At 38.4% G+C, this 144179-nt stretch overlaps 2 protein-coding genes across 2 annotated transcripts; one reads left to right on the forward strand and one right to left on the reverse strand.

Moving 5' to 3' along the window:
• Positions 1 to 23697: 23697 nt before the first annotated feature.
• On the reverse strand, positions 23698 to 25260 carry LOC128658481 (tigger transposable element-derived protein 4-like). Its single transcript, XM_053712838.1, has 2 exons — positions 24242 to 25260; positions 23698 to 24130 (listed from the first exon to the last, which is right to left on the reverse strand). The coding sequence occupies exons 1-2, from the start codon at positions 25258 to 25260 to the stop codon at positions 23698 to 23700; spliced, it is 1452 nt and encodes a 483-aa protein (XP_053568813.1).
• Positions 25261 to 43210: 17950 nt separating this feature from the next.
• On the forward strand, positions 43211 to 109386 carry LOC128658497 (rap guanine nucleotide exchange factor 4-like). The gene is made up of 4 exons (XM_053712839.1): positions 43211 to 43416; positions 91477 to 91619; positions 100141 to 100229; positions 109162 to 109386. The coding sequence occupies exons 1-4, from the start codon at positions 43352 to 43354 to the stop codon at positions 109384 to 109386; spliced, it is 522 nt and encodes a 173-aa protein (XP_053568814.1). The 5' UTR covers positions 43211 to 43351.
• The last annotated feature ends 34793 nt before the right edge of the window (positions 109387 to 144179 follow it).

Consider the following 144179-nt stretch of genomic DNA (forward strand, 5'->3'; position numbering starts at 1 on the left):
AATGCGTGACTCTGCAGAGGAGTTGGTGACACCGCCACGACTTGCAGGCAGGCCTGCTGCCACCTCCTCTACTCCTCCTACTCCATCCTCTTCCATAACCTCCTTGGCTGAGTCCTCTTCTGCTGCTGTGTCTTGCTCCACATCAACGGCACCCCCCAGCTCCCCAGGTACTATTCCACATCCCGGATACGGCAGTGTCACGCCGTCTTGGGGTTGACTTGCCTGAAAGCAGAGAGTCACACCAGACCAGCACTCCTGTCCGCCCTGAACGCACAGGTGGATCAGTGGCTGACTCCGCACCAACTGGAGATCGGCAAAGTGGTTTGTGACAACGGAAGACATTTGGTGGCGGCATTGAATTTCGGCAAGTTGACACATGTGCCATGCATGGCACATGTGTGTAATCTGATCGTACAACGCTTTGTGCATAAGTACCCAGGCTTACAGGACATCCTGAAGCAGGCCAGGAAGGTGTGTGGCCATTTCAGGCGTTCCTACACGGCCATGGCGCACTTTTCAGATATCCAGCGGCGAAACAACATGACAGTGAGGAGCTTGATTTGCGACAGCCCGACACATTGGAATTCAACACTCCTAATGTTCGACCGCCTGATCCAAAAAGAAAAAGCCGTTAATGACTATTTGTATCACCGGGGTGCTAGGACAGCCTCTGCGGAGCTGGGAATTTTTTCGCCATGTTACTGGACGCTCATGCACAATGCCTGTAGGCTCAGGCGTCCTTTTGAGGAGGTGACAAACCTAGTCAGTCGCACCGAAGGCACCATCAGTGACATCATACCATTTGTTTTCTTCCTGGAGCGTGCCCTGCAAAGAGTGCTGGATCAGGCCGTAGATGAGCGTGAAGAGGAAGAGTTGTGGTCACCATCACCACCAGAAACAGCCTTATCAGCATCGCTTGCTGGACCTGCGGCAACGCTGGAAGAGGATTGTGAGGAAGAGGAGTCAGAGGAGGAATGTGGCTTTGAGGAGGAGGAGGAGGAAGACCAACCACAACAGGCATCCCAGGGTGCTCGTTGTCACCCGTGGTGTTGTACGTGGCTGGGAGGAAGAAGATACCTTCAGTGAGATCACTGAGGACGAGGAACGGGACATGAGTAGCTCGGCATCCAACCTTGTGCAAATGGGGTCTTTCATGCTGTTGTGCCTGTTGAGGGACCCTTGTATCAAAAGGCTGAAGGAGAACTACCTGTACTGGGTGTCCACGCTACTAGACCCCCGGTATAAGCATAAAGTGCCTGAAATGTTACCGAATTCCAGCAAGTCGGAAAGGATGCAGCAGTTCCAAAATAAATTAAAAAGTATGCTTTACACAGCGTATAAGGGTGATGTCACAGCACAACGGGAATCTAACAGGGGAAGAGGTGAAAGTAATCCTCCTCCTCCCATGACCACGCCGGCAAGGACAGGATGCTTTACAGACGTGTTGTTGATGGAGGACATGCGGAGCTTTTTAAGTCCTATGCATCGCCACAGCCCTTCGGGGTCCACCCTCAGAGAATGACTCGACCGACAGGTAGCAGACTACCTCGCCTTAAATGCAGATATCGACACTCTGAGGAGCGATGAACCCCTTGACTACTGGGTGTGCAGGCTTGACCTGTGGCCTGAGCTATCCCAATTTGCAATAGAACTTCTGGCCTGCCCTGCTTCAAGTGTCCTGTCAGAAAGGACCTTCAGTCCAGCAGGATGTATTGTCACTGAGAAGAGAAGTCACCTAGGTCAAAAAAGTCTAGATTACCTCACCTTTATTAAGATGAATGAGGGATGGATCCCAAAGGGACTGACAGTGGGCGATATATTCAACTAAAAAAGGCCTGATGAGATGAGCTGCCTTGGGCTAAAAATGGTCCACACGCTGCTGTATTTTATCTCTGAATGCCGGATGACTTGCGTGACTTATCCGCCACCAACTAGGGTTCAAGCCGCAATGTTTTAGGGCACTTTCTGCCTGGGAAACAAACATCAATTTTTCTGGCCGCTGCTACAGCAGCGGCTGCAACAATACCTAATTTTTCAGGCATGTGTACATGCCTAATTTTTCTGGCCTCTGGTGCTGCACTGTGGCTTCAAAAACCAAACCAAAAAAACGGCACATAACAGGGATTAAACTGATAGGAATAGTACTACTTAACACACCACTCCTAACTGGTGGCACATTAGATTGCACGCGCAGTGCCCCAAATTTGAAGTAGGAGGTCCGACCAAGCATCTTTTTCCATCTCCCGGTTCCTAAAATCGATGCCATATACACGTCCCCTGATAGGGGACGTAACAGGGATTAAACTTATAGGAATAGTACTACTTAACACACCTTATAATAACGCAGAGATAGGCAACGCAGAGAGAGGAGTCTGAAGAAGAGGAGTCAGAGGAGGAAGGTGGCTTTGAGGAGGTGGAAGACCAAACACAGCAGGCGTCCCAGGGGGCTTGTTGTCACCTTTCGGGGACCCTTGGTGTTGTAAGTGGCTGGGTGGAGGAAGAGACCTTCAATGACATCAGTGAGGACAAGGAACGGGACATGGCTAGCTTGGTATCCAACCTTGTGCAAATGGGGAGTTTGCGGTTGTGCAAATGGACTGTTTGCGGTTGTTTGCGGTGCGTTAAACGGGGAGTTTGGTCTGTCACTGTGAAGCCTAGGTCAAAAAAGTCTAGATTACCTCACCTTTATTAAGATGAATGAGGGATGGATCCCGAAGGGACTGACAGTGGGCGATACATTCGACTAAAAAAGGCCTGATGAGATGAGCTGCCTTGGGCTAAAAACGGTCCACACGCTGCTGTATTTTATCTCTGAATGCCGGATGACTTGCGTGACTTATCCGCCACCAACTAGGGTTCAAGCCGCAATGTTTTAGGGCACTTTCTGCCTGGGAAACAAACATCAATTTTTCTGGCAGCGGCTGCAACAATACCTAATTTTTTTTAAGGCATGTGTACATGCCTAATTTTTCTGGCCTCTGGTGCTGCACTGTGGCTTCAAAAACCAAACCAAAAAAAAGGCACATAACAGGGATTAAACTGATAAGAATAGTACTACTTAACACACCACTCCTATCTGGTGGCACATTAGATTGCACGCGCAGTGCCCCATATTTGAAGTAGGAGGTCCTACCAAGCATTTTTTTCCATCTCCCGGTTCCTAAAATCGATGCCATATACACGTCCCCTTATAGGGGACGTAACAGGGATTAAACTGATAAGAATAGTACTACTTAACACACCACTCCTATCTGGTGGCACATTAGATTGCACGCGCAGTGCCCCAAATTTGAAGTAGGAGGACCGACCAAGCATCTTTTTCCATCTCCCGGTTCCTAAAATCGATGCCATATACACGTCCCCTGATAGGGGACGTAACAGGGATTAAACTGATAGGAATAGTACTACTTAACACACCTTATAATAACGCAGAGAAAGGCAAAGCAGAGAGAGGAGTCTGAAGAAGAGGAGTCAGAGGAGGAAGGTGGCTTTGAGGAGGTGGAAGGCCAAACACAGCAGGCGTCCCAGGGGGCTTGTTGTCACCTTTCGGGGACCCTTGGTGTTGTACGTGGCTGGGTGGAGGAAGAGACCTTCAATTACATCAGTGAGGACAAAGAACGGGACATGGCTAGCTTGGTATACAACCTTGTGCAAATGGGGAGTTTGCGGTTGTGCAAATGAACTGTTTGCGGTTGTTTGCGGTGCGTTAAACGGGGAGTTTGGTCTGTCACTGTGAAGCGGGCGTAACCTTTACACTACCTGATCGATACAACATCATACCTGATGTTTTAAAGCATGTTATTCCAAACAATTTAGGAATGTTAGGTGATTTATGCCCTTTATGGATTAAAACCAGACTCTGCATCAACTATGTAATTTTCCATGGGAGTTTTGCCATGGATCCCCCTCCGGCATGCCACAGTCCAGGTGTTAGTCCCCTTGAAACAACTTTTCCATCACTATTGTGGCCAGAAAGAGTCCCTGTGGGTTTTAAAGTTCGCCTGCCTATTGAAGTCTATGGCGGTTCGCCCGGTTTGCCCGTTCACGAACAGTTGTGGAAGTTTGTGTTCGCCGTTCGCGAACCCAAATTTTTATGTTCGCGACATCACTAAAGATAAAACTTGCATTACAGGCAATTTGCCTGTAATACAAGTTTTATCTTCCAACTTGTTTAAATGATAAGTACGATATGTAGGGTGCACTACAAGGATTAGAGAGAACTCCTGTCTTCAAAGCCTAATTTACTTCCATTGCAGCAGAACAGCTCTAAGTTGTTAACCCATTGCTTGCTCCATGAAAAAAGGCTTTTGTTTTTTTAAGGAATAGTCTAGTCAAAATTAAAGTTTCATGATTTAGATAGACCATTCAATTTTAAGCAACTTTCTAATTTACTCTTATAATCATTTTTTTCTTCGATCTCTTGGTATCTTTATTTGAATGTAAGTTTAGGAACCGGATCATTTTTGGTTCAGCACCTGGCTAGCACTTGTTGATTGGTGGCTACATTGAGACACCAATCAGAAAGTGCTACCCAGGTGCTGAACCAAAAATGGGATGGCTCCTATGTTTACATTCTTGCTTTTTCAAATAAAGATACCACAAAAATAAAGAAAAATTGATCATAGGAGTAAATTAGAAAGTTTCTTAAAATTGCATGCTCTATCTTAATCATTAAAGTTTCATTTCGACTAGACTATTCCTTTAACTCTAAAATGTACATTATTTTTCTGTTTTGGTAACCTAAACTTGTTTCTTTAACTCCTGGCAGTTACTGCTTACTTTGTAACATTCTAGGTTCTCCACTTGACTTAAAGGGACAGTCTACTTGAAATGATTTATTGTTTAAAAAGATAGATAATCCCTTTATTACCCACTCCCCAGTTTTGCATAACCAACACAGTTATATTAATATACTTTTTACCTCTGTGATTGCCTTGTGTCTAAGCCTCTACAGACTGCCCCCTTATCTCAGTGCTTTTGACAGACATGCAGTTTAGCCAATCAGGGTAGACTACTAAATAACTCCACGGGAGTGAGCACAATGTTATCTATATAACACACATGAACTATCATTGTCTAACTGTGAAAAACTTTCAAAATGCTCTGAGATAAGAGGCAGTTTTTCAACTGTTTAGAAATCAGTTTTAGCCTGACTAGGTTTAGTTTATAGAAAAGAAAACCAATGAAACAAAGCAAATTTGATGATAAAAGTAAGTTGGAAAGTTTTTTTTAAATTGCATGCCCTATCTGAATCCTGAAAATTTTATTTTGGCAGTCCCTTTAAATTGCTTAAATAACAATAAAAACTGTAAAAATGTAGATGACAATAAAAACTGGAAAAATGGCTTCCAGTAACACACATGGATCATTTTGTGCTAGCATCATACACCTATCAGTGATTTTACTTCCTTTCCTACTAGCAACATACACCCAGATCATTGACTTAACACCTTGTGTCAGTGACAAACATAAATCAGTGATTTTTTTTTGCTAGGCATACCATCATATTAGTGTGTTACCCCCTTGTCTACCAGTATCCCCCATAGAGCAATGATTAAGAATTTATTTTTAACATTAATAGACAACAAGCCATGTTTTCCTCTCAGTTGTCAGTAACACAAACAGAGACTTTGTACTTGTTGGAATATAGTGGCATGGAAAGGGAGATTGAATCTGTTTTTTACCAGTAACACACATACAGCTTTGTTTACCCCTTTTAGATGCCACTTACACACATTGAAGAATGTAACCCCTTTGTGTTAGATCTTATTTTTGATTGGAAATCCATCCTGAACACTGCTGAAAATAACTATCAACTTTCTAAGTATTGGAATTGTGGTTTTCCATGTATTCTGTGCATGTTTACCTGAACATGAGAAATAGTTTTCACAAGGGAGTAGCAGTAGCACTAGAATCTACCAGTTAGAATTTATCAAATAACAATCCGCTAGATTTAGAGTTTTGCGGCCAAAGGGGTGTGTTAGCTACGCATGTTTTTTTTCCCTTGCACCTTTTAAACAACGCTGGTATTTAGAGTTCTCTGAAGGGCTGCGTTAGGCTCCAAAAAGGGAGCGTAGAGCATAATTTCCCGCCACATCAACTCTAAATACCAGCGTTGCTTACGGACGCGGCCAGCTTCAAAAACGTGCTCGTGCACGATATCCCCATAGGAAACAATGGGGCAGTTTGAGCTGAAAAAAAACCTAACAACTGCAAAAAAGCAGCGTTCAGCTCCTAACGCAGCCCCATTGTTTCCTATGGGGAAACACTTCCTAAGTCTGCACCTAACACCCTAACATGTACCCCGAGTCTAAACACCCCTAACCTTACACTTATTAACCCCTAATCTGCCGCCCCCGCTATCGCTGACCCCTGCATTTTATTATTAACCCCTAATCTGCCGCTCCGTACACCGCCGCAACCTACATTATAGCTATGTACCCCTAATCTGCTGCCCCTAACATCGCCGACCCCTATATTATATTTATTAACCCCTAATCTGCCCCCCCAACGTCGCCGCTACCTACCTACACTTATTAACCCCTAATCTGCCAACCGGACCTCGCTGCCACTATAATAAATGTATTAACCCCTAAACCGCCGCACTCCCGCCTCAAAAACCCTATAATAAATAGTATTAACCCCTAATCTGCCCTCCCTAACATCGCCGACACCTAATTTCAAGTATTAACCCCTAATCTGCCGACCGGACCTCGCCGCTACTCTAATAAAGTTATTAACCCCTAAAGCTAAGTCTAACCCTAACCCTAACACCCCCCTAAGTTAAATATAATTTAAATCTAATGAAATAAAATAAATCTTATTAAATAAATTAATCCTATTTAAAGATAAATACTTACCTGTAAAATAAACCCTAATATAGCTATAATATAACGAATAATTATATTGTAGCTATTTTAGGATTTATATTTATTTTACAGGCAACTTTGTATTTATTTTAACTAGGTAGAATAGTTATTAAATAGTTATTTACTATTTAATAGCTACCTAGTTAAAATAATTACAAAATTACCTATAAAATAAATCCTAACCTAAGTTACAATTAAACCTAACACTACACTATCAATAAATTAATTAACTAAACTATCTACAATTATCTACAATTAAATCAACTAAACTAAATTACAAAAACAAACAAACACTAAATTACAAAAAATAAAAAAGATTACAAGAATTTTAAACTAATTACACCTACTCTAAGCCCCCTAAAAAAATAACAAAGCCCCCCAAAATAAAAAAATGCCCTACCCTATTCTAAAATAAAAAGTTAACAGCTCTTTTACCTTAACAGCCCTTAAAAGGGCCTTTTGCGGGGCATGCCCCAAAGTAAAATACGTAAGGATATGTTTAGACTGTAAGTTAGGAAAAAACTTTATCCCAATGTTTTTTTAGAAATTTGGTTTGTGAGAATAGGTGGCGCAAATGAATGCTAATTCCCTGTGTATAATGAAAGATATTTGTTCAATTTTACTGATATTTCAGCGCTGAGAATATGGCGCAAATGCTATTATTCTGTGTGTGATGTGTATTGTTAATTCTAATATATTCAGTTTATCGTGTCTCTATGTCTTAATTTATGAAATCTTGTTATTGTAAACTCTCCGCTTGTACCGCTGCATGTAATATAATACTCCTTATTTATTAATACGACCAAATACTGAATATAGTTAATACACTTTTATTAAATCTTAAAAATATATAGGCAGAATATTGTTAAATTGACACCGGTGTCTATCTGTAGTTAATAAAAATACTTAAAAATAGTTAAAATATGTACAATCTTAGGCCTAGATTTAGAGTTTGGTGGTAGCCGTGAAAACCAGCGTTAGAGGCTCCTAATGCTGGTTTTAGGTTACCGCCGGTATTTGGAGTCAGTCAGGAAAGGGTCTAACGCTCACTTTTCAGCCGCGACTTTTCCATACCGCAGATCCCCTTACGTCAATTGCGTATCCTATCTTTTCAATGGGATCTTTCTAACTCCGGTATTTAGAGTCGTGGCTGAAGTGAGCGTTAGAAATCTAACGACAAAACTCCAGCCGCAGAAAAAAGTCAGTAGTTAAGAGCTTTCTGGGCTAACGCAGGTTCATAAAGCTCTTAATTACTGTGCTCTAAAGTACGCTAACACCCATAAACTACCTATGTACCCCTAAACCGAGGTCCCCCCACACCGCCGCCACTCGATTAATTTTTTTTAACCCCTAATCTGCCGACCGCCACCTACGTTATACTTATGTACTCCTAATCTGCTGCCCCTAACACCGCCGACCCCTATATTATATTTATTAACCCCTAACCTGCCCCCCACAACGTCGCCACCAGCTACCTACAATAATTAACCCCTAATCTGCTGACCGCAAAGAGCCGCCACCTACATTATAGCTATGTACCCCTAATCTGCTGCCCCTAACACCGCCGACCCCTATATTATATTTATTAACCCCTAATCTGCCCCCCTCAACGTCGCCGACACCTGCCTACACTTATTAACCCCTAATCTGCCGAGCGGATCTCACCGCTACTATAATAAAGTTATTAACCCCTAATCCGCCTCACTCCCGCCTCAATAACCCTATAATAAATAGTATTAACCCCTAATCTGCCCTCCCTAACATCGCCGACACCTAACTTCAAGTATTAACCCCTAATCTGCCGACTGGAGCTCACCGCTATTCTAATAAATGTATTAACCCCTAAAGCTAAGTCTAACCCTAACACTAACACCCCCCTAAGTTAAATATAATTTTTATCTAACGAAATAAATTGTCTTATTAAATAAATTATTCCTATTTAAATCTAAATACTTACCTGTAAAATAAATCCTAATATAGCTACAATATAAATTATAATTATATCTTATAGTCCAGAAGAGGGTCCAAAGTCTTCATCCTATCCGGGAAGAAGAGTAGATCCGGACCAGCAACCATCTTCTTCCAAGCGGCATCTTCTATCTTCATCCGATGAGGACCGGCTCCATCGTGAAGACCTCCAGCGCGGACCCATCTTCTTCCGGCGACGTCCAACTGAAGAATGACGGTTCCTTTAAGGGACGTCATCCAAGATGGCGTCCCTCGAATTCCGATTGGCTGATAGGATTCTATCAGCCAATCGGAATTAAGGTAGGTAAATTCTGATTAGCTGATGGAATCAGCCAATCAGAATCAAGTTCAATCCGATTGGCTGATCCGATCAGCCAATCAGATTGAGCTCGCATTCTATTGGCTGTTCTGATCAGCCAATAGAATGCAAGCTCAATCTGATTGGCTGATTGGATCAGCCAATCGGATTGAACTTGATTCTGATTGGCTGATTCCATCAGCCAATCAGAATTTTCCTACCTTAATTCCGATTGGCTGATAGAATCCTATCAGCCAATCGGAATTCGAGGGACGCCATCTGTTCTGATCAGCCAATAGAATGCAAGCTCAATCTGATTGGCTGATTGGATCAGCCAATTGGATTGATTTTGATTCTGATTGGCTGATCATCTTCAGGGGCTTAGTGTTAGGTTTATTTAAGGGGGGTTTGGGTTAGATTAGGGGTATGTGGGTGGTGGGTTGTAATGTTGGGGGGGGGTATTGTATGTGTTTTTTTACAGGCAAAAGAGCTGAATTTCTTGGGGCATGCCCCGCAAAGGGCCCTGTTCAGGGCTGGTAAGGTAAAAGAGCTTTGAACTTTTGTAATTTAGAATAGGGTAGGGCATTTTTTTATTTTGGGGGGCTTTGTTATTTTATTAGGGGGCTTAGAGTAGGTGTAATTAGTTTAAAATTGTTGTAATATTTTTCTAATGTTTGTAAATATTTTTTTATTTTTTGTAACTTAGTTCTTTTTTATTTTTTGTACTTTAGTTAGTTTATTTAATTGTATTTATTTGTAGATATTGTATTTAATTCATTTATTGATAGTGTAGTGTTAGGTTTAATTGTAGGTAATTGTAGGTATTTTATTTAATTTATTTATTGATAGTGTAGTGTTAGGTTTAATTGTAACTTAGGTTAGGATTTATTTTACAGGTAAATTTGTAATTATTTTAACTATTTTAGCTATTAAATAGTTCTTAACTATTTAATAGCTATTGTACCTGGTTAAAATAAATACAAAGTTACCTGTAAAATAAATATTAATCCTAAAATAGGTACAATATAATTATAATTTATATTGTAGCTATATTAGGATTTATTTTACAGGTAAGTATTTAGCTTTAAATAGGAATAATTTATTTAATAAGAGTTAATTTTTTTTGTTAGATTTAAATTATATTTAACTTAGGGGGGTGTTAGTGTTAGGGTTAGACTTAGCTTTAGGGGTTAATACATTTATTAGAATAGCGGTGAGCTCCAGTCGGCAGATTAGGGGTTAATGTTTGAAGTTAGGTGTCGGCGATGTTAGGGAGGGCAGATTAGGGGTTAATACTATTTATTATAGGGTTAGTGAGGCGGATTAGGGGTTAATAACTTTATTATAATAGCGGTGCGGTCCGCTCGGCAGATTAGGGGTTAATAAGTGTAGTTAGGTGGAGGCGACGTTGTGGGGGGCAGATTAGGGGTTAATAAATATAATATAGGGGTCGGCGATGTTAGGGCAGCAGATTAGGGGTACATAGGGATAATGTAAGTAGCGGCGGTTTACGGAGCGGCAGATTAGGGGTTAATAATAATATGCAGGGGTCAGCGATAGCGGGGGCGGCAGATTAGGGGTTAATAAGTGTAAGGTTAGGGGTGTTTAGACTAGGGGTACATGTTAGGGTGTTAGGTGCAGACGTAGGAAGTGTTTCCCCATAGGAAACAATGGGGCTGCGTTAGGAGCTGAACGCGGCTTTTTTGCAGGTGTTAGGTTTTTTTTCAGCTCAAACAGCCCCATTGTTTTCTATGGGGGAATCGTGCACGAGCACGTTTTTGAAGCTGGCTGCTTCCGTAAGCAACTCTGGTATCGAGAGTTGCAGTGGCGTTAAATATGCCTGTACGCTCCCTTTTTGGAGCCTAACGCAGCCATTCTGTGAACTCTCAATACCAGAGGTCTTTAAAAGGTGCGGCCAGAAAAAAGCCAGCGTTAGCTACGCGGGTCGTTACCGACAAAACTCTAAATCTAGCCGTTAGTTTTCACAGGTTACGTTTCCAACATTATCTTTGTTGTACTGTTATAAACGATACTTTATATATAGTTCAGATTTGTAATTTCTGATTTGTTTAGGCTTCAGTTTACCATACAATAGGGCACGGTTTGTGTGATATCTGTCACACTATATTGAATGTGTGCGAAATAGTACCTTAAAGTGTATCTGCCTGATAACACTTTCTTTGTTGAAGGATAATGCGGTTAAATAAATGCTGCTTTTTGGATACCTTCAATAACTTCTCTTGTGTTATTTACTTTGGGATTTTTGAAATCTTTAGTGCGGTTATATTTTAACCGTCTGATGAGGGAACTTATGCCGCTCCAGTCAGCTGCTCTGTGTCTTGGTTGTCGGTCAGTGACCGATCTGGCTGCTGTGATGTAGAAAGTGTGCAGCTTTGAAGGTGTTAAGGAAGTTACTAAAGTTACCACTGTAACTTTTTGATGTGAATGCGGTTAAATATACGCCGCTAAATGGATACTTATACTTTCAAATGGGTTTAGCTGAAAGTCCCGTTTCTTTGATAAGTAGTTGGAAGCGCTCCTCTCGTGTCTCTCAAATACGTGTAATGGTGCTCTGGTATCTACGCGTTTCGGCTTCAAAGCCTTTGTCAAAATCTTGACTTTCAGCTAAACCCATTTGAAAGTATAAGTATCCATCTAGGGGCGTATATTTAACTGCATTCACATCAAAAAGTTACAGTGGTAACTTTAGTAACTTCCTTAACACCTTCAAAGCTGCACACTTTCTACATCACAGCAGCCAGATCGGTCACTGACCGACAACCAAGACACAGAACAGCCGACTGGAGCGGCATAAGATCCCTCATCAGACGGTTAAAATATAACCGCGCTAAAGATTTCATCAGAAACCTTCAACCTCTAAGGAGCTCGATCGGTCACTGACCGACAAAGAAAAAGTCACAGAGCGGTCACGGGAACCGCACAAGCATTTATATATAAGTGAATCCCTACACAACCACGAAGAAAATACCAACCCACATATCTTTTCAGAAGGCAGATCACCAACCATAGGAAGGACCACTTAGCGGCTTATATTTAACCGCCAGCGGCTTATATACAACCGCCTGTACGATCTAACACCGAAGGAAGAAAATCCCAAAGTAAATAACAAAAGAGAAGTTATTGAAGGTATCCAAACAGCGGCATTTATTTAACCGCATTATCCTTCAACAAAGAAAGTGTTATCAGGCAGATACACTTTAAGGTACTATTTCGCACACATTCAATATAGTGTGACAGATATCACACAAACCGTGCCCTATTGTATGGTAAACTGAAGCCTAAACAAATCAGAAATTACAAATATGAACTATATATAAAGTATCGTTTATAACAGTACAACAAAGATAATGTTGGAAACGTAACCTGTGAAAACTAAGATTGTACATATTTTAACTATTTTTAAGTATTTTTATTGACACAACGGTGTCAATTTAACAATATTATGCCTATATATTTTTAAGATTTAATAAAATTGTATTAACTATATTCAGTATTTGGTCGTATTTATAAATAAGGAGTATTATATTACATGCAGCGGTACAAGCGGAGAGTTTACAATAACACGATTTCATAAATTAAGACATAGAGACACGATAAACTGAATATATTAGAATTAACAATACACATCACACACAGAATAATAGCATTTGCGCCATATTCTCAGCGCTGAAATATCAGTAAAATTGAACAAATATCTTTCGTTATACACAGGGAATTAGCATTCATTTGCGCCACCTATTCTCACAAACCAAATGCCCCAAAGTAAACAGCTCTTTTGCATTTAAAAAAAACATACAATACCCCCCCCCAACATTACAACCCACCACCCACATTCCCCTAATCTAACCCAAACTCCCCTTAAAAAACCTAACACTAAGCCCCTGAAGATCTCCCTACCTTATCTTCACCACGCTGGGTATCACCAATCCGTCCAGAAGAGGGTCCGAAGTCTTCATCCTATCCATCAAGAAGAGGACATCCGGTCCGGTAGACATGTTCATCCAGGCGGCGTCTTCTATCTTCATCCATCCGGCGCGGAGTGGGACCATCTTGAAGCAGCCAACGCGGATCCATCCTCTTCTTACGGCGACTCCCAACGAATGAAGGTTCCTTTAAGTGACGTCATCCAAGATGGTGTCCCTCGAATTCCGATTGGCTGATAGGATTCTATCAGCCAATCGGAATTAAGGTAGGAAAAATCTGATTGGCTGATTGAATCAGCCAATCAGATTCAAGTTCAATCCGATTGGCTGATCTAATCAGCCAATCAGATTGAGCTTGCATTCTATTGGCTGATCGGAACAGACTCCTAACCAAGTCCCAAAGTTTTAGCAGTATACTGATGTATACCTACTCCAGCTTGCTCCTGTTTGTGTAAAGGGTCTTTTCATATGCAGAGAAAGGGGGGGAGGGGGGAGTATCTGCTTTCACTGGGTGTTCCAGTCAATCTAATCAAAAGTGCTAAACTGGGAGCTTCTAAGTAAGTTTTTAAACAGTTGTATAGTGTATTTTTATATCCGTATCTGTGCATATTATTCTTTATAGTAGTGTCTATTACATGCAGTTATATAAAAATTGGTGTATACTGTCCCTTTAAGCACATTCAGTTGTAGGTGCACTTTTATACAAAGTGAGCTACAGTTAGAGAGGCTCTCAAGCTTACAATTTATAGATATGATTCAGATAGAGCATGTACTTCTACTTTGTTCTCTTGAGTACCTGTGTTAAAAAGGATATGTGCATATCCTTAGAAGCAACAATGCTTTACTTGGAGCTAGCTGTTCACTGGTGGCTACACACATTTGTCTTTTGTCATTGGCTCACAAGATGGGTTCAGCTAGCTCCCAGCAGTGCATTACGGCTCTGGAACTGACTTTAATTATGAGTGTAATCACTTTGCAGGGGTTATGTAAGTAATAGTGCAATAATAAAATTACTCTAACATATTAGAGCATTTTCTTTATGCACTGTTATAGCCTTATAGTGCCAGTTAAAGAATTAAGCTCCTCATCACCTCCCTCACTCTCAAGCACATAAACTGACATAGGAAGAATAACTTTACAGCAAGTACTAAAAAAACAAGCAAGGGTTCATTTATTAACTATTCCATAGTTTATATAGACTGAAATTAAACCTCAATATGTTAACCTGATAACTGCTGTCTTAGGACTGCTAAGAACAATATATGCAGATACGTTTTTATGTTTTACTTTTGATAAGACAGTATTGGAAGTTTCACAAGCAGGTAGCATTTTATGAGGTAATGATTTATACTTTTATTTTTGCTACTGCAGTGATTGCTGGCAATAGGGTAGAAGACCCAGAAATACTCCAGTAAATCTGGATTTTTTTGTATGTTCTGTGAATTCCAGTCCCAGAACATGAAAATCCTGCTGTGTTATACCCCTGCTAAATAAAGCCTTAGTATATACATGGGGGAAATTAAAAGTTTTAAATTGTGCAACACAATTGAGCTGCCTTGCTTCATCGTCCCTTGCCTCCTACCCTCCCTGGTATTAAATATCTCATATCATGGTTTTTGCATACCTGACACCTGACCTCACACTGCTAAATTCAGTGTAACAGAAGGCAACAGATAAAGAAAACTACAGAAAAAAACATACTGTAAGCAATGAGACTAATGCCACAGTAACCACTGTGGTAGAAGTACTGCGCTGCACACAATATTTATACACTATATACAAATTGAATTGAACAAAGGACAACCATTTGTACACCTGTTATGTGTGATAATGGGTAAATTTAGCATCCCTGCAGGTGGACAGGTTCACTGCAGTCACCACTTACAATGTTTCATTGCACAGAAAAATTTATGATTGCACAAGAGAATTCTTATGCAATGCCCCTGCCTGCTCCTGTGCAACAGTGCAACCAATTGCGCTAGAGCAGGAAATGTCAATCACCCTGAATGAGTGAGTGTCGGGGTGATAGATCTCACCACTTCTGTAGCAGCAGCCTCTCTTATGCAAACCTGCTCCAGACAGAAAAGCTGTGAACACAGCTTAATAAATTTAACCCAAGTGAACATATGTTAAATATTAATGAGGGACACATTTAATACATATTGTCTAACAATCGGATCAGATTTATGTCAGTGATGCATGTTTATCTAGTTTGTGCTTTTTATCATTTTCAGACCTGTTACCTAGTTACACAATTTCCCTCCTACAATGTATTCAGATATAGAAAAAAAAAAAAAAAAAAAATGACATATGGTGAAAGCAGGAGAAGCATACAAAACAGATTTCTTTTCAGACCATAGTCAAACCCCTGAAGATATTCTGTTTCCAAAGCAAAATGTGCTATTGTAGACTCAGAAACAATGAATTATTAAAGAAGAAACCACGTGACCTATGTGAAGTGCTGACCAAGATAAAATCAAATGGACATTGAAGTCAAAATTTAAATTTCATGATTCAGATTGACCATGTACTTTTAGGACACTTTCAAATGTACTCCTTTTTTCACATTTACTTTGTACTCTTGCTATCCTTTGTTGAAAATCTTATTTACACATCTTAAGGAGCAGCATTGCAATGCTGGGAGCTAGCTGGTCATTGGTGGTTACACACATTTGTTTCATGTCATTGGCTTTCCAGATGTGTTCAACTAGCTCCCAGTACTGAATTGCAGCTCTCTAGCTGAATTTAACTGTGTGTTTAATCAAATTGCTTGAGTTAAACACAGACTTGTGTGAATGCAACAGCGCAGTGATAAAATGTTCTAACATGATAGAGCATTGTGTTTTTGAATGTTTATGTCCCTTTAAACTTTTTAGTTAGATAAATTAAATATTTGCTTTTCTGCATTAAAGGGACATAAAACCCAAAATATTTCTTTCATGATTCAAATAGAGCATACAGTTTTTATAAAGTTTCCAATGTACTTCTATTATCAAATTTTCTATATACTCATGTTATTCTTTGTTGAAGAGATACCTAGGTAGGCAGAGTGCACATGCCTAAAGTACTACATGACAGGAAATAGTGCTTCCATCTAGTGCTTTTGCTAATGTATAACATGGTTGCAAAACTGCTGCCATATACTGCAGCAAACACATGCACATTTCTGAGCTTAAATCCCTGATTTTCAACAAATAATAACCAGAAAACAAGGACAATTTGATGATAAAAGTATATTAGAGCAAGATTACAAGTTTTGCGATATGGTGCGGTACAGCTATACCTCTAAAAAATTGGCCATTGCGCGTGGAATGGTAGGTCTCCCGTATTACAAGTCGCGGCGGTATAGCTACACCGCAAGCATTTTAGCCTGTAACGTAACGATCCATTCCGCACTCAAAAAATGCTTGCGTTATAGTCTATACCTCCCTGATCCATTCCGTGATCTGAGACCAGAAATTATGGATTTTGCAAAACAAAAATGTTTCACAAAACTCATAACTAAAATGTTACAAAGTACACTAACACCCATAAACGACCTATTAACTCCTAAACCGGCACCCTCCCGCATCGCAAATACTATATTAAACATAGTAACCCCTAATCCGCCACCCACCCACATAGCCAACACTATATAAACCTATTACCCCTAAACCGCCGGCCCCCCACATCGCTACCACTATAATAAACCTATTAACTCCTAAACCGCCGACCCCCACATCACAACTACTAAACTAAACCTATTAATCCCTAAACCACCGCCCCCCCACATCGCAACACACTCCCCTAATTTTAAATTATATTTACAATATAACTATCTTTAAATAAATATAAAATTACCTGTGAAATAAAAAAAAACTAAGTTTAAACTATAAAGTAACCTAACATTACTATTTTAAAACAATAAAATTAACGGAATTTTTTTTTACAAAAATTACAAATTAAAAAAATCCTAACACTATGAAAAAATTAAAAAAAATTACATTACAAAAAAATAAAACCTCTAAAATTGCGGAAAAAAAACCCCTCTAAGATTACAAAAATAATAAACAAAATTGTTATTTAAAAATGGGGTACCTTGCATACCTATTGGCTGACATTTTCAAATCAGCCAATAAGATTACAGCTACTGAAATGGGGGGGGAGGGGGTAAAATAAAATGCAGTTGTGCACAGTTAAGAATAAGTTCCTATTATTTGGATGCTTTTTTAAAAACAAAAAATTAAAAAAAAAAAATCTTAAATTTACAAAGTTCTCTCAGACAGGGTGTTTTTTGTAATCTGCCCTGTCTGAGAGAACTTTGCACTTAGCTCCTCCTGTGCCTTTAAGTGATTTCTGACATCACCCAATCAGTTAACATAGGGGATGTCTAGGTCTTCTAACCTCCCATTGGCTGAAAAGGACATGTGGGGGGAGGTCTACACGGCTGCAGATGCAATACGTGCCCTGGAGTTTGTGTAACTCACTGTGCAGCTCAGGGCCGAGGCAGAAGCATCATCAGCCAGAAAAATGTATATGTATACAATACGGATTGTTACTCCCCTTTGGTGTCAGAACCGCTGCCTTCCCACAGTCTCTCCCAAAGCCTGTTGAATCGATATGTATGTACAGAAGGAGGCGCTGGTTCACCAAGGATTCCCGGCAATTCCCTGAGATATGGTCCACAGCCTTTTCAGAAATTCATCTGGGGATTTGAGCTCCTAATTTTGGTCAAGAAAATTATGCTGAAATGTTGCATCCATACACTGTGATATAAAGTGTAGATACTCACAGCATATATTGGAATAAACGTCTCCTTGTGTGTTCAAAGAAAACTTCACCAGCTTTTACATATAAAAGCAGCTTTATTTTTCCCAACTCGTTTCAATGTTCCAAGACGTCTTTTTCAAGAGCATTCACAGATAAATTGTGCTTTACAAACCAAGCATACCTTACCGCAATGCAGACGGTTTTAAATACACAGTAAAAGACGCTACCTGTTACCCCATTTGCTGAAGTCGGGTTTACACTTGTTAAAACAATAAAATAAACCTAAAATAAACCAAACATTTGTACAATATAATAAACATAATAAAAAATTGCTAGCAGCTTATTCAACATTATAAAATATAAACATGATATTTCGCCATGTGGGGCGAGGACCGACTACAAGTTGAAATAATACAATAGTTATTAAATAGTTATTAAATAGTTATTAACTATTTAATAACTACCTAGCTAAAATAAGTACAAAAGTAAATTACGAAAAAAAAAAAAACACTAAATTACAGAAAATAAAAAAAGAATTACAAGAATTTTAAACTAATTACACCTAATCTAATCCCCCTAATAAAATAAAAAAGCCCCCCAAAATAATAAAATTCCCTACCCTATACTAAATTACAAATAGCCCTTAAAAGGGCCTTTTGCGGGGCATTGCCCCAAAGTAATCAGCTCTTTCACCTGTATAAAAAAATACAATACACCCACACACCCAACATTACTCTAAAACCCACCCAATCCCCCCTTAAAAAACCTAACACTACCCCCTTGAAGATCACCCTACCTTGAGATGTTTTCACCCAGCCGGGCACAAGTGGTCCTCCAGAGGGTCCGAAGTCTTCATCCTATCCGGCCAGAAGAGGACCTCCAGACCGGCAGAAGTCTTCATCCAGGCGGCATCTTCTATCTTCATCCTTCTGGAGCGGAGCGGGTCCATCTTCAAGACATCCGACGCGGAGCATCCTCTTCATCCGTCGGTCGACGACTGAATGACTGGTCCTTTAAGTGACGTCATCCAAGATGGTGTCCCTTGAATTCCGATTGGCTGATAGAATCCTATCAGCCAATCGGAATTAAGGTAGGAAAAATCCTATTGGCTGATGCAATCAGCCAATAGGATTTAAGTTCAATCCGATTGGCTGATCCAATCAACCAATAGGATTGAGCTCACATTCTATTGGCTGTTCCAATCAGCCAATAGAATGCAAGGTCAATCCTATTGGCTGATTGCAGTGGTCTTATGATCCATGTCAGATGGACCTGAAACGATGGGGCTCCGAAGTAGCATCCGCTGCTTAATAAATGGACCCCATTGTATAAAATGTGCTTTATTCTCTTGGTATGCTTTGTTGAAGGAGCAGCAATGTACTACTGGTTTCTAACTGAACATATGGGTGAGGCAATGACAATCGGTATATATAGGAAGCCACCAATCAGCAGCTAGAACCTAGGTTCTTTGCTGCTCATGAGCTTTCCTAGATAAACCTTTCAGCAAAGGATAACAAGAGAAGGAAGCAAATTAAATAATAGAAGTAAAATGGAATGTTGTTTAAAATTGTATGCTCTGTCTACTACTGTCCCTTTAAAAACTTGTTGCAGCTGTCATAGTTAAAATTAGGGAAAATTTACTTTCTTTTAAGAATTTGTTTTTATGTAGCAGACCTTTATGTACTGCAGGATTATTATATTTCCTATTTATTTATATGCAGTATTCTGTCGAAATGTAATTCGTCTTTACAATTTTTTTTTTGTATTATAAAATATATACACATCAATTGAAGAAATTCATAAAACAAGGGTTACCTAAATTAATATTTCAGTCTTTCGTTTTTTTCTCATGTCAATTCTCTGTACTAGGTGATATATAATTATCAAGCCTAAGAATTTATCTGACCTTTAGACTAATTTATGTGTTTTAAATTGACAAGCGCTGAGAAGAGCTTAGGAGGTAAACAAATATCTCCATGGAAACAGGCTCAGCATCAGCTACTTATCTCATCACTGTTCAGCTTGAGAGAAAAAAAAAACAAAAAACAAATAGGGAGTTAATGATTCACTTAAAGTTTACTCTAAAATAATTGTTACAACAGCCAACACCCCAATTAATTAATTACATCACCCTGTGCATTATACACACATACATTACACCCATGCACAACGATTTTTTAAGTTAAGAAGATGCTGTATAATTATGGACTGTTGTGCACTGCATCATGCATTTAAATATAAGGAGCAACACAATCTATGACAAATTACTCATTTCTTGCATGACGCATTTCTTAGTCATGTGTTAGCATATGGTCAGAGAAATCCACAGGAGATTCCAAGTAACACTTACATGCTATCTGTATTCTAACAATACTTGTTGATGTACAATTTTCCTAAACCAAGCTAATCAAGGCATAAAACAATACATTTGACAAATATAAATTACAATAAAAAGTTACACTCCCTCAATCAGACAAAGGCGTTAAACTATACATACTAGGCTAGATTACAAGTTGCACGCTAACGTTAGCTAACTAAATTTAAGCTTGTCAGGTTAGCGCAACTGAAGACCTTGTGTTGGGGCTAAAAAAAAAAGTTGCATTAAATACAATACAATAAAATTAACATTTACACTCATGTTTACTATCTAATAAAAATTATTCATATAATTATTAAAAAGGGTTCAAATGTATATGGTATATGACAAGGTATTTTTATATATATATATATATATATATACTGTATATATATATACTCACATATGTATATTTATGCTTATATGTGTGGATATGTATATACATAATTATGTATACACATATATACATACTGTATATATATCTTTATATATGGCTCAGCTCAGCTTTTCATTTTCAAATTCGTTATTGTGACATAGTCCGGACCATCTCACAATAAAGAATTTGAAAATGAAAAGCTGAGCTGAGTCATATGTAAAGATATCAATACTTGATGAAAGCCCAAAAAAAGCATATCTAAGAGTACAATACTTTGGAGCCCTTTCCTCTCAAATACCTGAAAACAAGAAAATGTATTTTAAATTAATATTAATATTTAATAATGTGTTTTACTGTGTATGTACTGTAAATATTTTACATTCCAATGTTCTTTACACAAGGGAAAATGTTCTACGTATTTTTAAATAGATATTCTTATATGTATCTGTATGTATGTATATATATATATACAGTGAAACCTGTTTAAGACGGAATGGCATTGGACAACGGAAATTTTCCGTCTTGGACAGGTTTCCGTCTTATACAGTTAGTAACTGATGGAGCATCTTTTGACATGTGCAAATTCAAAAATTGCAGAATAATGTTACTGTATTGGTAATGAAGCCAGTCTGACCTGCCTTGCCGCAAGGGAGCATAGGATTGAATTCCTGACCAATTAGGAAGTCGGGCGGCAGGTAATGACCTGCTGTCCAGCTTCCTGATTGGCTGGGAAGCCATTTCCATGTTCCCTCGCGGTATTGCAGGTCTCCCTCTGACCGTCAGTTCTGGTATCAGAGCATTTTGGCGCAAATGCTCAGGATCAGCGCCATATCATAAAGTACCAATATCAGTGCATCCCTAATCAGAATCAATTTCTTGTTTTTCTTGCATTCAAGTAACAAAGACAGTACAATTTTTCTGCTTAATCATTACAGTCTTTTATTTAGTTTTTATCTGGATTGCCTTTTTTTCTCTAACACAGAAAATGGGTGAGAAAACATAAATTGTATACAAACACAGTACAGTACTGTATTAAAAGATTATGTGTTGCATCAATTACTGTTCAGTAATACAGTACACAAACTTTAAGTCTTCTAAACTCTACCTGTACAGTATTCAGTACAAAGACATCTACAGGTGCAGTATCTATTGTGCACAATTACCACAGATACAGGTACAGTAATCACACCTTATGCAAACATTTTAAATACTGTAAAATGTACAGTAAAATACTGTAAAAATAAAAATACAGGTACAGTACTGTACATGCTTTTTATTTTTTAGTGTACACCTGTACTGTACAATACTGTATCTGGATTTATTTTTACAGTTCTGTACTACAGTACTTTTTTATTCTAACATTAAATGGAACAGTACTGAACATTATTACCGGTAAAAGATTAACTGTAATTGTTGCATCAACTTGGTTCACAATTACAGTAATACAGTACACAAACTTAAACTCTTCTAAATACAGTACAATCACAGCTACAGTATCTATTATGCGCAATGCCCACTAATACAGTAATCACATTCACATACAGTAATATGCAAACATTTTAAACTACAGTACTGTAAATACTGTCCTGTAAAATATTGAAAATAAAAATACCTGTGCAAGTACTGTTAATAAAATACAGTACAGTACTGTAAATAAAAATACAGGTACTGTACTCTACCTGTATGTACTTTTAATATTTTTAGTGTACACCTGTTCTATACAGTACAGTATCTGGATTTATTTCTACAGTACTGTACTTCAGTACTTTTTTTATTCTAACAGAAAATGGAACAGTACTGAACATTATTAAAAGATTCATTGTTGCATCAACTTTGTTCATAATTACTGTACTGTAATACACAAACTTCAACTCTTCTAAATACAGTACTGTACTGTGCAGTACAATTACAGGTACAGTATCTATTGAGAGCAATGCCCACTAATAATCACATCTTATGCAAACATTTTAAAGTACAGTACTGTAAATAAAATATGTACAGTACTGTAAATAAAAAAAACAGTACAATTACTGTAAATAACATAATGTACCTAAAATAGTGTACAACTACTGAAAATAAAATTCTGTAAATAAAAACACAGGTACTGTACTCTACCTGTACATACCTTAACATTTTTAGTGTACACCTGTACAGTACAGTACTGTATATGGATTTATTTTACAGTACTTCAGTACTTTTTCATTCTAAAAGAAAATGGCTCTGAAGACATGAACTACCTGTATATTCTATACAAATACAGTACTGAACATTATTAAGTGTAAAAGATTAATTGTTGCATCAACTTGGTTCACAATTACAGTAATACAGTACACAAACTTAAACTCTTCTAAGTACAGTAAAATCACAGCTACAGTATCTATTGTGCACAATGCCCACTAATACAGTAATCACATTCACATACAGTAATATGCAAACATTTTAAACTACAGTACTGTAAATACTGTCCAGTAAAATAAAGAAAATAAAAATACCTGTGCAAGTACTGTTAATAAAATACAGTACAGTACTGTAAATAAAAATACAGGTACTGTACTCTACCTGTATGTACTTTTAATTTTTTTAGTGTACACCTGTTCTATACAGTACAGTATCTGGATTTATTTCTACAGTACTGTACTTCAGTACTTTTTTATTCTAACAGAAAATGGTACAGTACTGAACATTATTAAAAGATTAATTGTTGCATCAACTTTGTTCACAATTACTGTAATACAGTAAACATTTTAAAGTACAGTACTGTATAGTTTTTTGTATCCAATCCAGTACTGTACTTTAAATTTTTTTTAGCTGCAGATGGAGACAATGTTTACATACTGTACTTTAAAATGTTTGTACTGTACTGTTGCTGGAGAGGTCTTGCTTGAAGGTCCGGATACAGAATGATCTGGAGCAGGCCAGTGTGTTCTAAAACAGGGAAATACAGTAGTTAGTCATCAGAAATAATGATCATAAACAAAACATTCAACAGTACTTTTAAATAATGTACAGTACTGTACTAAAAAACAGTACAGTACTGTATTTAAGCTTTACATACTCTTATACAGTACTGTACTGTATTTAGATAGTGTACTACAGTTACTGTCTACTGTATGTTTTTACTGTACATACCTGTACCTTTATTGGTTTTCTTGTCCCCACAGTGCCAATAATGTTGCTTGTTTTCTTGGGGCATTGGTTATCCTTTTTTCAATTAAATGTCTAGTGGATGTTATTGGTTCTAGAAGCTCCGGGCAGTTATTAAATAATGCAAACTCTTCCAACTGGTGAACTATCTCTAGAGCATCTTGGTAGCTTTTGATTGCTGGCTCACTGGGAATTTCAGTGGTTTCAGCACTTTGATCGTCATCCATGTTCTCATCACTATCTTGTGGTTGATCTATAAGTTCCACAGCATTTGTAAATGTACTTTCCGTCGCAAGTTCTTTGTCTATGTCAATGTAACGGTCTATTTCACTGTCAACAAGACCTCCTTGCTGGAATAATGAACGAATATCATTGTTTTCTTCTACAGTCACCTGTATTATTTCTGGCAATTCTTCATTATCGTTCCTGTTTGAATTAGAGAAACCAGCTTTTACAAAGCACTTGCAAATGGTATCAGCAGAAATAGACTTGCATGCCATAGAAATCCAGTTGACAGCATCAAGGACTGTTATGGACTTGGCAAGCTGGTGTACATTTTGTGTGGTAGAAATGTTTGCAACCAAGGACTGTAGCAATAATTTTCTATAGTGTGTCTTCATCGTGTAGATAACACCTTGGTCCATTGGCTGTGTTACGCTTGTTGTGTTTGCAGGGAACCAGGCTAATTTTACATTGCTAAGTTTCAGATGTGGATGGCAGGTAGCGTTATCCAAAAACAGGATGACTTTATGACCTTCTCTCTTCATTTTTCTGTCAAAAATCTTGAGCCATTCAGACATTAGTTCTGCTGTCATCCAGGCTTTTTTATTTGCACGCCAAATAACGGGAAGCTGTGTAGTGTCTATGTTTTTGAAGCAACGTGGCTTTGCTGCCTTACCAATCACAAGAGGCTTCTCCAATCTCCCATCCATGTTTCCACAGAGGAACACCGTCAATCTTTCCTTGGATAACTTTCCTCCTGTGCATTTTTCACGTTTAACAGCCAGAGTTTTTGAAGGTAGCAACCTAAAGAATAGGCCAGTTTCATCGCCATTGTAGATATCTTTTGTAGCGTATGGTTCCTTAAGCATTTTGAGCTTTTCTTCCCATTGGCTAACAGTTTCTTGATCTACATCCTTTGCTTCTCCACATATTTCATTCCATACAATGCAATGCCTCCTTTTAAAACTTTCCAACCAGCCATTAGATGCCTTGAAATCTGTTTTGCCTAATTCTTTGGCTAGTGCGAGGGCTTGTGTTTGTAGTATAGGACCAGAAATTGGTACATTTTTAGAGCGTGCAGCTACAATTAATTCCCACAGGAGCTTGTTTAAATCTTCATTTCCAGTTGCCTTCGCTTTCCTCTTCACTTCGCCATTGCCAGCTAACCATTCTTCCATGATTTTCTCTTTATTTTTGATAGCTTCATAAATTTGTGTTTTGCCACACTTAAATTTCTCAACACATTGTTTTACAGACAACTTATCTTTTGTGTAGGCCTCAATCACTTTAACTTTCATAGCAAGAGTAAGAGTGTTGCACTTTCTAGGAGCCATTCTTTGTCACACACCTCTTAAGTCTCTTAAGTTTCAGGGTCCTTCCAACACCCCTTCCGCTTCATTCCCACACCACTAACGTTTCAGCGTCCTTACAACACCCCTTCCGCTTCCTTCCCACACCACTAACGTTTCTGCATCCTTCTCACATCACTTCTGTGTCAGCGTCTGTTCCAATACCCCTTCCGCTTCCTTCCCACACCACTTAACACCCCTTCCGCTTCCTTTCCACACCACTTAACACCCCTTCTGCTTCCTTCCCACACCACTAACGCTTCTGCGTCCTTCTCTCATCACTTCCGTGTCAGCGTCTGTTCCGTCGTCTTGTTCTTACCTCACTTCCGTTCCGCGTTACATTTTCCGGCTTATCCAGGTTTTCCGGCTTATCAAGGTAAGTGAACCAAATGTATGCGTAATTAACACTGTGACCACTTTCCGTTTCCGCGTTGGACAGTTTCTGGCTTATCCAGGTAGTAAAACAATGAAAGTATACACTAAGCGCCGGGACGGAGGGATATTTCCGACATGGACAGGTTTCCGTGTTATACAGGGTCCGTCTTGGACAGGTTTCACTGTATATATATATATATATATATATATATATATATATATATATATATATATATTAAAAAAAATACATTAGATAGAAGTTAATATTCTATTTATATTTAAATAGATATTTCTATATATATATATATGTGAGGAACATAACTACCTTAGAGCAGTAGGTTTAACACCTGTTGCGTAAACGCAAGAGCAATAAGTGTGTTTTTTCCAGTTTGTGGTCTCTATTGAAGTCTATGGGGAGAAGAAGTTATCGCGGTCGCAATATCCAAAAGTACTGAAGTTACATATGGTTTTGGTTAAACGCAAACATTTTATTTCAACTTGTAATACATACACTAACCAGCTTGCGTAAATAGTTTGCACAAGCGCTAAATAGTGTGCCACTTGTAATCTGGCCCTCCCACTGTAGAGTAAATTTACCATCTTGCAGTTGGACAGGTTTGCAAGTAGTGAACATGCCCGCCTGCAATCTCCACTTTTGATGAAGGACAAAATTTATCATTGCACAAGAGGATCCTTGTGCAATGCCGCACCCTGCTTTGGCGCAACAAATTGTGCTACAGCAGGAAATGTCAATCACCCTGAATGAGCCAGTGTCAGGGTGACTGACCTTGCCATTGATTTGGTGGCGGAGAGTAACTAAGAAGCAGTTATGCAAGCCTGCTCCATATAGCTGGAAAAACTGCGAGTGCAGCTTGATAAATTCACCTCTATCTCACTATCCAGCAAACTTCCCCCTTTACAACATTTAGGGATAGATTACAAGTGGAGCACTAAAATATTGCGCTCCCGCAAATGAGCAAATAGGAGCCTATAGAAGTGCGCTCTTGTGAGCGTAATGTTTCCCAGCGATGCAAACGTAACATTGCGTTCGCTGAAAACTTGTAATACCAGCACACATTATTGTGCGCTGGTATTAGACAGTGGAGGGCAAATATCGCTTTCATCAAAGCGATATTTAGCGCTCCACTTGTAATCTGGCCCTTAATATATTGTGGTGTTTTGCTGCTTTTTTAATTAGCATAATTATTATACTACTGCACACAAGGATCTCCTTTCCCTGGTTAATTTTAAAAATGTCTCCCAAATGTCCCCAAACTGAATACATATATGCATAATTTGAAGTGTTACTGCACAGAAAACATGTTTTAATTTTGCAAACCTCAAGTTGCAATCACCATTATTTCCTATAGGAGACACATCACCACTCATGAGCACATCGAGGTTCAGCCCTTTTTTTAGAATATATAAATAGACCAACGGACTGCAAACCTGGTGAAACCAAACAGTGAATTTTTAGGCAGTCTGTCAATGTTTTGAATATCTGGGGACCTAGAGAGATCTGCTGCTTGGCTCAACCCTGTTCCTGCTATGCATCTCCTGCTTCTGTGGTTCCAGCCCTCTACTAAGGTAATTACCTTTATAGCTTTTATAATAACCAAGCCACGATGGACCCAGCGGAGATGGCAAGTATTATAACAATTTTGTCTCAGCAACTCTCCACTCTGGCCCACACTGCAAGACCTACACATTTTTAAAATAATTTGTCTGCATCAAGGCTCAGTCACAGACTACTATTGCTTCTAGTTTGACTTCTGCTTTACTTACTACTGCAGCTGAGGGGACCAGTTTATCACCTGTCTCTGGCCCATAGCAATTTGGTTAATTTACACATTCTGAGCCAAGTGTACTGTCAGAGAAGTATAATGGGGACAGACAACAGTTCCATGCCTTCATCACAGAATGTCAGATCCTGTTCTCAGTTAAACCAGGAACTTATTCTACAGTCTTTGTTAGGGTTTGCAATCTTATTAGCAGCTAAAAGATGAACTGGCTCTGTTGAACCACCTAGTGACTTGGAACGTATGATTACTTTTATGATTCAAATTAACTTACAACTTCATGAAACACGCCTGGAGAGATTGACCTCTCAAGCTGTAAGTTATTTCCAAGTGTTTCCAGGCAATACTTAAAGGGACACTAAACCCAATTTTTTTTCTTTCATGATTCAGAGAGAGCATGCAATTTTAAGCAACTTTCAAAATGTAATCCTATTATAAATTTGTCTTCATTCTCTTGCTATCTTTATTTGAAAAAGCAGGAATTTAAGCCAAGGAGCCGGCCCATTTTTTGTTGAGCACCCTGTATAGCGCTTGCTGATTGGTGGGTATATTTAGCCACCAATCAGCAAGAGTAACCCAGGTGCCAAACCAAAAATGGACCAGCTCCTTAGCTTATATTCCTGCCTTTTCAAATAAAGATACCAAGAAAACGAAGAAAAAAATATAATAGGAGTAAATTAGAAAGTTGCTTAAAATTGCATGCTCTAGGTCCTGAGGGAAGAGGAGGAGTCAGTGCATGAGCAGGCTTCGTTCCCCTGCAGGTGCTTCAGAGGCGGTTGTTCGCGCCAGGAGCTCACCGTGATGTGAAAGAGAGAAGGACTTGCCTCACCTGTCCTTTCAACACTGCAGCCAGTTAAAATTTTTTACCCTGGTGTTTCCCTCAACAGCGTGTGTTTTCACCTACGCTGACTAAGAACTTTGTTACCTGGAGCTGGTCTCGGCTGGCTAAGACTAAGCTCCCTTAGGGTAAAATACATCCACTTACCCCCCCGCCTTTTTCCTGCTCTGTAAAGGAGAGAGGGGTGGACAGCCAAGCTTTGTCTTCTTTTTACTGCACCAAGATACCTGCGAAAGGGAGGTATATGACCCGCACTCACCCTAATGACCATAGACGCTGGATGAGAGCAAAGCAAGCAGGAGAATCGGCGTTACAGCTGAGAGGTGTAGCGTAATCCCTCCTCTCCCCAACCACCGATGTTGCGAATGGGGAGCTACTAACAGCCTGAAATCCGCTTGCCAGCCTGGAGTAATTATCTCTGTCGCTATAGGAGTATTTTGTTGCCTGAAGGAAGAAATCTATAGCCGACCGAGCAACACCTGCACCTCCCCTGGGGGTCAGCCTACCTGAGGCTCTGGTTCCTGTGGCCTGGAATCTAAACTGCCCTCCTCACCCACCGATGCTGCGTGTGGGGAGTCGGCAGGGTACGTCGCTGATTTGGTAAGGCTGTGACGGACCTTCCCCTACAGCCAAAGGATCGCCATTCGAGTCAGCCGCAGGGGGCAATAATCCAGCTCAGAGGTGCCCGTAAAGATAGCGCGAGAACTGGAACTTAGCTGGATATTTAAGGAGCCTGGGCAAAAGGAAGGAAAAGGGATACCGCGGACCGCTGGGTTCAGATCTGAGTTATAAACCCCCACAGCAAAGAGAAACACGGCACCGGCTTCAGATCGCCAAGGATAAAGAAAAGTCCTTCGACGTAGCAGGGGTGAGTGCGGGGTAAACTTGATTTCCCTAATTGAATGTTTGTTTAAGGTTGTTCTGAACACTTGGCCAGGTCCGGAGTAATCACGCTCAAAAATTGGAGATTTGACATTGGAAGCGGCTGATTACCGAGGTTCAGTAAATTCACACTACTGAGGAGTAAAAGTTACAGCTTTTACCCCACACCCAGGGGTAGTTGAATCCTTTAGTGAAAATCGCTGGGAACATAAGAAGCTCCAGCATCAGGCAAGGGAAATCTACCTTATCTCCCAGAGACTACCATAAAACCAGAATTCTGAAGCCCTTTTACCTATATAATCGTATCTCACTAAACACTGAACTGTTAACCATTGTATTCTAGAAAAAAAAAAGGAGGAAAATTTAAGGACGCTTTACTTTAAACTATGTTATGGTATAACTCTGCTGTCTTGGAATGGTTCAGTTTTGGTGTTATGACAATAATAATATGGTAATTCACTGTTTTTGGGAGGCTTTGTAACTTCTGTTGCTTAGAGAGGAAGGGAGAGAGGGAGAGAGAAGGAGGGAGTGGAGTGGAAAGAAAATCTTTTCTAGCATAAAAATATTTTTCATCATTGAGGGATGATAAGTAAAATACAAAGCCAACACAATATTGAGTTTATTAGAATCAGCAAAGTAAATACTAAATATACTGTTGAATCTTAAAGGAATTAAAGGATAAAATTTATAACCTAGCAAGGGTAAACTATCCTTGGAAGCAACCTCTAACTAGTTATCTCCCTTTTTTTTTCCTATTTTTTTTTTTTTTCTCTTCCTACACATATTATACTTTGCAACATTCACTTATATCCTGAGAATAGAGGCAGGAAGGAAGAGAATACGCTTAAAGTGAAAAGTGCATATTATGGTGCGTTAGAATTCTAGATCAATAGATTTATAGTCTCAGGGGACGGAAGGGAGGAGAGAGAAAAAGAGGAAGGAAAAAGCCTAAAAGAATTAAGGTAAAGGGTTAGGTATTAACTTACTCACTTTATATAAACAATACCGGTAAAGCTCTCTATAACTTAGATTGGGCGTATATAAACTAAATGGACATTCCTCTAATTAAATCTAGATGAAATAATGAAGATAAATAAAAAATAAAGGTAATTTAACTATTAACGGTACAGGAAGTTGAAATACTAGCTTTAGGTTTGAAGAGAAATTGCAATAACTGTGTAAACATTAAACTCCCTTAATTCGCCGCCATCTTCTGGTCCTAATTTCACCCTTAATCCTTGATTACACTTTTTTTTTTTTCCCTCTCTACCCCTTTTATCACATTCACAATTTGGTGACTCACACTACACATTTCACTTCCTGATTTTCAGAGACTTGCACTTCCACCTGCTTTTTTTTTTTTTTTTTTTTTTCCCTCTCCTCCCTATTCCCCCCACACCCCTAGCGCGAAATATTTCACACCCCACTTTAATTCTTTAATAACACACAGAGCACGAGAGAATTTTTTTGTATGGATAAATACGTCACATCTCCTTCTGTCACTACTAAACACAATCCAGGCATGGCGTCGAAATATAGGGAACGCAAAAATAAGAATCTTTCCGAACCTGCACTCGAAATCTCTGAAGAAATTTCCCCATCAAAAATTCAAAAATCTACGTCCTCACAAGAGAATCAAGCCTTAGTAAACAGCATCTTAGAGGCTATATCACCCAAGTTTGATACCTTAAAGAATGAAATCAAGCAAGATATCACTTCACTAACGGTAGAGATTAGACAATTTGCTAAAAGACTTCAGGAAGTGGAGGAACGTATCTCAGAGATAGAAGACACAACAAATATATATATACCTCAAATAGAGAATAACCAGAGCGAGATCTCTAAACTACAGGCAACAATAGACGATCTAGAGAACAGGTCAAGGAGGAACAATTTGAGAATCATTGGATTCCCAGACTCCCCTAAACAAGAAGACCTTATGAAGTTCATGACTCTTACTCTTACCCTTACTGTTAAAAATGCCAGAAACTCAGTCTCCTGCCCTAATCGAAAGAGTCCACAGACTGGGGAGAGCAGAGAGCGCCGCTAACCTAACTAATTCAAGACCAATTATAGCTAAATTCCTGAATTTTCAGGATAAAATGTTATTCCTCCAATATTATCGCAAAAACCAACCCATTCTATATGAAGGCAATAAGATCCTCCTATTCCAGGACTTCTCAATTGAGACCTCTAGGAAGAGGAGGGAACTCTCCCCAGTCTGTGGCAAAATGATAAAAGCTGGGTGGCAGGCTACAGTTATATATCCTGCTAGACTTAGATTGTTTTTTCAAGGTCAGACTTTCTTTTATAACACAGCAGCAGAGGCGGAAAAAAATTTAGCAGAACATGGCTACAATGGATAATTATAGCATTTTATTTGTTTATATTGTGGTGTATTTTTTTTTTTTTAAGTTTATTTTGCTGTTTCTTGGTTTAAAACTAATTATTGATAAATGTTTTGAGGAAAAATATATCTGCTTGCCTTTTTTTTTTTTTTTTTTTTTTTTTCTTCTTCTCTCTCTCTTTCTCCCTCCCTCCTGCCTCCGGGTCTTTATCTTCCCCCCCAGAACGTCAACATATGCCTAAGGTAAAAACTTATGAAAAACAAGCTTAGAATTACATCATGGAATATAGGGGGTATAACATCGCCCATTAAACGAAAGACAATTCTATCACACCTACAGAGATTGAATACCTCAATTGCATTATTACAGGAAACGCATTTAAACACTGAGGAATCATTAAAATTAAAATCTGCATGGGTCGCAGAAGTTATATTCGCCCCCTCTTTAAATAGGAAAAAAGGTGTAGCTATTCTCTTTGGGAAAAAACTGATATATGATAAACTGTTAACAATAATAGACTCGGAAAGTAGATATATAATATTAAAAATTAAAATATTAAACTCAATATATACTATTTGTAATTTATACGCACCCAATATAATTGACAATAGATTCTGGGACTCTCTCCAGGCTAAAATCCTTCAGGTAGCAGAGGGTCATGTGATCCTAGCTGGGGATTTTAATATGTCTCCCCGGTTCCCTATGGATAGACTCAGGTGCGGGGACTCACAAAGGAAGACCAAAAAGGATAATTTAGAAACAAAAATTTACAATAATTTATTTCTAAACCTGGCAGTTAGGGACGTGTGGAGGGCTCAGAACCCGGATATTAAGAACTATACTTGTTACTCAAAAGCTACCAAATCCTTATCAAGAATTGACCTTTTTCTAATTAATGATAGTCTATATCATACCGGGGCTAAGGCGGCGATTGCAGAAATCTGCATTTCAGACCACGCCCCTACAATGCTGGATATTCCAATTCAAAACTCTAAGCCAAATCAAGCTCGCTTCTTTTACCCAAAATATCTAAGCAAAAACTTAAAATACATAAACTGGCTTAATAACAAATTGATGGAATTTTTTAAATTAATTGAAGGCTCAGTTTCTAATCCCTCAACACTTTGGGAAGCAGAAAAAGCCGTTTTAAGAGGGGACATTATTGCTTATACAACAAAAATTAAGCGTGATTCTCGAGCAAAGGAAAGGCAGATAACAGCTACGGTAACAAATTCATATAATAGATATCTGATATCCTCGAGTGAGGAAAATTGGAAAAAATATATCAAGGCAAAACAGGAACGAGATACCTTTATGACCACCCACTCAATACAGTCAGAGTTGAAATATCAATCTAAACTCTTTAAATATGGCAATAAATCCGGTAAACTGCTTTCCAAACTAGTGAAGAACTCTAAGCAATCTAATACAATCGAATTCTTACAGGTTGAGAAGAAGCGGCTCAACACATCGGAGGAAATCTCAGAATCCTTCTCTGAGTATTATAAATCTATCTACTCATCTTCTCTGATTGAGAAAGGAGCCCAGGTTAGATTTTGGGAAAACATACCCATTATAATAGCTAGTGAGGACTTTAACATCGCGTTGAACGCCCCGATCACCGAATTAGAAGTCTCTCAAACTATTCAGGCACTGAAGTTGGAGAAATCTCCTGGCCCTGATGCAATACCAAACGAATTTTATAGGACTTCGGAATCTTTAATAACCCCCCATTTGACTAAACTTTATAACTTCTACTACCAGGAAAATGCTCAATTATCCCCCTACTTTGTGGAATCCCACACTATACTCATTCCTAAATCAGGAAAGGATCCACATAATAGGGAATCATATAGGCCGATCGCATTATTAAACACGGACTATAAGATATTAACTACTATTATAGCTAAAAGACTCCAAGAGGGGTTAAATGAGATTATCCATAAAGATCAAGTGGGGTTCTTAACCAAACGAAGCTCTGCAGCCAAAATTAGACAACTTTTAATGACCATAGATTTTTTCAAAAATTCAGAAGACAGGATCCCTGTAGATTTCCCAGACGCAGCAATACTCGCAATAGACGCAGAGAAAGCGTTCGATAGGGTTAGCCATGAGTACTTATTAGATACACTGGAGCGATTTGGATTAAAAAATAATTTCCTCAACCTAGTTAAAAATATATGCTTACAGTCTTCCACTTCTATAGTTATACATGGAATATTATCGGAAAAAATTAGACTAAGAAAAGGTACACGGCAAGGTTGCCCATTATCTCCATTATTATTCAACCTCGCAATTGAACCACTAGCTAATAAAATTAGACAATTAGTTGAAGGCATAAGGATCTATAAAAAAGAAGTGAAGGTTGCATTATATGCAGATGATCTACTATTATATATATCAAATACTCATAAGAATATTTCAGTACTTCTAGATATAATTGACTCGTATGGTTCCTGTTCAGGTTATAGAATGAATAAAACAAAATCAGAGCTTCTGTGGTTAAGAAAAACAGATAACTCTCTGAAAAAATACCCTTTTAAGACGGTTTCCAAATCTTTTAGATATTTAGGCATTTTGATATCCGCGGACCCACGAGATTGGTATTCTTTAAACATTACACCATCTCTTGCACAATCTATCAACTATATGAGGAGCTGGCAGAATTTACCTATATCTCTATCGGGTCGCATTGCGCTCTTCAAAATTGTACTACTTCCGAAGCTTTGCTATATGTTTCAAAATCTCCCTATCATCTTGAAAAGTTATGATATTAAAAAATTTAACACCGCACTCCGTCACTTTATCTGGTACTCAAAAAAACCTAGAATTTCTCTACAGAGACTAAATTTACCCAAGCAAATGGCTGGTCTAGCATTGCCTGACATATATTTGTATAATTTAGTTTTCCTAGGACGCATAGCAGCAGATTGGATCGCGGAGTCAAATCATTTTTCAGATTATGAGCTTGAAACAAATATGATCTACCCATTGCAGCCTATAGCACTGCTTCATCTTCCAACTAAAAGTATCCCTAAACAAGTGAAAAATCTTACAACTATATATTCAATAATTTTAGCTTGGGGGAAGATAGGAGCTCGCGCTGAAGTAGATACTAACATTCCTAAGTTTCAAAGTTTTCTGGGGAACCCTGAATTTCAGGAAGGAACACAGTCTGTGATATTACAACAGTGGTCTAATCAAGGTCTTCACTGGGTATCTCAACTCTTTTCAGAGACAGGAAATATTAAATCCTTTGAAGATTTAAAACAGGAGTTTAAACTTAATAATAAAGATTTCTTTGTTTATCTACAAACCAGACATTATGCATCTCATCTTCTTAGTAAATTTTGCTGGAAATGGTCTTGGGGCAAGTTGGATAATTGGATAGTATTGTGTAAAGCAGGGCACTTCTCTATTGCCCCATGGTATAGCTATCTTGTTTCAATTAAAGGAAATTTAAACATGGAGAAAATAGCTTCAAAGTGGACAAATATCCTAGAGATAGATGCAGTAGACAATATATGTGTGGTCAGATCTCTGAGATTACTTTTTGAGTCTTCCATAGCTGAAACCTGGAGAGAGTCCCATATAAAACTTCTGTATCAGACCTATTTTACTCCGGATAAAGGATATAAATGGCATAATAATTTTAACAAATGTCCAAAATGCAATTTACCAGCAGCAGATTTAGCGCATATGATTTGGAATTGCCCTAGACTCAACCAATTCTGGAAAAAGATTGAATTCTGGCTACTCAGAGTGATGAAAATTACATCTTTTTCGCTCACACTCCCTATAATCATTTTTCTGATATCTAATACTAGGAATTTTTCTGATGCCAAGATGGTAAATGTAACTATCTTGGCAGCCAGAAACCTTATCTTTAAAAAATGGAAAACCAGATTTGTACCCTCAATTGTAGAAGTAAGGAATTATCTTAAGAAACAATTTCTAATTGAACAACTAGCCACAGATCTGAACTCAGAACAAGAAATAGTAACTTTTTTCAGGAAATGGGCCAAATTTATTAAAATATTTACACCTTCAGAAATTGATCATCTGATCTTTCCGTTCAGAAACTCTGAAATTGTTTTACTAGATAACTGGTGACTTCAGGAGGGCGTGGGGGGGGGATCGAGAGAGAGAGAAATATTATTATTACCTTGAAATTTTCTTTTCTTTTTTTTTTTTTTTTTTTCTGCCGCTTCTTTACGCTGGTGGCTATCCATTGTTTTGATCTGCTTCGTTATGTCTCAAGAATAACATTGGGGAATATAAACTGCAAAAGATATACAGATTTCCGTTTATTTGAACCATAAAGTTAAATAAGAGGTCTCTTTTAACTAATATGTAAAGAGGGTAATTTAGACTTTGGTCTTCTTCTTCCTTATATTATGTTTACATTATGGATGCAGTATTAGCTTATAAGATTGCATTATGTGTGTGAATGTTTAACTTAAAGAGAACTTAATCATGCATTCTATGTACTGAAAATAGGAAAATTTCCAGCTAGATGTACCAATATATTCTTTTTTTCTTTGTTTTTTTTTATTTCTTCTTTTTTTTCTTTTGAATTTAGTAACAAGAAAAAATGAAACTTGTTGTTCTAAAGCTAATTACTGTGTAAATATAATAAATCTCACCTGGCCCTGCGAGGTGCAGGGAGATTGAATTCATTTACTTGTACACTCTGCTGGATATAAATAAAAAAGTAAAAAAAAAATAAAAAATTGCATGCTCTATCTGAATCATGAAAGAAATACATTAGGCTTAGCATCCCTTTAATAATCCTTCAGTTGCCTTATCTCAGGAAGAGCATATGCAGATAGAGGCTAGTAAAGGGCCTATTAGTGCTTCTGAGCATTCTAAGCACAGATACTTCAAATTATGCTTTTACTAGAGTAAGGGTAGCCACTATGTTAGTCATTGTCCTGTGGTGTGAAACTTGAGGTTCCTGCTACTTATAGAATCCATCCAGTTTTTCATGTGTCCCAGATTAGGACATTTAGTGATAATCCTTTTTCTCAACGTCATCTTCCTCTTCTTGCATTTGTGGCTGGTGTGGATGAATTTGATGCTGAAAAAAATTTGGACTCCATTATTTATTGTGGTCATATCCAATATCTGATGAAGTGGAAGGGCTATGGTTCAGAGGAGAACTCTTGGGAACCTTCAGACTTACACTGCCAGGACTGGTGGGCACGCTATCCTGGAGAGGTCTGAGGCTGTAAAGACTTGGGGCTATGCTAAGAAGCCATCAGTTTAGCATGTCCAGTAGTGCTGTGAGTGAACTGTTTGTGTACTAGGATAGTGCTATTTATACCTTCTCTATTAGAAATTACCTTTGCTGTATCTTTGGAGTTAAGACTGAATGGAGGGTGTTTAAAGGTCATCTCTAGAGCCGTCTCCCATTCTCTGATTGGATATTTTCAAATGAAGACCCTGGCAATCTTGTTCTTGGACCCTCCTCCCCTTACTAACCCTGGCAAGTTATTTGGACTCTTATCTGCCTGACCCTTACCTGCTTTGTCACCTAAGTACTGATTATGGTTAAAGACTTTTGGAATTGTGCCCTGGCTTATGAGTTTATTTCCTCCTGTTCTGATGTTTGGGCTCTGACAGATTACCTGGTGCTGACGTTTGTCTTTCCTTGTTCTGTTGTGCTCAAGCATACTTGCATACCCATTGTCTTATCTAGAGATCTGCTGCCTGACTCAAATTTGTTACTGCTTCACATCTCCTGTTACCATGGTTCCAGCCTTCTACGCAGGTAATAACTAATAACATTATTACCTTATAACACTATAACTTTCAAAAGCGGCTGTTATAGATGTAGATCCATTGCCTAAGCATATTTATCAATTGTCTGTAAGCTATCTTTCTATGCATTTTTTCTGCTTAGAAAAATTGCATCATATTTTAAAAGCATACACATGAACAGACCAATCAGATTTGTAAAAGGAAAAATAAGAGCTTAAAGACCGCTTTGAAAACAGGAATGCCTGTGATAATTTCTCTGTAAAATGCATGATCCACTGAAAACAATATCAATGACAAATTGTTTCAAATACACAGCTACTGCCAGGCCATTCCAAGAAGAACCCTAAGGCTGAACAATGATAGTGTAGACAGCACAAGAGCATAATCTGACCATACATTGGTAATGTGACTTATTACTAGTAGGAGCACAAATATAACAAGTGTCTGTCTAATGTATATCACACTCTGGTACTGCAGTATGAACATCAGGAGACAAAAGGAACGTAAAAAAGCCAAGAAAATAGGTATGGATACAAGAAATCAGAAGGTACCAAATATGGCATCAAGCAGATTAAAAAGCGAAAAGGGCATGAAACAGAGAGTGTGTTATTATGTACAAAAATGATGCTGCATAAACTAAAGTTGCAGAAAATAAAGCATGTCCTCATTAGGCAGAAAAAGTAGAAGCTGTATGACAGTTACCCACAAAGGCTTAGAATACAAGTGGAGCACAGGGAGCACTGTTGCAGGACTGTGCTTAGATTAGCATGAAATCTGTTATTAGATGTCCATGGAAAACAGAATAACCAGAGAATATCTTTAGTGCGCCTTATACTTTTAATTGATAACAAGGCCCCGCTAAACATATTACAAGTTTTGTCTTATGTACATAACAGAGAGCTAAAGAAACTTTATTGTTAGAATAAAAGTAGAGAGAGAAAGAGAGAAGGGGAGAAGGAGAGAGAGATAATATTTTTCACTCCATTTGTAATCTAGTACAAAATATGAAATAACACAGTGGATAAACTATGTACTCCATTTAGTATTGAACTGTAATGTATCAGTTTCTCTTTCTGAAATGCAAAGCATATACAGCATACAGATCAATTCTACTTTATTTTTGTGAATAATATTAGAGACTTTTTGGTATTTCTTCTGGCTGTCACTTAGTGCTCACATGCACCTAGATTACAAGTTTTGCGCTCGTGTTTTAACGCGGAAAAAATGGCAATTTCAGCATTAAAACAGCAACGCAGCCATTACGAGTCTTGTCGGTATAGCTGTACCGCAAGCCTTTTAGCCTGTAACGCAACGTCAGTCCCCCACTCGAAAAAATTAAGTTTTTGCATGGGATTTCCATAGTGCTGCCATTACAAGTTTTGCGGTGAGGCTAAAAAGCATTTATTAATCCCTGTTCCGCCACTCCCCGACATCGCCGCCACTATACTAAAGTTATTAACCCCTATTCCCCCGCACCCCAACATCGCCCACACTATAATAAAGATAGTAACCCCTATTCCGACGCTCTCTGACACTAAATAAAGTTATTAACCCCTAAACCTCTGGCCTCCCACATCACTACCACTAAATAAACCTATTAACCCCTAAACCGCAAGCCCCCACATCGCCAAAAACTAAATTAAACTATTAACCCCTAAACCTAACAACCCCCTATTTTTAAATTAAAAATACAAGATCCCTATCTTAAAATAAATAAAAACTTACCTGTGAAATTAAAAAAAACCTAAGTTTAAACTATATATTAAAGGGACACTGAAACCAATTTTCTTTCATGATTCAGATAGAGCATGCAATTTTAAGCAACTTTCTAATTTACTCCTATTATCAATTTTCTCCATTCTCTTGCTATCTTTATTGGAAAAAGAAGGCATCGAAGCTATTTTTTTGGTTCAGTACTCTGGACAGCACTTTTTTTTATTGGTGGTTGAATTTATCCACCAATCAGCAAGAACAACCCAGGTTGTTCACCAAAAAATGTTCCGGCATCTAAACCTACATTCTTGCATTTCAATTAAAGATACCAAGTGAATGAAGAAAATTTGATAATAGGAGTAAATTAGAAAGTGGCTTAAAAGGTTATGCTCTATCTGAATCACAAAAGAAACATTTTGGGATCAGTGTCCCTTTAAACTGACATTACTACTATTATACTAAAATTAAAATAACTATCAATTAAATAAATTAAATTACAAATTAAAAAAACCTAACTCCCCTCCCCTGAACTCCCTTAGCATTAATCCAGCTGTTTGTAGATCACCTTCTTAAGACCTGACTACAACAGTGCAACTCTTGGCAGGGCCTTCTACCCATGTGATCCCTATAATTGTTTTGTTGTACTCAGCCTTTGTTTATAGCACTGCGTAATCTGTTGGCGCTCTACAAATAACCAATAATAATAAAATAATAACAATAATAACTCTACTAAAAAATACTAAATTACAAAAAATTAAAAATATTAAAGTACAAAAAATAAAAAACACTAAATTATGAAAAATAACAAATGAAATTATCCAAAATAAAAACAATTACACATAATTTAATAGCCCTATAAAAATAAAAAAGCCCCCCCAAAATAAAAAAACCCTAGCCTACAATAAACTTTTCCCTGTAAAAAAATACGTAGACCCCCCCCAACAGTAAAACCCACCACCCAACCAACTCCCCAAAATAAAAAACCTAACTCTAAAAAAAAACCTAAGATACCCATTGCCTTCAAAAGGGCATTTGCATGGCATTCAGCTCTTTTTCATTGCCCTTAAAAGGGCATTTAGCTCTTTTAAGAAAGCGCAAAACCCTAATTTAAAAAAAAAAACACCCAAAAAAAGTTTAAAAAAAACCTAACACTAACCCCCGATGATCCACTTACCGTTTTTGAAGTCCGGACATTAAGGCAGCGAGAAGTCTTCATCCAAGCGGGAGGTCTTCATCCATCCAGGCAGCGTCTTCTATCTTCATTCAGACGGCACATTCTATCTTCATCCCGGCAGCGCGACGTGGCTCCATCCTGAAGACATCTGGCGTGGAGCATCTTCTTCATATGGTCGCCGCCGTATACTGAATCTTCAATGCAAGGGAGCCTTTTCAAAATGGTGTCCCTTGCATTCCTATTGGCTGATTTGATTTTGGAAATTCAAATCAGCCAATAGGATGAGAGCTACTAAAATTCTATTGGCTTTCCAAATCAGTAAATAGAATTTCATTAGCTCTCAACCTATTGGCTTATTTGAACAGCCAATAGGATTTCAGTAGCTCTCGTCCTATTGGCTGATTTGAATTTCAAAATCAAATTAGCCAATAGGAATGCAAGGGACGCCCTATGAAGAGGATGCTCTTTAGGATGGAGCTGTTCCGCAGGGATGAAGATAGAAGATGCCACATGGATGAAGATAGAAGACGCCGCCTGGATGAATGAAGACCTCGCCGCTTGGATGAAGACTTCTCGCCGCCTGGATGTCCGGACTTCAATAACTGTAAGTGGATTGACAGGGGTTAGTGTTAGATTTTTAAAAAACTTTTTTTGGGTATTTTTTTTTAAGTTTAGGGTTTTGGGCTTTCTTTAAAGAGCTAAATGCCCAATGAAAAAGAGCTATGCACATACAAATGCCCTTTTCAGGGCAATGGGTATCCTATATTTTTTTTAGAGTTATGTTTTTTATTTTGAGGAGTGGTGGCTTTTACTGTTGGGGGGGGTCTTTGTATTTTTTTACAGGGAAAAGAGTTGATTTCTATAGGGCAATGCCCTACTAAAGGCCCTTTTAAGGGCTATTGGTAGTTTATTGTAGGCTAGGTTTTTTTTTATTGGGGGGGCTTTTTTATTTTTATAGGGCTATTAGTTTAGGTGTAATTGTTTTTATTTTGGATAATTTCATTTGTTATTTTTTATACTTTAGTATTTTTTTATTTTTTATACTTTAGTATTTTTTTATTTTTTATAATTTAGTATTTTTTATTTTTGGTAATTGTAGATTTAATTTTTTAGTAGGTTATATTTTTTAATTTGTAATTTGTAATTGAATTTGTTTAATTGATAGTTATTTTAATTTTAGTATAATAGTAATGTTAGTTTAATATATAGTTTAAACGTTTTTTTTATTCCACAGGTAAGTTTTTATTTATTTTAAGATAGGGATCTTGTCATTTTAATTTAAAGGGACACTAACCCAAATGTTTTCTTTCATAATTCAGATAGAGCCTGCAATTTTAAGCAACTTTCTAATTTACTCCTATTATCAAATTTTCTTCATTCTCTTGGTATCTTTATTTGAAATGCAAGAATGTAAGTTTAGATGCCGGCCCATTTTTGGTGAACAACCTGGGTTGTCCTTGCTGATTGGTGGATAAATTCACCCACTAATAAACAAGTGCTTTCCATAGGTCTGAACCAAAAAATAGCTTAGATGCCTTCTTTTTCAAATAAAGAAAGCAAGAGAAGAAAGAAAAATTGATAATAGGAATAAATTAGAAAGTTGCTTAAAATTGCATGCTCTATCTGAATCACGAAAGAAAAAAAATTGGGTTCAGTGTCCCTTTAAAGTTAGGGGTTTGATAGGTTTAGGGGTTAATAGTTGAATTTAGTGTTTTGAGATGTGGGGGGCTGGCGGTTTAGGATTAATAGGTTTATTTAGTGGCGGTGATTTGGGAGGCCAGAGGTTTAGGGGTTAATAGCTTTATTTAGTGGCGGCGATGTCGTGGAGCGTTGTAATAGGGGTTAATATCTTTATTATAATGTGGGGGATGTTGAGGTGCGGGGGAATATGGGTTAATAACTTTGTTATAGTGGCGGCGATGTTGGGAGTGGCAGATTAGAGGTTAATAAATTTATGTAGGTGTTGGCGATGTCGGGGGCAGCAGATTAGGGGTGTTTAGATGTGGGGTTTATGTTAGGGTGTTAGGTTTAAACGTAACTTATTTTTCCCCATAGACATCAATGGGGTCGCGTTACAGAGCTTTTCATTCCGCGATCGCAGGTGTTAGATTTTTTTCTAACACTCTCCCCATTGATGTCTATGAGGGAAAGCATGCACAAGCACGGCAAAACAGCACTTGCATTCTGTGCGGTATGGAGCTGAACGCATCCATATCGCACGCACAAGGCGGCTTTTCAAAAACTCGTAATGACAGCGATATGGAAGGTGAAATAACGCAACTTTTGTTGCGTTCCTTTCGCCCCCTCTATAGCGCAAAACTTGTAATCTAGGTGATTGTCAGCAAGCTTTAGCAGATGTAGTGCTAATTCTCATTACAGCAGGATTTGCTGTCCATGGTGCTGTATTTGTCTTATTCTCTGCTGTATTATATTCAAGACACAAGAGAAAACAGAAGCACCATTTTTAATTTTTTCTGTAGTGTTGTATAAATAATGTAAAGAGGTTACATATGCACAAACCATTTTAATATGACATGGGGAATGATTACTGGAGTAGCAACAAAAATAGTTCTACATGATCAGATTGATTTGATATAATATTAAAGTGTTTAGTGTGACATTTTCTTTAAAAAAAAAAAAAAATGCAATGCAATATATTTTACCCCTACATGAGCTAAACAGATACATGCATAGCATCCATTGCTGTTGCTGTAAATACTGCAACAGATTACATGTACCTATTAAAATATTATATAAACATCATTGCCTGCAGGAAATTATAATACAGAAATAACCTAATCCGTTTTCTACTCAACAAAAAAGCAAACTGGTTTTGAAAATCATATTGAAAAGAAATGTACCGTGTGAGGTACTGTAGTTAAAGCTCACAGCACCTCAGCCCTCCCCTCCCCTTTTTATTCCATATCTCTCCAGAAGAGTTCAGCTGAGCCAGAGGGTCTGCAGTGGTGTCAGCCTTTTGTATGGCTCAGCTACTGTATTGTGCTATTGCAACTAGGAAGTCATTACAATTTCAGTAGCTCTATTATGTGATGTATAAGAAAGCATAGAGGTTTTCACTATATTAGCCTACAGACTGATTTCTTGTTGACAGAAAGCATTCTTAGTTTTCAAACTGGTTGTGGTACTTTGGAAGCTGTACAGACATATTGGCAACGGTCCAAACATGGTTGCTGCTCACGCTGCACATTCTTCCTCATCTGCAGAATGGATTGCCTGCTTAGATAAAAGGTACCGACCACCCCATGTAAAATGCTGAACGTTTTGTGTGACAATCATTTTGCATGGCATTTTAATTAGGGAAAATAGGTCTACAAATATTGGATGGAGAAATATAAAAGCAAAGACTGCATGCATTATTATTTTTTTAACTTCAGTGTATTTTTGTATTATACACGCACAAAGGGAAAGGATGCAGGAATGATGGTGATAAGCTGCTGAATTTGTAGTTTGTCCTTGTGTTTAGACTGAAGGTCTGCATTATACATGCCTGGAAAAATCAATAAACTCTGTGTGTCCATTAGGAAAATAGCTGCCAATGATGACTAAGCATACACTTAATATAAAATAGTTTTAATACAAAAATATGTTTTTACTGCAATTTGAGCCTCCTTGGGAAAATGTAATAGTTTGGTAGGGTCTGTTCTTTTGCCCAATTTGAATACCTTGCTAAAAATGTTAAAATATACTTTTTCTTATGTGATAATACAAATACATATTATAGTTTGCTCATTATGCAGCAGTATGTTCCACACAAGGAAGCATCTAATTCTCATTCATATACATTACTTATCATTTATTTATTCACAATCGCATTAGTTTTATTATTTCTCAGAATGTGACATGCAATAAAAATGTATTCTTTGTGTAGGATTATATGAATTGTATATTATATTAATAGTTTTGAGACTATTTTTTTTAATTTTAAACAGTTACATGAAATAGTACACAGACACATATTTTTAAAACAAATAATATATATGCAAATGTTTAAATATAGTGAACCAGTAAATACAACTATTGGGTGCATTAAGTGTATAAAGTATTAGTTATCTGGTTTAGCCCCACCCATATTCTAAATATTCTTGGAAGTTTTCTCTTCCTTATTGGCTAGCTGTCAGTGCAATGGTAGTGTTCTTACTAGGTTTGCATTGTGTAATATAGAGACACGTGTCTGTCTTTTATTTAACCTAAAGGGACAATAAACCCAAACATTTTCTTCCATGATTCAGACAGATAATACAATTTTACACAAAATTCCAATTTACAGCAATTATCTAACTTGCTTCATTCTTTAGATATCCTTTGTTGCAGAAATAGCAAGGCCCATGGGTGAGCCAATCACACGAGTCATCTATGTGCAGCCACCAATGAGCAGCTACTGAAAGAATATCAAGAGAATGAAGCAAATTAGATAATAGAAGTAAATTAGAAAGTTGCTTAAAATTGTATTCTCTTTCTGAATCACTTTTGCAAGAAATTGGACCCCGTGCCCTCATATTTATTTGTATTACAAATTGCATTTATATGTGTCCTACGTCTCCTGTATTATCTACGCCTTACTTATAAAACACTGTAGAATTCGCTTTTATTTATAGGTAGAGATAACATTTATTTTCAACCCTCACAATTGGACTTGCAAAAATAAATTAAAATGTAAAAATTAAAGGACCAGTCAGCACATTAGATTTGCATAATAAACAAATGCATGGCAACAAGACAATGCAATAGCACTTAGTCTGAACTTCAAATGAATAGTAGATTTTTTTTTCTGACAATTTTAAAAGTTATTTTGAAACAAATCAGTAAAGAACTGAAAAAGAGTACAAATGTAGCACTCACAACGTTAATAAGTAAATAATTTATATCAGAGCAAAGGATGAAAAAAGAAAATAAAACTTAACTTTTATTAAATGTTGCTAAAAAAAGGGCACAGAGGTAACTTGTTTTAAAAAATGCATATGTCTACTTCAACAAGGTGATGTAACAAAAAAATCAAGTTAGGAACAAGATAAAAACCTCACAGTCTAAATAATACCTTAATAGTAGGTGACCCTAGGAAATTCTATATCTTACACAGACTAGATATTAATGTACTATCTGCGCTCCCTGAGGGTAGTAACCAGTGCCTGTAAATAACCAAATAATACGGCAATGGTAAAAAAAAAAGTCAAACAATCCTCTGGTGATAGCAGAGACCTTTACCTTTTAGTTACCGATAGTAATACTTAGTGAGAAAAGTCAAAGCTCATACTAGGAAAACAGACATGTTGTATTCGCTGTCCAGAGTATGAATAATAATACTGCCTGCAAGTGTGAGTCAGTTGTTTTCTCTCTGTAAATATCAGAGACTTATATCTGTCAATTATCGTTATTAAGGCGATAATTTGGATAGTCAGGACTCTCTGGTAATTCAGTGACCTATACCTTTTAATACCAGAGATCATAGGTCTACATCTAGTTCCTATACCTTTTAATACCAGAGATCATAGGTCTACATCTAGTTCCTATACCTTTTAATACCAGAGATCATAGGTCTACATCTAGTTCCTATACCTTTTAATACCAGAGATCATAGGTCTACATCTAGTTTCTATACCTTTTAATACCAGAGATCATAGGTCTACATCTAGTTCCTATACCTTTTAATACCAGAGATCATAGGTCTACATCTAGTTCCTATACCTTTTAATACCAGAGATCATAGGTCTACATCTAGTTCCTATACCTTTTAATACCAGAGATCATAGGTCTACATCTAGTTCCTATACCTTTTAATACCAGAGATCATAGGTCTACATCTAGTTCCTATACCTTTTAATACCAGAGATCATAGGTCTACATCTAGTTCCTATACCTTTTAATACCAGAGATCATAGGTCTACATCTAGTTCCTATACCTTTTAATACCAGAGATCATAGGTCTACATCTAGTTCCTATACCTTTTAATACCAGAGATCATAGGTCTACATCTAGTTCCTATACCTTTTAATACCAGAGATCATAGGTCTACATCTAGTTCCTATACCTTTTAATTACCGATAATAAGTATGAAAAGTCAAAGCTTATATCAGAAAACAAACATGGTGTATTCGCTATTTGCTCTAAGTATGAGCTGTTATTTTCCTCTCTGGAAATACCAGAGAGCTATACCTGTTAATTTGAAAAGTTATGTCTATTTCCACTCCCCCTGTACCATGTGACAGCCATCAGCCAATCACAAATGCATACACGTACCATGTGATAGCCATCAGCCAATCACAAATGCATACACGCTTATTCTGTGAATTCTTGCACATGCTCAGTAGGAGCTGGTGACTCAAAAAATTTAAAGGGACATGAAACCCAAAATGTTTCTTTCATGATTCAGCTAGAGAATACAATTTTAAACAACATTCTCACTGACTTCTACTATCTAATTGGCTTGATTCTTCAGATATCCTTTGTTGAAGAAATAGCAATGCACATGGGTGAGACAATCACACGAGGCATCTATGTGCAGCCAATAATCAGCAGCTACTGAGACTATCTAGATATGCTTTTCAGCAAAGGCTTTCAAGAGAATGAAGCAAATTAGATAATAGAAGTACATTAGAAAGTTTAAAATCATGAAAGAAAAATTTTGGGTTTAATGTCCCTTTAAATATAAAAAGACTGCACTTTTTTAATGGAAGTAAATTGGAAAGTTGTTTAAAATTGCATGCTCTATCTAAATCATGAAAGTTTAATTTTCACGTGAGTGTCCCTTTAATGATTTTATGTTGTAATTAAGTTTATTTAACATTTTTTTAAGTCATGTTATTAAGTGGAATGTTGCTTACCTAAATTATTATTATTATTATTAAAAGACAAATAATAAAGCATATATAGATTGAGAAAGAAAATTTCTTATAATTGTTCTTCATAATTAAGCAAATTCACAACAAATTGAAGGACTTCAGGGGGACATATATTTTAAAGGAATGTAGACAGAGGAATATAGAGGTTTAAAAACCGAATGCGCTCCACTTGTAATCCAGTCCTAAATCTGTATATATATGAAAATAGAGAATGTCCAAAGCTGATCACATGACCATCTAAGTATTATCTGATCAATGTCACCATACAAATGATTTACTCTTTACAGCAACCTAATGACATTGTGTTATATTTTTCTTGCTAAAGTAAAAGACACAGAGAAGAAACCTCATTAAATGTAGCCACCAATTAGCAAGCGCTATCCAGGGTGCTGAACCAAAAATTGGCTGGCTCCAAAGCTTATTGTCCTGCTTTTTCAAATAAAGAATGGAAGAGAACAAAGTAAATTGATAATATGAGTAAATTAGAAAGTTGCTTATAATTGCATGTTCTAGCTAAATCATGAAAGAAAAAATTTGGGTTTAGTATCCATTTAAACTTGCATGATTCAAATAGAGCATATGATTTTAAGACACTTTCAATTCACTTTTATTTTCAAATGTGCTTCGCTCTCTTGGTAACCCTTGTTGAAAAAGAATATGCACATATCCTGCACTAGTGGGAGCTAGCTTCTGATTGGTGCCTGCACACATTTGTCTCTTGTGATTGGCTAACTAGAGGTGTTCAGCTAGCTGTCAATAGTGCAATGCTGTTCCTTTAGGTCCCTAAAACAGCCAAACAATGCATGCTCTTAAACAAACTGTAAACCTCCCAAGGGTGCACAGGCTTATGTAATCTCCCATGATACATACAAAACACGGAAGTGGACTGCACTCTCAGACTAGACCAGGTACACATCCTATGACCCTCAAAATGCACAGCCCTGTGTGCTCAATAGCACTCACAAATAGCTGTACAGCCCCCAGTGCCCCAGACAGTTCACAGTTTGTTTGAGAGTTTGCATTGTTTGGCTGTATTAGGGACCCAGGATGGGGAGATACTTTGACGTGGTTCCTGGACTTGACCCATTTGGCCAGATGTGGTAACTAACTCTTCCAGTTTTGCTTTTAATCTTAGCTAAGTGCTTGCAATTAAGTGACAGTTGTTTTGTAATTTTCCTTATTGGCTTTGCACCCTGACTTGTCTGGGGTTAACTGCCTGGGGCTCTGGGAAATGTACAGCTACTGGTGAGTGCTATTGAGCACACAGGGCTGTGCATTTTGAGGGTCATAGGATGTGTACCTGGTCTAGTCTGAGAGTGCAGTCCACTTCTGTGTTTTGTATATATCATGGGAGATTACATAAGCCTGTGCACCCTTGGGAGGTTCCCAGTTTGTTTGAGACCATGCATTGTTTGGCTATATTAGGGACCCAGGGTGGGGAGAAACCTTGACGTGGTTCCTGGACTTGACCCTTTACCAGGTGTGGTAACTAACTCTTCCAGTTTTGCTTTTAATCTTAGCTAAGTGCCAGTTGTTTTGTAATTTTCCCTATTGGCTTTGTACCCTGACTTGTCTGGGGTTAACTGGCCAGATACTATATAGGAAGGTGAGATTATCCTCGAAATGTCACCAGAATAAAGAAACAGCGAAGTTTGTCTGAAATCCAATGAGTGCGGTCTGTATACTAAATAGCACTAGAATTAAACTTGTTCTGTGCGTCGGGCTGCACTCGTATTATGAGTTTAAAGGGACATGAAACTCAAAAAATTTATTTTATGATTCAGATAGAGAATACAATTTTAAACAACTTTCCAATTTACTTCTATTATTTAATTTGCTTCCTTCTCTTGTTATCATTTGCTGAAAGGTTTATCTAGGCAAGTTTAGGAGTAGCAGAGAACCTAGGTTCTAGCTGTTGATTGGTGGCTGCATATATATATATATATATATATTGTGATTAGCTCACCCATGTGTTCTGTTAGAAACTAGTAGTGCATTGCTGCTCCTTCAAATAATGATACCAAGAGAATGAAACAGATTAGATAATAGAAATAAATTAGAAAGTTGTTTAAAATTGTATTCTCTATCTGATTCATGAAATACATTTTTTGGGTTTCATGTACCTTTAAAGTAAAAAAAACTACCCCACTTGTGCGCAAACCCAATCCCATATTCTCATATTCGCTAACCTGACATAAAAATATGAATATTTCACATTCCAATGTTCTTAACATAGCAGAATGTGTTCTTTTTATTCATAAATACATATTTCAACATATACTGTATCTGATGGTATTTTGGTACAATTTATATTTTGACATGATTTTATTTATATATATATATATATATATATATACACACACACACACATGCATATACATACACACAGATATATATATTTATGAATAAAAAATAACATATTCTGCTAGGTACAGAACATTGGAATGTGAAATATCTACAGTTACTATTCACTATAACACGTTATTAAATATGAATATTGCATAAATATGCTTTTTCATGTTTTCACCTACTTAACTGAAAAGAGCTCCAATGCACCTACATATATATATATATATATATATATATATATATATATATATATATATATATATATATATATATATATATATATATATATAAAACTATACACACATACATATGGATTTATGTGTATATGGATGTCTGTAAATACAGGGAGTGCAGAATTATTAGGCAAATTAGTATTTTGACCACATCATCCTCTTTATGCATGTTGTCTTACTCCAAGCTGTATAGGCTCGAAAGCCTACTACAAATTAAGCATATTAGGTGATGTGCATCTCTGTAATGAGAAGGGGTGTGGTCTAATGTCATCAACACCCTATATCAGGTGTGCATAATTATTAGGCAACTTCCTTTCCTTTGGCAAAATGGGTCAAAAGAAGGACTTGACAGGCTCAGAAAAGTAAAAAATAGTGAGATATCTTGCAGAGGGATGCAGCACTCTTAAAATTGCAAAGCTTCTGAAGCGTGATCATCGAACAATCAAGCGGTTCATTCAAGATAGTCAACAGGGTCGCAAGAAGCGTGTGGAAAAACCAAGGCGCAAAATAACTGAGAAAAGTCAAGCGTGCAGCTGCCAAGATGCCACTTGCCACCAGTTTGGCCATATTTCAGAGCTGCAACATCACTGGAGTGCCCAAAAGCACAAGGTGTGCAATACTCAGAGACATGGCCAAGGTAAGAAAGGCTGAAAGACGACCACCACTGAACAAGACACACAAGCTGAAACGTCAAGACTGGGCCAAGAAATATCTCAAGACTGATTTTTCTAAGGTTTTATGGACTGATGAAATGAGAGTGAGTCTTGATGGGCCAGATGGATGGGCCCGTGGCTGGATTGGTAAAGGGCAGAGAGCTCCAGTCCGACTCAGACACCAGCAAGGTGGAGGTGGAGTACTGGTTTGGGCTGGTATCATCAAAGATGAGCTTGTGGGGCCTTTTCGGGTTGAGAATGGAGTCAAGCTCAACTCCCAGTCCTACTGCCAGTTTCTGGAAGACACCTTCTTCAAGCAGTGATACAGGAAGAAGTCTGCATCCTTCAAGAAAAACATGATTTTCATGCAGGACAATGCTCCATCACACGCGTCCAAGTACTCCACAGCGTGGCTGGCAAGAAAGGGTATAAAAGAAGAAAATCTAATGACATGGCCTCCTTGTTCACCTGATCTGAACCCCATTGAGAACCTGTGGTCCATCATCAAATGTGAGATTTACAAGGAGGGAAAACAGTACACCTCTCTGAACAGTGTCTGGGAGGCTGTGGTTGCTGCTGCACGCAATGTTGATGGTGAACAGATCAAAACACTGACAGAATCCATGGATGGCAGGCTTTTGAGTGTCCTTGCAAAGAAAGGTGGCTATATTGGTCACTGATTTGTTTTTGTTTTGTTTTTGAATGTCAGAAATGTATATTTGTGAATGTTGAGATGTTATATTGGTTTCACTGGTAAAAATAAATAATTGAAATGGGTATATATTTGTTTTTTGTTAAGTTGCCTAATAATTATGCACAGTAATAGTCACCTGCACACACAGATATCCCCCTAAAATAGCTATAACTAAAAACAAACTAAAAACTACTTCCAAAACTATTCAGCTTTGATATTAATAAGTTTTTTGGGTTCATTGAGAACATGGTTGTTGTTCAATAATAAAATTAATCCTCAAAAATACAACTTGCCTAATAATTCTGCACTCCCTGTACATATAGAAACATATACAAACATATGTATGCAGTTACACACACACACACACACACACATATATATATATATATATATATATATATATATATATATATATATATATATATATACTGTATATATGCACATCTTTAGACATGTATATGTATGTATCTATGTTACAGTCCTTTGCCTGCTTTTTTTTCCCCTAACACCTGAGATCTCATATCTTTGAGCCCTTATAACTTTTTTTGTGCAATATTTGATTTTTTAATAATTTTTGATAGTGTTACTATCAGTGTAACTGTATCGTGTAATGTATTTTTGATGTGCTTTGTGACACGTTTTTTGTTTCATGAAACAGTTAACCACAGCTCTGAGGATGCACTAACCCGAGGATGCACTAACTAACTGAGCGTTAACTTCAATTGCTCTATATAGCAATCGCGTTTACTTTCATTTGTTATATGAGCGCAATTTAACTTGCACGCAAACGATCACAAAAGCCCGACATTTCCGCTCCACTCGTAATCTGGCTATGTGGGAAATGCAATTTTTGTGTTTGCTAATTCTCAAAGACTATTTGTTACTGCGACATTGTGAATTTGAGAGTGCAAACTTTTTACTTTCAACTTGTAATAAATCGGCTAGTGCAAAAAAAAAATCTAGCATTTCTAACACTAAAGCGTGAGCGCAAACTACCGCTCCTCTCGTAATTTAGCCCTGTGTATTTATGTATAGCACATAAACACATACTCGTAAGTCAATATTCACACTCACACACGCTCACACACACACACATTCTCTCTCAAACACACTCTCTCACACACACACACACACAGAAATACAATGACTCACACAAAGACACACTCTCACACACAAAATAAGAATTTTTCATCAAAAAAGCAAGTCATTTCTATATCTTAGTCTATATCCTAGACAATACTTACCAAGTGAGATTCCCCTCCTATAAAATGATCACCTGATCAGATTACCTATCCCCATTCCTAGTCTGTCCACCATAGGATGGAAGAAAAAGGGATGGGACCTTGGTAAGTATTGTCTAGGATATAGGCCAAGATATAGAAATTACTTGCTTTTATGATGAACATTTCTTATTAATTTGGCCTTCCTAGACCAATACTTACCAAGTGAGATGAATACAAAACAGTACAAAAAACATAGGGTGCGAAAGTAAGACCCCCCCCCCCCCTTAAAAGGCATGTAAAGTAAAAGCAAGGCAATATAAATTCTCTCTAATATAACACAACTAAATATATTGTGCCAAACTAATTAAAGGAAACTGAAGGATAGAAAGATAGGAAGGGATTTCTAACCATAACCAAAAAAAAAAAAAATAGAAACCTCCTCCAGAAAGGCCAATATCTAGACACTGTCCCAGCCATTCAAGCCATGAGCCTTGTCAGACCAGATTATTCCCATAGATGATTATATATATATATACACACTATATGCATAACTACTAATGAAATTCCAAAACAATGTAAGAAATTGGAAATGTTCTATTGTAACTAAAATGATAACCATAGAAACACTTACCTTAGAAAAGTAAATGATGAACCCAAAGCAATATCACCAAAAAATATATGAACCAATGACTGAAAAACAAAAAAACAAACTATAAACCCAAATCCACCAGGCACTAAAAACATCACAGAAAGCTGAAAGCAAATTATATATATATATATATATATATATATATATATATATATATATATATATATATATATATATATATATATATATACACACACACACACACACACACACACACATATATATGAAACTCCCAAGATCCAGCACACACTTCACTTAACACGTCCAAAAAACATATAAGACTCTAATAAGTATAAACACTCTTTAAATAAACATGCTAAAAATGAAAAGAAAAATGTACATAAACAAATCATGTAAATAAAATCAGGTTGTGGTCACAACTTACAAATAGAATAAAAATACTCAGAACAGTAGTATCTCTCAAATATTCCTAAAATCTAGCAAAACAACGTCTCTAGGCTCTAAGCAATTCCTGTGTGTCAAATGAATAGCCAATTAAGGTGCATGTAGTAGTTCCTAAAAGAGGGAATCAGCAAAAAAATACTGATACAAAAAATACAGAAAGTAAATTATTTTATCCGGTCGATTTGAGCAATATAGTTGTATTGTCTATGTAGTATTGAATAGTCACTGATGAAGAAGCAAAGTCCTGGATACAATAGTAAAATACTATATCTGGTCGATATGAGCAATATAATAGTATTGTCTGTACAATATAAAATAATCACTGATAGGAAGGCAAAGTTCCGGTGTTGGAGCAATGTGATAATTTTAGAATAATGACAGAAGTTAAAAAGTCACTTATAAGAAGGCAAAGTTAAACTTATATGTTGTATGCCATTCGGATAAGGCAAAGTAGTGTGCCACTCGAATAAGGCAAGATAGTGTAAAGTTGGTTACTGGCTGGTCAGTGTTGAGATATTCCTTATAGATCGATGTTCCTTACCAAACCTCTGATGTGGCTTGTATTTCTTACGCAGCCGCATTTTATGACAGACTAAAACCTGTTTGTTTCCAACTCGCTGTTATCGATGCTCAACAGTGGATGTACAGCGTCTGCGCTGTCAGTTTGGTCATCTGACCTTCTGCCAATCAGGAAGCTGGTTTTTCGTTCTGGCTCCAAATTAAAAAATAGAGGTGTCCTTGTTACTCAAATGATATTAGAATTTCATAGGGTTCAAGTGTCTGAAGAGACAAGTCTCTTATCTACACGTTTCGGCAAGTTCTTCCTTTATCAAGATGACTTGTCAGAGATCATGTGCTTCTATTTATACTTATTTTTTATACTTATTTGCAAAACAAGTATGTGCCTTTAAGTATCGCTATTAAATATGCCTTTAAGAATGAAGGAAGACGTAATAGGAAATAAGTATAAATAGAAGCACATGATCTCTGACACCTCTTTTTTTTTATTTGGAGCCAGAACGAAACACCGGACACTGATCATTGGGCAATCCATTACATTAAGGTACCGCTACAATGTAACTCCTTGTTTGATTTGCCTCATCTTGAATCTTATGATATCAGGCTCTTAAAGAGACATTGTTTCTAACAGTTTTATAAACAAAACCTCTATTTTAATAGACTGAAAAAAATAGGACACATCAGTTGTTGCAACGGTCAGTCTATTGATCAACCAAAGACGTTTTAATCCACACAGAGCTCTGTGACTGAATGAATGTTTGATTGAGTGGATGGCGATTTTGTTTGTAAGGCAGACATTTATATTGGAGTGTTGAATTTTTATTAGTGTTCAATGCCTTTACTTTCCAAGAAGGGGAAGAATTTGACTTTGAAATAGTTATGAACAAACTCAGTGCTCACTTTGTGCCCAAAAGAAATGTGATTCATGAGAGGGCTTGTTTTCACAAACGTGCTCAGCGTGTGGGAGAATCTGTGGAGTCATTTGTGCGCAGCCTGTATAAACTAGCTGAATTCTGTGAGTTTGGTGTTGCTAAGGAGGAGCAAATCAGAGACAGAATAGTCATAGGAATTGCAGATGTTGAAGTCTCACTGAAGCTACAGTTGGAGGCTGATTTAACATTGGATGGGGCTACTAGGATGGCCGCCAGAGTGAACTGGTGAAAAAGCAAAGTGCTGATCTGAGGTCCGATAGTATTGTGGATGAAGTGCAGCAGTTCAGGAGAACTGCTAGTGAAAGGCACAGTGTGAGCGGTAGACCAAGGGCAACAGATAGGCCCAGAACCAGATAGGCGCAGCATGCTCGCTGCACGCGGTGTAACCGTACCCATGATCAGAGTGTCGTATGCCCTGCTAAAGACAAAAGATGTAGAAAATGTAACCGAATAGGCCATTTTGAAGTGGCGCGTAAAACTGAATACATTAAGGAGATGCAGGTGGATAGTGACCAGGAGGGTCAAGAAGTGTCCTTTGTAGGGTCTGTTGTTGAACGGTCTGGTTCAGATGAAGATTGGCGGGTTACTCTTACTGTAATGGGAGCGAAAGTTGCCTTTAAGATCGACACAGGAGCAGACATCACTGTTATGTCCCTTGCAGCATTTATCAAACTGCCTTGACAGCCTCAGCTGGCGAAAGTTACAACAAAAGTTCATAGTCCTGGTGGCCGCATCGATTGTGCGGGGAAATTTCTTGCCATCTGCGAGTACAAGCAGAGGAAATTCACCATGTGGGTACATGTGATAAGAGGTAAGTGTGTTAACAACCTATTGAGCAGAAAAGCAGCCTGTGGTTTGGGCCTGGTCGCCAGAGTGAATGAGATTTCAGAAGATATGTTTGGTGAATTGGGCCTACTGAATTGTAACCCAGTACGAATATCACTTAAAGGTGACGCAGTCCCATACAGCATTACCACTCCTCGTAGAATTCCGTTCCCGCTCATGCCTCAAGTGGAGAAGGAACTTCTGCGTATGAAGAATATGGGAGTTATTGAAGAGGTTGTTGAAGCAACTGACTGGTGTGCCCCCATTGTGCCTGTTGCGAAGAAAAACGGGAAGGTATGCACTGCGTAGACTTGAAAAGGCTGAATGAGGCGGTAAAGAGAGAGAGATATGTGCTGCCAACACTTGAAGACATAGCTCAGAAATTGGCTGGAGCGAAGTTCTTCTCTACATTTGATGCTTCCAGCGGCTTCTGGCAGATACCTCTAGATCCAAAGTGCCGCAAACTGACTACCTTCATTACACCGGTAGGTCAGTTTTGCTTCTGCAGACTCCCCTTCGGGATATCCTCTGCTCCTGAAATCTTTCAAAGAGAGATGAGTTCTCTCCTAAGGGACCATGAGGGCACGGCAGTCGTCATGGACGACATTTTGGTGCATGGGTCTACATTGGAAGAACATGATCAGCGATTGAGCGGTGTGCTGCAGACCATTAGAGAGTCTGGGCTGAAATTAAATAAGTAGAAATGCCATTTTAGGAAGGCTGAGTTATGTTACTTTGGGCATATTATCAATGGGGATGGCATCAAGCTCTTCTGATGTACATGAGCTGAGACAAATATTGGACCTTGTGAATTATGTGGGCAGGTTCCTCCCAGATTTATCCACAATACTACACCCAATCACCGAGTTGCTAAAGAAAGATGTTGTCTGGGTCTGGGGACCTTCACAGGAAGAATCTTTTGTGCAGGTCAAGTCCCTGCTGGGGTCTGCCCCAGTGTTGGGGTTCTACGACCCTTCTAAACAGACTGTGGTTAGTGCTGATGCGAGCAGTTATGGGTTAGGGGCCGCCCTCCTGCAGTTGAATGAGAACAAACTACAGCCCATCGCCTACTGTTCCCGTACACTGACGTCTGCTGAGTCAAAATACACCCAAATTGAGAGAGTGCCTGGCTGCAGTTTGGGCCTGTGAGCGCTTCCAGCGTTACCAAGTGGGTTTAGAGAAATTTAGTCTGGAGACTGACCATAAATCACTAGTCCCTCTAATCAACTCCTATGATATTGACAAACACCCCTAAGATGCCAGAGACTTCCGATGAGGCTGCTCAGGTTCAATGTTCAGGCAGTGCATGTGCCGAGGAAACAACTGGTAGTGGCAGATACACTTTCCAGGCTCCTGCTGGCTGCTGCTGAAGAATCTTCAATGGAATCTGATGTGAAAGTGTATGTAGTTTCAGTTCTGGCATCCAAATCCATTTTGTCAGGGAAGCTAGAGCAAATAGGAAATGAGAAATATTTAGATACTGACCTTCAAGAAATTATTAAGTACATAAAAGAAGGTTGGCCTGAGAGCCGGGCAGCCTGGTTGTCTTTAAAGGGACATTATACATTCATTTTTTCTTTGCATAAATGTTTTGTAGATTATCTATTTATATAGCCCATAAAGTTTAATTTTAAAATAAATGTATAGTTTTGCTTATTTTTAAATAACATTGCTCTGATTTTCAGACTCCTAACCAAGCCCCAAAGTTTTATATGAATACCGTCAGCTACCTTCTCCAGCTTGCTCCTGTTTTTGTAAAGGGTCTTTTCATATGCAAAAGAAGGGGGAGGGTCTTATTTCCCACTTGCTGTGGGCTTTCCAGCTATCTTTTCAACAGAGCCAAACTGAAAGCTTCTAAGTAAGTTTTTAAACAGTTTTATACTGTATTTTTACATCAGTATCTGTGCATCTTATTCTTTATAGTAGTGTCTATTATATTCAGTTATATGAAAATGAGTGTATACTGTCCCTTTAAGTTCTTACCAGTCAGAAAGGTCGCAGCTCACGGAACTGGATGGGTTGGTACTGTTCCAGGACTGCATTGTTATTCCTGTTAACATGCGGCAGGAGATGTTAAGCAGGATTCATGACGACCACTTGGGCATTACAAAGTGCAGAGAAAGGGCAGCTACGGCAGTATGGTGGCCTGGGATCAGTTCTGACATTGCAAGCCATGTGTTAAAATGTGCCTTTTGACGGGAACTCCGGCCTACTCAGAGAAGGGAGCCCTTGATTTCTACTCCGCTGCCTGCAGGCCCGTGGCAGAAAATAGCTGCTGATTTGTGGGAACTGCACGGAAAAAAGTACCTAGTCGTGATTGACTACTATTCCAGGTATTTGTACCCTTGAATGAGATCACAAGTCAAGCCGTTATTACTCGTCTCAAGAGCTTGTTTGCCCAGTGGGGCATACCAATGGAGTTAGTGAGTGATAACAGAATGCAGTTTGATTCCACGTTCTTTTCTTCAGTTCAGTTCTTTCAGCAGTGAATATGATTTTGTCCATTCTACGTCGAGTCCACATTACCCGCAGGCCAATGGAATGGCTGAAAGGGCAGTTCAAACAACAAAGTTCATTTTGAAGCAATCTGAGCCGTACCTAGCCCTCTTGGCCTATAAGGCGACTCCCATTCAAGCCACAGGTTTTAGCCCGGCACAGCTGATGCTAGGACATCAGATTCGCACCACTTTACCCTCTGTGGGTGTCTTCCAGCCAACTAGCTCTGTTTCTCGGGACGAGGTCCTTAAGAGGGATGAAGAGGCTAAAAGGGGCTGTCGATTTTTCTATGACAGGAAACACTCTGTGAGGCTTTGCATGAGCTGAATGTGGGGCAAAGTGCCAGAGTTAAACTGGATGATGAGAATAAATGAAAGACGCCTGCCACGGTAATTGGATGCTCTCCAGAACCAAGGTCTTATGTAGTCCTTACTGATGGACTGACAGTCACATGTCGAAATTGAAGACATCTTTAGCCAGTACCTGAGAGTTTGGGACTGGATGCCTCAGTACCACTGCCGGTGGGATCCCCTGTTTAAAGAGGGGTGCCTTCCCCTCAGCAAGATCACAGTGGGGATACTTCTCTGCTTCCAGCAGACTCTCAATCACCTTCTTCTGTATCAAAGGACACTTCATGTAAAATGACATCAAGTGGAAGGGTGGTGAAACTTCCAGCCCGATAACGGGATTAGCACTAGTTAGAGCAGTGACCTGAAGTATGGGCAGAATAAGCCCATGGTCACTGTGGACTAGGGTAGTCTACCCCGATGTTCAAGTCAGGATTGTATTTAATGTTGTTTATATATATTTTCTTTAACTTGTTATTTGTTGTATACTAAACAAAACTATTTCTGTATGCTTCTTGTATACCTTGTTATTTGATGTATTCAAAAAGAAAAAAAAAGTATGCTTTGTCCTTTGAAAAGGGGGAAGATGTGATAATAGTGGGAAGTGACGTCACAGGATGGGGGCGCGGTTTAAGGCCGTTGGTTGTCTGTCGCAGTTACTAAGTTAGATGTGTTGTACAAGCTGTATACTTCTATGCTCTGCAATAAAATAGCGTTGTACCTTCTATGCTGTGTCCTGCATCTCATGACAGCAAATAAAAACAAACAATAAATCAAATGAGATATAAAGCTGGATGGAACAAGGGACAATACAGAAGATGTTAGCAATGTCTCTTTATTGCAGCAATCTCTTCATTATTACACTTCTTTACACTTAGAGATAAGCATTTACATAAATAAGATAAACAAAATAAACCTAGAGGGTAAAAAGAATTATCAAATAAGCTATTGCAGAGAAACTAGGCTCTTGCATTGCAGTTTTAGCTGTAGAGTATTTGCACTTCTGTCTGGCAGGCATATCATATTAAGTAAATGCTAATATAGGATGATCCATGCAAAAGTCAGCTCTCCTGTTTGTTACTGTTTTAGATGTTCAGACATTTCAGTATCTATATATCTGGATCAACAATATTTGGGGCTAGATTACAAGTGGAGTGCTAAATATCGCTTGCGTGCAAGTGATATTAGCACTCCACTGAGTAATACCAGCGCATGCTTACATGCGCTGGTATTACAAGTCAAGCAATCTCGCATTCGCATTGCTATGAAGCATTGCGCTCACAAGAGCGTGCTTCCATAGGCTCCAATGCTAAGCGCAGCGAAGGGGGTAAGTAGCACAGTGATGGCAGCAAATATAAATATATATGTATATGCTGATATATATATATATATATCAGTATATATATATATATATATATATATATATATATATATACTGGAACACAACGGGTGAGGGTAGGATGCTCCAATCAACTCATTACCACGGCGTTCTTCTGCGTTGCCACATGTCCTGCTCCTTGGCCAATGCGGGTGCACGTAGGGATTACGTCTCTGTCCAGACGCTGCACACAGAAGAAAACAAGGAAACTCCTCGGCACACCAGGGATACAATAGGTAAAAAGCCAGTCTTTATTCGGTAGATAATAAAAACATAATCCTCATACAGCAACTTGGTAAAAACATATTATATGAACTGGAACAGGGGGAACATCACCTCCTGTGACATCATACGCGTTTCATGCCTCTGGGGCACTTGTTCACTGATAGGGAACAGGTGGTGAAAGTGCTCTTTATGTACAGATTTCTGTCCAATGACATAACATCAATTAAAACACATTTCATTAACCCCTAAGTTCCTATCAAACACACAAATATCTTAGTTAGTATAGCCGCTCTATACAAAACCAACTACAAAAATATATGAGCACTGCAACATTAATTCTGTTCATTTGCCTCAATTTTATAGAACCATTATGCAATTATTCCATATTACCAAGAATAATAAAATATTAATTAAATAATATATATATTATAAAGAACCCAAGTATAAATATTGGTATATGATTTAATTGGACATCAAGACCTAATCCTCACTCAAATTGTGTGACCCTTCTTAAAGAAAATGTTATATAAGGATTGTTAAATGATCACACATATAGAAAAACTTTTATGTTACAGTATATTTTGAGATATTTATCAACGTTGAATAAACATATTTACATCCATTCTGGAATGAGACAATTAACTTCAAATAAAAATCTTGTATTTCGGGAGTCAGATAAGGGTGGAAACTTAGTTGTCTTAAATAGGTAAGATTATGTCTCGGAGGCCCTTCGGCAACTATCAGATCGTAATACATACTGTACTTTGGCCACCAATCCTACGGTGGTATATAAGGGTTTACTGGGGGAGATAGTGAAATATGGCATGGACAATGGCATTATTTCAGCTAACATGTCAGAATATCTGATTCCGGATTGGCCGGTAACTGCCGTATTTCACTATTTCCCCAAAATACATAAAAATCCCCTTAATCCCCCAGGGCGTCCCATTGTAGCGGGGATAGGGTCCCTTAACGAACCACTATCAGAATTGGTGGGTATGTATTTGCAACCTTTGGTTTTAGCACTACCTAGTTATATCCAAGACACTACATCTTTTATCAGACAAATACAAGGGATTTCATGGAAATCTAGTTACACTCTAATTTCCATGGACGTTTCCTCACTATATACGTCAATACCTCATGACAAGGGTTTGGAGGCACTGGAGTTTTTTCTGAGATATAGATCAAATTATGATGAGGCCACGATATCTTTTTTGTTGAAAGCTACGGAATACTTGTTGACTCACAACTTTTTTCTTTTTGAAGGTCGTTTCTATCTCCAAAGATGTGGAACGGCCATGGGCGCCAAGTTTGCGCCATCATACGCTAACCTATTTTTAGGTTGGTGGGAGCTCTTCCACATCTTTGGAGATGGAAACCCTTTTAGACAACACATTATCTATTACGGTCGCTACATTGACGACTTGGTATTTATTTGGGATGGGGACAATGAGTCTATCAACTCTTTTCACCAATATGTGTCACGCAACAGGTTAAACCTTAATTTTACAATAGAATCCAGCACGAATTCTTTAAATTTTTTGGATGTGACCATTAGACCTATTGTTGAGGTGATTCAGGTTGAACTATACCGTAAACCCACGTCGGGTAACAGTATTCTCAAATATGACTCCTGTCATCCATCACACCTTCTTGCCTCCATCCCCAAAAGTCAACTCATTCGGGTAAAACGGAACTGTACTGATCCAAATACTTATGAAGAACATGCTGCAGACACCGTGAAGCGATTAAAATCACGGGGCTATCCAAAAACAATTCTGACACAAGCAAAAATTGAAGTAGATAAGGTTCCCAGGTCAGAACTTCTCACTTACAAAAAAGACAAAAGAGATAAAAAGGAGAGTAATAAGAGTCCCTTTTCCTCTGTACCAATTTTTGTAACACCATATAGTATGGAATATGGAAAAAATTGCAAAATAATCAAAAAGAGTCTACCAATTTTAGAGAATGATGAAAAATTAAATCAAGTGCTAAAAGGTGGTTGTAAATTCGTGTCACGTAAAGCAAAAACTCTGAGAAACATATTATCACCCTCTATGCTGCCCAGAGTTGTCAATGACACATGGTTACAAAAACGCAAGAGGTGTTACAAATGTAATGCCTCACGATGCAAGACGTGCTCTCATATTATTCAGGGTAATACCTGTAGATCTGAAGCACTAGGTAAAGTAAGTGATATAAGATATTTTATAAATTGTAATAGCACACACGTAATTTACCTATTGACTTGTCAGGGATGTAATATCCAATATGTGGGACGTACCAAACGATCCTTGAAGGACCGGGTCATGGAACATCTAAGGTCCATAGAGGACCCCGAGTCAAAAACGCCCATTGCCAAACATTTCAGATATTTTCATAATTCTGATAATACACTTCTAAAAGTACAGGGCATAGACTTTATACCAAGACATCCCCGGGGTGGAGACAGGGAAAAGAAACTTGATGAACGAGAGGTTTTTTGGATCCTTCATTTAAAAACCAGGGTACCTACGGGTTTGAATTCCAGAATGGATGTAAATATGTTTATTCAACGTTGATAAATATCTCAAAATATACTGTAACATAAAAGTTTTTCTATATGTGTGATCATTTAACAATCCTTATATAACATTTTCTTTAAGAAGGGTCACACAATTTGAGTGAGGATTAGGTCTTGATGTCCAATTAAATCATATACCAATATTTATACTTGGGTTCTTTATAATATATATATTATTTAATTAATATTTTATTATTCTTGGTAATATGGAATAATTGCATAATGGTTCTATAAAATTGAGGCAAATGAACAGAATTAATGTTGCAGTGCTCATATATTTTCGTAGTTGGTTTTGTATAGAGCGGCTATACTAACTAAGATATTTGTGTGTTTGATAGGAACTTAGGGGTTAATGAAATGTGTTTTAATTGATGTTATGTCATTGGACAGAAATCTGTACATAAAGAGCACTTTCACCACCTGTTCCCTATCAGTGAACAAGTGCCCCAGAGGCATGAAACGCGTATGATGTCACAGGAAGTGATGTTCCCCCTGTTCCAGTTCATATAACATGTTTTTACCAAGTTGCTGTATGAGGATTATGTTTTTATTATCTACCGAATAAAGACTGGCTTTTTACCTATTGTATCCCTGGTGTGCCGAGGAGTTTCCTTGTTTTCTTATATATATATATATATATATATATATATATATATATATATATATATATATATATATATATATATATATATATACAGGATAGGAATGGCGCACTCAATCCAAAAGCTTGTAATAGGTAAAATTTCAAAATTTATTGTTTAAGTTTAAAACCATAACCGTAGCACGGTGTAAAAAAGTAGCAAAAAGTGTATCACATCACATTAGGCAGGGAATGTGAACAGGAGCACTAGCAAACATGTTTCGTGCATGCGCACTTGATCACTGCATAGGTGTCTACCTGTGCACACCTATTTATTAGGAAAATCCTTACTTTTTAAAGCTACAGCAACCAATACTCAATATGTACTTGCGATCAGCTCTAAACATTGAAAGGCCTAGAAGTTCATGTCAATTTATATTTCATAATATGTGTAGAGAATATGTTAATTAATAAATATATAAATTTATAAATTTCAAAACCCATTTCTATCAGAACTAATTAATATTGGACCTAATAATGTAGATATTTGATACAGTTTATTAAGTTTATTCTCCCTATCACCCCCTCTCTTCCATATTGGAACATGATCCAACTTGAGTATTTAAATGATGATTACAAATATTACCTGTTATGAGTTGGCAGAGGTGGGGGTACCCAGTACCGGTGAGTACCCCCACAAAAAAGCCCTGTGTATATATATATATATATATATATATATGTATATATATATATGTGTTACGGGTAAAGTCAGATATCCTAGGATTACAGTACCTGGGTAAAACTGACATAACCCAGAAGCTGTGGGTAAAGCCGAATGTAAGATCATACATCAGGCTTTACCCGGGTAATACTAGGATTACCCAAACACTTTTGGATAAAGCACGGACGTACAGTAACTATCTGCAGCCATTTTGCTCATCATCGCTTCATTGAGTCACTGCATCAAACATATATATGATGCATTCAATAATTCCCCTATCTTTACAATCTTTTGTCTTCGCCTGGGGGGGTTTAAGGGGGTTGAACACAGTACTTTGTCCAGTGTACTATGTTAATGTAGTATCTACATCCAACACAGAGTGCAGGTTGCCGTCCCCACTCTCAGCTTAGAGAGCGGGAGCTCCAACCAGGGTACAGAAGGCATCTGACTTTATATGATAAGCTTGCACTAACTGTGCACCCTTAGCATACGAAACTAAGATTGTCAATTGTTACAGAGAGCGACACTGGCTGTGTCACTCTCTGTAACATGTAATGAACATTGATTGGTGCCAAGTGGGACCAGTGGGATGGAAGGACGGAAGCGGGTGGGGGAGATAGGGTTGGTTTCCCTACATTATGGAGAAAATAATGAAGGGAAAGGGAGGGATGGGGCCTTATACTATGGAAAAATATCAGCTGGAGGGAGGAGGGGGGACCCTATACTACAGAAAAAGTGATCTTGTAAGAGGGTCCCTACGCTACAGAAAATAAGATATAAAATTAAAAAAAATAAACAAAATATTTTGTTATTTCATGATTAATATAGGGCATGTCATTATAAAAAAACTTTTCAATTTACTTTTATCATCAATTTTTCTTTGTTCTCTTGGTATTCTTAGTTGAAAGCTAAACCAAGGTAGGCTTATATGCTAATTTTTTAGCCCTTGAAGGCTGCCTCCTATCTAAATGCATTTTGACAGTTTTTCACAACTAGAGGGCGTTAGTTCATGTGTGTCATTTAGATAACATTGTACTCACGCACGTGGAGTTACCTAGGAGTCAGCACTGATTGGCTAAAATGCAAGTCTGTCAAAAGAACTGAAATAAGGGGGCAGTCAGCAGAGGCTTAGATACAAGGTATTCATAGAGGTAAAAAGTGTATTAATTTAATTGTGTAGTTTAAGCAAAACTGGGGAATGGGTAATAAAGGGATTATCTATCTTTTTAAACAATAAAAATTCTAGTGTAGACTGTCCCTTTAAAGAGCTCTTTGTATGGATCAGGGAGGTGGGAGGGTGAGGGGGGGGGAATCCCTACACTACAGAAATAAAAAAAAAATATATATTAAAAAAAGAAAAGAATAAAAGCCCTAACCTGCATACTGGCAGACAGTCTGCCAGTACCTAAAATGGTGGTGACAAGTGGGGTGGGGAGGAGTGAAGAGAGCTGTTAAGGAGGGATCAGGTAGGGATCAGGGGTGGGAGTTATCAGGTGGGAAGGTAATCTCTTCACTAGAGCAAATATTAACCTTGCAAGCTAACTGATTAATTCCTTCACTGACGGGAATTTCAGAAGTGTGGCATGTCTGCTGCTTCTGAACAAAGGGGACCCCAGAGAAGCTTTTATAACCATTTGTCTTATGACTGCAGTAGTTGTGTAAATCATGTCAGTGGTAAACCCATAGTTTGCGAAAAAGTTAACAATGTTTTTTTTTGTATGATTGTATTTGGCGGCCAAATACTGGCATTAAATATTCCAAAATGGGCTTAGATCAATACCTTGGGTTGTCTACATATATATATTTTCCTAGGCAAATAAAAAACCGAAGGCTCTCTTTCTGTTTAAATGGATTGATAGAAAAAATGCTAAAAATCTCCAGTACTTTGGATAGGTTTTTCTCTGAAATTCCCAGTAGCGAAGGGGTTAAACATCCTCTCCCACTCTTCTGCTACAGACTATAAACTCTGTTTTTTTTTTAAATGTTAAATAAACGGGACAATAATCACTGACATTTTTGAATAAAATGTTTAGTTATGTGTAATGAAACAACTTTGCAATATATTTTCATTATGCCTCTTTTGTGAGATTTTGTAATGTTTAGAGAAATCATACTATAACTACACTGCACATGCAAAAAATAACGGTGACATTCGTATGCATAATATGAAAATCAAAACGTATTATTTTCCTTATTGTAGAATTAGTTTCCTTGCCTTTTTAAGTGGGCTGAACATGACATTTCTCCACCAGGTTTTGCGTATTCTGTAAACATTTACCCTTTGCAGTCAGATCTCGCTTTTTGACCTGAGACCTTTCTCTCTTAAAGGGACAGTCTACCATAGAATTGTTATTGTTTTAAAAGATAGATAATCCCTTTATTACCCATTCCCCAGTTTTGCATAACCACCACAGTTATATTAATATACTTTTTACCTATGAGGTATGAATAGGTCAGTGCTTGTTTGTCCTTAGTACATGTCAAGAACAGGTGGAGCAAATACATAGAATAAACAGACACTTTGAGATTGTATTATAAAAATGATATTTTGCGATTAAAATGACAGAGGCTAGTCTTGTCTACTCCATTAACAAGTCCAGATTTGCTCCACCAAATAAGGCAAATAATGAATGAAGTTTGGGTATTGAAAAACTATTGCAGCAACAAATAAGGTGTTATTGTGTTGGAAGAAATGTCCTCCTCTGGTGGTATATTAATTAATTACCAGATTGCAGAAAGATCTTGCAATCTGTGATGTCCCTTCACTATTCATGCTTAAACCAGTTTTAAAAAAAACCAAATTACCCTATCACTAGATGCAAGACACTTGATAGGCCCAACAAGGATTACCCTCCATAGGGCTGACATTAAAAGTTTCTAAAAAGCCGCCTTGTGCGTGTGATATGGTGTCGATCAGCTCCATAGCGCACAAAATCCAAGGGCTGCTTTGACGTGCTTGTGCATGCTTTCCCCATAATTATCAATGGGGAGAAGGTGTTAGAAAAAAACACTCAAAACGCGGAATGGCTTTATGAATGGCCATTTGATGTCTATGGGGAAGAAAAGTTACGTTTAAACCTAACACCCTAACACAAAAAGTTATTAACCCCTAATCTGTTGCTCCTGATATCGCCGCCACTAATAACAGTTATTAACCCCTATTCTGCCGCTCCCCGACATTGCCTCCATTATAATAAAGTTATTAATCCCTATTCCCCCGCACTAACTCTAAAATAAACCTATTGGCTATTAAAATCAGCCAATAGAAATTCAGTAGCTCTCATTCTATTGGCTGATTTGAATTTCAAAAATCAAATCAGCCAAAAGGAATGCAAGGGACGCCATTTTGAAAATGCTCCCTTGCACTGAAGATTCAGTTTACGGCGGCGACCATATGAAGAGCATGCTCCGCTCCGGATGTCTTGAAGGTTGGACCCGCTCCGTGCCGTTGGGATGAAGATAGAAGACGCTGCCGGGATGAAGATAGAAGATGCCGCCTGGATGAAGAAAGAAGACACCGCCTGGATTTATGAAGACCTTGCCGCCTGGATGCCCGGACTTCAGAAACTGTAAGTGGATCATCGGGGATTAGTGTTAGTTTTTTTTAAACTTTTTTGGGTGTTTTTTTTTATTTTTTAGATTAGGGTTTGGGCTTTTTTAAAAGAGCTAAATGCCATTAAAGGCAATGCAAAAGAGCTAAATGCCCTTTTATAGGCAATGCCCATACAAATGCCCTTTTGAGGGCAATGGGTAGCTTAGGTTTTTGTTAGAGTTAGGTTTTTTATTTTGGGGGTTTGGTTGGGTAGTGGGTTTTACTGTTGGAGGGTATTTTTTTTCAGGTAAAAGAGCTGATTTCTTTAGGGCAATGCCCTACAAAAGACCCTTTTAAGGGCTATTGGTAGTTTATTGTAGGCTAGGGTTTTTTTATTTTGGGGAGGATTTTTTATTTTTATAGTGCTATTAGATTAGGTGTAATTGTTTTTATTTTGGATCATTTCGTTTGTTATTTTTGTAATTTAGTGTTTGTTATTTCTCCAACATTGGTGTGTCCGGTCCACGGCGTCATCCATTACTTGTGGGATATTCTCCTCCCCTACAGGGAAAGGCAAGGAGAGCACACAGCAGAGCTGTCCATATAGCTCCCCCTCTAGCTCCGCCCCCCAGTCATTCTCCTTGCCGCTCTGAACAAGTAGCATCTCCTCGGGGATGGTGAGGAGTTTGTGGTGTTAGTTGTAGTTTTTTATATCTTCTATCAAGAGTTTGTTATTTTAAAATAGTGCTGGCTTGTACTATTTACTCTACAACAGAAAAGTGATGAAGATTTCTGTTAAGAGGAATATGATTTTAGCACAAGTAACTAGAATCCATTGCTGTTACCACGCAGGACTGTTGAAACCAGAGAACTTCAGTTGGGGGTAACAGTTTGCAGACTCATCTGCTTCAGGTATGACTAGTCTCCTTCTAACAACACAGGCTAATGCTAGATGACAGTCATTTTTCCCCTCAGGGAAAATGGTAAGCCATTTTTCTTTCACCTCAGCAAAAAAGATAACAGGCTTCCCCTTTTTGATTTTTATGCTGGTAGACACTGTTAGGGGCAAAATCGATTGGTTTTTATTACAATATCATGGCATTTGAACTGTTTTATAAGCTCATATACACTTGGGAACGTTTTTTATTGATCTGGCATGTTTTAGACACCTAAATCTAGTCAGGAAGGCCCCTTCACTCTAGTGTGCTGAGGGAGGAAGCTGTTATGTTCCTGTCCCTTTAAATCAGGATGTTCAGGTATTGACATCCCTATTTAAGGCCCCTCCTCCTGTCTACCTATGCTTGGTAATTTGTACTCACTTAGCTATATGCTGAGCAACAACGAAGACACCTTGCTGATATTCCTATCCAAGGAATTTACTCCTAACAACTACATCTGCTGTGTGCTTTCCAACTTTGGATCGTCATATACCAGGTCTCTCTGTTTTGTCCGGAATCTCTAAAGTAACTCTTACCTGTTAATTCAGTTTCATCCGGCTTCCACATTGAAGCCGCGAATCGGCGTCTGACGTCACCGCAAGTCTCCGGATCCTCTCTCACTCTGGGTGCTAACAAACAACTCCTGTGCTTAACAGCAACTCACCTTGAAGCTGCGGTAACCGTTACTATTCCTTACTCTCTGAAGTTGGTAACGTATTATACCTTAATTCACTTACTACTTTGAAGGACTATCCTGCTTGTTTTAAAGTGTGACGCTTATGCAAATGCCGCTACCGTTTACTATCTGATTGCCTGTAACATCTAACGATTCAGCTTGATGAACTGTGCTTACCTATTCTATGTGCATTATCAAATAATCATACTATTGTCTATGAAAAGACTGTCTACTGTTTATATGAATACTAACAACGTTATAGACTAACTAAGGACTGCCTGTTGCCTAAAAATCATCACTAACTGTTATAGAGCTCTCCTGCTTACTATATTATAGAAACACTTCCTGGTTGCAACCTGTGTTTCTTGAGGCTGACATTTACCTATTCATTCTTAATCTTGTTCTTATCTAATTCTTGCTATTTATCTGCTATCTCTGTAATTATCTGCATATTGCAACCTGGTATTGCAATCGGGATAATATACCTTTGTTTCTTATTTCTTTCACTCTGCATCCATGCAGCTGTGACCCTCAGATCTATGAGCAAAAACTAGGTTCTTGATTACATCTAATGAACCTAAGGTTTGGTGTGAGACTGAGTGGTCCTGCAATTAAGGATATAAATAATTCTTACACATAACAGAAGCCTCATTTTGGTGCTTCAGCTGTGCAGTTGATTTCAAGGCAGTGCATGCAGTTTTCATGTGAGAGGGTCCTGTGACTCAGAAAGTGACTCCAGAAGGCTTATTTCTGTGGATGATTGACCCCTAAGGAAGGTAAAATGCTGCAGCAATACTGTAGCAGGGATTGTAGTGTATAAAAACGGTTAAATCCAACATTTAGCTCCGGTTTGCTTGTTTTAAGAGCTAGAGTCTCCATATTTGCTGTGCAATACTTTCTAAGCATTAAGACACTGGGGTCCAAATTTCATAAAAATCAGATATTGCCTTCATAGTTTTTTTGAACATTCAGAAATAAAGTGTGTAATTTTATTATTTAAAGAGACAGTAACGTTTTTGTTTAAAATCGTTTTTATTGCATTGTTTGCCTGCCTAAATCTGTTTAACATGTCTATGCCATCAGATAACCTATGTTCTGTGTGTGTAGAGACAAATGTGTTCCCCCTTTGAGTGTTTGTGATAATTGTGCCATAGCGTCCAAACAAAATAAGGACAGCATTGTTTCATTTCATAATGTTGCCCAAGATAATTTATCTAATGAAGGTAGTGAGGATAATTCTACATCCTCTCCTTCTGTGTCTACACCAGCTTTGCCCGCGCAGGCGACACCTAGCGCGCCAGTGCTTATTTCTATGCAACAATTAACAGCATTAGTGGATAATTCTATAGCAAATCTTTTATCCAAACTGCCAGCATTTCAGAGAAAGCGTGATTGTTCAGTTTTAAATACAGATAAAAAAAGGATGAACAAGCAGACGCTGACGATGCCTTATCTATTTTACCCTCACATCAATCGGAATTGGCTGTGAGGGAAGGGCTGTCTGAGGGTGAAATTTCAGACTCAGGAAAAATTTCTCAACAGGCAGAACCTGATATAGTAGCATTTAAATTTAAGCTAGAACATCTCCGCGCTTTGCTTAAGGAGGTATTAGCTACTCTGGATGACTGTGATTCTGTAGTAGTACCAGAGAAGTTGTGCAAATTGGACAAATTTTTAGAGGTCCCAGTGCACGAAGACGCTTTTCCAATACCCAAGAGGGTAGCGAGCATAGTGGATAAGGAGTGGGAGAAGCCAGGTGTACCCTTTGCCCCACCTCCTATATTTAAGAAAATGTTTCCCATAGTAGACCCTAGAAGGGACGCATGGCAGACGGTCCTGAAGGTTGAGGGAGCTGTTTCAACACTAGCGAAGCGCACAACTATTCCTATAGAGGACAGCTGCGCTTTCAAAGATCCTATGGATAAAAATTGGAAGGATTGCTTAAAAAGATTTTTGTTCAACAAGGGTTCATCCTTCAACCAGCTACGTGTGTTATTACTGTCACTTCAGCGGCGTCCTTTTGGTTCGAGGAACTAGAAAGGTCGCTCCAGAAAGAGACTTCCTATGAAGAAGTCATGGACAGAATTCACGCATTAAAGTTAGCTAATTCCTTTATATTGGATGCCGCTTTTCAAATAACGAAATTGGCGGCGAAAAACTCAGGTTTTGCTATAGTAGCGCGGAGGGCGCTTTGGCTAAAATCCTGGTCGGCAGATGTGTCGTCCAAGACTAAGTTACTTAATATTCCTTTCAAGGGTAAGACCCTTTTTGGGCCGGAATTGAAGGAAATTATAATATTATAATCAGACATCACTGGGGGTAAGGGCCATGCCCTCCCACAGGATAGGCCTTTTAAGGCTAAGAACAAGTCTAATTTTCGTTCCTTTCACAATTTCAGGAACGGACCAGCTAATAACTCCACTGCCGCTAGACAAGAAGGTAACGCGACCCAGCCCAAACCCGCTTGGAAGCCCATGCAAGGCTGGAACAAGGGTAAACAGACCAAGAAACCTGCTGCTGCTACCAAGACAGCATGAAGGGGTAGCCCCCGATCCGGGACCGGATCTGGTAGGGGGCAGACTATCTCTCTTCGCTCAGGCTTGGGCAAGAGATGTTCCGGATCCCTGGGTACTAGAAATAGTCTCCAAGGGATACCTGCTAGAGTTCAAGGGACTTCCTCCAAAGGGAAGATTCCACCTGTCTCACTTATCTTCAGACCAGATAAAGAAACAGGCATTCTTACATTGTGTAAGAGACCTATCAAAGATGGGAGTGATAAACCCAGTCCCCTCCGGGGAACAAGGTCTAGGTTTTTACTCAAACCTGTTTGTGGTTCCCAAAAAAGAGGGAACTTTCAGGCCAATCCTGGATTTAAAGATATTAAACAATTTCCTCAGAGTTCCATCCTTCACGTGGCTCTTCCATTCGGTTTAGCCACCGCTCCCAGAATTTTCTCAAAGGTGCTAGGGTCCCTTCTAGCGGTCCTAAGGCCGAGGGGCATCGCTGTAGCACCTTATCTAGACGACATCCTAATCCAAGCGTCGTCTCTTTCCAAAGCGAGGGCCCACACAGACATTGTGTTGGCTTTTCTCAGATCTCACGGGTGGAAGGTGAACATAGAAAAGAGTTCACTGTCACCGTCCACAAGGGTTCCGGTTCTGGGAACAATAATAGATTCTATGGAAATGAAGATCTTCCTGACAGAAGTCAGAAAGTTAAAGCTTCTAAACGCTTGTCGAGTTCTTCATTCTATTCCTCAACCCTCCATAGCTCGGTGCATGGAAGTAATAGGACTAATGGTCGCAGCAATGGACGTGGTTCCTTTTGCTCTAATTCATCTAAGACCATTACAGCTGTGCATGCTCAATCAGTGGAATGGGGACTATACAGACTTGTCTCCCCAAATTCAAGTAGACCAGGTAACCAGGGACTCACTTCTCTGGTGGTTGACCCAGGATCACCTGTCTCAGGGAATGAGTTTCCGCAGACCGGAGTGGGTCATTGTCACGACCGACGCCAGCCTCTTGGGGTGGGGCGCGGTCTGGGACTCCCTGAAAGCTCAGGGCCTATGGTCTCGGGAAGAGTCGCTTCTCCCGATAAACATTTTGGAACTAAGAGCAATATTCAATGCGCTCCTGGCTTGACCTCAGCTAGCGAAAGCCAGGTTCATAAGATTTCAGTCGGACAACATAACGGCTGTTGCGTACATCAATCATCAGGGGGGAACAAAGAGTTCCCTAGCGATGAAGGAAGTAACCAAGATCATCCAATGGGCAGAGAATCACTCCTGCCATCTATCTGCTATTCACATCCCAGGAGTAGACAACTGGGAGGCGGACTATTTGAGTCGTCAGACTTTCCATCCGGGGGAGTGGGAACTCCACCCGGAGGTCTTTGCTCAGTTAACCCAATTATGGGGCATTCCAGACATGGATCTAATGGCGTCCCGTCAGAACTTCAAGATTCCTTGTTACGGGTCCAGATCCAGGGATCCCAAGGCGATTCTAGTGGATGCATTAGTGGCGCCTTGGTCGTTCAACCTAGCGTATGTGTTTCCACCGTTTCCTCTCCTTCCCAGGCTCATAGCCAGGATCAAACAGGAAAAGGCCTCGGTGATTCTGATAGCTCCTGCGTGGCCACGCAGGACTTGGTATGCAGACCTGGTGAATATGTCATCGGCTCCACCATGGAAGCTACCTTTGAGACAGGATCTTCTAGTACAAGGTCCATTCGAACATCCAAATCTAGTTTCTCTGCAGCTGACTGCTTGGAAATTGAACGCTTGATTTTATCCAAACGTGGGTTTTCGAATTCTGTGATAGATACTCTGGTCCAAGCCAGAAAACCTGTGACTAGAAAGATTTACCATAACATATGGCGTAAATATATCTGTTGGTGTGAATCCAAGGGATTCTCCTGGAGTAAAATAAAAATTCCAAGGATTCTCTCCTTTCTCCAAGAAGGTTTGGATAAAGGGTTGTCCGCTAGTTCTCTAAAGGGACAGATTTATGCTTTATCTGTCTTGTTACACAAACGACTGGCAGCTGTGCCAGATGTACAAGCTTTTGTTCAGGCTTTGGTTAGAATCAAGCCTGTTTACAGAACCATGACTCCTCCTTGGAGTCTAAATTTAGTTCTTTCAGTTCTTCAAGAGGTTCCGTTTGAACCTTTACATTCCATAAATATTAAGTTATTATCTTGGAAAGTACTGTTTTTAGGTGCTATTTCTTCTGCTAGAAGAGTTTCTGAATTATCTGCTTTGCAGTGTAATCCACCCTATCTGGTTTTCCATTCAGATAAGGTTGTTTTGCGTACTAAGCCTGGTTTTCTTCCAAAAGTTGTTTCCAACAAGAATATTAACCAGGAAATAGTTGTTCCTTCTCTGTGTCCGAAACCAGTTTCAAAGAAGGAACGTTTATTACACAATTTAGATGTTGTTCGTGCTTTAAAGTTCTATTTAGAAGCAACAAAAGATTTTAGACAAACCTCATCTTTGTTTGTCGTTTACTCTGGTAAGAGGAGAGATCAAAAAGCTACTGCTACCTCTCTCTCTCTTTCTGGCTAAAAAGCATTATCCGATTGGCCTATGAGACTGCCGGACGACAGCCTCCTGACCGAATCACAGCTCACTCTACTAGGGCTGTGGCTTCCACATGGGCCTACAAGAACGAGACTTCTGTTGATCAGATATGTAAGGCAGCAACTTGGTATTCTCTGCACACTTTTGCCAAATTCTACAAATTTGATACTTATGCTTCTTCGGAGGCTATTTTTGGGAGAAAGGTTTTGCAAGCCGTGGTGCCTTCCATTTAGGTAACCTGATTTGCTCCCTCCCTTCATCCGTGTCCTAAAGCTTTGGTATTGGTTCCCACAAGTAATGGATGACGCCGTGGACCGGACACACCAATGTTGGAGAAAACAGAATTTATGCTTACCTGATAAATTACTTTCTCCAAAGTGGGTGTTAGTGCACTTTGTAACATTTTGTCCGGTCCACGGCCCGCCCTGGTTTTCCTAATCAGGTTGAAATTTTTTTTTGTCTTTATACACTACAGTCACCACGGCACCCTATAGTTTCTCCTTTTTCTCCTAACCGTCGGTCGAATGACTGGTGGGCGGAGCTAGAGGGGGAGCTATATGGACAGCTCTGCTGTGTGCTCTCCTTGCCTTTCCCTGTAGGGGAGGAGAATATCCCACAAGTAATGGATGACGCCGTGGACCGGACACACCGTTGGAGAAAGTAATTTATCAGGTAAGCATAAATTCTGTTTTTTTGTAATTTAGTGTTTGTTATTTTTTTGTAATTTATTTTTTTTATTTTTTGTAATTTTAGATTTATTTTTTTTAGTAGTGTTAGTTTTTTTAATGTGTAATTTAGTTTTTTTAATTGGTAGTTATTTTAATTTAAGTACAATAGTTGTTAGGTTAATTTATAGTTTAAATTTAGTTTTTTTAATTTCACAGGTCCGTTTTTATTTATTTTAATATAGGGATATTGTAATTTTAATTTAAAGTTAGGGGGTTGCTAGGTTTAGGGGTTAATAGTTTAATTTAGTTTTTTGCGATGTGGGGGGCTGGCAGTTTAGATGTTAATAGGTTTATTTAGTGGCGCTGATGTGAGAGGCCAGAGGTTTACGGGATAATAACATTATTTAGTGGTGGCGATGTCGGGGAGTGGAGGAATAGGGGTTAATTACTTTTATTAGTGGCGGTGATGTCGGGAGCGGCATATTAGGGGTTAATAACTTTAATATAGTGTTTGCGATGCGGGAGGGCCTCGGTTTAGGGGTTAATAGGTAGTTTATGGGTGTTAGTGCACTTTGTAACATTTTAGTTATGAGGTTTGTGTAACAGTTTTGTAGCGCAAAACTCATAACTACTGGTCTCAGATAGCGGACAAGACTCGTAAAGACTGTGTTACGGTTTTTACACTGAAATGGCCATTTTTTCAGCATTAAAACCGTAAAGCAAAACTCTTAATCTAGGCAAAAGGTATTTCTGTCTTTTAATAGAATCAAGGAAGGCTATGGATAACCCAGAGAGTAAAAGGACAATTATCAAAAAGTGTATTCATAAACAATATTTTAGTAAAAATGTTTTTATTAAGAGTGACCTAAGCTCACATAAGCTGATGTAAATATTAATTTGCAAGTTAAATGGACAGTAACATTTCTATTATGAATATGAAAACGTGATATTTAAGCATGTTAAAATATTTTGCATTGCATGCCTGGGTACAACGGGCCTTAGGGACTGATTGGTCACTAGCTGATAAGCAGATCTCCCACTGCTTTATTGGAGGATAGTGACATGCCTCACAAGCAGATTTGTTTCTCAGTACAGGAACATCAGTTGTTTCTAAAAGAAATATACAAACTAAATATAAAGTTTTAAATGTGTTTCATGTGAGAAAATTTCAAGAAGGCCATTGAGGGAGTCAGTTATTAGTGAATGGATAATTGCATTTGAATTAATTGAATTCACATATTACCCACATACAGAACCACTTGAAGCTGATGCAGTATATCTATAAAAAAACTGACTAGAAAATATCACATCAACATATCTATGTTAAAAATATGGATATTTTACATAATAATTTCCTCAGTAACAACATTACAGGGACATGCTAAAGAAAAAGCATCTGGCATGTACAGACACATCCATTTTAATGTCCTTATTTTAATGAAGTTTACTATGAAATGTCACAAGATTATCTTGAAATCCCATAAAATCACACTAGAGCAGATGTATTGGCTCAGCACCGATGATGCTGATTGGCTGTATATTCACCAATCAGGTGACAGTAAAAAGAACATTTAAAGTATAATTGTTCACAGAGGCAAAATATATTCCTATTTTACATAGAGATGTTCATGTGATATTTTCTAGTCCGCTTTTTACAGCAGCATTTAGGTAGCATGTCCCTTTAATTAAACGTGAATGGAATAGGCAGTGCAGGAAGAATATGAAGGCTATAACAATGATGATGGGAGAAAAAGGGATAAATGCTGGGAGGTATTTGCTACTGATGTTGTTTTGTCAGATAAAGAATACAGTGTTTTCTAGTAATAATGAGCGTCCAGTAAAGGGAGGCCACTGCTGTCAAGTAACAAGTATGTCTGGTCTGGCAGGAGAGAGGCTGAACACTTCAAGAGGTGGCAGCATTAGGGGCATTATCTGACATACGGGATTTACCATTTGATGAATAGTTAAAATAAATATCCTTAGTGTCCAATTTACAACATATAACCTACAGCGTTTCTTTGTTAAGTTCATGTCACAGCAGGTTTAAATCAAAGAGCATACACTGAGCTTTTCTCCTACCAAGCTGTGATTCTTAGGAGCCTGTAACTGATTAAATATTAATATATTGCTATATTACTGGCCCAGGTGTTCTGCATAATATGTTGATACACTGCTTCTTCCTTCATTCATAAAAAAATGTCAGTTGTGTAAAAGTTTAATACACTTGTCCAACCCAGTAAAAATGTTCTTTATTAAAGAGACAGTGTACTGTAAAATACTCTCGTATTCCCAGTGATCCATTTTAACTACTGGAGTGTATTAAATTGTTTACAAATAGCTGATTTACTTTTATTTCTTCCATTGATGATGAGAGTCCACAGAAAGCCTTAACATGTGGGATATAATTCCCAGCACTAGGAGGAGGCAAAGAACCCACAAAAAGAGGTTATAATCCCTCCCACCTCCCAGCACTACTCAGTTTGTTCTGTGCCTCCCAGGAGAGAGGTTGAAGAAAGAGGTGTTCATTCTCTTATTTATATTTGGATAATTTATGGGAGCTCAGACCAATATGAGACCCATTACCCCTTGGACATTTCCCTTCAGAAGACAGGGGTACAGGAATATACCAGGTTATGCGCACAGTAGCTCCCTATAGGTTTTCAGCCATAACTCCCCTCAGGTGTCACAGGGGCATGTCCATTAGCCTCCTTCTGTGGGACACAAGGTATTTCCTCTCATAGCCTCTGCTGTTACCTGTACAGCACTGGATGGGTTCTCTACTGGATAAGCTACAGATACTGCTGATTATCTCAGTGGAGGGGGGCTTTTTTAAGTCACTCTTTAGCACTCACACAGCCCACAGACTATTAGTGGATACTTTTTGTTAAGATATAGCATAGCCAAGGGGACTCAGCCAGCCTAACTGCAAACATCACATTCTACTGTTTTTTGGGGACTAAAGTCCTTTATTACCTCACATTAAGGGCTCTAGATTAGAGTGGCGCGTTAACTCTTGCGCAAAAGCGAAAAGGGCATTTATTAAGGGTGTTTATGTATCTCTTAAGTAGTGTGCGTATTATTGGTTGAAAGTAAATGTGTTTTCTTGAGTGCAATTTAATGCGCGTCAGGAAAGTTTCCCCCCCAAACTTTGCACTATGTAAAATGTGTTTTTAACCCCTTAAGGACCATCAACGTACCCTGTACGCCACTGATCTTTCTATGAGGATTGTGCTCTTCCTAGCGAGACTGCCTTCTAACAGTGATTTCATCCCTTTAGAACATTTCACCTGCAATCTTGATCACGATTCAGATACCTTTATAAAATAGCACTATTGTGACGATCCTTTTAGCATTGGGCCTTAAGTATTGGGCTTTGTGTACTGTATACAACTAGAGATAAGATAAGGAAGCCTTTGTATGTATAGAGAGTAATAAGATAAGGAGGTCTGCTCTCTTCCAAGCTCAGACCATTTTAATGTGTTGTCGCCTTTGAAGAGCAAACACAACTATTTAATATACAAAAATAAACCAAAAGGAGCGATTTCCTATATATTTAAAACTCTGCAGCTGGAAGTTGGAAACAAATTAAGGGGTAAACAGTTTTACAGTACACTGTCCCTTGAAAGGAACACATTACCTAAAATCTATTTTGTTGTTTGTTGTCTGTATATGAAAACATCAATTTAACATGTTAAAATATATTTTTCATGAAAACAGGTTAAGTAAAAGTTGTTTAAATGTAAAGGGAAATAAGCAGGAAGTTCATGATTGTCTTAGAACTCTACTCTTCAATGGCTGAAGGGGAAAACTCCCACATAAAGTTGAAAAGTACTTTTTTTAGATAAATACTAAGATGTCATGTTATAAACAGGGGTGGAACTACCATTGGTGCAGCAGATCCAGCGGCACCGGAGCCCAAGTACTGGGGAAGTCCATAGAAGCCAGTCTATATACAGGAGTATGCAGAATGTGTACAATCCTAATACAGGGGATCCTTTTATTAGTGCAGGTAACAGATCTATCTGTCTATCTTCTCAAAATCACTATACAGAACAGCATGTATATTATTACTGATGCTTACTACTAAGTTACCTTTGGGGGCCCCAAGAAAAATTACACCAGGGCCCTCTATTGAGTAGGCGCGCTACAGGCTGTAAATTGAAAGAGTAAGAATATAAGAGGTTCAAAAGGTTTGCAAAATTCAAAAGGCTGATATGTTCAGATCTGTTTTGCTGCCAGAGGCGTAATTAAGAAACCAGTTTTAGATTGGCATATGGGCAGACTAGACGGACCTTCTGCTTCATTTTAATTGACTGGTATAGATTCTGTTATTTCATTTACAGACACAGTTTTTTAATGAAATAGGAGTTTATTAAAGGGAAAGAAAGGTCAAAATTCTAAATAGAAGCATTTTTTTTTATATTAACTTCCATTAGCAAAAATGCTTATAGCAAACGTTATTGCACTGTACTGTTTTTCAGCAGTATATGCTGTGAACTAGTATCCAAACACCACACCTTCTCAGAAAGTCAGCTGTGACTTGTATGATACAAATAAAGTCTTCACAGATGCAATACACACCACGCCAGCATATGCCACTGACAAACAGCAATAACTTCTACTAGAAGCATTTTTGCTAATGAAAATGTACTGTAGAAATGCTTCTATTTAAAATTGAAATGCACCCATGCACATTCCAATTTTAATCTTTCTATCCTTTTATTATTATTATTAATAATAATAATAATAATAAAACTTTTTAAACATGTCAACTGTTTATTCACGCACAAATTGTCATTGACATAGGAACAAAGGCCTAGATTCAACAAACGCAGTTTGTAAAACAAATATCTCATGGAAAAAAAACTTGCTGCAAAATTGGAACTTGAAAATTATGGAATTAAGAGATATTTGGGACCTTCATCCCCACAAGTTGCATTTTCAGCTATTTCCAACTGTTCATTTCTTGCTGCATAGAACATGTTGAACTGTGAAATGTACAGATGTGCATAAATGGCTCTTTTTTGGGGTTTTCAAAGACATTCACGGAAGGACGTTTCTAGCAGCCAGTGGGAAAATACTTTCTCATCACAAAGTTGATACACTATTATACTATCACACGCACACACTTTACACATACATTGTTTACAATTTGTTAAAGATCATGAGCCAATTAGAAGCAGGCATACATGGTTATACTCTAGTCACTGGCCCTTTCCTCTTGTGCTTCAGAATGGGGGTGTTCCAGGGGTGCAAGTTAAATATGTGTTTAACCCTAATACAGGAAATAAAGCTATGTTAAAATAAATCATTTGTTTATAAAAAAAATCTAATGAAAAAGACCATTATATTTTTGTACTAGAATATAATTTTTTTTAATGAGTGCCAGATTACAAGTAAAAAGTAAAAAGTTAGCGCATGTGCAAAAGACTCAGACGGGCTTACTTCAGGACTTGGATATCGCAACCACGCTACAAAAAACCTATTAGTTACTAGGGCTGAGTTAGGCTAGTCGACTAACCGATTAGTCGATTGGTCTCTCATTCTTCGACTAGTACGGCATTAGTCGATTACTGATATATTAAATTTCGCTATATTTTGATAGTCAAAAACAGCCCGTAGCCAGCCTACCAGCCCGTAGCCTTTAGCCTAAGCCTACTAACGATTGTGGATTGTCTCACTTGGCTGCAGTTATGACGACATGTTATTTTGTACTCGTAGTAGATGAAACACATTTTGCAAAAAATGGCATCTTCAACAAAAAGTCCTGCTTGGAAATATTTTGAAAAACTTAATGAGAAGGCAGTTAAGTACAACATTTGCGGCGTGCAATTGCAGTACAATAAATCCACGACTTTCATGTTAAGCCACCTAAAAAACAAACACCCATCTGCATTGGTAGCGACAGAGAAAAAAAAATATATGGATATAGTTGATGTTTTTGTTTAATAAAAACTTGCATGGACGCGCTTTGCAGATTTTTTTTGTTCACGTATTGGGGTTGTTGTGTTGACTAGGTTTTAAAAATAAATTTAAAAAAAGAACATTTTACAATTATATTAAAAATATTTTGCATTTAATACCTATTTTCTGGCCAAAGGGGGTGCATTCGACTAGTTGATTGTAAAAATATTAGTCATGCACACCCCTATTAGTTACGTGTCCGACACTGCACTAGATTAGCTGTGCTAAAGCCAAAGGTGTGTAAGGAATACTTTACATTCCTATGTTCTTCACACAGAGGAAAATATTCTTTATATATATATATATATATATATTTATATATATATATATATATATATATATATATATAAATATATACAGATATATATATATATATATATATTGTATATACAGATATATAGAAAAATATTATTTCTGTTAAAAGCACATTAAAACATTAAAATAAATAAAAATTCTATTGCATGTTTAACGTTAACTTGACTAGTAAAGGTGCAAAACTGTATATTTGTGTGTATATATATATATATATATATGTGTGTGTGTGTGTATGTATATATGTAGGTGTATATAGACATACAAATGCACACACATTTATATGTATTATATTTTTATCAAATAGTGTATATATGAGTGTAATACTTTATATTAATATGTTTTTGATGTGTTTTTGTTAAAAAAAAATTTTTTAACCCTTACACTGTACTTCAGGTCTCAAGACGCACTAAATATCCTTGCGCAACCTATAACTTTCAACCTGTAATACCAGCACTATTTAGCAAGGTTGCTGTAACCATTAAAAGTACAGGTTGCGCTAGAGCGATGTCGGCCCTGCTAGCCATTGTAATTTTAATTGAGAGAGTTATCAAACTTTTGTTTTTATTCACTGAAGATAAATGATTCCATATCCCATACAAATAGTTAGTCAGTTAGTAAGAAAACACATAACTTTATGAAAGCATCCCACAATAAAACAGCCACAGCATATTTTTGTGTCTCACTCTGACCAAAAGAAAAATCTGCATTGTGATCGGCCAGAGGGACAGAACCTGAGCATTACTGTCCTGTAGACATCACCCAAGAAGTTGATAGAAGTGGGGGAGTCACCCCCAGGAGAACACAATGCAACTAATAGCATATAATTGTCATGCCCAGGATTGATCCTGGGTCCTAGGTTCTGAGCCACTGGAGGACTTTCCTTTGTGAAGCTGCAGTCAGTGCTGGCTAGCTCTCTTGCTCCACCTATCTGCCAGCTGCAGGCAGTTTCCTAATCAGCTTGGGACTATTTAAAGCTGCTTTACAGTCTCCATCTCGCCCTGACATTGTGTTTCATTCCTTTGTTTTATCAAGTTAATCAATAGTGCTCCTTTTCTTGAGTTCATATTACAAGTTAAAAGTAAAAATGTATTGCTTGGGGGGGTGGGGGGTTGCGGAGCCAACTACTGAAGAGACCAGACGTGTTCCTAGGGAGCTCCTCACTCTAAGATCTAATATTTGGGGTCACCCATAACATATATACTAAAAAATTGGTAATAAATTAGCCAAATCACCCCCAGGAACATCGAGGAGGGTGCAGAGAGTGTCCAGTAATAACGTATCTCCTTCAGTAAAGTTACGCGGGGAGCATCACCATTTCTAGCATCAGGCACCTGTAACCATCTACTGGACACGCAATCCGTGAGCTCTACTTACTACACGATGCACACACATTTATATATAATATATTTTTTTCAAAAAGTGTATATATGAGTGTAATACTTTATATTAATATGTTTTTGATGTGTTTTGTTAAAAAAAATGTAACCCTTACATTTTACTTCAGAAACCCGGGTTATAAGACAGTTCCCTACACAGCATACCTTTATTACTATATAACAAATACATTACTCTGCAGTCATCCTTGATACTGTAAAGCTTCTTTTTTCTTGCTTTATAAATGGAGGAGTTCCACGTGACCTTGCAGGCCTTACTTGGGGAATTTGAACACCGGATGCTCAGCAACATTAATGCCCCCATTGCGACAGTTAAATCCGCAGTCAAGAAGGGTGAGACCAGACATTCTACCCAATTTGAGCCCATTCCTACACCAACGCTACTAAGAAACTAAATTTGGGAGGGCTCATCTCTGCCTAGAATGGAGGCACAACCTGACAGAGGTGAGGATGATGCCTGCATATTTTCTCCCCATTTCGTTAGCCTAACAGCCGATACATCGAATCTCAAAGACAGCAGCTCACCGGAGTTTGGGGAGTCCATTACATCTGTGAGCCCAGAGTCTCAGCAACCTCGTGACCACATCAACCACCCATCAGTGGTGACTGCTAATGGGGACTGTATTCCAGGGCCTCGCTTGGGAAGAGCGGCCGGCTTTCCCGGTAGAGGCTTAAAGAACCTGCTTTCTTCTACCTCAACCAAAGGCTATATCATGTTGATGTCACTGAGGCCTCTTCTTTTACAATCTCGCATCATTAAAGTGACCTGGCTTGCTTCTGTTAACCAAAGAGATGAAGCGCAGACCCTTATCCACGATCCCAGGGCTAGTATCGGCATTTCCTGTACTTTTACTAATGACTCCCTTTGCCAGGAACTGTTGTTATCATAATCTCTTTATGAGACATGATGTTATAGCCTTCATTGTTTGTTAACCAAGCTCCCTTATTCATGCCGTTCTGCACTCTCCTGAGCAAGGTTTACTTTTTATTTTTTCTAGCAGCGCTATGGTTCTGCATAAGTTTATTGTATTATGCCGTTAGTTAACAGACTTTTCAGTTTATATCATTATTTGCACTATCATTTCTGGATTAACTCATGTAGTACTTATGTGTTTAATCAGAAGAGCCTGCACTAACCCCCGGCTCTGCTTATATTTTCAGATTGTTAGTAGAATATATGGGGTATTTTTTTTTCTTAATCTTTTACTGGTAAACACATCTATCCACTTCTCACTACACAGATCCCAATCAAACCACAAACTAGCAGTCGCCCTAGATTCAAAAACCTGAGGACTATAGTGTCTGACACCTACATTTTCCATGACTGTTGGAAGGCTCTACAGTACCTCCACTATTTGATACCCCCTAGTAGGCTTTTAGAATTCCTATTTTTCCTCTCCCAGATATAAATCTAACTATTCTAGTGATATACATAACTGCAGATCAGACTACTACATTGTTCAGTTTTAGCTAACATCAGACTATTGAATGGGTAATATTTCATAACAGATGCTAGATTTCCTTTCCTATATGTATTAAGGTCCAGGAGTGGCCATGGCAAAGGATAGTTTCCCTCCCTCACGTTTCATACACTTAGTTAGGTCCAAGAGTCGTCTCCCAAGCAATAGAGAGAATATTTACTATAAAATAAAATGAGGTTTCAGAAATATAGGTCCAACTACCTTACATACATTGACCTCTAGTTATCATTGTCTGTCGGACCTGATCCGACAGTGCGGATCAGGTCCAACAGACATCGCTGAATACGGCAAGCAATACACTCGCCGTATTCAGCATTGCACCAGCAGCTCACAAGAGCTGCTGGTGCAACGCCGCCCCCTGCAGACTCGCCAGCAGGGGGTGTCAATTTCCGCCGATGTCTGTCCGCCTGCTCAGAGCAGGCGGACAGGTTATGGAGCAGCGGTCTTTGTGACTGCTGCTTCATAACTGCTGTTTTTGGCGAGCCATACGGAGCTTGATACATATGCCCCATTGTCTTCACTTGTTTTCATTACAATATGTTTAATTTTATGGTAGACTAATATTTTATAGACTAATATTTTATCCACTGCTCTCACTATCGTCCTAATTATCTAGTCTGAGTATAATTATTCATTCGCATCTTAGCATATGCCCACAATTGAGAGGAGGGTTATTATTGTTGAATACTTTATTGCTATCACAACAACCATATATCAAGATAACGTGAATTAACAACTTCTAATTGTATATACTACTATTTTTTACTTTGAAAATAACCTGTCCACCGATTTTTGTTATGCAAGTTTATGTATAATGTGCTGTAGCATTATAAAAACCTCAATAAAAGATTTAAAAATGAAAAAATGTATTGCTTGAACGAAAGGCATGCTAACATCTGGAGGTTGAATAGTGTGGACACGTTAACTCCCTCTACTTATAGACACTTATGGGGCATCCTACAAAGCCCTGTTCTTGCTTTTGCTCTGGTGCTCTAGACCTAGTGCGCTAAAGCCAAACGTGTTTTAAGATATAGTTGAAACAGCATTGTTCTTCGCTTTTTATATGTGTGTGTAGAGAGAGAGAGAGAGAGTTCAAAGCCACCTTTATTCAGTGTGACGTTTTGGGGTTTCACCCCCTTCCTGAGAAATTGTGACAAACTGTCTGAGGAAGAGGGTTAAACCCTGAAACGTCACACTGAATAAAGGTGGCTTTGTGTGTATATATATATATTTATATATAAATCAAGAGAACAAAAAAAAAATTATAAAAAAGAGTAAATTAGAAAGTTGCTTAAAGGGACAGGAAACCCCAACATCTTCTTTTATGATGTGGATAGAACATACAATTTTAAACAACTTTCCAATTTATTTCTATTATCAAATTTTCTTAATTATCTTGTTATCCTTTGCTGAAGGAACAGCATTGCACTACTGGCAGCTAGCTGAACACATCTGTTAGCAAATCACAAAAGACAAAAGTGTGCAGGCACCAATCAGCAGCTAGCTCCCACTAGTGTAGGATATGTGCGTATTGTTTTTCAACAAGGGATACCAAGAGAACAAATCATATTTGACAATAGAAGTGAATTTAAAAGTGTTTTAAAATTGCATTCTCTATCTGAATCATGTAAGTTTGTTTTTGACTTTCCTATCCCTTTAAAATTACATGCACTATTTGAATTATGAAGGGAGAAAAATAGGTTTCATATCCCTTTAAATTGGGGATATTTGTCAATTATTAAAGTCAATCGGCTAGATTACGAGTTTTGCGGTACAGCTATACCGCTGAAAAATTGGCCATTGTGCGTGGAATGGCCAGGAATGCATATTACGAGTCACGGCGGTATAGCTGTAACGCAAGCATTTTAGCCTGTAATGCAACATCCATTCCGCACTCAAAAAAATTACGTTTGATTGTGGGATTTCCTTAACGCCGGTATTACAGTTTGTGCGTTCAAAAATGCTTGCGTTACAGCCTATACCAACACGATCCATACCACCATCTGAGTCCAGTAGTTATGGATTTTGCGAAACAAAAATGTTTCACAAAACTCAACTGTTTTCACAAAACTCAACACATAACTAAACTGTTACAAAGTACACTTACACCAATAAACTACATATTAACACCTAAATCGCCACCCTCCCGCATAGCAAACAATATTTAAAACGTATTAATCCATAATCTGCCGCCCACCCACATCGCGACTATTAAATAAATGTATTAACCACTAATCTGCCGCCCACCCACATCTCCAACACTATTTAAATATATTAACCTTTAAACCGCCGCTCCCCCCCCTTTAACCTAACATTACTATTCTAATAAAATAAAAAAATACCAATTAAAAAACCTATATTACAAATTTACAAAAAACACGAATCCTACGAAATTTTTTAAAAAAATCTAACATTACAAAAAACAACTAAAATTACGAAAAATAAAAAACACTAAGATCACAAAAAATAATAAACGAAATGATCAAAAATAAAAACAATTACACCTAATCTAATAGCCCTATAAAAAAACTACAATAAACTACCAATAGCCCTTAAAAGGGCCTTTTGTAGAGCATTGCCCTAAGTTAAACAGCTCTTTTACCTGTTAAAAAATACAAAGTCCCCCCAACAGTAAAACCCCCCAACCAACCAACTCCCCAAAATAAAAAACCTAACTCTAAAAAATCCTAAAATAAGCATTGCCCCTAAAGCAGCGGATTAGGGGTTAATAGGTTTATTTAGTGGCGGGGATGTCGGGGAGCGGAGGATTAGGGGTTAATAGCTTTTATTAGTGACGGTGATGTCGGGGAGCGGCGGATTAGGGGTTAATAACTTTATTTAGTGTGGCTGATGTCAGGAGTGGCGGATTAGGGGTTAATAACTTTATTTAGTGTGGCTGATGTTGGGGGTGGCGGATTAGGGATTAATAACTTTATTTAGTGTGGCTGATGTCGGGAGTGGCGGATTAGGGGTTAATAACTTTATTTAGTGTGGCCGATGTCGGGAGTGGCAGATTAGGGGTTTATAACTTTATTTAGTGTCGGCGATGTCGGGGAGAGGAGGATTAGGGTGTTTAGACTTGGGGTTTCTTTTCTCATAGACATTAATGGAGTTGCGTAACGCTGATCGCCATTCCGCACTTCAGTTTTTATTTCTCCCCATTGATGTCTATGGGAGAAAGTGTGCACGAGCATGTAAACTCAGCCCTTGGATTTTGTGCGGTATGGAGCTTAACACACCATAACGCACAGCAGAAGGAGGCTTTTCAGTAACTCGTAATGGCAGTGCTATGGAGAGTGAAATAACGCAAATTTTTTGGCGTTAGTTTCGCACCCTGTTTAGCGCAAAACTCGTAATCTAGCGATAGATTGGAGAAAATAATAATGTAGTATTATAAAAATCATAAAATAGTTTTAATATAAAACATGGCCTCACAAATTAAATTTAGACAAGAACTTACATTAAAGGGATAGTCTTCTCCAGAACAACCCCATTGTTTAAAAACATAGATTATCCCTTTATTACCCATTCATTCCCCTGTTTTGCATAACCAGCACGGTTATATTAATATACTTTTTACCTCTGTGATTACTTTGTAAAGCCTCTGCACACTGCCCCCTTTATTTCAATTCTTTTGACAGACTTGCATTTAGCCAATCAGTGCCTTTTCATTTGTAACTCCACGAGCGTAGTCACAATGTTCTCTATATGACACACATGAACTAACGCCCCCTAGCTGTGAAAAACTGCCAGATACATTAAAATAAGGGACGGCCTTCAAGGGCTTTGAAATTAGCATATGAGCCTACCTAGGTTTAGCTTTCAACAAAGAATAACAAGCGAACAAAGCAAATTTAATGATAAAAGTGAATTGGAAAGTTGTTTAAAATTGCATTCCCTATCTGCATCATGAACGTTTAATTTTGACTCGACTGTACCTTTAACTGAAGTAATGTTATAGTCATTATACTAGCTATGTTCTGTATATTTTTATCACAAATAATTAGGTACTCATGAACAAAACAAAAAATATTTCATAGAAAAGAAAAACTTCCCACTAACTGATAGAGATTTTGCCTAAACTATAGCTGTAATTTGAAAATATTTTAAATATGTTCAGCAATATGTTTCTTCTTGCAAATCAGTACATTATGTTGTGGAATATTGAGGACCTCTAGTGTTTGCATCAGTATAGTGTACAAATAAACCAGATTCAATACAGTTAAGCAAAATATCTGATTCACACACAGTTGTTTTAAATAGATTATTATATATATTTTGGAAAGTGATATTTTTCAAAAAATGTAATATTAATATGTTACAAGATTTTAAATAACGACAAAAAATTCTAGAATATTATATTAGGTTCAGCTGTGTGTGCCAATGTAGTAATTACTATTTTGATAAAAAAATGACATTTGCACACACAGCTGAACCTAATATAATATTCTGGCATTTTTGTTATTTAAAATCTAGTAACATATTAATGTCACATTTACATTTTATAGCACATGGTTCACATTTTTAGTCGTTCCACCTAAATAGAAATTATCCTTGGTTTTTTGTGTGTTTTTTTTTTTGGGGGGGGGGGGGGGGGTTTGGAATAAAAACATAGACCGATTCGGTAGCAGAAATATACAACTATTTCTTGATCAATACTACTAAACCATAATCATTGCATCTCTCTTCCTGAAAAAAGTTGAAGGTACATAAAAGTAAGTTGGATACTTGGGGTGTAGTATTTAAATGCAGTGTGTAAAATGAAATAAATACACTTCATAATGAAGCCTGATTAAGCTTTTGTTACATGTTTGTTCACATTTCCAGTGATCATCTTAAGAGACTAGACAAGTGCTAATGGTAGGTATGTACTTACCAAGGAATCAGCGGTAATGTTTCAAACTCTCTCCAGACATTTATTTAGAATAGTTGCCACTTAAGCACATATATATTTTTGTGCACATATATATTTCTAAACTTTGCCTACTGTAGCAGATCATGTCTGTCTGAAGGCTCGCGTGGAAACAGGGCCATTCGACCCTTAATAAATTGGCCCCAAGTACGTTGTTTCACATGCGCAAGTTTGTTATTGTTAATGTTTGGATGTTTGTGCTAAAACTATAAAAGTTTGTAATTTAATCAATTGTTTTACCAATTTTTAAAAAAAATATATATTTAAAATGTAGAATTGCTCCCTTTTAAGCTACATTTTTATGTAAAAGTTATTGCTGAGTGCCCTGATGAAGATTCAGTGCCATAAATCATACATACATTATATTTCTACGTGTGCTGCTGGTTTGGTTCTGTTTGCCCCATCAATCATACAAAGGAATCTTTTAGCAACCAGACGGAGAACAATTTAATGGGATATGCTATTTAATGGGATTACTAATTACCCTAAAAATCAAAGTAGACAGGTAATTGTCATTCCTATTGTAATCACCTGCTACCTAGAGGGGTATGAGGCCCCTCATTTGAAAGAGGGTTGTACCCTGGCAATAAAAGTGGTCATTGGAAATGAGAAGAGACATTTCATCCCTCTTTTGTTCGCCAACCCCTGCTACTGTTTAAAACTGTTCTGTACAGATTGACAACACTGTATCATTCTCACAGAAAAAGGAATGCAGAAGTTTTCCTCTGCATTCAAGTGGTTACTTTCCGTTCATAAACTGTGAGCACAATCACTTAAAGGGACATAATACCCATATGCTAAATCACTTGAAAGTGATGCAGTATAACTGTAAAAAGGTGACAGGAAAATATCACCTGAGCATCTCTATGTAAAAAAGGAAGATATTTTACCTCACAATTTCCTCAGCTCACCAGAGTAAGTTCTGTGTAAAAAGTTATACTTCAGCTGCTGTTCAGCTGCAGGGAAAAAAAAAGAAGAAATGAACAGCAGCCAATCAGCATCAACAGCACTGAGGTCATGAACTTTTACTGTGATCTCATGAAATTTCACTTAACTCTCATGATATTTTATAGTAAACTTCCTTAAACTGAATAGGGAACTAACAGGTAAAATATCTTACTTTTTTACATAGAGATGTTCAGGTGATATTTTCTAGTCAGTTTATTACAGCTATGCTGCATCACTTTCAAGTGTTTCAACATTTGGGTGTCATGGCCCTTTAAATATAGGACTATTTGGAATGTTTTCCAGTTAGAGGGATAAGCGCTTGTAGCAGCTTTGCAGAAAGTCTCCAAGTGATTATCCAGCTATGCTATCTTCATCATGGGAAAGGTGAATAGAATTAGCGTGAGGTTGTTCCAAATTCCAGAGACTAGTGTGAAACTGTTGTGTTATATAAAGAATGTAAAGGGACATTTAACAGCTGCTTTTGTGTATAAAATGTGCTTATCCCACACACTATAGACAAAAAAATATTTTCAAAAAAGCTGCAAATCAAGACAATTTGCAGCAATTTGAAAAATAAGGCTGCAGTATCTGATTTTTGGCCTCTAGAGAGTGTGGGACAAACACAATTATTTACACAAAAGGAAAAAGTGTTCTTTAATCATTTTTTTCTAATACTCCAACAGTTTACGTTTTATGCTATGAGTTTTCTGGGGGGGAAATATTATTTACACTAATATGTTATCACTAGATATTTGCATTTGGAGGTTTCGGATGCGTCCGAATGTGGAAGAAGGTGGCCGCTTGTGGCATTTGGCTTTTTTTGGAGCCGGATTTATTCTTGTGAAAGTGAAGATCTGGATTTGCAGAGAATTTGGTGTGTTGAACTTTCACAAGAAGAAATTGGGCTCTAAAAAGAGCTGAATGCTGCGAATGGGCACCTTCTTCAAAGGTATTTGAAAACCTTTGAATTCACATGCCTAATTATCACCAATGCATTTGATTCAATATATCTTGAGTACATTTTAAATTTTCTTTATGATCTCAATTTGAAAAAAAGTACTGTGTTATACTCAGTCAAGAGCAGAAAGTCCTGTTGGATGTTTGAAAACACCTCTAATATACCCTCCCTCTGCAAACTGTTTATATCAATTATACCTACAGTGATACACAAAAGCACATTATATTGTCAACATTGAAGATACATACAAATATGAGCAGTCACCTTTTAAAAATAACATGATCTAGTCTTGAAAACTCATGTTGGATTGTGTTATACAGACACTATATTTAGTTCTATACAGTCTTTTACAGTACTTGTTTGAGCTCTATAATATGGGTGCCAAAAACTAGCATAAGTAATTTTTAATTGTACTATCCATTTTCTGAAGTGTATACCTGTTCTATTCTGTATTCAGGTGTTTTCTTATTGTTGCCATAAGTGGACGTGCCACTGCTTTAAGAAATAGGTGACTAGAGTGTTTTATTGCAGTGTAAATAATTATTAAGGTAGTAGTGTTAGTAATAGAAACCCAAAAAAGTATGTTTTTATTAAAATGGAGAAATAAAAAACTGCTGTCCTTGGAATAAATATGTAACACTAATAAGGGCTATAAAATATATTTGGTGTTTATCAAAACAGGTATCATCAGAGTCCATATAAAATATTTTGAAGATTATATGTATTTTATTTAAAGTTACCAATTAATAAGCTAATGGTATTTTCATTTTGTATTTGTATGTTATGATAGGCCTATGGAACGTTCTGGAGAAGATGTGGACATTATATTTGCCCGGCTAAAAGGAGTAAAAGCATTTGAGAAATATCATCCTATTCTTCTTCAACAAATCTGTTTTTGTGGCTATTATGAAAGTTTGGAAAAGGGAGTTACCTGTAAGTGAGACTGAAAACCTATATCAGTATGATCACTATTACTTCTTCTTTATATACATTTGTTTCTGAATTGCTTACATTTGATGTGCAAAATATATAATAAAAATAAATAAGAACATGAACTTGAGTAAACACAATAGCAACCAATCCTATCTATCTATCTATCTATCTATCTATCTTTCTATTGGGTACTTATAGAGCCCAAACTAATCACCCGTGAGGGTCTCAAGGCATTAAGGGAAGAGGATAGGAGGAGGGGGGAGGGAATGGGCGTTCATTTGAAGATCCAGGTTTTGAGGTCCTTTCTGAACTTTGTAAGGGAGGTGGATTCTCTGAGGTGCTGCGGGAGGGTGTCCAATGTCTTTGCTGCCATGTGGGAGAAGGATCTTCCGCCCGCTATGGATTAGGTGATGTGGCGGATGACTGCGAGTGCTTGTTTGTCGGCTGATTGGAGTTGTCTGGCGGGGGTGTAGAAATTTACACGGTAGTTGATGTATTCGGGTCCGATGCATTGTAGGGCCTTAAATGCATGGGTAAGGAGCTTGAAGGTGATTCTCTTGTAGATGGGGAGCCAGTGAAGGTTCCTTAGGTGTTTGGTTATGTGGCATTGGCGAGGGATGTCGAGGATGAGTCTGGCTGAGGCGTTTTGGATAAGTTGGAGCCTCTTTTGGAATTTGATGGTGGCACCGACGTAGTGTGCATTGCGGTAGTCCAACCGGCTGCTGACGAGGGCGTGGGATACTGTCTTCTTGGTTTCGGTATGGACTTGAAGATTTTCCATAGCAGGTGGAGAATGTGGAAGCATGTTGAGGTGATTGCATTGATTTGTCGGTCCATGGAGAGTGAAGAGTCCAGGATGAAGCCTAGATTTCATTTTGGTCGGTTGGGGTTGGAGGGTGACCGAGGGCTGTGGGCCACCAGGAGTCGTCCCATGCAGATTTATTGGGTCCTAGGAGGAGGACTTCGGTTTTGCCTGTGTTCAGTTTGAGCCTGTTGTCATTCATCCAGGCGACGACTGCTGTCAGGCCTTTGTGGACGTTCTTTTTGGCGGTGGTGGGATCTCGGGTGAGTGAGATGTTTAACTGGGTGTCGTCGGCGTAGGAGACGATGTAGAGGTCGTGGCGTCGGATGATGGTGGCTAGAGGGGCCATGTAGATGTTGAAGAGGGTGGGGCTCTGTCAAGAGCCTTGCGGTACACCGCAGTTGACTGGTGCGGGTTTGGAGGAGAAGGGCGGGAGTCTGACTTTCAGGGTCCTGTCTGTGAGGAAGGAGGTGATCCATTCCAGGGCTTTGCTGTGGATGCCGGCGTCGTGTAGGCGGGTGCGGAGGGTGTTGTGGTCGACAGTGTCAAATGCTACTGAGAGGTCTAGAAGGATGTGTGCGGCAGTTTCTCCTCTGTCGAGCATGGCGCATATGTTGTCTGTGGCGGCGAGGAGGGCTGTCTCGGTGTTGTGGTTGCTTCTGAAACCGGATTGGTCAATAAGTTGCAAGTTAATGGACTTTTCTATGACTTTGGCCAGGAAGGGGAGTAGAGAGATAGGGCGGTAGTTATTCAGGTCCATGATTTCTTCAGCAGGGGTTTCAGTTATGCATGCTTCCAGACATCCGGGAAGGTGCCACTTTTGATAGAGCAGTTGATGGTGCGGCGGAGTTTAGGGGCGATGGTGTCGCTTGCTTTGTTGAATATGTGATGGATTTATTATATAACAGTGGGCGCTTAAAGCAGGAGATTCAGTAGATATGCAAAACAAATATGCTAAACAACTATAATTACCTCTGTAGAGAATAGATCAAACGTTAGGGAATAAATCTACTATGGTCTTAAATATATTAAAATATTTAAAATATTTAGTTAATAAGCAGATCTAGTATATAAAAAAGTTTATTTGATGAACAGTTACAAAATCACAATTCATAATCAAAATCTAAAACAATATACAATCATTCCCAACTATAGTTGCTCTTTCAACCATTCACACACTCCCTAAAACAATAACAGTCTAAATGATGATATAAAAACCAATGAATAAATGCAAGTTTGAATTCGTTTCAAAACCAGAAGGTGCAATATATTTCTAGAAAGGACTTAAAAATAATAATGTCTCTTCCTGATAAAAAGTTTATAATAAAAATTTATGCACAGTACAATTTATGACAAGTCCGCTACAGCAGGGTAAAGTGCCAGGTTTTAGTCTCTTTTAAAATTGATTATCCCAAATGACAACAGCCGTCGGTCTTTTTTCACCGGCGCTGTATATAATTTGCAAGGGAGTTAGTCTGTAAGGCTTCAATATTTTACGGAAATCTCCGTTGTTATCCTGTGTATTTTGAGGCTATCCGCCTTCTTACCGTGACTCCACTTGTATCTCAGCCGCTCTGCTACAAACAATCAACCGCACACCGGCGGCTTCCAAAACTCCTACGTCACCTGGTTTCCGGAACCTCCAGGCGGTTCAGACTTGCGCAAGTCTATTACGAGGTGTAGGGAGACCTCTAATCCTGGTTCTATTACCCCTCTTCAGTACTTCCAAGTACGCGGTGAAAGATTCTCCTCAGGTCTTCGTCTATCGAATAGACTAATAGCAGAAAAGGCAACTTTGTGTAATGGCAGGGTGAATCCTCTACGCGTTTCAACCCGTGTGGGTCTTTGTCAAGATACTTTACCCTGCACCTGTGCTATCTTAAAAACCCCGCTGTAGCTCCTGATTCGTCAATTGTTCATTACCTTCCTGCTTATGTTAAATGTGGGAATCGATACAGAGACACATGCTTAATCAATTTTAGACATTCCACAGTCATTCATGAATCCATTCATATAGTCTATCTCAATTTCTATCTTAAATGCAAAAACCGTAATAATATGCTACTCTAAAAAAATATATTTTATTGAGGAATAAATTGTAGAATAAATTTCCAATGTAAATAAAATTAAAATAAAAATGTAGTAAAATAAATTTATAAATTTCAATAAAATATAAATTTAATTTGAGAAATACGCAAAAAATTGTGACTTTGGGGTGGGGAGTTATATTAAAATATACAAAACCTTAGAGCATAACCATCGAAATACATGGGAGACAAGAAGTGAAAAGACATTTCTAAAATCATTTTAATCTTTAAAATCTTCATATATTATTAATAGGGGTATATTGTAAGAGGCATATATAAATAAATAAATAAGCAAACAAGGGAATCTAGTATCTAATATATATAATAGATCTAATCAATATTATATTAAGACAAATCATTCTATGAGGAAATAGTATGGCACAAATAGATAAAAATATATTAGTTTAAAAATAAATAAATAAATTAATTACCTTGAATTACATAAAAATTACATTAAAAAAGGAGCCAATTCCAATTCTGAGTTAAGACCATTGGGGTACAGTAACTCAGCTTCTCTTTTTAAAAGTTTATTTTCGAAATTGCCCCCCCTCCAATCTTTCCTTACCAAACACAATCCCCAAAATGTGAGGTCCTTGATGTTATTTTTATGTATCTCTCTAAAATGTTGGTATAAATGTGTATCCAGCTTCCCTTTTTCTATATTCCATAGATGTTCCCTAACTCTATCTCTCAACATCCTTGTTGTTTCCCCTATGTAAAGATATTTACATGAGCATCGTAACATATACACTACACTATTGCACCTAATTGTATCCTTGATCTTATACTCTTTGTCCATACCTGGGATCACTACATCCTTCTTTTTAATCCCATTTCTACAGGCTTTACAAGTGACACAGGGGAAGAAGCCTCTTATTTCCTCTCCTCTTAGATCTCTATCTTTCGGGGGTCTTTCTTTCTTCCGTTTAAATTCGCTAGGGGCTAGGATTGTTTTAAAATTTTTCGTTTTTTTATATACTATCCTTGGGTATGGGGGGAGCTTGTCTCCAATCACCGGATCATTTTTTATAAGGTGCCAGTGCTTTCTTAGGATTTTCCTCATCATCCCATGATCCTCACTATATGTGGTGATAAATGGAACATCTATCATTTCTTTCTTCTCAAATTCCTTATTTTTATATTCTAAAAGTGAATTTCTCTCTGTAACCCTAGCTCTTGTAATGGCTGCTTTAATATTCTTCTCCTGATAGCCTCTATCTCTAAACCTATCTTCCAATATTCCTATTTGCTCATCAAAATCCATTAATCTGGAACAATTTTTTCGAATCCTTAGACATTGACCAACCGGAATATTGTCTATCCATTTCTTATAATGGCAGCTAGTAGCATGGATGTAGTTATTTGCATCCGTGGGTTTAAAATGGGTTTTAGTTATACACTCTTTATTTTCCACAACTAAATCTAAATCCAGGAAAGTTATTTTTTCTTTACTAATATTATATGTAAAAGTCAGGCCCCTATCATTACTGTTCATAGTATTAAATAAATCTATGAGGGACTCTTCACTCCCACGCCAAATAATTAAAATATCATCTATGTATCTTTTAAAAAGCACGAGATTCGCACCGAGCTCAGCAAACAGGAGAAACCTCTGTTCCCATTCTCCCATAAACAGATTTGCATAGCTCGGTGCGAATCTCGTGCCCATGGCTGTACCCTCTATTTGCTGGAAATAGTTTCCATCAAAGGAAAAATAATTATGCTCCAATATAAAACTAATACTTTCTAATATAAATTCCTTCTGATCCTCAACCATACTCTCATCTTTGGATAAAAAATACTCCACAGCTTCTAATCCTAGATTATGTTTAATATTTGTGTACAAAGATGACACATCACAAGTGGCCATCAAAAAACCATCCTCCCATTCTATCTCTTTCAATATTCTCAAAACATTAGTAGAGTCTTTTAAGTAGGAATCTAAGCTTCCTACATATTTCTGGAGGAACTTATCCACGTACTGGGAAAGATTCGATGTAATGGAATCAATCCCCGAGACAATGGGCCTACCTGGGGGGTTAACTAGACTTTTATGCACCTTAGGCAAAAAGTAAAATATGGGAATCCTAGGGTGTTGAGGTTTAATGTATAAATATTCTTTTTCTGTTAAAATCCCTTTATCCTTCCCTTTATCTATAATTTTAAGTAATTTAGTTATAAACTTCTTAGTTGGATCCATATCTAGCTTCCTGTAAGTCTTTTTATCATTTAGTAATCTCTCAGCCTCATTTTTATAATTTTGGCTGTCCATAATGACCAGGCCTCCCCCTTTATCCGCCATTTTGAATGTGATATCACTATTATTTTGAAGTTGTTCCAATAATTCTTTATCCTTTTTATTTAAATTTCTTTTACATTTATTCTTTCTCCCTTCACTTTTCCTTAGGTCCATTAGGACCATCTTTTCGAAGGTTTCTAAATTGCTTCCTCTATCATTTTTTGGATAGAAGTTTGACTTTAATTTTAAATTAGTATGTTCAAATTTATCTACATTCGTGTTGGCTCTTTCATTACATATATATTTTTCAATGGGGTTTTTTAGAAAGAACCGTTTGAGAGTCAGGTTCCTCACGTACTTCTTCACATTAATGTGAGTCTCAAATTTATTTAAAGTTCTGGATGGGGCAAATGATAATCCTAAATTTAAAACCCTCTCCTCATCTTTACTTAAAATTTTCTTATTTGAATATGTGATGGGGCATGGGTTTGAGGGTGCGCCGGAGTGGATGGATTTCATGATTCTGAGGGTGTCCTTTGTGGTGAGGGGGCTCCAGATAGTCTGTGTGGGGGGATGAATTTGGGTGGGGTGTCGGTGGGTGTAGGGGTGGAGGTTGAGTTATGAGTCATGAAACTGTCATAGATGTCGAGGATCTTGCAGTGGAAGTGTGCAGCGAGGGTATCGCAGAGGTCCTGGGAGGGTGGGATGTCGGTGGTGTTGCTGTTGGGCTTAGAGAATTCCTTGATGACTGAGAACAACTGTTTGCGGTTTTGTGTGTTATAGTTGATTCTGTCTTGAATGGCTGTTTTTTTGCCAGTTTTTATGAGGTGGTGGTGGGTGGTGATTGCTTCCTTAAAGGCAGCTTTTTCCAGAAGGGTCTTGCTGGATCTCCAGGTTCTTTCCAATCGTCTGCAGTGGCGTTTGGAGTCCTGAAGGGTCGGGGTAAACCAGCTGGCCTTGATGATGGTTTGGCGGCTGTACAGTTTCTCGAGGGGGCGAGGGTGTTGGATCAATCTGTGATCCAGCGGTGGAGGTTGCGGGCGGAGGAGTTGGCATCTGTGGAGGTAGGTGGGGAGGATTTGTTTAGGGTGCGGTGCAGTTGGTCTTGGGTGATGTTGTTCCAGTTTCTGCAGGGCGGGTGGTACTGCCAGAGATGGGTGGTGGGTTTGTTGAAGGAGAAGTGTATGCAGTGGTGGTCAGTCCAGAGGAGTTCGGTGATGTGATTGACTGAGATGTGGTTGCCTGCGGAGATCGGGTTGAGGGTGTGGCCGGCTGCGTGGGTTGGGTAGTTTACGAGTTGCTTCAGTCTGATGGTTCCGAGGTTTTCCAGGAGGGTAGAGGTGTTGTGATAGTTGGGGTTGTCAAGATGGAAGTTGAGGTCACTGAGGAGGATGTAGTCCATTGAGGCGATGGCATGGGGTGCGAAGTAGTCGGTGATGGAGTCGCAGAAGGCGGGACGAGGTCCGGGAGGTCTGTAGATGAGGGTGCCATGGAGGGTGGTGTTGGGGTTGACCTGGATCTTGAAGTGTAGGTGTTCCAGGTCTGGTGAGTGGTTGTCAGAGCTGGTTGTGACTTGGATGGTGTGTTTGTGGATGATAGCAATGCCTCCTCCAGGTCTGTTGCTGCGGTCTTTGTGGCAGATCTTGTAGCTGTTGGGTATTGCAGTGGCGATGTCCGGCGCTGATGTGGGGTTCAGCCAGGTCTCGGACCTCGGTGAAGAAGGCGACGTCTAGGGAGGTGGAGTCTAGCAGGTTCAAGATTTCGAGGGCGTGCTTGTGGATGGAGCGGGTGTTGAGGAGGATGCAGTTGAGGTAGTTGTGGCTGTTTTTGGGTGGGTTAGTTGGTTGGGTTGTGGTCCGGAGGGAGGGGAAGGAGCAGTTGTGGCAGGTGTTGAGCAGATGGATGGTGCTGGCGTCGTAATGGCGGCAATTTCTGGAGCCAAGGTTCATGGCATTGGGTGCGGTTGGGGCGTGGACGGGCGCTGACAGGCTTGCCTTTGGCAGCAAGCACCATTAAATACAGCAGGAAGGTGGGTGGGCTGGTTAGCTGGCAAGCTGGAGTGGGGATAGTTGCTAAAAGAAAACAGATCAACAAAAATACAGCAAAAATACAGAGGGAGAAGACTTACGTCAGTGGTGCTGGGAGCACCATTAAATACAACAGGAAGGTGGGCGGGCTGGTTAGCTGGCAAGCTGCAGTGGGGGTAGGTGCTTAAAGAAGACAGAGAGCAACAAAAATACAGACGGAGAAGGGAGCGAAGACTCCTGCTCAATCCATCTAGTTTTTTTTTTATATACAGTATATCCATATTGTTTAATACAACACAATGCAGCTCTGGTTTGTTAAATGTTTTAAAAATGTATAGGTGAAATATATACTGAACATTTTTAAAAGCATTTTAAGGACTAATTAAAGAATGAGAGCTCATAAATTCTACATAATTATTTTACAGTTGAGTAAAGGGATATCTAACCTTTTTCCAGATAAGGAGTCAAACTGGGTTTTTATTTTTATTTGCAGAGCTGCTAAGCAAATGTTAATTTTACTTATAAAAGCACAAGTCTTTATACCCAAATATACAGTGTTACAACCCAGATATACAAAGAATGTCAAGCTCTTTACTGTTTATAGAGGAATCGTGGCTATGATTTGTATATGTTGCAGATGCAAAAAAGGCAAAGGAATAGTCAGGAATCGCAGCCAGATACTTCACTAAACTGTAACAACCTCATGTACTGCACACAAGTAGCTTGGAATAGTGAGCAGTCCCTGTGAAAAAGATATAAGTATCATTAAAGGGACAGTCAACACCAAGATAGGTAATCCCTTTATTTACCATTCCCCAGTTTTGCATAACAAACACTGTTATAAAAATATACTTTTTTACCTCTGTAATTACCTTGTATCTAAGCTTCTGCTGACTGCCTCCTTATTTCAGATCTTTTGACAGACTTGCATTTCAGGCAATTAGTGCTGACTCTTAAATTACTCCACAGGAGTGAGCACAATATTATCTATATGGCACACATGAACAAACAGTACATGTTATTAGCTATTCACAGCCAGACAGTAAGATAACAGGTGGACTGCAGAGTCTTAGAAATCATCCTATGAGCCCACCTAGGTTTAGCCTTTAACAAAAAATACCAAGAGAAATAAGCAAACTTGATGATAAAAGTAAATTGGAAAGTTGTGTAAAAGGACATGCTCTGAATCATGAAAGTTTAATTTGGACTTTACTGTCCCTTTAAGACACAAACATGCAATTATGTGCTTAGAGGGAAATATATATAAACAGATAAAGACAACAGAAAATGCCATAAAATATTTATTTATATTCAGTAAACATATTTACATTGAAACAAAACATAAGCTTTCTTTCTTATGTTGCAGTATACCGCCAGGGTGACATTGGCACAAGCTGGTACGCAGTCCTAACAGGATCACTTGATGTTAAAGTGACTGAAACAAACAACCACCAGGTAACATTTTCTACCAACAACTATTAAGATATAGCACATGCACATTGTAAGAGACTTTATTTACTTATATTCTCAAATTTACTTTGTTCTCTTGTAATTATCCCAGGTTGGCTCCGGAACAACATTGCACTGCTGGGATCTAGCTGCCGATTGGTGGCTGCATATATATGCCTCTTGTCATTGGCTCTCCTGAATGAAGCAAATTTGGGGGGAGATTTAATAAGCAGTGGATGCTGCTTTCTCCGCGCAAAGTTTTTGGCTCGACGGAAACAGATGTTAAGAAGCAGCGGTCGTTGTTAGCCACCTTTTAGGTGGTGGACTGCAATCATCCCGATCCGATCGGGATGATTGACACCCCCTGCTAGTGAATTGGCCGCGAATGTGCAGAGGCGGGCATTGCACAAGCATTTCACAAGAAATGCTTGTGCAATGTTAAATGCCAACAGCGTATGCTGTCTGCATTTAGCGATGTCGGGCGGACATGGTAAATTGACCCCTTGGGGTTTTCATGTCACTTTAATAATACAACAACATATCACCACATTTTTATTAGGGTTTAACGTTAAATTTTATACTCAGGTGTTTGAATGTGTTTTGGAAAAATTTGATTTTGCTTTCTAATGTTTGAGCCCATTAAAATATGGTTTGTATTACAATTAGTATCTTCCTATAAAGATTATTTTATTCGTTTTTTAAATTAAATACAACTATAAGAAAATGTTTTTAGTACAACTGATCGCATTCAGTTATTGCATTTATAGCTCGGCCCATTTTATTTTACTGTTGTTAAATGGGTATTGCCAAACAAAGAGCATATCCAAAATCAGAATGATCAGAGTCTCTACTTTATAATAATACTAATTTTAGCTTGAGTGTTGTATCACTTAGCCCCCAGTTCTTCAATGATCTTTGGGCTGGTGAGATTCTATAAGAATGCTCGCCAGTCCTATTTCCCTGAAATTATATAAAGCCACTTTTTAATCTGAAAACAGTGTGCCTCGCTAAGGGTGTATATGGCATTTTCAAAAGGTGAAGCAGGTTCATAATTACACAACTGCACAATAAAATTCGTAATTTAAAAATCTTACAAAACGAATAATTGAACCATTCACACAAAAATACTCAGGGAAATATTGTATTGTTAAGGTGCATCAAAATTGTTCACCAAAATCATATTTTATCAAAGACGTAATATTTGTAGGTAAATTACACAATAATACATTGCATTAACTATGCACAGCAGTCACCGCTCACCTCCCTATATCACTGCTATTACAGGTTTGCAAAAAACCTGGCGATAGCAGGCAATATGGCAGCGTTGAGCTCCATACCGCACTCAAATACCAGCGCTGCTTTGAGCTGGTTTTACGTGCTTGTGCACGATTTCCCCATAGACATCAATGGGGAGAGCCGGCTAAAAAAAAGCTTAACACCTGCAATAAAGGAGCGTAAAGCTCCGTAACGCAGCCCCATTGATTCCTTTGGGGAAAGAAAAGTTATGTTTACACCTAACACCCTAACATAAACCCCGAGTCTAAACATCCCCCTAATCAGCTGCCCCCGACATCACCACCACCTACATTACACTTATTAACCCCTAATCTGCTGCCCCCGACATCGCCACTACCTATATTACACTTATTTGTGCAAAAATCCGTCATATATATATATATATATATCTCTTTAAGAATACACAGAACATATTCTGCTATGTGCATAACATTGGATTATGGAATATTCAATATTATCTTCTTATGTTGGGCTTTTAAATAACCGCAATCCTGTTTGTGCGACATGTGGGTGTTAGGTTTTTTTCAACTTTTTTTGCTCCATTAAATCTATGGGGGAATGGGATATTGCATTTGTGACTTCTCAAAAGTCTGTTTGATATTGTGACGTTACGAACATGAGAGTGCAAACTTTCAACTTGTAATACGAGCGTGAATTACTTCTAATGATTTTTTAGAAGTGGGGCGTCAGTCTGTAAAATAGAGAGGGCCAAAACTTTAAAACAATGAGTTCTGTGGTTTTGGGAATTTTGTCATGTTGCTCTTGGGGTTTTAGGGGTGTTATTCCGTGCAGCAAAACATCTAATTTGTATTTTCACTAATAGAGGGTTACGCTGCCTTGAGATTGGTGTAATGACTTTATAATTAAAGGGACAGTCTACACCAGAATTTGTATTGTTTTAAAAGATAGATAATCCCTTTTACCCATTCCCTAGTTTTCTGCAAACTGCCCCCTTATTTCAGTTATTTTGATAGACTTGCATTATAGCCAATCAGTGCTGGCTCCTAGGTAAATCAATGTGTGTGAGCACAGTGCTATCTATACTACACACAACTAAGAATACCAAGAGAACAAAGCAAAATTGGTGATAAAAGAAAAATTGGAAAATTCTTTAAAATTACGCACTCTATTTAAATCATGAAAGTTTATTTTGGACTAGACTGTCCCTTTAAAACAAAGTAGCTAAAAGAGGTTTGTGTTTAAACTGGGAAAATACACAGATAATTATTGTATACTAATAGGAAGTATTAGCTGCCACTGTTACTTGGTAATATTGTAACAGGGAACATTTCTTTCATGTAATTAGCAAGAGTCCATGAGCTAGTGACGTATGGGATATACATTCCTACCAGGAGGGGCAAAGTTTCCCAAACCTCAAAATGCCTATAAATACACCCCTCACCACACCCACAAATCAGTTTTACAAACTTTGCCTCCTGTAGAGGTGGTGAAGTAAGTTTGTGCTAGATTCTACGTTGATATGCGCTCCGCAGCAGGTTGGAGCCCGGTTTTCCTCTCAGCGTGCAGTGAATGTCAGAGGGATGTGAAGAGAGTATTGCCTATTTGAATTCAATGATCTCCTTCTACGGGGTCTATTTCATAGGTTCTCTGTTATCGGTCGTAGAGATTCATCTCTTACCTCCCTTTTCAGATCGACGATATACTCTTATATATACCATTACCTCTACTGATTCTCGTTTCAGTACTGGTTTGGCTTTCTACTACATGTAGATGAGTGTCCTGGGGTAAGTAAGTCTTATTTTTGTGACACTCTAAGCTATGGTTGGGCACTTTTATATAAAGTTCTAAATATTTGTATTTAAACATTTATTTGCCTTGATTCAGGATGTTCAATATTCCTTATTTCAGACAGTCAGTTTCATTATTTGGGATAATGCATTTGAATAATCAATTTTTTTCTTACCTTAAAATTTGACTTTTTTCCCTGTGGGCTGTTAGGCTCGCGGGGGCTGAAAAGGCTTCATTTTATTGCGTCATTCTTGGCGCAGACTTTTTTGGCGCAAAAAATTTTCTTTGTTATTTCTGGTGTCATACTTGTCACCGGAAGTTGCGTCATTTTTGACGTTTTTTTGCGCCAAAAGTGTCGGCGTTACCGGATGTGGTGTCATTTTTGGCGCCAAAAGCATTTAGGCGCCAAATAATGTGGGCGTCTTTTTTGGCGCTAAAAAATATGGGCGTCATTATTGTCTCCACATTATTTTAAGTCTCATTGTTTATTGCTTCTGGTTGCTAGAAGCTTGTTCACTGGCATTTTTTCCCATTCCTGAAACTGTCATTTAAGGAATTTGACCAATTTTGCTTTATATGTTGTTTTTTTCTATTACATATTGCAAGATGTCCCAGATTGACCCTGAGTCAGAAGATACTTCTGGAAAATCGCTGCCTGATGCTGGGTCTACCAAAGTTAAGTGTATTTGCTGTAAACTTATGGTATCTGTTCCTCCAGCTGTTGTTTGTAATGAATGTCATGACAAACTTGTTAATGCAGATAACATAAGAGATTTTGTTTCTAAATCCATTAAGAAGGCTATGTCTGTTATCCCTCCTTCTAGTAAACATAAAAGGTCTTTTAAAACTTCTCATTTTTCAGATGAATTTTTAAATGAACATCGTCATTCTGATTCTGATAATGATTCCTCTGGTTCAGAGGATTCTGTTTCAGAGGTTGATGCTGATAAATCTTCATATTTGTTCAAAATGGAATTTATTCGTTCTTTGCTTAAAGAAGTCTTAATTGCATTAGAAATAGAGGATTCTGGTCCTCTTGATACTAAATAAGGTTTTTAAATCTCCTGTAGTTATTCCAGAAGTTTTTCCTGTCCCTGATGCTATTTCTGAAGTAATCTCCAGGGAATGGAATAATTTGGGTAATTAATTTACTCCTTCTAAACGTTTTAAGCAATTATATCCTGTGCCATCTGACAGATTAGAGTTTTGGGACAAAATCTCTAAGATTGATGGGGCTATCTCTACTCTTGCTAAGCGTACTACTATTCCTACGGCAGATAGTACTTCCTTTAAGGATCCTTTAGATAGGAAAATTGAATCCTTTCTAAGAAAAGCTTACTTATGTTCAGGTAATCTTCTTAGACCTGCTATATCTTTAGCGAATGTTGCTGCAGCTTCAACTTTTTGGTTAGAAGCTTTAGCGCAACAAGTAACAGATCATAATTCTCATAGCATTGTTAATCTTCTTCAACATGCTAATAATTTTATTTGTGATGCCATCTTTGATATCATTAGGGTTGATGTCAGGTATATGTCTCTAGCTATTTTAGCTAGAAGAGCTTTATGGCTTAAAACTTGGAATGCTGATATGTCTTCTAAGTCAACTTTACTTTCCCTTTCTTTCCAGGGTAATAAATTATTTGGTTCACAGTTGGATTCTATTATTTCAACTGTTACTGGAGGGAAAGGAACTTTTTTACCACAGGATAAAAAATCTAAAGGTAAATTTAGGTCTAATAATCGTTTTCGTTCCTTTCGTCACAATAAGGAACAAAAGCCTGATCCTTCCCCTACAGGAGCGGTATCAGTTCAGAAACCATCTCCAGTCTGGAATAAATCCAAGCCCTTTAGAAAGCCAAAGCCAGCTCCCAAGTCCACATGAAGGTGCGGCCCTCATTCCAGCCCAGCTGGTAGGGGGCAGATTACGTTTTTTCAAAGAAATTTGGATCAATTCAATTCACAATCTTTGGATTCAGAACATTGTTTCAGAAGGGTACAGAATAGGCTTCAAGATGAGGCCTCCTGCAAGAAGATTTCTTCTTTCCCGTGTCCCAGTAAATCCAGCGAAGGCTCAAGCATTTCTGAAATGTGTTTCAGATCTAGAGTTGGCTGGAGTAATTATGCTAGTTCCAGTTCTGGAACAGGGGCTGGGGTTTTACTCAAATCTCTTCATTGTACCAAAGAAGGAGAATTCCTTCAGACCAGTTCTGGATTTAAAAATATTGAATCATTATGTAAGGATACCAACATTCAAAATGGTAACTATAAGGACTATTCTGCCTTTTGTTCAGCAAGGGCATTATATGTCCACAATAGATTTACAGGATGCATATCTGCATATTCCGATTCATCCAGATCATTATCAGTTTCTGAGATTCTCTTTCCTAGACAAGCATTACCAGTTTGTGGCTCTGCCATTTGGCCTAACAACAGCTCCAAGGATTTTTACAAAGGTTCTCGGTGCCCTTCTGTCTGTAATCAGAGAACAGGGTATTGTGGTATTTCCTTATTTGGACGATATCTTGGTACTTGCTCAGTCTTCACATTTAGCAGAATCTCATACGAATCGACTTGTATTGTTTCTTCGAGATCATGGTTGGAGGATCAATTTGCCGAAAAGTTCATTGATTCCTCAGACAAGGGTAACCTTTTTAGGTTTCCAGATAGATTCAGTGTCCATGACTCTGTCTCTGACGGACAAGAGACGTCTAAAATTGGTTTCAGCTTCTCGAAACCTTCAGTCTCAATCATTCCCTTCGGTAGCCTTATGCATGGAAATTCTAGGTCTTATGACTGCTGCATCGGACGCGATCCCCTTTGCTCGTTTTCACATGCGACCTCTTCAGCTTTGTATGCTGAATCAGTGGTGCAGGGATTATACAAAGATATCTCAATTGATATCTTTAAAACCGATTGTACGTCACTCTCTGACGTGGTGGACAGATCACTGTCGTCTAGTTCAGTGGGCTTCTTTTGTTCTTCTAACCTGGACTGTGATTTCAACAGATGCAAGTCTGACAGGTTGGGGAGCTGTTTGGGGGTCTCTGACAGCACAAGGGGTTTGGGAATCTCAGGAGGATGAGATTACCAATCTTTTTTTTGGAACTCCGTGCAATTTTCAGAGCTCTTCAGTCATGGCCTCTTCTAAAGAGAGAATCGTTCATTTGTTTTCAGACGGACAATGTCACAACTGTGGCATATATCAATCATCAAGGAGGGACTCACAGTCCTCTGGCTATGAAAGAAGTATCTCGAATACTGGTATGGGCGGAATCCAGCTCCTGTCTAATTTCTGCGGTTCATATCCCAGGTATAGACAATTGGTAAGCGGATTATCTCAGTCGCCAAACGTTACATCCGGGCGAATGGTCTCTTCACCCAGAGGTATTTCTTCAGATTGTTCAAATGTGGGGACTTCCAGAAATAGATTTGATGGCTTCTCATCTAAACAAGAAGCTTCCCAGGTATCTGTCCAGATCCAGGGATCCCCAGGCGGAAGCAGTGGATGCATTGTCACTTCCTTGGAAGTATCGTCCTGCCTATATCTTTCCGCCTCTAGTTCTTCTTCCAAGAGTAATTTCCAAGATTCTGAAGGAATGCTCGTTTGTTCTGCTGGTAGCTCCAGCATGGCCTCACAGGTTTTGGTATGCGGATCTTGTCCGGATGGCCACTTGCCAACCGTGGACTCTTCCGTTAAGACCAGACCTTCTGTCACAAGGTCCTTTTTTCCATCAGGATCTCAAATCCTTAAATTTGAAGGTATGGAGATTGAACGCTTGATTCTCAATCAAAGAGGTTTCTCTGACTCTGTGATTAATACTATGTTACAGGCTCGTAAATCTGTATCTAGGAAGATATATTATCGAGTCTGGAAGATTTACATTTCTTGGTGTCTTTCTCATCATTTTTCCTGGCATTCTTTTAGAATTCCGAGAATTTTACAGTTTCTTCAGGATGGTTTGGATAAAGGTTTGTCTGCAAGTTCCTTGAAAGGACAAATCTCTGCTCTTTCTGTTCTTTTTCACAGAAAGATTGTTAATCTTCCTGATATTCATTGTTTTGTACAAGCTTTGGTTCGTATAAAACCTGTTATTAAGTCAATTTCTCCTCCTTGGAGTTTGAATTTGGTTCTGGGGGCTCTTCAAGCTCCTCCATTTGAACCTATGCATTCACTGGACATTAAATTACTTTCTTGGAAAGTTTTGTTTCTTTTGGCCATCTCTTCTGCTAGAAGAGTTTCTGAATTATCTGCTCTTTCTTGTGAGTTTCTTTTTCTGATTTTTCATCAGGATAAGGCGGTGTTGCGAACTTCTTTTAAATTTTTACCTAAGGTTGTGAATTCTAACAACATTAGTAGAGAAATTGTGGTTCCTTCATTATGTCCTAATCCTAAGAATTCTAAGGAGAGATCATTGCATTCTTTGGATGTAGTTAGAGCTTTGAAATATTATGTTGAAGCTACTAAGGATTTCCGAAAGACTTCTAGTCTTTTTGTTATCTTTTCCGGTTCTAGGAAAGGTCAGAAGGCCTCTGCCATTTCTTTGGCGTCTTGGTTGAAATCTTTAATTCATCATGCTTATGTCGAGTCTGGTAAAACTCCGCCTCAAAGGATTACAGCTCATTCTACTAGGTCAGTTTCTACTTCCTGGGCATTTAGGAATGAAGCTTCGGTTGATCAGATTTGCAAAGCAGCAACTTGGTCTTATTTGCATACTTTTACTAAATTCTACCATTTTGATGTGTTTTCTTCTTCTGAAGCAGTTTTTGGTAGAAAAGTTCTTCAGGCAGCTGTTTCAGTTTGATTCTTCTGCTTATAATTTCAGTTTTTTTCATTATAAGATTTAAACTTTATTTTGGGTGTGGATTATTTTCAGCGGAATTGGCTGTCTTTATTTTATCCCTCCCTCTCTAGTGACTCTTGCGTGGAAGATCCACATCTTGGGTATTCATTATCCCATACGTCACTAGCTCATGGACTCTTGCTAATTACATGAAAGAAAACATAAGTTATGTAAGAACTTACCTGATAAATTCATTTCTTTCATATTAGCAAGAGTCCATGAGGCCCACCCTTTTTGTGGTGGTTATGATTTTTTTGTATAAAGCACAATTATTCCAATTCCTTATTTGTTATGCTTTTGCACTTTTTGTCTTATCACCCCACTTTGGCTATGCGTTAAACTGATTTGTGGGTGTGGTGAGGGGTGTATTTATAGGCATTTTGAGGTTTGGGAAACTTTGCCCCTCCTGGTAGGAATGTATATCCCATACGTCACTAGCTCATGGACTCTTGCTAATATGAAAGAAATTAATTTATTAGGTAAGTTCTTACATAAATTATGTTTTTAAACCACTGTCTTCTTTAGCACAGTCCACTTTAGTTTTAAGGATTTTATTGAAAGAGCAACAGCAAAACAGGCAGTTTAACATTCAAGATGGAAAGTCCATCCTTTGCAGCACATCATAGTACTTCACAGCATAGCACAGCACAGCACTTTGCAGAATAATGTCATTTTTACCAACATCTCACAGCAATAAAGACTGTTAACACACAGCCCTCCTGACTAGGTAACAGTCTGATAGGCCTAGCTAGGTCATACTTCCTTTTAAACTCTCAGAGCTGTAGTTATGAGCCACACCTGTGATTAACAAGTATTGGCCCACCTTTCTCTCCATATACTCCAACCCCAGGGACCCAGAACACATTTACCATGACATAATTTAAACACACAATATTTCCATGGGGTTTTTAACAGAAAGGAGGAATGCTACTTAAAATACTTGGTCTTAAATACCTACCATTTATATATGCTGTATTTATCTCAAAAGTGTTAATGCCTTAAACTCTTTAGTATAGCTTTTCAATCAAACAAAACTTTTTTTTTGTTTCTAGGATGCAGTCACAATATGTACACTTGGAGTTGGGACAGCTTTTGGAGAGTCAATATTGGACAATACACCCCGCCATGCCACTATTGTTACAAGGGAATTTAGTGAACTTCTGCGTATCGAACAGAAGGACTTTAAATCCCTTTGGGAGGTAAGTCAAAACTATTTATCAGCCAGACCAGCATATGATGCACATTATTTTATTGCTGCTATATTTATCTTTCAATAGAAATATGGTAAATATGGTTCTAGAAATAAGAAAATGTTTTTGACAAATTGCATATTGAAAGCTTACTGAAGCAACTATATTTCCCAAGTAAGACATATGAGACTTGTAAATAACAAATGGAGCTGTTAAAAGTAGCAATTGCTAAAAGATGCTTTTCAGCTGTGTTGGCATATGTGGTATTTGGATCTGCCTTTCAGATTGCACAGACTGGCTGCTGTCAGTTCTTAAAGCAATGTCATCCTAGGTTCTCTATTTATGGGATTTCCTTTCAAAACACCACATTTTCATAAAATATGTACCTTACTTGTGACATTATTAATCAGTATTTAAATGTAATACTTGAATTTTCTGCAAAATGGTTATTTTGATGATAATAAAATGTGAACCCTGCAGAGGATTTACTTTTTTCTCAATTTTGTATTTTGGAATTGAATATTAGTTTAAATTTGTTGCCAAATATATTGGATTTCTGAGCTAAAACTCCTTTCCTAGACACTTTTATCTCATTCATAGCTATTTGGGGTTGCCAGCTCCACCGCTGTAAAAAACATACTGCCATGCTTTTGAGAGTATTTCATTCTTTAGCTGCAGGTCATCTAAAATAAAACTACAGTCAACACTAAAAATGCTACAACCAAAACCTGGTCTAATAATTCATAATATTTATTTTGAATATGTTGCGTGTCGTCGAAGTGTCCATTTTTCACCCCTCAGATCTGGTCACCCAACTGTAAATCCAACATTTTTTTTTCCAAAAGATAATGGGCCAGATTACAAGTGGAACGGTATTTAACGCTCCTGCTTGCTCGCTAACTTCGCTTTAATTAAGCTTTTTGCGCACATAAGGTATCGCTCGTATTACAAGTTTAAAGTTAAAAGTTTTAGAGTTAGAATTTCACAATTGTGTTAAAAAATATCTTGTGTGGAATAATAGTATACAAGCTAGTGACATCAATGGTTACTAGTATGTTAGTAGTTTGCAGATCTGACCAAGTTTGGAGTGTTTTGATCAAGTCCATAGAGTCTAGTAGAAAAGAAGTATTCATCACCATAGGTTGTAACAGAGCATCCAAAAATGATGCAATTGGTTGTAAAATCGACCCTCAGGTAGACACAATAGGTCTGTCTGGTGGATTTGTTGGCTGTTTAAGAACTTTGGGTAAATTGTAGATTACCGGGATCATTGGAAAGTTCACTTTTAGATAATCCCTTAATGTCTGTGAAGTTGTACCAGATTGTAACAACACCACTAATTTATGCTTAAAGGGACACTGAACCCAACATTTTTCTTTCATGATTCAGATAAAGCATGACATTTTAAGCAACTTTCTAATTTACTTCTATTATCAAATTTTCTTCATTCTCTTGGTATCTTTATTTGAAATGCAAGAATGTAAGTTTAGATGCTGGCCCAATTTTGGTGAACAACCTGGGTTGTTCTTGCTGATTGGTGGATACATTCATCCACCAATAAAAAAAGTGCTGTCCAGAGTCCGGACCCAAAAAGAATAGCTTAGAAGCCTTCTTTTTCAAATAAAGATAGCAAGAGATCAAAGTAAATTGATAATAGGAGTAAATTAGAAAGTTGCTTAAAATTGCATGCTCTATCTGAATCACAAAAGAAAACATTTGGGTTCAGTGTCCCTTTAAACTCCTTAGTGGGGTTAGAGGGCAGTTTACGGTACACAGTTATATTTGTCAGTTGATTAATTATTTTTTCCTATAATCCCCATAATCCTGGAGCACTAAAGCACCTCCCTTGTTGGCCTCTCTTATGACCAGTTCTAATTTTCTTGTAATCCTTTAAGTGCATGTCACTGTTCATATGTCAGATTGTTAAGTACCATGCTTTTTTTATGCCACTGACTGTCAACAAATTCCTCTTTCACTATTCTGGAAAAATTATTTATACTTGAATGATTACTCTTTGGGTCAAATCTACCCTTTCTTCGAAATTCTCTTGAATCATCCTTTTTAACAGCAAAGTATTCTTTCAACCGTAATGCCCTTTGAAATATATGCATATCAATCTGTAGAGAGAAATTATCTGCATAAGTAGTTAGAACAAATGACAAACCCTTTTCTAACACAGCCCTCTCAGCATCAGTTAATAGATGTGAGCTCACATTGATAATAATGCTGTTTGGTGTCAATGTCTGTGCCATGGTCTTGGTGGTTTCCCTCTTGGTCTGGTGTCCATGTCTCCTTCTCCGTGGGCATGGCCTCTGCCTTTTACATTTTTTTGACCGAGTAATCATTGATTGAAAACCATGTCCTTCAATACCCACTTCAACTGTAACCATCATTTTCTGAGCTATTGTCAGAACTCTCTATAGTAGAGAGAGATCTGCACTTGTTAACTTTTTCCCATTTTTATTCTTTAAAGGCAATTAGCTATTTTTTTATAAGTGTCTACTTGTTGCTTTCTTTTGCCCATCCATTCTTCCACTGGATCTCTTTCCAATTTCGTAAGGTGAATTGACTCAAATGCTTGAATTTTATTCTCCATCTGTTTTAATAACCCACTCACTTCCTCTATGACCAGTAACATTAAATCTAGTGAGCATTTGTTTGACATCCCACACCACTTCTTGCAAAAAGAACTGCATTGTTGCGCCCAATTGTGGGGATGTTTTTGATACGAAAACCTTTAGGGATGAATAGCTTCCTATGGTATTCAGAAAGGTAACAACCATGGAACTTTAAATCAATCCCCCTCTTTTTTTAACAGATGGTTGAACAACTGTTCAGGCTGTTCACATTTAGTTTTAATGGAGAACTCATCAAACCTAATGCGGCTTGCATCCTCTTCCGTGAAATGAAACACATTGGCAGCCTCTATCTTTTCTAGATTCACCTCCTGTTGTACCTCCTCTTGTGATATATTGCCAGCAGTACCGTATCACCCACAATAAAAACAAACAAACAAATGCAATCCAGTCTTGGGAAACCGTTTAGGCATAGTGTATATATACTGTGTGTGTGTGTGTGTGTATATATATATATATTGTGTGTATGTGTGTATGTGTGTGTGTGTGTGTGTATATATATATATTTTGTGTATATAGACATATATAGGACTATCTATAAATACATAGGACAGATTCTGCTATGTGGAGAACATTGGAATGTGAAATATTTACAGTTAATACACAGTATAACACTTAATTAAATAAGATTATTTTTATCAATATGCATTTTATGCATTTTCATGTTTTAATCTAATTGACTGCAAAGGGCTCAAATGTGTGTGTGTGTACATATGTATTTATGTGTTTATATGTGTATATATATCTTTAAGTACACACATATGAACATATATACAGTATTGTGCAAAAGTCTTAGGCCACCATTAGATTTGTTGTTTTTGCAATAGTTTAATGATCATATATAGTTATTTATCAGTCTCTTTATTAGAATACAACTAGAAAATACAGAATATTTGTGTGCAGTATTAAAAAAAACTGTAATATGAGCACTACATCTGATGCACACATACAGCTGCGATAAACCAGTTATCGTTTGTGCATAACTGTTAGCTCACCACTCATAAGCTGGCCCAAAGTATTTCTTTTGCATACCTATGATTATTATTATTATTATTATTATTATTATTAATCTTTATTTATAAAGCGCCAACAGATTCTGCAGCGCTGTCCATGAATGCAAGGATAAAAGTATAACAGTGATACAATACAATATAATACAATACAATATAAGACACCGGACATAATTTAACAATCAAATACAGGGGGAATTGAGGGCCCTATTCTATGCAATCTAGATGGGTAGGAGGCTAAGAAACAAGAAGTTGGGATTGCAAAGGTGAGAATGATGTAGGGCGGAGTTAGATGAGGGCAACTATTAGGCAAGTAAAGGGTATTATGTTGCTGATGTAAATGTTAATCTATGTATATGAAAATAAATGCAAGTAAGAACCCGTTAGAGCGTGTCATTTTACGACTATAGACCCTGCTCTACTGTGTGTTTAACCTCCGCAAAGGGGTTGAATACACAATAGAAGTGCTTCTTGGGATCTGCGGTGCACTGCTGGTCCTAAATGGGAACTGCTGCTGATCCAATCAGCAATGCTAGTTGCACACCTAAGATGTGTGACTAACACTGCTGATTGGATCAGCAGGGGTTTCCCCAGTACTCTGTGGTCCTAAACGGCACTTTCACTGTACACCGTAAATCAGGGCTAAGAGTCGTAAAATGACATGCTCTAATCCGTTACATTTGTTTACTATTATGACCCTTTACATCTGTTGCATTTTACTGACAGTTTGCTTTTTAATATTGTCCTTTTAATAAACTGCAGAGATAAAGCTTCCAGTATAATGAAGGGAGGTGCTAGACAGAAAGGGAGAAATCCTTGAATGTCTCTGACAAATTTATCACATAGGATTAAAATCATAGGTCAACTTTTATCATTTTAGAAGAAGCAGGTAATTATTTAGCTATATCATAAACCTTATAAATACTGCACAGATACATTTCTCCAACATTGGTGTGTCCGGTCCACGGCGTCATCCTTACTTGTGGGATATTCTCTTCCCCAACAGGAAATGGCAAAGAGTCCCAGCAAAGCTGGTCACATGATCCCTCCTAGGCTCCGCCCACCCCAGTCATTCTCTTTGCCGTTGCACAGGCAACATCTCCACGGAGATGGTTAAGAGTTTTTTGGTGTTTAAATGTAGTTTTTATTCTTCTATCAAGTGTTTGTTATTTTAAAATAGTGCTGGTATGTACTATTTACTCTGAAACAGAAAAGGATGAAGATTTCTGTTTGTAAGAGGAAGATGATTTTAGCAGACAGTAACTAAAATCGATTGCTGTTTCCACACAGGACTGTTGAGATGAAGTAACTTCAGTTGGGGGAAACAGTTAGCAGACTTTTCTGCTTAAGGTATGACTAGCCATATTTCTAACAAGACCATGTAATGCTGGAAGGCTGTCATTTCCCCTCATGGGGACCGGTAAGCCATTTTCTTAGTCAAACATAAAAGAATAAAGGGCTTAAAAAAAAAGGGCTAAAACGATTGCTTTATTGGGGCATATTATGCAGATTCTAGCTAATAATTGGCATTATAATCTTGGGGAACGTTTAAAAAAACGGCAGGCACTGTGTTGGACACCTTTTTTAGTCTGGGGGCCTTTCTAGTTATAGACTGAGCCTCATTTTCGTGCCATTACTGCGCAGTTGTTTTTGGAGAGCAAGGCATGCAGATGCATGTGTGAGGATTTAAGAATCACTAAAAAAGCTTCTAGAAGGCGTCATTTGGTATCGTATTCCCCTCTGGGCTTGGTTGGGTCTCAGCAAAGCATATAGCTGGGACTGTATAGGGGTTAAATTTAAAAACGGCTCCGGTTCCGTTATTTTAAGGGTTAAAGCTCTGAAATTTGGTGTGCAATACTTTTAATGCTTTAAGACACTGTGGTGAAATTTTGGTAATTTTTGAACAATTCCTTCATACTTTTTCACATATTCAGTAATAAAGTGTTTTCAGTTTGAAATTTAAAGAGACAGTAACGGTTTTATTTTAAAACGTTTTTTGTGCTTTGTTGACAAGTTTAAGCCTGTTTAACATGTCTGTACCTTCAGATAAGCTATGTTCTATATGTATGAAAGCCAATGTGTCTCCCCATTTAAATTTATGTGATAATTGTGCCATAGTGTCCAAACAAAGTAAGGACAGTAATGCCACAGATAATGATATTGCCCAAGATGATTCCTCAAATGAGGGGAGTAAACATGATACTACATCATCCCCTATTGTGTCTACACCAGTTTTGCCCACACAGGAGGCCCCTAGTACATCTAGTGCGCCAATACTTATTACCATGCAACAATTGACGGCTGTAATGGATAACTCCATAGCAAATCTTTTATCCAAAATGCCTACTTATCAGAGAAAGCGCGATTGCTCTGTTTTAAACACTGAAGAGCGAGAGGGCGCTGATGATAACTGTTCCGACATACCCTCACACCAATCTCAAGGGGCCATGAGGGAGGTCTTGTCTGATGGAGAAATCTCAGATTCAGGAAAAATTTCTCATCAAGCTGAACCTGATGTTGTGACATTTAAATTTAAATTAGAACATCTCTGCGCACTGCTTAAGGAGGTGTTATCTACTCTGGATGATTGTGACAATTTGGTCATTCCAGAGAAATTATGTAAGATGGACAAGTTCCTAGAGGTTCCGGTGCCCCCCGACGCTTTTCCTATACCCAAGCGGGTGGCGGACATAGTAAATAAAGAGTGGGAAAAGCCCGGCATACCTTTTGTTCCCCCCCCTATATTTAAGAAATTATTTCCTATAGTCGACCCCAGAAAGGACTTATGGCAGACAGTCCCCAAGGTCGAGGGGGCGGTTTCTACTCTAAACAAACGCACTACTATTCCTATCGAAGATAGTTGTGCTTTCAAAGATCCTATGGATAAAAAATTAGAGGGTTTGCTTAAAAAGATTTTTGTACAGCAGGGTTACCTTCTACAACCAATTTCATGCATTGTTCCTGTCACTACGGCAGCGTGTTTCTGGTTCGAGGAACTAGAAAAGTCGCTCAGTAGAGAATCTTCATATGAGGAGGTTATGGACAGAGTTCACGCACTTAAATTGGCTAACTCTTTTGTTTTGGATGCCGCTTTGCAATTAGCTAGATTAGCGGCGAAAAATTCAGGGTTTGCTATCGTGGCGCGCAGAGCGCTTTGGCTAAAGTCTTGGTCAGCGGATGTGTCTTCCAAGACAAAATTGCTTAACATTCCTTTCAAAGGTAAAACATTATTTGGACCAGATTTGAAAGAGATTATTTCAGACATCACTGGGGGAAAGGGCCACGCCCTCCCACAGGATAGGTCTTTTAAGGCTAAAAATAAGCCTAATTTTCGTCCCTTTCACAGAAACGGACCAGCCTCTAATTCTGCATCCTCTAAGCAAGAGGGTAATGCCTCACAGCCCAAACCAGCCTGGAAACCAATGCAAGGCTGGAACAAGGGTAAGCAGGCCAAGAAGCCTATCACTGCTACCAAAACAGCATGAAGGGATAGCCCCCGATCCGGGACCGGATCTAGTGGGGGGCAGACTCTCTCTCTTTGCTCAGGCTTGGGCAAGAGATGTTCAGGATCCTTGGACGCTAGAAATAGTTTCTCAAGGTTATCTCCTGGAATTCAAGGAACTACCCCCAAGGGGAAGGTTCCACAGATCTCACTTATCCTCAAACCAAATAAAGAGACAGGCATTCTTACATTGTGTAGAAGACCTGTTAAAGATGGGAGTGATACATCCAGTTCCAATAAGAGAACAAGGAATGGGATTTTATTCCAATCTGTTCGTAGTTCCCAAAAAAGAGGGAACATTCAGACCAATTTTGGATCTGAAGATCCTAAACAAATTTCTCAGGGTACCATCGTTCAAAATGGAAACTATTCGAACGATCCTACCCACCATCCAGGAAAGTCAATTTATGACTTCCGTGGACTTAAAGGATGCGTACCTACATATTCCTATCCACAAGGAACATCATCAGTTCCTAAGGTTCGCTTTTCTGGACAAGCATTACCAGTTTGTGGCACTTCCATTCGGATTAGCCACTGCTCCAAGGATTTTCACAAAGGTACTAGGGTCCCTTCTAGCGGTTCTAAGACCAAGGGGCATTGCAGTAGTACCTTACTTGGACGACATCCTAATTCAAGCGTCGTCCCTATCAAAAGCAAAGGCTCATACGGACATCGTCCTAGCCTTTCTCAGATCTCACGGATGGAAGGTGAACAAAGAAAAAAGTTCTCTGTCCCCGTCAACAAGAGTTCCCTTCTTGGGAACAATAATAGATTCCTTAGAAATGAGGATTTTTTTGACAGAGGTCAGAAAATCAAAACTTCTAAGCTCTTGTCAAGTACTTCATTCTGTTCCTCGTCCTTCCATAGCGCAGTGCATGGAAGTAATAGGATTGATGGTTGCAACAATGGACATAGTTCCTTTTGCACGAATTCATCTAAGACCATTACAACTGTGCATGCTCAGACAGTGGAATGGGGATTATACAGACTTGTCTCCGATGATTCAAGTAGACCAAAAGACCAGAGATTCACTTCGTTGGTGGCTGACCCTGGACAATCTGTCACAGGGAATGAGCTTCCGCAGGCCAGAGTGGGTCATTGTCACGACCGACGCCAGTCTAGTGGGCTGGGGTGCGGTCTGGGAATCCCTGAAAGCTCAGGGTCTATGGTCTCGGGAAGAGTCTCTTCTCCCGATAAACATTCTGGAACTGAGAGCGATATTCAATGCTCTCAGAGCTTGGCCTCAACTAGCAAAGGCCAAATTCATAAGGTTCCAATCAGACAACATGACGACTGTTGCTTATATCATTCATCAAGGGGGAAGAAAGAGTTCCCTGGCGATGAAAGAAGTGACCAAAATAATTCAATGGGCGGAGGATCACTCCTGCCACTTGTCTGCGATCCACATCCCAGGAGTGGAAAATTGGGAAGCGGATTTTCTGAGTCGTCAGACATTTCATCCGGGGGAGTGGGAACTCCATCCGGAAATCTTTGCCCAAATAACTCAATTATGGGGCATTCCAGACATGGATCTGATGGCGTCTCGTCAGAACTTCAAGGTTCCTTGCTACGGGTCCAGATCCAGGGATCCCAAGGCGACTCTAGTAGATGCACTAGTAGCACCTTGGACTTTCAACCTAGCTTACGTATTCCCACCGTTTCCTCTCATTCCCAGGCTGGTAGCCAGGATCAATCAGGAGAGGGCCTCGGTGATCTTGATAGCTCCTGCATGGCCACGCAGGACTTGGTATGCAGACCTGGTGAATATGTCATCGGCTCCACCATGGAAGCTACCTTTGAGACAGGACCTTCTTGTTCAAGGTCCATTCGAACACCCAAATCTGGTATCCCTCCAACTGACGGCTTGGAAATTGAACGCTTGATTCTATCAAAGCGTGGGTTTTCAGATTCGGTGATAGATACTCTGGTTCAGGCCAGAAAACCTGTAACTAGAAAAATTTACCATAAAATATGGAAAAAATATATCTGTTGGTGTGAATCCAAAGGATTCCCATGGAATAAGATAAAAATTCCTAAGATTCTCTCCTTTCTTCAAGAAGGTTTGGAGAAAGGTTTATCTGCAAGTTCTCTAAAGGGACAGATCTCTGCTTTATCTGTCTTACTACACAGAAGACTGGCAGCTGTGCCAGATGTTCAAGCATTTGTTCAGGCTCTGGTTAGGATCAAGCCTGTTTACAGACCTTTGACTCCTCCCTGGAGTCTAAATCTAGTTCTTTCAGTTCTTCAAGGGGTTTCGTTTGAACCCTTACATTCCGTAGATATTAAGTTACTATCTTGGAAAGTTTTGTTTTTGGTTGCAATTTCTTCTGCTAGAAGAGTTTCAGAGTTATCTGCTCTGCAGTGTTCTCCTCCTTATCTGGTGTTCCATGCAGATAAGGTGGTTTTGCGTACTAAGCCTGGTTTTCTTCCTAAAGTTGTTTCTAACAAAAATATTAACCAGGAGATAGTTGTACCTTCTTTGTGTCCGAATCCAATTTCAAAGAAGGAACGTTTGTTACACAATTTGGACGTTGTCCGTGCTCTAAAGTTCTATTTAGAGGCTACTAAAGATTTCAGACAAACATCTTCCTTGTTTGTTGTTTATTCTGGTAAAAGGAGAGGTCAAAAAGCGACTTCTACCTCTCTTTCCTTTTGGCTTAAAAGCATTATCCGTTTGGCTTATGAGACTGCCGGACGGCAGCCTCCTGAAAGAATCACAGCTCACTCCACTAGGGCTGTGGCTTCCACATGGGCCTTCAAGAACGAGGCTTCTGTTGACCAGATATGTAAGGCAGCGACTTGGTCTTCACTGCACACCTTTGCCAAATTTTACAAATTTGATACTTTTGCTTCTTCGGAGGCTATTTTTGGGAGAAAGGTTTTGCAAGCTGTGGTGCCTTCCGTTTAGGTGACCTGATTTGCTCCCTCCCTTCATCCGTGTCCTAAAGCTTTGGTATTGATTCCCACAAGTAAGGATGACGCCGTGGACCGGACACACCAATGTTGGAGAAAACAGAATTTATGCTTACCTGATAAATTACTTTCTCCAACGGTGTGTCCGGTCCACGGCCCGCCCTGGTTTTTTAATCAGGTCTGATGAATTATTTTCTCTAACTACAGTCACCACGGTATCATATGGTTTCTCCTATATATATTTCCTCCTGTCCGTCGGTCGAATGACTGGGTTGGGCGGAGCCTAGGAGGGATCATGTGACCAGCTTTGCTGGGACTCTCTGCCATTTCCTGTTGGGGAAGAGAATATCCCACAAGTAAGGATGACGCCGTGGACCGGACACACCGTTGGAGAAAGTAATTTATCAGGTAAGCATAAATTCTGTTTTTAAAATATTATAGATGACTCTTTTACACAATATAACTGTTTTAATTACACACCTCTTAAAACATTGTTTGATAGTTGTTTACTAGACATCAATTTATATATAGGGGAGGTAATACCCTTTTTAAGAAAATAAATAGATATTAAATATAAACGTTTGCAGCATTATACATTTCAGCTCTTTTTTGGGATGCTGCAGTCACGTTTGTTAAAGGGACACATAAGTCGAAACTCAACTTTCATGGTTCAGACTGAGCATACAATTAAAAGTATACTTCTGTAATCAAACTTGCCTTGTTCTCTTGGGCCCTTTCTATGAAGGCATACTGCCGTAGGCTCAGGAGTATGCACCTGTCTTGGTCACAGTGTTTGTGGAGATGTCCTACAAGTAACCTTTAGAGGGAGCTTCCGCATCCTTGCAATAAGTATTTGTAGCAGCCTCGAGCAGGACTTTCCCTGAAATAACCAGAGTGTGATTTTTCACACTAAGAGCTTGGGACTAAATCGATAGCCAGGGTGTGAGTTTTACACTAAGTGCCTGGTATATTGGGAACAAAACTATTATTATTTTAGTCTCAGTAGGTTAGGGGAGGAGTTGGGCAGTACCAGGGCAGATTGGCCTCTGGTCATCGTTATCATGCTTGGGCAGCATTAGGCACACTATGGGCATTTTGGTGTCTGGATTGGAGTTTTTGGATGGAGTTTAGGAAACTGGGATATAAATAGGTTAGGGAAGGGGCAAAAGGAGAAACAGTGGGAAAACACTATCAATCTCTTACAGTATTTCAAAATGTTAGAAGGCTGGCTGAATTCTGAATTCACTACATCACTTTTTTTTTTTTTTTTAGGAAGTTCATTGAATTGTCATTTAACTCGAAATGAACTTCCTCATAAACTAATGAATTAATTTAAAAGAAATGGTACAACATTGAAATGTAGATAATTTATTCTGATGCAAATAATTTACTTGCCCTATACTCCCCAGGTCAGCTAAAGTCAAATTCTGTAACCTAAGTATTCTGCAATACTATGCAGATTGTCTTAATCCGCTTCATACTACACAGCAGTTTTAGCCTCAACTGACCACAACCAGGGACATAAGATAAACACACACACCAGGGTTTTCAAGAAAATCTTTATTAAAGTGACAGCTTTAATTACTTCTAAAAATATGTTTTGCAATTCAGTAATTAATGGTTAATATATATTGTGTATGACTTTAAAGTCCTTTTAAAAGGACATAATAGAAAAAATGACATGATCTGATTTGTTAGTGTGTCATTTTAAGACTATTGACCCTACACTAATGTGTCTAGCCCTCACAAGGGTTTTAAACACACAGTAGAAGTGCTGCTCAGGATCCACGGAATCCTCTGAGCGGAAACGGAAGCTAATCCAGTCAGCAGTGCTAGTTCCACATCTGAGTTGTGCAACTATTGCTGCTGATTGGATCAGCAGTAGGTTCTCCTTGGGCCCAGCAGCACTCTGCGGATCCCGAGCAACACTTTTACTGTGTGTTTAAACTCTTTGCAGGGGTTAAACACACAGTAATGAAGGGTCAATAGTCTTAAAATGATATGCTCTAATGAATTAGGTCAGGCCATTTTCGACTATTATAACCCTTTAAAGGGACAGTCTAGTCCAAAATAAACTTTCATGATTCAGATAGAGCATGCAATTTTAAACAATTTTCCAATTTACTTTTATCACCAATTTTGCTTTGTTCTCTTGGTATTCTTAGTTGAAAGCTTAACCTAGGAGGTTCATATGCTAATTTCTTAGACCTTGAAGGCCACCTCTTTTCAGAATGCATTTTAACAGTTTTTCACCACTAGAGGGTGTTAGTTCATGTTTTTCATATAGATAACTTCACGTGCATGAGCACAGTGTTATCTGGGAGCAGGCACTGATTGGTTAAACTGCAAGTCTGTCAAAAGAACTGAAATAAAGGGGCAGTTTGCAGAGTCTTAGATACAAGGTAATCACAGAGGTAAAAAGTGTATTAATCTAACTGTCTGTTATGCAAAACTGGGGAATCTGTAATAAAGGGATTATCTATCTTTTAAAACAATAAAAAATCTGATGTAGACTGTCCCTTTAAGTATGCTGGCCATATTGCCCCTTTAAAAAGGGACACATATGAAAAATACATATGTCAGGGCTGTTTATAGAAATTATTTGAATAATGTTCCATTATAAGAACCCTGACATATGTATTTTCCATACTTGTCCCTTTTTAAAGTGGCAATATGGTCACCATACCTTTTTAAAGGGACATTAAACACTAAATACATGCTAGATAGAATGATGCATTCAAAGAAAAGATTAGTCCATGACTAAAATGTAGATGTATTTTTTTAAAGTTTCATTAGTTGTTTAAAAAGTGACAAAATAAGAGAAAAGTTTTAGTGTCTATAAAACACTGGGAGCTGCCATGTTGTAACTTGTGTTACCTTCTCTGCTGTGGCCAATTAGGGTCAGTTATAAATAGGTCACTAGAGTGTGCAGCCAATGGTTGTGCTGGATTTAACAGTGTTCTGCACTTCCATTTCTAACAGGAACTGAAAAGCTCACAATTTCAGAATGAAGGTAAAGAGGAAAAAATAAATAATGAAAGTATATTGCAGAGTTGTTTTCTATATACAATTTATCATTTTAATTACCATCTCAAAGTGTTTAATGTCCCTTTAAGACAAGACAGTGAGATAAATGACCATCTGTAGTACCTACACTACCTGATCAAACCACAAGGTGGCAGATTCTAGCTCCAGTAGTGTAGAGCTTGTATTTCATTCTTCTGAAGTTATTTAAATGGATCTAATTTATTTATCCATTGCTGCTGATTGAGTAGATCATTTGGGCTTGCTGGGGTGACATAAACTGTGTAAATAAAATAAATAATAATTTGGGGCGTGTCTCTAGGCAGCACCTTGAATGGTTGCAATATCAGTTGCTCTCGGGGGATCACAGATAATCTGCCTTTTATCGGTGAATAAAGAACCATCTACCTGCTGATACCTGCTAATACAAGTCTACAGACCAAGCTGGTTTGATCGAAACTACATTTTTGGGAGTACTACCTGTGACAACTGATCTGGAGCGTTGAGGCCTAAGGCAGTTTCCACAGAGAAAGGCCGTCAACACCCCCCCGGTATCTTGCAAGCCGGGTATACAGTGCCTTGACACCGATGTTCTTAACATTTAGGGAGAAAAACCCTTTCACATAAGTACCTACAGTGGAACTTTATTTTGGTCATCTTTTGTGACAAGGGACATAACACATCTGACACAATTACAATGGCGCTAGATACTGCGCTGATCCTTAAGGAAATGAAAGCCATGCTGGATGCCCACGCTAAAGAAATTTGTGCAGTATTTAACGAAGAATTTGCCTCTCTGAAAGATATTTGTGCCAAAGCAAAGGGAGAGATGCAGCCCTCACTACAACTACCTGCTAAACCTACTACATCCCGGATTCAAGTCCCCGTACTAAGCCAAACGGGGAAGCTTCTTCAAACTTCAACAACTCACCAAAGTGCAGACATGGCGGCTGCGAGTGAACCGTCTGACAAAAGTGTGAAGGGGCCAGCTGCTCTGAAGTGGAGAGCCACATTAACGGGTTGCACTGAGAGCTGCGGGGTTGAATCTATAGGAGGAGAGGTGCCGCGGCAGATTCAGCGGATTGAAGCTATCAGTCTGGATCCCCAGAGGCCTGTGTTGTTCGTGGTGGCTGAGGCGCCTGCTCTCAACATTTACCGCACAGGATTTGAGACTGTATATCCCCAGGACCTCCTTACTCACACGGAGATCTCTAATGCGACCTGCAGATCTGTGTTAGAAGAGATGAACCCTCCAGGGATGAAGCTACACTCGCAAAAGACGCTAGCCTATGCAGGTCACATTTACTATAAGAGCCGCCATATGATCCGCTGGACAGTCACTGCATCTGCTACACTAAGTCTTGCCAGCTTTACTAAAACGGGGTGTGTGAAAAGGCTCCTTAGAGCCGGCATAGGCTAAGTTACTACTCATTATATGCTCCAATTAGTGGTATATCTTGCCATGTCTATTACCATGCTAACTTTCCTATATGTCTATTTTAGCGTACATTTTCAGCATGCTTGAATTGCCCTCCTTCTGGTTTTGTTTTAATTTTACTCATAGCAATCTCTGGAGACATGACTGGCTGTTTAGTTAAATAGCGGTTAGTTATGTATTATCAATTGTGCATGTTTCTGCTGCTGGTCAAGATTGCTAGGTATAAAGTGCTGATAGAACCAGACTACTGAAGCGTTCCGGTATAGGAGGATGATTCACAGCTCATGTGTACAACGGAGATATGGAACTGCTTCTATATATCCACCCCGGTATGGGATCTTTTTACTCTATAACTAGGTTTAACTTTCTGGTCCAAATTTAACACGCAAGAACTTTAATGGCGGCTTCTAAGTCTTGAGGGACTGTAATTGTTTGGACACTATAACAAACATTCCACTCTAGGTTGGGTCAGTTTCTGTAACTTTGGCTGTCTCCGTATTTGTACATATCCCCCCCCCCCTCTGCACATAATAGCAATTTATTTGGGTTACTGTCTTGCTTATTCACAATGTTTGCATGGCTTGTATGATAATTTTACCTTTTTCTGAAATGCTATGTATTGTTCTATGCCCATCAACCACAGAGAACAGTTGTTAAAAAAATAATAATAAAAAAAAATAATAATTTGCTTGGCAGAGGTTTTAAGTCAATACAGTAAGTCATAGGTTGTGTTGTCTCCTGCCATGTACAAAAATACTGAAGCAAGTAAATGTCAGAAACAGAAGGTGAGATTGTTATCAGATGCCGTGCCCTGTTCCTTTTAGCCCTATCCCCATGTCACACTTCAAATCAATGCTTATTGGCTGCAACCAGTTATGTGCCCACAGCAGACACCTGAACAAACTATATCATTAAATACTTTTTTTTTAAAAAAAATAAAAAACTTTTTTGAATTCTGAGGGTATTAAAGTCCTAAATGCAGGCATTTGAAATGTGAAAGAATATTGAATGTTATAAACCATATTAGTGTTTACGATTTATTATTAACAAAAAAAAAAGTAATTCATTTCTGGTGGTAGCTATGTGCCGTTTTTGAAAATGAAAGTTATCATCTACTGAAAAAAACAACAACATAAGATTTGTGTGTATAATTTACAGGAAAACAAACAAACACTGAAGCTGACATCTTGAATGGGTAAAGTGCCATTTTTGTGCCCCTATATGAGACTTGCTATTAATATGTCATTAACAGTGTGTCTGGTGTCTTTAAAATTGGACATAACATCCTCACTGGCTTTAAAAGATGTGACTGACACAGGTTGTGTGACATTTCTGAATTGATACCTCTGACTACATACCCAACCCCCCCCCCCATGTCTTACCTTCTAAAAAGCTGCCTGAAACAGTCAAATATATTTCTTCTGTTATGTGTGATCAGTCCACGGGTCATCATTACTTCTGGGATATAACTCCTCCCCAACAGGAAATGCAAGAGGATTCACCCAGCAGAGCTGCATATAGCTCCTCCCCCCTACGTCAGTCCCAGTCATTCTCTTGCACCCAACGACTAGATAGGATGTGTGAGAGGACTATGGTGATTATACTTAGTTTTTATGACTTCAATCAAAAGTTTGTTATTTTAAAATAGCACCGGAGCGTGTTATTACTTCTCTGGCAGAGTTTGAGGAAGAATCTGTCAGAGTTTTTTACTATGATTTTAACCGGAGTAGTTAAGATCATATTGCTGTTCTCGGCCATCTGAGGGAGGTAAAGGCTTCAGATCAGGGGACAGCGGGCAGATGAATCTGCATTGAGGTATGTAGCAGTTTTTATTTTCTGAATGGAATTGATGAGAAAATCCTGCCATACCGTTAAAATGACATGTATGTATACACTTCAGTATTCTGGGGATGGTATTTCACCGGAACTACTCTGTTAAAGGTCACTAATCCTTTTTAATAACTATTTATCATGTTAAACGTTTTTGCTGGAATGTAGAATCGTTTACATTGCTGAGGTACTGTGTGAATAAATATTTGGGCATTATTTTCCACTTGGCAGTTTTTTTGCTTTAATTGTGACAGTTTCGTTTCTCTTCACTGCTGTGTGGGAGAGGGAGGGGCCGTTTTTGGCGCTCTTTGCTACGCATCAAAAAATACCAGTCAGTTACTTTTATATTTCCTGCATGATCCGGTTCATCTCTGATAGATCTCAGGGGTCTTCAAACTTCTTTGAAGGGAGGTAAATTCTCTCAGCAGAGCTGTGAGAATTCTTATAGTGACTGTGAATAAAAAACGTTGCTTTGTATTTTTTATGTCAAATTTAATTATTGTTATTTTACTAATGGGAACAAACCTTTGCTAAAAGTTTTGTTGTTTTAAAGTTTGATGCTATAACTGTTTTTCAGTTCATTATTTCAACTGTCATTTAATCGTTAGTACCTCTTTGAGGCACAGTACGTTTTTTGCTAAAAAAGATTATAACCAAGTTGTAAGTTTTTTGCTAGTGTGTTAAACATGTCTGACTCAGAGGAAGATATCTGTGTCATTTGTTCCAATGCCAAGGTGGAGCCCAATAGAAATTTATGTACTAACTGTATTGATGCTACTTTAAATAAAAGTCAATCTGTACAATGTGAACAAATTTCACCAAACAGCGAGGGGAGAGTTATGCCGACTAACTCGCCTCACGCGGCAGTACCTGCATCTCCCGCCCGGGAGGTGCGTGATATTTTGGCGCCTAGTACATCTGGGCGGCCATTACAGATAACATTACAAGATATGGCTACTGTTATGACTGAAGTTTTGTCTAAATTACCAGAACTAAGAGGCAAGCGTGATCACTCTGGGGTGAGAACAGAGTGCGCTGACAATGCTAGGGCCATGTCTGATACTGCGTCACAGCTCGCAGAGCATGAGGACGGAGAGCTTCATTCTGTGGGTGACGGTTCTGATCCAAACAGATTGGACTCAGATATTTCAAATTTTAAATTTAAATTGGAGAACCTCCGTGTATTACTAGGGGAGGTCTTAGCAGCTCTCAACGATTGTAACACCGTTGCAATACCAGAGAAACTGTGTAGGTTGGATAAATACTTTGCGGTACCGGCGAGTACTGACGTTTTTCCTATACCTAAGAGACTAACTGAAATTGTTACTAAGGAGTGGGATAGACCCGGTGTGCCGTTCTCACCCCCTCCAATATTTAGAAAGATGTTTCCAATAGACGCCACCACTCGGGACTTATGGCAAACGGTCCCCAAGGTGGAGGGAGCAGTTTCTACTTTAGCTAAGCGTACCACTATCCCGGTGGAGGATAGCTGTGCTTTCTCAGATCCAATGGATAAAAAATTAGAGGGTTACCTTAAGAAAATGTTTGTTCAACAAGGTTTTATATTACAACCCCTTGCATGTATCGCGCCGATTACGGCTGCGGCAGCATTTTGGATTGAGTCGCTTGAAGAGAACCTTAGTTCATCTACGCTAGACGACATTACGGACAGGCTTAGAGTCCTTAAACTAGCTAATTCCTTCATTTCGGAGGCCGTAGTACATTTAACCAAACTTACGGCTAAGAACTCAGGATTCGCCATACAGGCACGTAGGGCGCTGTGGCTAAAATCCTGGTCAGCTGATGTTACTTCTAAGTCCAAATTACTTAATATACCTTTCAAGGGGCAGTCTTTATTTGGGCCCGGTTTGAAAGAGATTATCGCTGACATTACAGGAGGTAAGGGCCACGCCCTACCTCAAGACAAAGCCAAAGCTAAGGCTAGACAGTCTAATTTTCGTCCCTTTCGGAATTTCAAAACAGGAGCAGCATCAACCTCCACTGCACCAAAACAGGAAGGAGCTGTTGCTCGTTACAGGCAAGGCTGGAAGCCTAACCAGTCCTGGAACAAGAGCAAGCAGGCCAGGAAACCTGCTGCTGCCCCAAAGACAGCATGAACCGAGAGCCCCCGATCCGGGACCGGATCTAGTGGGGGGCAGACTCTCTCTCTTCGCCCAGGCCTGGGCAAGAGATGTTCAGGATCCCTGGGCACTAGAGATCATATCTCAGGGATACCTTCTAGACTTCAAATTATCTCCCCCAAGAGGGAGATTTCATCTGTCAAGGTTGTCAACAAACCAGATAAAGAAAGAAGCGTTTCTACGCTGCGTACAAGATCTGTTAATAATGGGAGTGATCCATCCGGTTCCGCGGTCGGAACAAGGACAAGGGTTCTACTCAAACCTGTTTGTGGTTCCCAAAAAAGAGGGAACTTTCAGGCCAATCTTAGATTTAAAGATTCTAAACAAATTCCTAAGAGTTCCATCGTTCAAAATGGAAACTATTCGGACAATCTTACCCATGATCCAAGAGGGTCAGTACATGACCACAGTGGATTTAAAGGATGCTTACCTTCACATACCGATCCACAAAGATCATCACCGGTATCTAAGGTTTGCCTTCTTAGACAGGCACTACCAGTTTGTAGCTCTTCCATTCGGATTGGCTACGGCTCCAAGAATCTTCACAAAGGTTCTGGGTGCCCTTCTGGCGGTACTAAGACCGCGAGGGATTTCGGTAGCTCCATACCTAGACGACATTCTAATACAAGCTTCAAGCTTTCAAACTGCCAAGTCTCATACAGAGTTAGTTCTGGCATTTCTAAGGTCGCATGGATGGAAAGTGAACGAAAAGAAGAGTTCTCTTTTTCCTCTCACAAGAGTTCCATTCTTGGGGACTCTTATAGATTCTGTAGAAATGAAGATTTACCTGACAGAGGACAGGTTAACAAAGCTTCAAAATGCATGCCGTGTCCTTCATTCCATTCAACACCCGTCAGTAGCTCAATGCATGGAGGTGATCGGCTTAATGGTAGCGGCAATGGACATAGTACCTTTTGCACGCCTACACCTCAGACCTCTGCAATTATGCATGCTAAGTCAGTGGAATGGGGATTACTCAGATTTGTCCCCTACTCTGAATCTGAATCAAGAGACCAGAAATTCTCTTCTATGGTGGCTTCATCGGCCACACCTGTCCAGGGGGATGCCATTCAGCAGGCCAGACTGGACAATTGTAACAACAGACGCCAGCCTACTAGGTTGGGGCGCTGTCTGGAATTCTCTGAAGGCTCAGGGACTATGGAATCAGGAGGAGAGTCTCCTTCCAATAAACATTCTGGAATTGAGGGCAGTTCTCAATGCCCTTCTAGCTTGGCCCCAATTAACAACTCGGGGGTTCATCAGGTTTCAGTCGGACAACATCACGACTGTAGCTTACATCAACCATCAGGGAGGGACAAGAAGCTCCCTAGCAATGGTGGAAGTATCAAAGATAATTCGCTAGGCAGAGTCTCACTCTTGCCACCTGTCAGCAATCCACATCCCGGGAGTGGAGAACTGGGAGGCGGATTTCTTGAGTCGCCAGACTTTTCATCCGGGGGAGTGGGAACTTCATCCGGAGGTCTTTGCCCAAATACTTCGACGTTGGGGCAAACCAGAGATAGATCTCATGGCGTCTCGCCAGAACGCCAAACTTCCGCGCTACGGGTCCAGATCCAGGGATCCGGGAGCGGTTCTGATAGATGCTTTGACAGCACCTTGGAACTTCGGGATGGCTTATGTGTTTCCACCCTTTCCGCTGCTTCCTCGATTGATTGCCAAAATCAAGCAGGAGAGAGCATCAGTGATTCTAATAGCGCCTGCATGGCCACGCAGGACTTGGTATGCAGATCTAGTGGACATGTCATCCTGTCCGCCTTGGTCTCTACCTCTAAGACAGGACCTTCTGATACAGGGTCCATTCAAACATCAAAATCTAACTTCTCTGAAGCTGACTGCTTGGAAATTGAACGTTTGATTTTATCAAAACGTGGTTTTTCTGAGTCGGTTATTGATACCCTGATACAGGCTAGGAAGCCTGTTACCAGAAAGATTTACCATAAAATATGGCGTAAATACCTATACTGGTGCGAATCCAAACATTACTCCTGGAGTAAGGTTAGGATCTCTAGGATATTGTCTTTTCTACAAGAAGGGTTAGAAAAGGGTTTATCAGCTAGTTCATTAAAGGGACAGATTTCAGCTCTGTCCATCTTGTTACACAGGCGTCTGTCAGAAAATCCAGACGTCCAGGCTTTTTGTCAGGCTTTAGCTAGGATCAAGCCTGTGTTTAAAGCTGTTGCTCCGCCATGGAGTTTAAACTTAGTTCTTAACGTTTTACAGGGTGTTCCATTTGAACCCCTTCATTCCATTGATATAAAATTGTTATCTTGGAAAGTTCTGTTTTTAATGGCTATTTCCTCGGCTCGAAGAGTCTCTGAGTTATCAGCCTTACATTGTGATTCTCCTTATCTGATTTTTCACTCAGACAAGGTAGTTCTGCGTACTAAACCTGGGTTCTTACCTAAGGTGGTCACTAACAGGAATATCAATCAAGAGATTGTTGTTCCATCCTTGTGTCCAAATCCTTCTTCAAAGAAGGAACGTCTTCTACACAATCTGGATGTAGTTCGTGCCCTCAAGTTCTACTTGCAGGCAACTAAAGATTTTCGCCAAACTTCTTCCCTGTTTGTCGTTTATTCTGGACAGAGGAGAGGTCAAAAAGCTTCTGCTACCTCTCTCTCTTTTTGGCTTCGTAGCATAATACGTTTAGCCTATGAGACTGCTGGTCAGCAGCCTCCTGAAAGAATTACAGCTCACTCCACTAGAGCTGTGGCTTCCACTTGGGCCTTTAAGAATGAGGCATCTGTTGAACAGATTTGCAAGGCTGCAACTTGGTCTTCGCTTCATACTTTTTCCAAATTTTACAAATTTGACACTTTTGCTTCTTCGGAGGCTATTTTTGGGAGAAAGGTTCTTCAGGCAGTGGTTCCTTCTATATAATGAGCCTGCCTATCCCTCCCGTCATCCGTGTACTTTTGCTTTGGTATTGGTATCCCAGAAGTAATGATGACCCGTGGACTGATCACACATAACAGAAGAAAACATAATTTATGCTTACCTGATAAATTCCTTTCTTCTGTTGTGTGATCAGTCCACGGCCCGCCCTGTTTTAAGGCAGGTAAATATCTTTTAAATTATACTCCAGTCACCACTTCACCCTTGGTTACTCCTTTCTCGTTGATTCTTGGTCGAATGACTGGGACTGACGTAGGGGGGAGGAGCTATATGCAGCTCTGCTGGGTGAATCCTCTTGCATTTCCTGTTGGGGAGGAGTTATATCCCAGAAGTAATGATGACCCGTGGACTGATCACACAACAGAAGAAAGGAATTTATCAGGTAAGCATAAATTATGTTTTCATGCAAATTGTGCAAATTTGTATTAATAAATCCTAACTTGCAATATCGGAGGTGTCTCAATTACAGTCAAAATGGACAAAATAAGTAGTTTACATATTAGAGATGTCAGTTTCAGTTTTTTCTTTTTCTGTTACCAGCGCAAATTATATTTTTTTCTAGAAGAACGTACATATTCAGGACATACATTCTCAAAATGGCAACAACATATAAAAAGAATGCATAAAAAGTGTTTTATATGCTTTTATAAGGATCAATGATTATGGTTTTATGTTTAATATCAACCCGCCTTCCAAAAACACCACTGTTTAGGAGTCAGTATATTTGCTTTACAAACAAACGGCTAGATTACGAGTTTTCTAGTAAGAGGGGTGCGGTACTTACTTGCACGTTATTGTCATTGCTCACTTACCTACAGCGCTGGTATTACAGGTTTTCAGAAACCCGCCGTTAAAAGGCAAGAAGTGAGCGTAGAGCAAAATTGTGCTCCGTACTGCTTAAGTCAGTGGTGAGCTGGTTGTACGTGCTCGTGCACGATTTCCCAATAGACATCAATGGGGAAAGCCGGCTGAGAAAAAGTCTTACACCTGCCAAAAAGCAGCGTAAAGCTCAGTAACTCAGCCCCATTGATTCCTATGGGGAAACTAAAGTTATGTTTACACCTAACACCCTAACATGAACCCCGAAACTAAACACCCCTAATCTGCCGCCCCCGATATCGCAGACACCTACATTATACTTATTAATCTCTAATCTGCCACTCCCAAGTACGTTGCCGCCACCTACATTATACTTATGAACCTCTAATCTGCTGCCCCCAACATCGCTGACACCTACATTATATTTATATTTATTAACCCCTAATCTGCTCCCCACAACATAGCTGACAACTACATAATGTTATTAACCCCTAATCTTCCGCCCCCAACGTCGCCGCCACTATAATAAACATATTAACCCCTGAACTGCCGTACTCCCGCATCACAAACACTAGTTAAATATTATTAACCCCTAATCTTCCGCCCCTAACATCGCTGCCTCCTACCTACATTTATTAACCCCTAATCTGCCGCCCCAACGTCGCTGCCACTATATTATATTTATTAACCCCTAAACCTAAGTCTAACCCTAACACCCCCTAACTTAAATATAATTCAAATAAATATAAATAAATCCTACAATTATTACCTAAATAATTCCTATTTAAAACTAAATACTTACCTGTAAAATAAACCCTAAGCTAGCTACAATATAACTAATAGTTACATTGTATCTAGCTTAGGGTTTATTTTTATTTTACAGGCAAGTTTGTATTTATTTTAACTAGGTAGAATAGTTACTAAATAGTTATTAACTATTTAATAACTACCTAGCTAAAATAAATACAAATTGACCTGTAAAATAAAACTTAACCTGTCTTATACTAACACCTAACCTAACCCTACAATTAAATAAATTCCCTAAATTAAATGCAATTAACTAAATTCAAAACAATTATCTAAATTACAAAAAAATCTATCAGCCAATCGGAATGTAAGGGACGCCATCTTGGATGACGTCACTTAAAGGTACCTTCATTCGTCGGGTAGTCATCGTTGGAAGAGGATGTTCCGTACCGGATGTCTTGAGGATGGAGCCGCTCCGTGTCGGAAGGATGAAGATAGAAGATGCCGTCTGGATGAAGACTTCTGCCCATCTGGAGGACGACTTCTGCTGGCTTTGTTGAGGACATCTTGCCGCTTGGATGAAGAGTTCTCTTGGTAAGTGGATCTTCAGGAGTTAGTGTTGGGATTTTTTAAGGGTGTATTGGGTGGGTTTTATTTTTAGATTAGGGCTTTGGGCCGCAATAGAGCTAAATGCCCTTTTAAGGGCAATGCCCATCCAAATGCCCTTTTCAGGGCAATGGGAAGCTTAGTTTTTTTTAGTTAGGCTTTTATTTGGGGGGTTGGTTGTGTGGGTGGTGGGTTTTACTGTTGGGGGGGTTGTTTGTATTTTTTTTGTTTACAGGTAAAAGAACTGATTTTATTTGGGACAATGCCCTGCAAAAGGCCCTTTTAAGGGCTATTGGTAGTTTAGTTTAGGCTAGGTTTTTTATTTTTTTTATTTTGGGTTGGCTTTTTTTATTTTGATAGGGCTATTAGATTAGGTGTATTTAGTTTAAAGATCTTGTAATTTGTTTTATTTTCTGTAATTTTTTTTTTTTTGTAATTTAGCTAATTGTTTTGAATTTAGTTAATTGTATTTATTTTAGGGAATTTAGTTAATTGTAGGGTTAGGTTAGGTGCTAGTGTAAGACAGGTTAGGTTTTATTTTACAGGTCAATTTGTATTTATTTTAGCTAGGTAGTTATTAAATAGTTAATAACTATTTAGTAACTATTCTACCTAGTTAAAATAAATACAAACTTGCCTGTAAAATAAAAATAAACCCTAAGCTAGATACAATGTAACTATTAGTTATATTGTAGCTAGCTTAGGGTTTATTTTACAGGTAAGTATTTAGTTTTAAATAGGAATTATTTAGTTAGGCCTAGATTTGGAGTTTGGCGGTAGATGGGCTGTTAACGCTCCGCGGGCTTTTTTCTGGCCGCAGCATAAAATTAACTCTGGTATCGAGAGTTCAAAAAAATGCTGCGTTAGGCTCCAAAAAAGGAGCGTAGAGCATTTTTACCGCAAATGCAACTCTCGATACCAGAGTTGCTTACGGACGCGGCCAGCCTCAAAAACGTGCTCGTGCACGATTCTCCCATAGGAAACAATGGGGCTGTTTGAGCTGTAAAAAAACCTAACACCTGCAAAAAAGCAGCGTTCAGCTCCTAACGCAGCCCCATTGTTTCCTATGGGGAAACACTTCCTACGTCTGCACCTAACACTCTAACATGTACCCCGAGTCTAAACACCCCTAACCTTACACTTATTAACCCCTAATCTGCCGCCCCCGCTATCGCTGACCCCTGCATATTATTTTTAACCCCTAATCTTCCGCTCCGTACACCGCCGCAACCTACGTTATCCCTATGTACCCCTAATCTGCTGCCCCTAACACCGCCGACCCCTATATTATATTTATTAACCCCTAATCTGCCCCCCTCAACGTCGCCGACACCTGCCTACACTTATTAACCCCTAATCCGCCTCACTAACCCTATCATAAATAGTATTAACCCCTAATCTGCCCTCCCTAACATCGCCGACACCTAACTTCAATTATTAACCCCTAATCTGACGACCGGAGCTCATCGCTACTATAATAAATGGATTAACCCCTAAAGCTAAGTCTAACCCTAACACTAACACCCCCCTAAGTTAAATATAATTTAAATCTAACGAAATTAATTAACTCTTATTAAATAAATTATTCCTATTTAAAGCTAAATACTTACCTGTAAAATAAACCCTAATATAGCTACAATATAAATTATAATTATATTATAGCTATTTTAGGATTAATATTTATTTTACAGGCAACTTTGTATTTATTTTAACCAGGTACAATAGCTATTAAATAGTTAAGAACTATTTAATAGTTACCTAGTTAAAATAATAACAAAATTACCTGTAAAATAAGTCCTAACCTAAGTTATAATTAAACCTAACACTACCCTATCATTAAATTAATTAAATAAAATACCTACAATTACCTACAATAAAACCTAACACTACACTATCAATAAATAAATTAAATACAATTTCTACAAATAACTACAATTACATAAACTAACTAAAGTACAAAAAATAAAAAAGAACTAAGTTACAAAAAATAAAAAAATATTTACAAACATACGAAAAATATTACAACAATTTTAAACTAATTACACCTACTCTAAGCCCCCTAATAAAATAACAAAGACCCCCAAAATAAAAAATTCCCTACCCTATTCTAAATTAATAAATGTAAAAGCTCTTTTACCTTACCAGCCCTGAACAGGGCCCTTTGCGGGGCATGCCCCAAGAAAATCAGCTCTTTTGCCTGTAAAAAAAAACATACAATACCCCCCCCCCAACATTACAACCCACCACCCACATACCCCTAATCTAACCCAAACCCCCCTTAAATAAACCTAACACTAAGCCCCTGAAGATCTTCCTACCTTGTCTTCACCATCCAGGTATCACCGATCCGTCCTGGCATCCGGTGCTGAAGAGGTCCAGAAGAGGCTCCAAAGTCTTCCTCCTATCCGGCAAGAAGAGGACATCCGGACCGGCAAACATCTTCTCCAAGCGGCATCTTTGATCTTCTTCCATCCGGTGCGGAGCGGGTCCATCTTGAATCAGCCGACGCGGATCCATCCTCTTCTTTCTGTGTCTCCCGACGAATGACGGTTCCTTTAAGGGACGTCATCCAAGATGGCGTCCCTCGAATTCCGATTGGCTGATAGGATTCTATCAGCCAATCGGAATTAAGGTAGGAATATTCTGATTGGCTGATGGAATCAGCCAATCAGAATCAAGTTCAATCCGATTGGCTGATCCAATCAGTCAATCAGATTGAGCTCGCATTCTATTGGCTGTTCCGATCAGCCAATAGAATGCAAGCTCAATCTGATTGGCTGATTGGATCAGCCAATCGGATTGAACTTGATTCTGATTGGCTGATTCCATCAGCCAATCAGAATATTCCTACCTTAATTCCGATTGGCTGATAGAATCCTATCAGCCAATCGGAATTCGAGGGACGCCATCTTGGATGACGTCCCTTAAAGGAACCGTCATTCGTCGGGAGACGCCGGAAGAAGAGGATGGATCCGCATCGGCTGATTCAAGATGGACCCGCTCCGCACCGGATGGAAGAAGATCGAAGATACCGCTTGGAGAAGATGTTTGCCGGTCCGGATGTCCTCTTCTTGCCGGATAGGAGGAAGACTTTGGAGCCTCTTCTGGACCTCTTCAGCACCGGATGCCAGGATGGATCGGTGATACCTGGATGGTGAAGACAAGGTAGGAAGATCTTCAGGGGCTTAGTGTTAGGTTTATTTAAGGGGGGTTTGGGTTAGATTAGGGGTATGTGGGTGGTGGGTTGTAATGTTGGGGGGGGTATTGTATGTTTTTTTTTACAGGCAAAAGAGCTGAACTTCTTGGGGCATGCCCCGCAAAGGGCCCTGTTCAGGGCTGGTAAGGTAAAAGAGCTTTTAACTCTATTAATTTAGAATAGGGTAGGGCATTTTTTTATTTTGGGGGTCTTTGTTATTTTATTAGGGGGCTTAGAGTAGGTGTAATTAGTTTAAAATTGTTGTAATATTTTTCTTATGTTTGTAAATATTTTTTTATTTTTTGTAACTTAGTTCTTTTTTATTTTTTGTACTTTAGTTAGTTTATGTAATTGTAGTTATTTGTAGCAATTGTATTTAATTTATGTATTGATAGTGTAGTGTTAGGTTAATTGTAGGTATTTTATTTAATTAATTTATTGATAGGGTAGTGTTAGGTTTAATTATAACTTAGGTTAGGATTTATTTTACAGGTAATTTTGTTATTATTTTAACTAGGTAACTATTAAATAGTTCTTAACTATTTAATAGCTATTGTACCTGGTTAAAATAATTACCAAGTTGCCTGTAAAATAAATATTAATCCTAAAATAGCTACAATATAATTATAATTTATATTGTAGCTATATTAGGGTTTATTTTACAGGTAAGTATTTAGCTTTAAATAGGAATAATTTATTTAATAAGAGTTAATGAATTTCGTTAGATTTAAATTATATTTAACTTAGGGGGGTGTTAGTGTTAGGGTTAGACTTAGCTTTAGGGGTTAATCCATTTATTATAGTAGCGGTGAGCTCCGGTCGTCAGATTAGGGGTTAATAATTGAAGTTAGGTGTCGGCGATGTTAGGGAGGGCAGATTAGGGGTTAATACTATTTATGATAGGGTTAGTGAGGTGGATTAGGGGTTAATAACTTTATTATAGTAGCGCTCAGGTCCGCTCGGCAGATTAGGGGTTAATAAGTGTAGGCAGGTGTCGGCGACGTTGTGGGGGGCAGGTTAGGGGTTAATAAATATAATACAGGGGTCGGCGGGGTTAGGGGCAGCAGATTAGGGGTACATAAGTATAACGTAGGTGGCGGTCGGCAGATTAGGGGTTAAAAAATTTTAATCGAGTGGCGGCGATGTGGGGGGACCTCGGTTTAGGGGTACATAGGTAGTTTATGGGTGTTAGTGTACTTTAGGGTACAGTAGTTAAGAGCTTTATGAACCGGCGTTAGCCCAGAAAGCTCTTAACTCCTGCTATTTTCCGGCGGCTGGAGTTTTGTCGTTAGAGCTCTAACGCTCACTTCAGAAACGACTCTAAATACCGGCGTTAGAAAGACCCCATTGAAAAGATAGGATACGCAATTGACGTAAGGGGATCTGCGGTATGGAAAAGTCGCAGCTGAAAAGTGAGCGTTAGACCCTATTTTGAGTGACTCCAAATACCGGCGGTAGCCTAAAACCAGCGTTAGGAGCCTCTAACGCTGGTTTTCACGGCTACCGCCGAACTCTAAATCTAGGCCTTAATAATTTAATAGTAAGTTTTATTTATATTTATTTGAATTATATTTAAGTTAGGGGGTGTTAGGGTTAGATTTAGGGGTTAATAAATTTAATATAGTGGCGGCGACGTTGGGGGAGGCAGATTAGGGGTTAATAAATGTAGGTAGGTGGCGGCGATGTTAGGGACAGCAGATTAGGGTTTAATAATATTTAACTAATGTTTGCGAGGCGGGAGTGCGGCGGTTTAGGGGTTAATATGTTTATTATAGTGGTGCCGATGTCCGGAGATGCAGATTAGGGGTTAATAATTTTATTTTAGTGTTTGCGATGTGGGAGGGCCTCAGTTTAGGGGTTAATTGGTAGTTTATGGGTGTTAGTGTACTTTTTAGCACTTTAGTTATGAGTTTTATGCTACAGCGTTGTAGTGTAAATCTCATAACTACTGACTTTAAAATGTGGTACGAATCTTGATGGGGTAGGGTGTATCGCTCACTTTTTGGCCTCCCAGGACAAGCTCGTAATACCGGCGCTATGGAAGTCCCATAGAAAAAAGACTATACGCAATTTGTGTAAGTTGATTTGCGGTAAGGCCAAAAAAGTGTGCGGTGCCCCAAAATCTGCAAGACTCGTAATAGCAGCGGTAGTAAAAAAAGCAGCGTTATAAGGCTTAACGCTGCTTTTTTACTCATAACGCAAGACTCATAATCGTATATTACTAATTGAAAATTCTAAAACAACATATATAAAGACAAATACATTTTTGTTCATCAATTTCTACCATCTCAATTTTTTATGTAGAAAACCAGCAGGAATAGCATACATAACCATATTAGTAATATATTAAAACTACATGGAATTTAGATAGCAAAGAGGGCTGACTAAACCTATTTTGAAAATGTTTGCAGTGCAAGCAACAATAAAAGTGCTAAATGATTCTAATAAAGCATCCTACAATAATTGTCACCTGTTTCTAAACATTATGATACCTCAAATTTGTATAAACTTATAGAAAAGTCAGTATCTATAAACCCTAACAAGCAACAATACAAAATCCAGCTAGATGTTGCTGCCATTATTGCTATAATAATTACACCACTGTATTGCCTGACCCCTACAAATAACACAAATTATGTGAGGATTTTATCATTGCTATAACAAGCGCCTGGCAAGTGAAAGAAAATAAGACCACACAAATAGAGTGACCAGTGACTATGTCCCATATGTACTATATATTGCCCAATCAAGTTGCTTTATTGATGATCTGATTGTTACCTTTTGCTATCTCAATTGAAATGGGGTTCACTTGTCTTTGAAAAAAGGGGTCATTTGCCCAATTTTGGTGCTAAAATAAGGGTGATAAGGTCACCCAAAAAATAAACTGAAGAACAAGTTATAGGTATTTCAGTAGCAATCAACTACTCCTTGAGGAGCATTGGGTGTTAATTTAAAAGTGAATACCTGGTATTTATTGCTGTTAGTGTTCATTATGACCATGGTGAACACCGGTATATCATAGGTGCACATGGCCCCTTATTTAAAGAGACATTCCAGCCAAAATTGGAATCCTCATGAATACATTTCAGTTTTGAATAGAAGCATTTTTGTAATATACCTGCATTAGCAAAAATGCTTCTAATAAAACCTATAGCTGTTTCAAAAGTGTATTTAACTATGCACCGTGCACCAGCATTTTTAACACGGCACTTGCTCAGAGAGCCTAAGGTGCTTGTACCATCTGGTAATGACTCAATTTGTTTATTGCTGACATGATACAAGCCCCACTGATGCTCTGAGCAACTGCAGTATTCAAAATGCAGGTGCACCGAGAATATCTAGCTATGCTTCACATGCATGTGCAGAGAAAAATGCTAACACTAAAATTGTGATAACTTTTACTAGAAGCAATTTTGCCAATACATGTATATTGCAAATATGTTTCTATTCAGTGATGTAATTCAACTATGCGCATTTATATTTTGACTGGAATGTCCCTTTAAAAGAAGACTTTACAGATAACTGTCCCTAATGCTGGGATAGATACAGATTCAGTGAAATCTCCTGCCCTCCCATAAAAATACTTATCTGGTGTATTAAGTTATAGGTAATTGTCATACCTATGGTAACAATCTGTATCCTGTGTGGTCATGTGACCCTCCATTTGAAAGGGAGTCTTCTCTTCTATCAAACTTTCAAACAAGGGGCCTTATCTCCCTTTAAAGGACAGTCAAGTCCAAAACAACTTTCCAATTTACTTTTATCACCAATTTTGGTTTGTTCTCTTGGTATTCTTAGTTGAAAGCTAAACCTAGGAGGTTCATAAGCTAATTTCTTAGACTTTGAAGGCCACCTCTAATCTGAATTTATTTCGACAGTTGTTCACCTCTAGAGGGCGTTAGTTCATGTGTTTCATATAGATTACTTTGAGCTCACGCATGTGAAGTTACCTAGGAATGAGTACTCATTGGTTAAAATTCAAGTCTATCAAAAGAACTAAAATAAGGGGGCAGGTTTGCAGAGGCATAGATACAAGGTAATCATAGAGGTAAAACGTGTATTATAACTTGCAATAGATAACTATTTTTAAAATAAGGAGTGACATACATTGTTTTACTTTATGCTCCATACAGAGAAACGGGGAAGTGCCCCTGCTTTTGGGCACCTGTGTCGTGGATTCTTGGCAATACAGGTAATGAGGATCTCTTTGTAGAGGTACAGTGCATTGACTGCAGCAGCTCTATAAAGAGAGTATTTGATGGAGGTAGAATTTTTGGAGCCTCAATAACAGCTAAAATAAATCAGGTACATGACAGAATAGATCAATTTGTGTACTGCTCTATGTCCTCCTGGAAAAAAATAATAATTAAAAATAGCTTTTAAAAAATGAAAAAGTTGGGTTGGGCTTTCATTCTCTGGAAATGTTGCATATACTTCTTGTAAATGGGGTTACTAGAGAGTGAATTATTGAACAGTTCATATAACTGTAGCCGTCAAACATAACACATAGTTTTAGGATATAAGACTGAGCATGCAGAATGCAGGCAAGGAGGCATCTGAGGTCATAGATTGCTGAATTATTTATAAAGAGAATGGACATTTAAAAAATTCTACTCAACATCTATTTCTCAGATTGCTAACTCAATTATTGCTAACTGTTTTTCTAGCAGAACTGTAATATTAAAATGTCAACATTCAAGGTATTCATTTTCTAACTAGCGGTGGTTATATTGTGGTGCTGGGGGTACTATGAACCCCATTGATTACTGTAACACCCCATAGTTACAGCTGTCCTTTTTACCAGTCCAGTGCTCTACAAGGAGGAAGGTTGAGATAAAGGACAGAAATGGGATTGATGTTAAAGGGACACTGAACCCAAATTTTTTCTTTTGTAATTCAGAAAGAGCATACAATTTTAAGCAACTTTCTAATTTGCTCCTATTAACAATTTTTCTTAATTCTCTTGCTATCTTTATTTGAAAAAGAAGGCATCTAAGCTTTTTTTAGTTTCAGTACTCTGGACAGCACTTTTTTATTGGTGGATGAATTTATTCACCAATCAGCAAGGACATCCCAGGTTGTTCACCAAAAATGGGCCGGCATCTAAACTTACATTTGTGCATTTCAAATAAAGATACCAAGAGAATGAAGAAAAGGTGATAATAGGAGTAAATTAGAAAGTTGCTTAAAATTTCATGCTCAGTCTGAATCACGAAAGAAAACATTTGGGTACAGTGTCCCTTTAAGCTAAGTGGTCATATTTTTGTGCCCACCAATGTAATGGTCAAGAGCCACCTGTAAATCTGACACTAGATTACAGCTTTTGTTCGCTGATTTCTTCAGTGTTTCATCTGTACAATGTAAGAAGGGGGCATTCAGGCTCCAGCACTTCTCTAACATTTAACCCTATAGCTGCCAGCCACCAGAATACTGGGGAGTCCAGGAGGAGGCCTAAGGAAGGAGATGATAGCACTGCCTGCTCCTCCTCAGTATCTCACATGTTCCTCCTCTGCACATCAGCATGACATGGAACCAAAGTGTTTGTTAGCACTTGCGTGATAATAAGATTTGCATGAGATATGAGCCTCATGCCACTGCGTCCCCACTTTAAGGCTACACCCTGCTCAGTGCATTCTGGTTACCTGCAGAAATTGGGTTACACATTGCAACACTGTGAAGGAGAGCAGCATAAAAAAATATCAGCATTCAAATGTAATTAAATCAGCAACCAATATTTGCTGGTCATTCATTTGAATGTTGAAATGTTCATCTAAAAAACTTGCTAAAACTGGTCTCTCCAGTAAGGGGCATAAGTATACTACCATTCCGTGCACGTTCAGAGAAATCTAGAGCTATAATGCTACAGCTTACTGTTTATTCTTACTTATTCCCTCATGAAACAATGCACAATTTGGTGGAAGCGCAACTTCCCAGTCTGACATGTTGTTATTTTTGGCATAGCCTTGGCAGCTACTGTCTAGAAATATCATGTCAGAAGTATGCTGACAGACCCAAAAGGTACAGCAAGTAAAATGTCCTAAGCTCACAGATAATTCATATACAAATGAAAGGTCTCTGTTTAATATTAGAAGAAGAACATTACTAAGATGATTATTTTGTGTTATTCTGGGGAAAGGTGAAAGTATTGTCTAGTTTCTAGTCTTGCTGTTACAGGTATTTACATTTATTTGATCATTTTACTACATGACAAAAATTAACAACAAAAAAATACTAAAAAATGTAAAAAAAAGACGAAATGTAAAAGGAATAGCAATAATGTTAAGCAGCTTTTCAGCTTCACAAACGGTTTAGGTTATTTGCCTCTTGATTGACTCAGGAGGTTATTATTATTTTTTTTTTTTATTTTTATTTTTTTACATCCAATGCCAAAAATAAAAAGTAAGAAATTCAGAATAACTGCATTGCTCTCTTACATAAATGAAGGGTACAAGTTACATGGTCTTATAGATCAAAGCATTATTTAAAGTGAATCTAGGTCACACTTTCACTAATGTCATCAAAACGGCTGCTGTCACAACAATGTCACAATAACAATATTGGTATGAACATATTTTTAATGCAGCTGTGTAGTGAGATGCTAATTATGTTAATTCTTTGTATGTCAGAGAGAGTTCCATTCTGGTTAACCCTTAATGTAATTCATTCTAAATGTAATTCAAAACTAGCGCGAACCATAACATTTCAGGGACATAATGGAGCTGATAACCTAGACAACATTATTGTGGTGGTGTTCTCAGACCAGTGATATCGTTACTATGGCAACATCTCTGCCTCAGCAAACTTAGCCTTTACTCTGGTGCAGCAAAAATATGTATGCATACAGTTAAACATATTCAAACCCTTATTTCACTTGTAGAAATATATATAGATGTAGAATTATACAAGGCTAGTAATAAAAAATGTGAAACATATTAGAATTAAAGGGATAGAAAAGAAGCACTTTTGAAATATACTGTACTTCTATTAGCAAAAATGCCCCTAGTAAAAGTAATTACTGTTTTTCAGAGGCATACACACATATTTTGTTAAGGCCCATGCACCATTATTCAAACACTACAGCTTCTCAGAGTCAGAGGTGGTTTGTATGACACAAATTAAAGGGACATAAAACACATTTTTTTTCTTTCCTGATTTAGCATGCAATTTTAAACAACATTCCAATTTACTTCTATTATCTAATTTCCTTCCTTCATTCTCTTGATATCATTTGTTGAAAAGCATATCTAAATATGTTCAGTGGCTGTTGATTGGTGGCTGCACATAGATGTCTCATGTTATTGACTCATCCATGTACATTGCTGTTTCCTCAACAAAGGATATCTAAAGAATGAATCACATTAGATAATAGAAGAAAATTGTAAAGTTGTCTAAAATTGTATTCTCTATCTGAATCATGAAAGAACATTTTTGGGTTTCATGTCCCTATACGTCTTCACAGGTTCAATACACACCGCCACCAGCTCTCTGAGCTTGAATTCTGGTGTACGAGCCCTCACAGTATAAGGGCGTATATGCTGATGGATGTATATTGCAAAAATGCTTCTATTTAAAATAAAAATGCACCCAAGCACATTTAAAGTAAGCATCTACACTGTTAACCCCGAAAACCACCAGCACCCTTCATCGCAAAGTCCCCACTTCACTATTAACCCCTAAACCACCAACCCCCAATGGAAATTAACCCACTAACCTGACACCCCCTAAGTTAACCCAAAATACACTAACCCTACCTTTACCTTTAACAAAAATAAAAACTTACCTGAGAAAGTAAGAACAAATCTAACCTTACTTTTTTTTTAAAAAAAAAATTATACCTACTATTTAAAAAAACAAAACACTAACATTACAGTAAAAAAACCTAACATTACAGTAAAACAAAAAAAAACATTACTGTTTAAAACAAGAACTTACATTGCAAAAAAAATGAAAAACCTACCATTAAAAAAAAAAAAAAAAAATTGCCAAAAATAAACCCCCCCCCAAAAAAAAACAACCCAAAAAGAAAAAACTATTCTAATTCTAAACTACAAATAGCCCTGAAATACAGCTCTTTTTCTTAAAACAAAACTACCACTTTCTAA

Source organism: Bombina bombina, chromosome 1 (assembly GCF_027579735.1).
Source record: "Bombina bombina isolate aBomBom1 chromosome 1, aBomBom1.pri, whole genome shotgun sequence".
Classification (NCBI taxonomy): domain Eukaryota; kingdom Metazoa; phylum Chordata; class Amphibia; order Anura; family Bombinatoridae; genus Bombina; species Bombina bombina.

Excerpts from the sequence above, each read along its gene's own strand:
- LOC128658481 (XM_053712838.1), bottom strand. The coding sequence starts at position 25,260 with ATGGCTCCTAGAAAGTGCAACACTCTTACTCTTGCTATGAAAGTTAAA. Across the intron at positions 24,131-24,241 it reads AATGTACACCAGCTTGCCAA|GAACGATAATGAAGAATTGC; the intron begins GTCCATAACAGT and ends TAATTCAAACAG.
- LOC128658497 (XM_053712839.1), top strand. The coding sequence starts at position 43,352 with ATGGTTGCTGCTCACGCTGCACATTCTTCCTCATCTGCAGAATGGATT. Across the intron at positions 43,417-91,476 it reads ATTGCCTGCTTAGATAAAAG|GCCTATGGAACGTTCTGGAG; the intron begins GTACCGACCACC and ends ATGTTATGATAG. Across the intron at positions 100,230-109,161 it reads CTGAAACAAACAACCACCAG|GATGCAGTCACAATATGTAC; the intron begins GTAACATTTTCT and ends TTTTGTTTCTAG.